At 45.3% G+C, this 129,365-nt stretch overlaps 2 protein-coding genes and 1 pseudogene across 4 annotated transcripts; 1 reads left to right on the forward strand and 2 right to left on the reverse strand.

Moving 5' to 3' along the window:
• Nucleotides 1-21,547: 21,547 nt before the first annotated feature.
• Nucleotides 21,548-70,498, forward strand: MORC2 (MORC family CW-type zinc finger 2). 3 transcript variants are annotated; one of them, XM_088659229.1, is made up of 27 exons: nt 21,803-22,296; nt 30,819-30,872; nt 33,046-33,080; nt 34,564-34,632; nt 43,905-43,995; nt 46,113-46,281; nt 52,128-52,236; nt 52,900-53,059; nt 53,461-53,572; nt 54,657-54,782; nt 55,573-55,652; nt 56,066-56,148; nt 56,315-56,400; nt 57,496-57,636; nt 58,933-59,087; nt 59,340-59,468; nt 60,800-60,905; nt 61,693-61,822; nt 62,416-62,490; nt 62,585-62,983; nt 63,427-63,570; nt 65,354-65,408; nt 65,877-66,018; nt 66,336-66,530; nt 66,988-67,081; nt 69,577-69,765; nt 70,159-70,498. In XM_088659229.1, the coding sequence occupies exons 7-27, from the start codon at nt 52,135-52,137 to the stop codon at nt 70,225-70,227; spliced, it is 2,772 nt and encodes a 923-aa protein (XP_088515355.1). In that variant the 5' UTR covers nt 21,803-22,296; nt 30,819-30,872; nt 33,046-33,080; nt 34,564-34,632; nt 43,905-43,995; nt 46,113-46,281; nt 52,128-52,134; the 3' UTR covers nt 70,228-70,498. The 3 variants fall into 3 exon arrangements, with proteins under 3 accessions (XP_034954943.3, XP_088515355.1, XP_088515356.1); XM_035099052.3 differs by lacking the exon at nt 46,113-46,281 and having other exon boundaries at nt 21,548-22,296; XM_088659230.1 differs by lacking the exons at nt 43,905-43,995; nt 46,113-46,281.
• A 2,026-nt stretch (nt 70,499-72,524) lies between these two features.
• LOC118076343 (CDGSH iron-sulfur domain-containing protein 1 pseudogene) lies at nt 72,525-72,918 on the reverse strand (annotated as a pseudogene).
• Nucleotides 72,919-85,936: 13,018 nt separating this feature from the next.
• On the reverse strand, nt 85,937-89,626 carry LOC118075924 (apelin receptor-like). Its single transcript, XM_035098335.3, has one exon. It carries the CDS (start codon nt 87,995-87,997, stop codon nt 86,777-86,779), a length of 1,221 nt encoding a protein of 406 aa, XP_034954226.2. The 5' UTR covers nt 87,998-89,626; the 3' UTR covers nt 85,937-86,776.
• Between the last annotated feature and the right edge of the window lie 39,739 nt (nt 89,627-129,365).

Genomic DNA, 129,365 nt, shown 5'->3' on the forward strand with positions numbered 1-129,365 from the left:
AACTCAGGCATCCCCAAACTGCGGCCCTCCAGATGTTTTGGCTTACAACTCCCATGATCCCTAGCTAACAGGACCAGTGGTCAGGGAAGATGGGAATTATAGTCTAAAACATCTGGAGGGCCGAAGTTTGGGGATGCCTGGCCTAACTCCACTTCCCCCTGGCCAGGCATCCTTTGTCCTACCTGGCCAGGTGGCAGGTCATAGGCCAACCCGAGCAGGTGGGTGGCACCCATTCCAAGTAAGCAAACCCCACCCACCTGAGGGGAAGGGTGAGGGCGGAAATTCCTGTCTGCCAGGTGATAATGCCTTATCTAATTTCCTTTCCTGGTAGTCTGGCCATTCCTTTGAGATGGTAATCACTTAATTCCTAAGACAATGGGAAGGTTCCCTCACCCCCTCCCTCCTAGCAGTGAAACATTTGGTCAGTTTAAGAGTCAAATTGGTTCCAGGACTGTCTTCCTGTACTGTTTTCAGTCATTGGTTTATATATTTATGTACGTGTTTGCCTTGTATCATTTATGAACATTTATTATATATCTAAGACCTTACAATTCTTATAACAATAACCAGATGCCATCAATTGTGTTCTCCTCCTCCTCCATGTATTTGTCCAAAACTCTGTTAAAGCCATCCAAGTTGGTGGCCATCACTGCCTCCTGTGAGAGCGAGTTCCACAGGTTAACTACTGTGGCGTTCACACAGAGCCCCCGGTCGTTCCACGGACTATTGATCCTGTGCCACCACGTCTATTCTCTTCCACTGCCACCAACCAGCTTTCCCCGGTAATATATTCAGACTCAGTCAGGTTATAACTATTTATAAAGCCTCTGGGCTTTTCTATTGGTCTACGTACCCATTCCTTTCTCTCCCCCTGTAAAGACATTTCCAAAAGAACGGGTAAACGCCACAACTATGCACTGCATAAAGAAGTATTTTATCTGTCCTGAATCTTCTTTACTTCTAGTTGAAGCCACTGGGGTCTCCGAGATGTGGGGGGACAGCGAACAGCACTTCTCTGGATATTTAACTATTTTAAAACTATTTTTAATGAATAGTTACAGGTAGGTAGCCGTGTTGGTCTGACGTAGTCAAAACAAAATAAAAAAAATCCTTCCAGCAGCACCTTAGAGACCAACTAAGTTTGTCATTGGTATGAGCATTTTGTGATGCCTGCTACATGCCAAGAGGATGGCCATGGTTGGGCACACCAATGGCCCCTGAAGAACACACCAAAACCATAGTGGCCAGAAGCATCAGAATGGACCTGGAAGTCCACCCCAGGATTGAGGTTTTTTGTTTTTGTGCCAAAATGAGGCCCCATCATAATCCCACAAGAATGCAAGCCGTCTTCAAATCATCCTTTATCTGCTTTGTCACCCTGAAGTGATGGTGGGGGGCTACCCCCCGCCCCGGCCGTGAGCTGCGCCAAGCGTGCACAGAAAGCACGACCTGTTGCAACTACCCTACATGCAAAATTGAGGTGGCCCATTAGGGATTGAACCTGGAAAAGGGTAGCCTTTTTAACCCCCAGCATTGTTTCCAGCAACGCTTTCAAGGATTTGAGTTTGGACTGTGGGAGGCGTGATAATGGCTGAAGTGTGTCCAGTTCAATACCCAAGTAGGAAAGGACTGTAGACGGGCCCTCGGTCTTGTCGGCAGCCAAAGGTATGCTCACATGGTATGGCATCATTTACAGACCCGCCCCTAGGATATGGCAGGTTGTGTATCATATGGAACTCACCAGGGATTTTATTGGGCACTATGCCAAGCGGGGAAACTATAAATTTTTTGAAAGGGGGGGGGCAGAAAAAGGGCCAGCTACCCTGCCTAAACGCCGCTCTTTTTCAATTTTGTTAAATGTTACAAGGGGCATTTCCCTTACCGGCTTTTGATTGAGAGGGGTTCTGGATACCGGTGAACTGGAGACGGGGATGCAGAAGCCGTAGCGGAACCCTGCCTCCAAGTAGTTGGCTGCAGTCCTGTTGGGATAAGCTTGTAACAAAGGTAACATCGCTGAGAGAGACAGACAGGGGTCGGGTCTAGGGCAGAAAAACCTCATTTCCTGGAGGCAGCCGTGGCCTGTTGAGTTCCAGAGGTAGAGGCTCTTGAGTCTCCCTTTGTGTCCCTGGACCCGCTCCCCGATCCTGTCTTTCAAAAACCACAAAAAGGCGGCTTAGCCCGAAAGCACTTAGTCCATGAGTGTGAACCACCGCAGCGCTCGCACACATGGTCGAAATGGCATCTGTCCCTGCTGCACAACCCATTATTAAACACCCAACATGCTGACGTAGCCACCCTCTGTACCTTGGAGGGGGGTTTGCCTGATTTCTCTCCAAAAGCCCTTTTTTGGAAGTGTGATGCCACTACTTCAGACCAAATATCGCTGTCCTTAATGTCCCATTGTGCCTTGGGGTCTTCAGCAGCCCTCTCATGGAACTCCTCATTGTATGCTAAAGCCGCCGAGTCCCCTGCCTTGTCAGGATAAGCAGCAGCCACCAACCCCATATAGGATGTGTAAGCGATTAACCAATTATCAATGTCCTATCAACATCCACTGCCTTATCTTTTTCACGACCTGATTCTGGCTTAAACTTGGAACTACAAGAAGAAGCCGGGGACAGTAGAGAAAATATACCTACAAATTCCCCATTTAGGATGTGGTTGCGAAGATTCTTTTTAAGCCGGATGCCAGGCGGCTGATCCGTCCGCTTGAAGTTAGACGCCCGCACCCTCCCTTTTGCGTCCAGCCCATCTTCCCCGCACGGCTCCTTGGCCCCAAAGGGGCGGCGATGACGCCGAGTGCGACGTTCCCAAATCCAACTGGGAAGGCCAGGGGCCTTGTGGGTAGTAACCCAGTAGCCCTTACAGTGTTCTTCCGACTTGCCACAGGAAGAACCACATGTATCTGAAAGATCCGAAGAATCTGAGGTGTCCCTCTTGCACTTACACCCATGCTTCCTTGATCTGCATGACCTCTTCTTCCTACGTCGTGTTCTGCGCGAATCAGGGCTGGAGGAGCTATCAGGTGAACTTGAAACAGGTGACCTATGCCTACGCCTACCCTTGCGAGAGCGTCGATGAGGGGACTTAGACCTATCTAAATGCTCCTTAGCCCGAGCCAGGCGCTGCTGCAGGCTGTGGTTCTGGCACACTAATTCCTGCACGTCGTCCCCACTGGATGGAGAAGCGTCGCTCTCAGCAGCAAACTCCTCTGGGGAAACATGCTTTTTCTTCTTAGGGTAGGCCCTGTAGAGCCTGGCATCAGAAGTGGAGGGCCTTCAAAATCACCATCCATCAACTTTTTCCTAGTTATTACGAGCTTCATAGGTGGGACCTTCCTGCTGGAAGACAAGGCCCTTTTAGAATCCTATTGGCTGCTACAAATGTGGAAGAGGCTACAAATGTGGCCTACAATCAAAAAGGCCACAACATGCGGCGGCAGTGTGGGACCTTTCACCCCCTCCCCCATGCTGCCGCTGAAACCACAAGGCTGCTTGCGGAGCGCCTGACAGCGAGTGGCAGCAGCAGAAGGGCCCTGCGCCTTCACCTGCGCTGCCCCCAGAACAAGGCCGCAATGCGGCCTATTGCCAGGGTGCCCACCACCCTCTTGGGCCCGGTGGGATGCCCTACGAAGAGCGGCAGCAGCGCAGGGGCTTTGTTCCCCTTCCCCTGCGCTGCCGCCGGAACGTCACAAAAGGCCGCAAATGCGGCCTACGCTGAAAAGAGGCTGCAAATGTGGCCTAGCTGGGCGGCTGGGGCTCCCGCTGTCCTCTCAGTGTGGTGGAGCGCACCCCCGCAACAATGGCGGCTGCGGAGGGACCATGCCTCCCCCAACACTGCCAAAAGAAAAAAAATGGCTGCCACACCCAAAGCAAGCCTGCAAAATGCAGCCTAGCCAGGCGGTGGGGAGGGGCCATGCCCCCCTCATCCTGCAAAGAAAATTTTCAAAAAAGGCCGGTACTTACTTGAATCCAGCCGCCTTAGTACGCTCCTGGACAACCCTGAACCTGAAAGAAAATCCAAGTAGGCCTGGCCGAAAGGCTCAGCCTCTTTTCTCTTTGCCTCAGCCCAACCCCCGGCCGGCCATGCCCTGCTTGTGGCCCTGCTTGGTGCCACAAACCCCGCCCACCTGTGGGGAAGGGAGGGCAGAAATTGTTGCGCAACAGGTCCCCACAGGAGTAAGGAACCCCGAGGATGGAATAACATTGGCTTTTAAAACTTCCCACAATATTCCAGAATACAGTTCATACAGCATCATTGATACATCATCTTTACATCACTGACATGTCACAAAAGGAGAGGGGTAGACAGGGGTTACACTAGTTCAACCTTGGCAAACATGTCCAGGTAAGTCCTTGGTACGAGATTAGCATAGGCAAAACATGTCCAGGAACCTCTCCAATACTCACCATCACCTGGGGCAAATCTGGTGATGGGCTTTTGGAAACTAACTACTCAGCAATTGTCACCCCTGGGCATTTCCCTGGGTGGGGTGTGTAAATATGTCCTCACGCTTGGGGAGGTGGCTGGGGAAAGAGTCCTTTTTCCAAGGGCAAAATGGTGTTGGAATGGAGGGAATTGGCAAAGGGGTTGGTTTTATATTTATAAAGCTAGGTATCTTCCCTGAGCTGTCAAGTCGAAAGGATACATTCAGGCATAGTATCTCATATCTGAAGAAGTGTGCATGCACACGAAAGCTCATACCTATGACAAACTTAGTTGGTCTCTAAGGTGCTACTGGAAGCAATTTTTTTTATTTTTTGTTTTGACTACGTCAGACCAACACGGCTACCTACCTGTAACTAAGGCATAATATCTGTAACACTTAACAACTTTAAAGATGTGCTCCACCCTGTAATTTCCATAACAAGGGTGACTAGAGGCACTCTAAGAATATAAGAGCCCTGCTGGATCAAGCCAAAGGAGACTCATCTAGTCCAGCATCCTGTTCTCATCGTGGCCAATGAGATGCTTCTTCTGGGAAGCCTGAAAGCAGAACCCATGCGCATCAGTGGTGCTCTCTCTACTTGCAGTTTCCGGCAACTAGTATTACTGCCTCTGACCATGGAGGCAGAGCATTGCCTCCATTGTGGTTAGTAGCAATAAGGCAGAGATTGGGTACTACTGTACATTCCTTATTGGACTCCAACTCCCATTGTTCCCAGGCAGCATGGCCAGTGGTCAGGGATGATGGGAGCTGGAAGATGAGCAAGACATTCCCCAAACTGCTTCTGACTTGGTATGAGACAGCCTCCTATGATTGGGGACAGGCCATATCTAAGTGGAAGAGCAAAATAAAAAAATTCCTTCAGTAGCACCTTAAAGACCAACTAAGTTTTTATTTTGGTATGAGCTTTCGTGTGCATGCACACTTCTTCAGATACGGAAGAGCATCTGCCTTGCATGGAGAGGCCCCAGGTTCAGTCCTCAAGACATATCCAGGTAGGGCTGGAACTGCCACCTTCCTGAGAACCCTGGAGAGCTGCTGCCAGTCACTGACAACACTGAGCCAAGGGGACAGATGGCCTGACTTCCTGCGCATCCCACAATTTGTATGTTGACAAGCTGGAATGTGTACAGAGGATGGTAAATAAGATGATCAAGGGTCTAGAAGACTAGCCTTATGAGGAACAGTTGAGGGAGCTTGGTATGTTTCGCCTGGAGAAAAGGAGATTGAGAGGAGATATTGTTATAAGAAAAACTGCTCCCTTTCCCTTATGGGGTATTCCAGAGCCTGCAAGGAGAGCTTAAGTGGGTTCCCTATTGGTAGGAGAAAATAACAGAGGCAACCAGAGTATATTGAGAAGGAAAGCGGCTAGTGAGCCTGATCTTTATTCAAGGAACTGTTGCAACAGGGTCCCCACTCACCACATGCAGGAGGGAGAACCCTGAACAATGATGCACAAGCCCTTATATAGACTTTTGAAATTGCCTACCCTGTAGCCCAAGAATACCCCCCAAAAAAACATCATACATATGTCACAGAAGAAGGCAGTCTACAGCAGAAATCACAGGAGGCGGCGATCTAAAGCAGAAATCCTGTATGCCGTGATACCTGGTAATGGTCATTGGGTAGCCTGGCCATTAATACACAAATACGCCCTTAAGACAGGATTTGCAAGCGAAAAGACAATGGGAAGTCTTTCCCCACAGGCCTCCCTTACTGCAGAAGAATATCTGAGGTCATTGGGAGAGTCAAAATGGCTTCAGGATTGCTCTCCTGTACTATTTCAGACAAATGGTTCATATATTTAGATATGTGTACATTTGTGAACATTTATTCCATATAAAGGTAAAGGTAAAGGGACCCCTGACCATTAGGTCCAGTCATAACCGACTCTGGGGTTGCGTGCTCATCTCGCATTATTGGCCGAGGGAGCCGGCATATAGCTTCCAGGTCATGTGGCCAGCATGACTAAGCCGCTTCTGGCGAACCAGAGCAGCACATGGAAACACCATTTACCTTCCTGCTGTAGCGGTTCCTATTTATCTACTTGCATTTTGACGTGCTTTCGAACTGCTAGGTTGGCAGGTTATTCCATATATGAGACTTTAAAATTCTTAATAGCCATCATCAAATATCTGAAGGGCTGCCACATGGAAGGGGGAACAAGCTTGTTTTCTCCTGCTTTGGAGGGTAGGACTCAAACCAATGGCTTCAAGTCACAAGAAATGAAATTCTGACTAAACACTACAATTCTAAGGTTCTATATATCCACGTTTCTTTGATCTCCTTCCTGCCATGCCACACTACTTCTACCGTAAACATCACTAACTCCCCTTCTCCCTTCAGTCTGTAATGCAAGGACACAGTTCTGAAGAGCAACGCTTGGCAAGTTCTATGTCTCTCTCTTTACAGCTGTTTTTGTTGACCTCAGATGCATGATGAGCACAGCACAGTGCACATGTGCTTAACCTTTTCTGCCTGTCTTGCAACTGAACATTGTCCTCCTTTTCAGGTTCCCCATTTGCTCCATTCCCTCGTCCCTCCATGCTCGTAAATTTGCAGGCCGGAGACACAGCTGTGCCCAAGAAAGGGCAGCTTGGTGGTTCAAGGAGGCCAGAGGATAAAAGTGGTCCAAGTTTGGCCCCCCTTCCTGCATCCTGAGACAACACAGGCCCAGCTGTCCAGATATCTTCCTGGCTCTGCTATGAAAGTTTGACAACCCCAAGTCAGCACTCCCTGCCCAGGGCTGACATCACCCCATGGACAACTGTGTTACGCTGCCAGGGCTGGCTATGAGAACCTGACAAGGAGACAGTAGATAAGCTCCTTTCAGCACAACGTGAAGTATGCAATAAACATCTATCTGTCTGCATTGGGGAGAGGAGGAAATTGCTTTTATGAGAGGCAGAGGGAGGGTAAACATACAGGAGTTTATGAGGACAGTTTATGAGGACAACCAATTATCTGGCCACCTCACCATGAAAAGGTTATTGTAGAGTTGTTCAGAAAGGGCAACCCAAATGATCAAGGGGAGAGACTCCCCTACAAGGAAAGGTTGCAACATTTGGGACTTTTGGTGGAGAGGTGAAATGATAGAAGTTTATAAGATGATGCATGGCATGGGTAAAATGAACAGAGGGAAGTTTTTATCCTTGGACTCAGCTAGATTGGTAAAGAAAAAGCATTGTATGACATCCCAAAGAATCAGAAAAGACTTTTTATGTACATGACGACAGCCGCACAGATGGTACTAGCCCAGAGATGGAAAGAAGAAAGAGTCCCTATCAGAGAGGAATGGCAAACTAAGCTGTTGGAATACGCCGAAATGGTAAAACTGACCGGAAAGCTCAGAACCAAGAAGACAAAAATAATGGGAGACATTTATAATTTATTTAGGAGGCCACTGTAAGCAGATAAAAACATTAGCAGGATTCTAATAACACTTGTAACAAACACTATGGACAATATGGACAGATACAAAATATAGATTATGAAATAATATGCAGTTGAAAATGTTGACAATAGAACCCATGGAGGGGATGGTGGGAAGTCCTGATATTCAGAGAAATCTCTATACATGGATATGTATTTGGTATTGTTACAACTTTACATTTGTAAAATCAAATAAAAACAATTTCAAAAAAGAAAAGAAAAAGCATTTTTATATGTGTTGTATAGGCAATATAGTACTGTGACACCAGATGGCGTTGTGTAGTCCCATCTTTCCCTACTGGATTTCCCTGTATGAGATTACGTGTTTAATTGAATCGCTTCTTAGACATGTCTAGATCCAGCCCCTCTCTCATGACAGCAGAATTCATGGGCATCCAATGACACCGAATGTCGGAAAATTCAGGACAAATAAATGACTTTGTCCACACAGCACAGAGTTAATGGAACTCATTCCCATATTCTTCCTTCCTGCAGAGTCCAGCAGCTAGTATTCAGAAGCATTAGTGCCCCTGACTGTGAATAGTAGAATAGTCATCGATAACTATCTTCTCCATAAATTCATCCAATCCTCTTTAAAAGCCATCCACGTTGATGGCCACCACTGCCTGCTGTTGGAGGGAGCTCTGTCCTTCAAGTACGGACTACTTCTCCTTAGAGAACACACATGACATGTTGACATATCTGCATATTGCAAAGGGTTATGGGTATTTATGAGGGCACACACTCAGTTGGCATGACCCATAGGCCATAAACTAGAGCACACCCAGTGCTCCTCTACTCTTGTGAATGCAAGCCAACTTTCAGGGATGTCCTCCCCACCACCACGATGGCTGTCCTCCATGAGAACCTCATCAACACCTAGTAAAACTGGGACTCCTCCAAGCACAGTTTGAAAGCCCCTGGAATGAATGAACATGCCCCTGAACATGTGCAGAGTGCACTGTCCTCACCACACAGGAGCAGCAAATGTCACAAGTTAAAATGCCTTTCATATTCTGTTTCTAGACCAACTTGAGTCCATGTGTCTCTTTCCCCCCACTTAGGAATGAAGCCCTGGTTTCCTGGGATTAAGAACCTTATTCAAAAAGTGCAGCTGTGCACAGCCCTCCTGTGGCTTTATTTCTTTTTGGGTGGTGGTGGAGATATTTAAGAATTTGGAACCGTCTAAAAAGAAATGGACATTCTCCAATAATCCAATGATTATATATATTCCACTGAAGCAAATGTATGCTTATGTTTCGGAGGCTGGAGTAACTCGTTTTGAAGCCATGACATCATCTGCCAAATTCCTCCAGGATCTCATCCAATGAACACCATGAAGTCCCGATCTATGTTTCTCCACTGTGGTTTTATTTCATCTTTTTGCGGGGGTGGGGGTGAGATGTGCTCTGCTCCTAAGGTTTCCTTCTAAGGAGAGATAATTTTGAAGTTCCAGTGTTTGTCAAAAAAAGAAAAGATGGGAAAGAGATGTCAGCCAGCATACTTCGTTCTGTTCTTGTGACAGAGTACCATCTTTCATGTCGACTAGTCCAGTGTGCAACACAGTAGCTTAGTGAGCCAATTCAAGTCTGCAGCTTTTTAAGAATCCCCTGTAAAAATCCCTTTTAAGAATCCTTTTAGCAGCCGTTCTGGGTCTGCAGCAATTAACGGGATTCTGCTAGTCACTTTTCCATTAACAGGTTCACCTGCTGATTTCTGGGGCTCAGAACTCGGCTCAAGGCAAAGCAGAGCAATCTGGGTTTTCTTGATTTGGCAATCCTATCAGCAGACACTTATGGGTGAGGGAGAAGAGGTGCCTGTCTCCATTAGACCCTGCCTGTTTTGCTTTCTACCCGCAAGTGGCCGGCCGCTGAACTAGGAACATAGGAAGCGGTCTTATGCTGAGTGTTCATCCAGCCCAGTGTATTGTCTCACTGACTGGCAGCAACTCTCCAGGTATTCAGGCAGGTGTGGTGTCTCTCCCAACCCTTCCTGGAGGTGCCAGGGAGTAGAGTTAAATGGCTCACTTACTTGAGCCATTTGGATTTGTTCAATTTTTGAAGGCACTTTTTGATACAAACTTTGAAAGACTGTGCCAGGGAAAAAAACCCTTATGGTGAAAAAACCGTGTAATGTAAACCACAGCAAGAGACCACCACTGTTAAATCCCACATTAGAACTTGAAGGAAAGCTGTGATTATACTACTCACTGAATGAGACTTCCTCCTGAGTAAATTGGAAAGAATGGAAGCAGGCCTACACCACTGGCTGTGATGAGCAATCAGCAACTTTCAACTCTTCTCCTTTAAGCTTTTCCCATTCCAGTTGGTCATTATAAGAAAGTGTGAGAAAGACTAAGAATATCTGCCTCAGACTAAGAATATCTGCCTCACTTTGATTTTGTTTTCCCCTCCTCCCTCCCAATCCCTTTTCCTTATGTGTTGTCACATAAATATTGTAAGACTGAAGACAGGCACTTTATATTTGATCTCCATTAAGTCGTTATCAGACCCCTTTTAAGGGAGGATAGACAAGGTAGAAATGCCTTAATACGGTATGTATTTAGGAATAGAGCATTAATATGAAATATGCCACTGCTTTTGTTTAAAGGTAAAGGGACCCCTGACCATTAGGTCCAGTCATGACCGACTCCGGGGTTGCGCACTCATCTCGCATTATTGGCCGAGGGAGCCAGCGTACAGCTTCCAGGTCATGTGGCCAGCATGACAAAGCCGCTTCTGGCAAACCAGAGCAGCACATGGGAACGCCGTTTACCTTTCCCGCTATAGCGGTTCCTATTTATCTACTTGCATTTTGATGTGCTTTCGAACTGCTAGGTTGGCAGGAGCTGGAACCAAGCAACGGGAGCTCACCCAGTCACAGGGATTCGAACCGCCGACCTTCTGATCAGCAAGCCCTAGGCTCAGTGGTTTAGCCCACAGCGCCACCTTGAAATACATGAGATAGGCGCCCCACTAGAATTTATCCTGGCTTTCCCCCTCCCCCAGCCCTATTCTTTTTTTAAAAAAAATGCTGCTGCATTCATCATTATATCAAGGATGGTTTAGTAGAGATTGGTAAGTAAATGGACCAGGGGATCTTCATAGCCAAGGGCAAACGGAGCTGTAGAAATCTGGCTTCCCCAATCTATAAAGCACAATTCTATACCTTGTATAGAAATGTAGTATGTAAGATAAATTAGGAATGGCACTTGGGGCGTGCTTTGATACCATTGTTAGAGTATCTCTTTGTATTTTGTCTCTGTGTATAGATGAAAAAGAAAGCTAATTTTTATGTGGCCTACATTGCAACATAACCTGAATTCCTGGCTGGCCCTAACTGGCATTTTCACTTGTTTCATCGTATTATAAATACAAAAAGGGGTAAATCAAACATTTGAAGTATAGATATAAATATTGAACTATTTTCTTCTGCAGGCTGCACACTTTTCTTTTTATAACAGAGGACATAAATATTTTTTCTCAGTTTTTCAATAAATGGTTTAACTATGCCACTTTTCTTCCTAAGAAAAGGAAAATGGATCACAAGCAAGTTCCTTAAAATGGAAGTCTTAAAATGGCACTGGAAGCCTTTTTTCACACATTTTTAGAAGCGGACTATGTAAGTTACAAGATATGGTTATAGGTTATGGCTACAATTCATGATTTGTCTGAAGCAAGACAAATCACAAGCTTGGGTTCAGGCAACATCCTAAGTCAAACCATGGCTTAGCTCAAAGAAACATGGCGGCATCAGGATTGGAGGAGCAAAATTGCCACCATCACGTCTCTTGGGAATATGCACGTTCACACCAAGCCATGGTAACAAGCCAGGGGTTGTATCCAACGTAGCGTTAAGATAAAGTCTCTTAATAGTAGATTTGTTCCACTGGCAAAATGATTGCACCAGCAGAACAGTGTTGTATGAGAAAATGCACAAGCAGGTTGCTAGTACTTTTGTTGTGCAATAGTTTGTGCTATATATTGCCCAACAAATTTCTGCTAGTGCAACTGCTGCATTGGATTTCTAAGTGTGCAACGTTCGAACTCACCTGTCCACTAGCACAACAGCCCTTGCAGACAGGGAATGCTAGAGATAGCCCAAAGCCTTCTGAACAGCATTGTGGTAAAGGAGGAATCATAGAATCATAAAATAGAATCATAGAGTTGGAAGAGACAACAAGGGCCATCCAGTCCAACCCCCTGCCAAGCAGGAAACACCATCAAAACATTCCTGACATATGGCCATCAAGCCTCCGCTTAAAGACCTCCAAAGAAGGAGACTCCACCACACTCCTTAGCAGCAAATTCCACTGCCGAACAGCTCTTACTGTCAGGAAGTTCTTCCTAATGTTTAGGTGGAATCTTCTTTCTTGACATTTGAATCCATTGCTCCGTGTCCGCTTCTCTGGAGGAGGCAGGGCTGTTCTCTTGACTATTTAAGGACCAGTTCAGTTTGGCTCTCAGTGATGTGTTTCCATCCAGAGGTGTACCTAAGGAGCTGGCGAAACCGGCTTCTGCCACAGGTACAACCCTGGAGGGACACAAAGATCACCTATCAGACTATGGACTGTATGACATATATGTGTATGGTGACACAGCAACACTGTGGTAGTGAGATCAAATATGGGAGAAGCTTCCTGCCCTTCTCCTGCCACAACACAAAGGCATGCAGTAAAGAGGCTGTTTTGGGGGGCAGGGGGCAATGCAGATATAGCTCCTTGAAAAGGGTGAAAGGTACCTGGGTACACTTCTGTTTCCATAATCTATGTAAAAACTTTGAAGAGTTGTTTTTCCTTTGTTATACGAATTTTAAGGTCTCAAATATAGAATAAATATTATTAAATGCACCCATATCTAAATATATAAACCATGTGTCTAAAACAGTACAGGAGGGCAACCCTGAAGCCATTTTGACTCCCCCAATGACCTCAAATATTCCTCTGCAGTAAGGGAGGCAAATGGGGAAAGCCTTCCCACTGGTCTTTTTGCTTATAAATACTGTCTTAAGGGCATATTTGTGTATGAATAGGGAGGAGGGCACAAGGAGAAGGGGACGACAGAGGACGAGATGGTTGGACAGTGTTCTCGAAGCTACCAACATGAGTTTGACCAAACTGTGGAGACAGTGGAAGACAGGAATGCCTGGCGTGCTCTGGTCCATGGGATCATGAAGAGTCAGACACAACTAAACAACATGGGTGAGCCTGTGACCTGCATTCAGGAACTATAGTATTAACCATCACATAAGAATGGCCAAGCTGCCCTAGTAATGCAATCAGTGACCATTATCTGGTATCCTGGCAGAAAGGATTTCTGCTGTAGACCACCTCCTATGATGTATGTACGATTGGGGTGGTGGTCTTTGGCTAAGGGGGTTGGACAATGTCAAAAGTCTTTAAAGGTTCCTGCACGCTTTTGTTCAGGGTCTCTCCCTCCTTGGAAGGAGAGGAGGAAACTCTGTTGCAACAGAAAAATAAACATCTGCCTTGCTTTCTACTGGATCTAGTCTCCATCCATTTTTCTCTAACTGATCAATGACTTAGGGGACTCAGAGTCCCATGGGAAGTTGGGCAGCAAAAGCCAAACCCCAATTTTTACAACACTTTCTCCCTCCTCACCTCTCTCTCTCTCTGTTGTGCCTATTGTAAGCCATACAATTCTGACCCTTTCCCCAATTGATCTGGCAGTTTGTTCCACAACAGCAGGGTAAAAATGCTCTAAATAAAGATTACAATGATATTTTATTATTATTTGAACTACTTATTTTAAAAAAGCACTTATCTATTTGATTATCTCATGTGTATGCTGGCCCATAATGAAGTTCTTTCAACATCTTACAATAAATAAGTTAAAATAAACTTGAAATACAGAGAAATGCAAAACTATTAAAAAAGAGGAAAAACAAACAAAACTCGCTGCACCTCAACAATGAATAAAAGCTAATAAAATCTTATTCCAGGATTGCTTAGAACAGGCACCCCCAAACGGCGGCCCTCCAGATGTTTTGGCCTACAACTCCCATGATCCCTAGCTAACAGGACCAGTGGTCGGGGAAGATGGGAATCGTAGTCCAAAATATCTGGAGGGCCGAAGTTTGGGGATGCCTGGCTTAGAATAATGTAAAACGCAATAATATCAAGTACAAACAAAAGTAAAATATAACAAAAATGGGAAGATAGAAAATGTTCTAACAGCCAATGATTTAAGATATGAAATATTAAAATGTCTTAAGATGAAAACTTCAACCAGGCCTCTAAAAGACAGTAAAGTGGGTGTCCAGCAAGATTTAGTGATGATCTCTCAAAAGTAGTGAGTTTAGGGGGCTGGTGAGCTATTGGAGAAATCGTTGCCCATTGGCCATGCAACATCAGGGCCAAAGGTTTTCCACACCTGGACAAGTGCCTTAATTCTTAATCAGAATGTACGTCTCTAACATGCTATAGCCAGATTGACACGGGCATCCTCAGGGTTGTGGCTGCAGACATTTTGTTATTACTTGGGTAAAACCTCTTTAGCTGCTGCTGGCTTGCTCTGTTCTTAAGACCCCAATAAGCAACAATATCTCATTAGGCCCAGCTGTGCTATGGAAGTTTAGGGCAGCATCTCAAACTACAGGCAGTGCCAGTTTTGCACAGCTGGGCTTAAAAACCACTTGGGCTCTTGAAAATCCTGGCCAACTCTGTTTGCCTTCAAACAAAACATTTACAAGCATATAAAAACTAAACATTTGAGGTTCTGATACCAAAGCTCTGAATCATGGAGGGCAGTTAAGATTTCTCCCAGACCCTAAATGGGGAAATTGTTTGGGCAGAGAAGTGCTGTTTGCTATGAATAACGTCCTGTTTAGCGGTAATTGCTGCCTCCCAAAGGGTGCACTCAACTTTACAGCCGGTGTGTGGGTTACGCAGAAGTAGCCAAGGGTTTTAGGGCGTTACGTTCAATGCTCAGTTTTAGGTGTAGAATGCTGGAGATGAGAAGGCTTTGACCAAAAGGCATAGAAATATTTTTTTTACCGGTAGTTTGGGATATCAGGAACAATTTGAAAGCATGCCATGCTTTGGGAAAAGCAAGAGTGCCCCCCAATGCTTACTGGATTTTATTAATTTTAGGAACTCTAAAGCACAGGGCACACACTGGTTCTTGCAATGGAGGAAAAGATTTAAGAAATGAAGCCTCCCCATAAATCTTTCACTCTCAACTCTCAACTCCCCCTCCTTCTCTAATTCCTATCCTAATAACTTGCATAAGAGAGGAGGCTGTGGCATTCACACAGGGCCCCCGACCATTTCACGGGCTATTGACCCTGTGCCACCACTGCTCTGCTGCCACCAACCAGGATCCCCCTGGTAAATTGCTGAGTCACAGTCAGGATTTTAAGTTAAACAAAGAAACAAGTGTTTATTTTAAATACCAACAAGCTTCAGGTATTAGTTACACTGTTACACAGTTTTCTCAGTCTTAAACTTGTCTGAATCTCACTCTAGCTCACCACCATCAAGTCCCACACACCAACCCTCACAACCACTACTCCCAACTCAACTGCTTCTCAACTGCTTCAGGGCTGGGCTATTAAAGCCCTAAGCTCCGCCTCCGGCTTCTTATTGGTCAGCCTATTAACCCTTTTCCCACTCCTGCAGAGTTGTAGTTCCCCAGGAATGGGCAAACACCACAGAGGCCTGTCGGGGATGGAGTCCTCGTGTAAAGGGCAGGAGGGGAAATGTGCTCCCGCCTACACACACACACACACACACACACACACACAGAGAGAGAGAGAGAGAGAGAGAGAGAGAGAGAGAGAGAGCACTTGAGGTTTTTCTCTTGGCAATTCTGGAAATCCCAGTCACTTTCCATTTCCTTACTGCCACATTAAAAAATGCAGGGCTGAAGTGCCACAGATGAAAGCACAGAAAGGAACTCTCTTCTCCATCCCTGAAGTTCTTGCTCACCATTAGGAGAGTGATTTTCAACACAGGTATGGCCCTTTCCAATTGTAGTATTTTCCTGTGCAGCCTGGAGAGCTCTACACTTTTAGGGAAGCTTTATGTTTAATATATTATTGTATTTTGGTGTTCTGTTGGAAGCCGCCCAGAGCAGGCGATGTATAAATAATAAATTAATATTATTATTATTACATTATCCCTGAGCTGTGTACACACCATAAACCTAATGCACATGTCCCAAAGAATCCTGGGAACTATAGTTTGCTGAGGGTATTGGAGATTATAGCTCTGTGAGGGGTATAGTTCCCATGATTCTTTGGGGGAAGCCATGTGCCTTAAATGGGTGTTGTGTACAGAACCCTAATCTTGCTGGGGTAGAACGTCACAAAAATAAAGCTTTCATAGAAGCTGTGGTACTGTTCTTTCAAACTGCAACAACAGGTGATATCTTGGTTCCAACTGAGTAACTGTAAATCCATTGTTCTATTGTGAATGCAGTTTCTTTCCCCACTTTTTGTTGTAAAAATAAGCCCTTAGGATTTCATTTCATTAATATACCTTAGATGATGCTTGTTAAAGGTACTTTTTATTTTTAAGAACTAGGTAAGAACACAATTGATAATAAAAAGTGGTTGTGTAGAAAACCAAAACTACCGTGTTTCTCATATTATAAGACACGTCTTATATTTATTTTTTCCTCAAAAAAACACACTATGGCTTATTTTCAAGGGATGTCTTGTTTTTTCCTCCTCCTCTTGCCGCGGCCGGCATTGCTGCTGCGCCTATCACTATGCCTTATTTTCGGGGTATGGCTTATATTCCTTGAATGCTTAAAAATCCTGCTATGGCTTATTTTATGGGTATGTCTTAAAATATGAGAAACAGGGTAAAAGCACAACAGTCAGAATCCAGGAAAGCTTGGGTAAACTTCTATGCTTTTAAGAGGCATTTAAAGGTCATTAATATCTCAGCCTCTTGAATCAACCAAGGAATTCTAGAAGGAGGGTGGCTGTGGAATGACAAGTCTCCTCAGAAAATTTTAAAATGCTGCTTCGTCAGTGTTGTCGTGCCAAGGCAAGATTTTGGGGCCTACAAAGTGACAGATTGACTAGGAAAGGCAGAAGGCAGTCCATCATGGTAACGGCAGTTGGTGAAACAGAACCCACATCTTTCTTTGAAGATTTCAATTCGCTCAGCTTGATAGTTCACCAGGATGTGGGTGTCTGACAACTGTCCATAGACTTATCAAAAAAATGGCAGGAGGATGAAAAGCCATCAGTATAAACTGAATTTCTCATTACAGTGGAACCTCGGTTTATGAACACCTCGGTTTATGAATTTTTGGTTTACGAACGCCGCGGACCCATCTGGAACGGATTAATTCATTTTCCATTTCTTTCAATGGGAAAGTTTGCTTCAGTTTATGAACGCTTCAGTTTAAGTACTCTGCGGACCGTCTGGAACAGATTAATCCACTTTCCATTACTTTCAATGGGAAAGTTTGCTTCAGTTTATGAACAGACTTCCGGAACCAATTGTGTTCATAAACCGAGGTACCACTGTAGATGATGCTGTATCTTGAATTATGCCATCATAATCCTGTCAGCCAATGGAAGCATCTTTCAATCTTTGCTATTGCCAGGCTAACTTCAAAGTATATTTTCTTGGAAACTTTAACAGCTATGTTAACAATTCTTTTTCCTCTACCTATTGAATGTATAACTGAATGTCAATTATGAGATGGATGCTGAAATCTAGGCGGTGAGACACAAATACCTCAACACCTATTTGTAGCCAGAAATAAGCTTGGTCTACTTCCAACCATACCCATCCAACTCATTTGGCATAGCTCTGTACAAGTTAGTATATTTCTCTGCAGATCGCCCCCAAATACAGACTGGATGATAGCGTGGCTCCTCAAGGTACTGACGTACTGCATTCCTTCTGGTTGTATTTTAGGGTTCTATAAACAGCAGTTCTTACACACAAAACTTGTGTGGGTGTATTTTTTCCATAAGTCTTAAGCAACACCAGCTGCCAACACATACCCCCTTCAGGAATGATTTGGGCACAAGCTGTAGAAGATACACACAGTATCCAATAGTTTTAAATGACATGTACACACATGAACATTTAAACCGTATAATCTGTTCCACCTTCAGCAGCTGGAAATTTTGGCTATCATCCAGGAGTCATCACATCATGCAGTGTTCTCTGCAGTGTTCGAAACCCCCAAGGAATTTCATTAGTGCAAGCAGTTTCTAAGCTCTAGGCGGAGTATTGCTTCTTTTTGTCTTCAGAGGACTAGACCTTGTGAAAAATAGAAGATTTTAGCTGTTCATTTTCATCTTTGTATTGTTATTTTTTTAAAAAGTGTGCTTAAGACATTCAGTTGTTGTGCCCATAACCTAAGCTTAAAGTGCCATTTAGTTCCTAGCTTTCATAGCTCTGTCTCCAACACTGGGTGTCTGGAAACAGTGGTGAGATGAATGAGGAAAACAAAGGTGAGTTTCAATCCTGGGCAAAAAAGAGGTACTGAGGATGTGTGGTTTCCATGTCTGAGAAATTGGTAACTTGTCTACCCTGGATGGGGTTGCGCTCCCCCTGGAGGTTTGCAGGCTGGGTGTACTTCTGAATCCAGCTTTGACACTGGAGGCCCGGGTAGCTTCAGATGCTAGTTGTACCTGTTATAGCTGGTAAAAGGTACAACAGCTATGGCCTTTCTGGGTTAGGAATGCTTGGTCACAGTAATTCATGTAGGTTACTTCAAGATTGGATTACTGCAATTGACTTGTATCAGCTTCCCTAGCACTTAATCCAGAAGTTGTAGTTAGTTCACAATGCTGCAGCATTAATTCTGACAGGATTGAGACTATGCCAGCATATAACAGCTCTGCTCAGAGACCTGCAAAGGTAAAGGACCCCTGACAGTAAAGCCCAGTCGCAGATGACTCTGGGGTTGTGGCACTCATCCCGCTTTACAGGCTGAGGGAGCTGGCATTAGTCCGCAGTTTTTCTGGGTCCTGTGGCCAGCATGACTAAGCTGCTTTTGGTGCAACGGAACACCGAAACCAGAGCATTGCACAGAAATGCTGTTTACCTTCCGACCGGAGCGGTACCTATTTTCCAACTGCTAGGTTGGCAGGAGCTGGGACCGAGCAATGGGAGCTCAACCCCTTGCAGGGATTTGAACCGCCGACCTTCCAATCAGCAAGCCCAAGAGGCTCAGCGCCACTAGCATCCCTTCAGAGACCTGTACCAGTTGCCAAGTTCAAATTGTTACCAGTTCAAGAACAAATTGTTACCAATTGCCAAGTTCAAGTGTTACTATTAGTATATACAGCCCTTAAACCTTGGGACCAGCTTACTTGTGAGAATTATTTGCCCCATATATGCCCCCTCAACTAATTCAAAATGCAGAACGGGCATTGTTACAAGCAGTACAATACTCATTCCACATTCGTAAGAAATCAGTCTTTATAATCCAGTTACAAGAATGCTTTATACGCCCTAAAGATAGAAATAGATCCTATGCTTTGTATATGTTCTTAAGCTTAGCATTTTTTTTTAATTACAGGCATCAACTGATTTACACATGTTCAGTATTTGCACAACCTTGCACATCACAATGACCTGGAAGTGGCTGGAAAAGGAGATATAATGTGGGGCAGAAGCGTAGGTTTATGCATGTTCTGCAGTCTCAAACAATGACCCAGAATGCAACTCCTGCACAAATTGGGGGCTGCCTGTATTGAATATTTTGATTTTCAGGCCCAGAGATGTTCTCAAAGCAACTCAACATGGATACTGTCATTAAATGTAAACAGTAATGACCTGAATAATGAAAAATAATCAGAATATTAAAAGTTATTATAATCAAGAATTTCAAGAAGCCTAAGAAAAAGATCCTCTGAAAGGTATCAGTGTCAGGCACGTATTCCAAGCCTAGAACACTACAAGCTGCAATGCAGAGTTCAATGAATAGACCAGAAATTTAATATGCTATTTGTTAGCAAATTAAACAAACTCTTATCTTGAAATCTAGTTCTTCACATATAGGTTCTCAGCCCATGAAGTTTAAATTTCTTCATGAGGCCACCTGGAGTCTTTGCATATTCTTGGATTTAAATTGTAAGGCTTCTTGGATGAACAGATGTGTCAAATTCTTCTGCATTCTTTTATGGGTGGTCCAGAAGTTCCGCAGTCATGCAGTCCAAGTGAGATCCAGTTTCCCGTTCAAATTACTATTTTATTATATTGTACATCCTTGAATACATGGTTAGCCTTTTGTTCTTCCACAAGATGCAGAGCCTCTTGGATGTAGGTCAATGATCTAATGTAGCTTACACCAACATTCTAAACATGTTTGACAGTGGTACATCTTATTCTAAATCTTTTAAAAATTTCATCCTATTTCTTCCTGTGATTTCACCACCACTGAAAAATATTTACTTACCTAGTCTTGCTACAAGCATATTTTCCAGCTTCTCCAAATGCATTATTTTGCCCGGAGTCATTCATACACCAAGTGATTTCTCCCTCCTCCTCTGAACTGTATCAGCATGTGTATATTTCAGGTGTTCTCAAAGTGGTGAAAACAATTTGCTGTCAACTTCATTTGTAAAACATTCATTTCTTAATTTATTAAAAAACAAGAGGCAAAAAACAAACCAGTTTCTCTAACACAATTCAAATAGGAAAAAACAGGCAAAGGTATAAAATGTATTTTGAGCTAAGATTCCACACATATCTACTCATTTTTATTTTTATTTTTGGCTATTTAGCATTTCTACTATTAAACATAGTGCTTACCGGTAGCATAGAGACTCCAACCCAATACTTACTATTTCAATTAGCAGCAGATTCAACTATCCCTACTACTTTTCCAATTATGTCTCTTTGTAGATATTTTGTAGTAAGATACTAGCCGATTGTTCTGAACTATGACTGTTCTCCTGAGAAAGGTTAATGCCATTATCTAGTCAATGTTTTGTTCCTTATGTGTTCTGGAATACCTGGCAAGCAGACGAAAGCAACTCGAGAAAAAGCACACTATTTTAATTCCAAGGACTACACAGAAACAGATCGGTATTTTAATGCCAAGTCCGACACGAGAACGTTAACCAAATACTATTCTTCTGAACTTTAAGAGCACAAAGAGTCCAATAAAAGGTGCTGAAACGCACCTTGAAAAAACCAATTCATCTTTAACGACAATTAGGCAAGGAAAATATATGAACGCGATTTTTACACAACACAACACACCCAAGAAAACTTAATTACATTCACCCATCTAAAAATAAGGCACGAGAAGGGGGGGTGAACCCCCTGAGAGAAAGGAGGCGATAATTGACGAGAGAAAGACGCCGCCGACGCCATTTTAAATCGCCGTCTTCTTCATGCAGCCGATTAGGAAAATGGCTTCTGGGCGAAGCAGCAAACGGCGCGGCTTCGGAATGACGACAACGCGCGCCCTGGTCCGAGGGAGAGCGGGAGGAAAGGGGGAGAACGAGGGTCCCAGTCGTCAATCGGGAGAAGGGGAAAGGGGAAAAGAGCGCGCGCTCGCACCTCGCTCGAACGACGATCCTGCAAATGTCGCATCAAGGCTTCTATGTTCACTGCGAACCGTCTGAGGGAAAAACCCCAGAATTTCCCAATGCGCACGCGCAGCAACCTACCGCCCCGCCTCTCCCCCAACGGTTAAAAACGGTCACGCGGGGGCGGGGGAGTAAAGGAGAGAAGAATGCGTCCGGAAACGGTGGGGGATGGGAAGGGAAGCCGCTTTCTTTCACTACCTCACGCGGTGCAAACAGCCCGTCGGGACACGCAGCTCTCATCCGCTGTCATTCTCTCTCTCTCTCTCTCGACTCCCCTCCCCTCTTTGTGTCGTGGTCCCAAGGCCTAATTGTCACGTGGGGCGGCGCCGCCCAATGGCGAAGAAGCGGCGACGGCTCGCTTCCACGCCTTTCCCTCAGCGCAGTGTGTGAGGGAAGGCGAAGCCGTGTAGCGAGGGAGGAGGCGGGCGGGAGACGTGGTGAAGGAACAAAGGACGCGGTGCCCGTCGGCGGGTTCTCTTCGTCGGCATATTGAGATAAAGAAGAGAACGAACGCACGCGGGCGGAGGTTGACGGCCGTTGGCGGCGTCGGGGGAGAAAGGGAAACGAGCACGACGGAAAAGCTCGCTTTCAGGGGCGAGCAGAAGGGGGGAAAGAAGAAAAATACGGGGGGTCCCGGGGGGAGCCATTGAGCGCGCTAGTGCGCGCTCCTGTCAGTAGGCAAGCTTATATAAGCATCGTTAGTGAAGAAAAGTGGTGGTCAGGGCGGTTGGGTCGCCTCAAGCTTGTTTTTCCCTCACGCCTGGAAATTGGCGGGAGGGGTGTGGGCGGGGCGTCGTCTTTATCAGCATCATGGCGTTCAGCAATTACAGCAGCCTACAGCGTGCTCAACTGACCTTCGACTATCTGCACACCAACTCGTGAGTAGGAATGGAGGTTGTGGGGCTCGGTGTAGCGGTAGGCGTTCTCTATTTCCGCTGCTTCTTGCACGCTGGCAGCAGCTGCTAATCCCGAAAAAAAGAGGAAACGGTAATTGAATTCCCTGGAAAGGAAAGAAAGCTGAGCATCGTCGCTGTTGGGAAGAAAGAAAAAGGCTGGGAAGAGTGAGCAAGGAAAGAACAGTGCGTGATATGCCAGCAAAAACAGGGGGCATTCAGTGAAACTGAAGCAGAGTTGGAAAATATGTTTACCCACAACTTGCCTGTGGAATTTTTGCTGCCCAGAAGAGCAACAGACAGTTCAACGACGCTTGAAAAAGAATGTAGCAAAATTATGAAAGTCAAGAATGTTAGTAGCTGTTAGGAAAGATTGTATATTTGCATATTTTCTGCATTTTAATTTGTTGGAGCCTTTGTCCCCCCCATTGTTTATGAATTCGAAGAAACTGGGAAGATCAATCCAATGTTGAAAGGTTTGATCTGCCACCTTGATTCAAAATGGAATCCATAGATTTAACTATATAATATGCTTGTAGAAACGACTGTCTAAACGATTGACTAGGGGCAATTTTCCTTCATTTTGACAATTGTACAGAAAGCTTGGCAGAATTTACCTTTTGATTTTCATGTCACGGATGGCAAGTACCTTTTAGTTAGAGAAGAATATTATAGTGACAGATAATCAGGGAGGGAATGGTACTATGGTACCAGCCAATATTCTTGATCTATATATGTCTTTCAGAAAATGGGCATCTTTCAGCCTGCAGTATGATTTTGTCCAGTGTCTGTAACCCTGCTGGTTCTTAGAAATCCCACCAGGATTCGACTTCATTGAAGGAAGGCATACAATACGAAATTATTTGATTTCTTCTTCACCACAGGGTTGTCTTTTGTTGGAACTGGAAGGTACAACACTACCCCTCCCCAAGTACAAGCTAGGCTCATCATAGTCTTGAGTCTGCAGCTTTTAAAATGCTTGCTATCTATTCCAAAATATAAGAATGGAAGAAGATACAGCTAGCCCTTGAGAGAGATCAACAGTACATGGGCTGAAGAATGGCTGACATAATCATTCTCCCAGACTTTGCAGTGGCGCTATGATCTAAACCACAGAGCCTCTTGGGCTTGCAGATTGGAAGGTTGGCAGTTCAAATCCCCGTGATTCGACAGAGCTCCCGTTGCTCTGTCCCAGCTCCTGCCAACCTAGCAGTTCGAAAGCACACCAGTCCAAGTAGATAAATAGGTACTGCTGTGGGGGGGGGGAAGGTAAACAGCATTTCTGTGCACTCTGGCTTCTGTCCTGGTGTGCACCAGAAGCAGATTAGTCATGCTGGTCAGATGACCCGGAAAGCTGTCTGTGGACAAACGCTGGCTCCTTTGGCCTGAAAGCCTTTGGCAGGACTTAAGCATCCAGGGGTCCTTTACCTTACTTTACCTATAGTCTTGAATCTGCAACTTTTAAAATTCTTGCTACCTATGCCATAATATAGGAATGGAAGAAGATACAACTAGCCCTTGAGAGATATCAACAGTCCATCCAGGGCACATGGGCTGAAGAATGGCTGATGTCATCATTCCCCCAGACTTTGCAGCTACCAGAGAGTCACTAGCTGGACTTGTGTGATGACAGCACCAGAGTGAGAGAAAGTGGTGCCGCCTTGGCAACTGTAGGAGGAGATCTCTGGCGGTTCACTGGGTTTGATACTTGGCCCAAAAGAGAGATCAGCAGTACACCTTGGACACTTGTGCTTGTGTGAAGGCTGACATGACATCTTAATCAACCCAGCCCTTTGTTAGGCCACTGCTACCAAGAGAGAGCCCAGGAGCATATGGTTAACTTTCCCCATCCCCAGCATTTAGAAGCACCATATTGATGGTATTTCTCTACCTTTATTGATTCTTGTAAGACACTAAATAATTTATTATTATTATTTATTATTATTTAAAATGATTTTAAGGTGCTCTGGATACTGAAATATGTACCGGTACAGCAGGTTCAGATATTTTAAGCATAGTTAAGTGTTTCCCTAGCTAGTTTGGAGACTGCATTTGAAAGTTTTGAATTTCCATTTTTTATGATAAAATTTAGTTATTTGCTTATTGTTATTGGCTTAGTTTACCAGTTTATATGATGTATATTATAATGGGACTGGGAACCTCTGCATATCAACACTACATATTTTTAATACAGATTATAGTGTACTGTGTACAGACTAGGATTCAACATGTACTTTGTGCATGTTGGCAGACAATGAGTAGTTTGGTAAAATAGGTGACTTGAACTAACAAAATAATCCAAATTGCAGACGCTCCATTTATGAAAGCAACACTGTTTTGGAATGAAATTTCAAGCTTTTCAATTTATAAGAAATGAGATAATAGCAATATCTTTTGCAGTATTGTGACAAAGTGACATATCAAATGGCACCGTAAGCCTAGGTTACGGTTGCCACAACAGAACGTCTAGTCACTTTTTTTTTACATGCTTTCTTAACAATTTAATCACACATTCTACCAATTGGAAGGCATTACAAAGGATAGAAATTTTGCTTTGTATTTAACAAAGGAATTAATCTCTAGTATGCAAAATCACAATATTTATTTTACTCTCACACTGCAACACCAGCAAGCGGGCTTGTGGTGCAGCATGCAGCCAGATGCTGAAGATGTCAGTCACCATCTGTGACAAGACTTCTCAAATTGGTCACAAGTAGACCATTCCCAGTCAAAATGTACCTGGTAACCGGGGAATTTTGAACACTTAGAATTGTAGAGTTGGAATCTCAAGTAGATCATACAGGACAGATGGTTATCCAACCTCTGTTTAAAAACCTCCAATGAAGGAGAGTTCACAACCTCTCAAGGGAGTCTGTTCCACTGTCAGACAGTTCTTACTGTTAAAAAGTTCTTCCTGATGTTTGGTTTGAATCTCCTTTCTTGTAACTTGAATCCACTGGTTTGGGTCCTACCCTCCAGAGTAGGAGAAAACAGGCTTGCTCCATCTTCCATGTGACAGTGCTTTACATATTTGAAGATGACTACTGTATCTCCTCTTAGTCTCCTCTTTACCAGGTTAAACATACACAATTCCCTCATCCATTCCTCATAAGGCAGGCTTGGTTTCCAGACCCTTGATCATCTTGGTTGGCAACCTCTGCAGTATCCTTAAATGATGGTACACAGAACTGGATACAGTACTCCAGGTTTAGTCTAACCAAGACAGAACAGAGCAGTACTATTACATCCCTTTATTGGGACACTATACTTTTATTGATGCATCACACTGTTGACTCATGTTAAGCTTGTAGTCTACTAAGATCCCTGAATCCTTTTCACATGTACTGGCAAGACAGGTAAAAAGGTAAAGAGACCCTTGACAGTTAAGTCCCGTCGTGAATGACTCTGGGGTTGCGGCGCTCATCTCACTTTACTGGCCAAGGGAGCCGATATTTGTCCGCAGAGTTTTTCTGGGTCATGTGGCCAGCATGACTAAGCTGCTTCTGGTGAAACCAGAGCAGTGCACGGAAACGCCGTTTACCTTCCTGCCAGAGCGGTACCTATTTATCTACTTGCACTTTGATGTGCTTTCAAACTGCTAGGTTGGGAGGAGCAGGGACCGAGCAACGGGAGCTCACCCCGTCGCGAGGATTCAAACCGCTGACCTTCCGATCGGTAAGCCCTAGGCTCAGTGGTTTAGACCACAGTGCCACCCGTGTCCCAAGACAGGTATCTCCCATCTTATATTGGCTATCCCTCCAAGTCTGCTGTCATCTGCAAGTTTGATTAGCAGCTCCTTCGTAGCTTCATCCAAGATGTTAAAAAGATGTTGAACAGGAACCGGTCCTACTTAAACAATTTTTCCCCAGGATGATGAAGCATTAGTGAGTACTCTGGATTCAGTCAGTTAACCAGCTGCAAATCCACCTAACTGTTACCTCGTCCAGTCCACATTTTACCAGCTTCTCCACAAGAATATCATGGGGGACTTCATCAAAAGCCTTAATTAAATCAAGATTCTCTTCATCCACAGCATTCCCCTGATCCAACAAGCTTGTAACATCAAGAAGAGAAATGAGATTTGTCTGGCAAGACTTTGTTTTTGAGAAACCTATGCTGACTTTAGTAATCACAGCATCCTTTTCTAAGTGCTCACAGACTAGCTGTTGAACTACTTTTTCTAGGATCTTTCCTGGTATCAAACTCAAGCTTACCCATTGGTAGTTTCCTGGGTCGTTCCCCACCCCTACTTTTTGAAGATGGGAACAACATTTACTCACCTCCAGTCCGCAGGGACCTCACTTGTTCTCCAAGAATTCTCAAAGATTATAGACAGAAGCTCTGAGATTACATCTGCAAATGCTTTTTGTACACTTTGGTGCAGCTCATTAGGCCCTGGAAATCTGAATTAATTTAAAGTAGCTGAGTGTTCGTTTACCACCTCTTTTCCTATCTTGCACTTTAGCTTCTCCCTTGCATCATTACATTCTGTTACTACCAGGTTGAGCACTGCTTTCCTTTTAGGTGAAGTCAGAAGCAAATTAGGTATTGAGCAGTTCTGTCTTCTCTGTCACACAATAACATTTCTCCATTTTCTGCCCTCAGTGGATCTACTACTTTATCTTACTTTGAATACAGCTGAAGAAATTATTATTATTATTATTAACCTCTCTTGCAAGCCTGAGTTCATTTTGAGCTGTGGTCCACCTGCAACTGTTGGCTACTTGTGTACACTCTTCCTTCGTGATTTCTTCTTCCATTTCTTATACATTCTCTTCTTACAACTTAAATCAGGTTTTTAAAAGCATATCACCAGAAGAAACAAGATTATTTATGTAGTGTTATTGGGTTTCATGGTGACAAGAGCAAAAAAAGGTCTGCTTTACAGATCTTACAATCTTGGTACTAACTGGATGGAAGTACAACTCAAAGCATATATTCAAATTGCTTGAAGAGAATCATAGGGAACTGAGAAATAATCCTCAGGACACTGATAGGGAGAAATTGCCCAGGGTGTGATCCAACAGGGAGGAAACCTAACTGAGAACAGGTTGTAAAGATCTATCTGAGATAATGACCTATCTTCGATAATGATAATTTAGGTCCATGCATTTGTTCCTTCAGGTGCAAGTAGGGATGAGAAAGCACAACTTCCCAACAGGCAGATTAACAGTATGTTCTTGTGGGAACCTAATCCTGTCTCTTCAGTGGTGTGGGTGGATGCCATTCATAATTGAACCCAGCTGTACTGTTTCTCAAAGAGGTTTAATGTGCCTGTTGCTTGCTCATGATCATCTTCATTTATCTCTGCTTTTAATTACTTTGATGTAAGCAAGTAATGGCTATTTAAGTCCTGCAAGGAAATAGTTGCTCAGAGAAAAGAGATCTTATTAGTTAGACTCTTAAGTTCTGGATTTTAACCTGGAGACAGTAAAAACAAACATCACTTTATTGACGTAATATTTAAGGTTTGTTTTCACATATGATTTTATTTTTAAAACAAAGTAAAAATACTGGTCCTTCTGTTGCCAAAATGTTGCAATCTATGCACAATAACAGTACAGTGGTACCCTAGTTGCCGAACTTAATCAGTTCCAGCAGTCTGTTTGACTCCCAAAACTGTTTGAAAACCAAGGCATGGCTTCCAGTTGTCTGCAGGAGCTTCCTGCACTCAATTGGAAGCAGCGTTGGATGTTCGGCTTCCAAAAAATGTTCGCAAACCGGAACCCTCCTGGGTTTGGGGCTTTGGGAGCCAATTTGTTTGGGAGCCAAGCCATTTGAGTACCAAGGTACCACTGTATTAGTAGAAGCTAAAGGAGAGTGTGGGGGACTCTGAGGGGCAGAGAACAGCCCAATGAGGACTTCATGTTTCATGTCAACAGAATGGTTGCTGTCTTTCAGAGGAAAATTACAAAATTTGGAATATGGAATAGAGAGAAGTGTATTGGAAGATGGCATGGCTGAGTTAACACCTTGAATATGAGTATTAAACACTGCCATGATTTTTTTCAGGTCCAGCGTAGGTGGATATTAATGCCAGTACAGTGGAACCTCGGTTTATGAACACCTCGGTTTATGAATTTTCGGTTTATGAACGCCGCGGACCCATCTGGAACGGATTAATTCATTTTCCATTACTTTCAATGGGAAAGTTCGCTTCAGTTTATGAACGCTTCAGTTTATGAACAGACTTCCGGAACCAATTACACCCATGCTTCAGTTTATGAACATTTCAGTTTAAGTACTCCGCAGACCCGTCTGGAACGGATTAATCCACTTTCCATTACTTTCAATGGGAAAGTTTGCCTCAGTTTATGAACGCTTCAGTTTAAGTACTCCGCGGACTGTCTGGAACGGATTAATCCACTTTCCATTACTTTCAATGGGAAAGTTCGCTTCAGTTTATGAACGCTTCAGTTTATGAACAGACTTCCGGAACCAATTGTGTTCATAAACCGAAGTACCACTGTAGTATGTACCGTATTTTTCGCTCCATAAGACACACTTTTTCCCTCCCAAAAAGGAAAGGGGGAAAGTCAGTGCGTCCTATGGAGCGAATGTGAGAGCCAGAGCCCACGCAAAAGCCAGAGCCCGTGCCAGAGCCTGCGAAAAGCCAAAGCCTGCGCAAGAGCCACAAGCAGCGGGAAACCGGCTCTTGGGCTGCTTCCGTGACAATGCCCATCAACATGGGGGGGGGACGACTTCCTCAAATATTTAATGGGGGGCAAAGGCACCTGGGCCTCCAGGAGTTGGCTGCTATGCCTAGCACAATTCAAGAAAGCAAAATATTTTTTCTTGTTTTCCTCCTCTAAAAACTAGGTCCTATGTATGGCGCGAAAAATACGATACACTGTTGAACCTTCATGTTGTAGTTTGTCTTTCACTTGAAATAGTGTTACTCAACCGAGGCACATCTGGATAATTTCACCTTACATTTGCTGATGGAGAGAATTTTTTTGAAGAATTCCCATACCAACACCAGAATTTTGTGCATAAGCCAACATGTTCAGACCTGACAAGATACCTGAGAACTAAATTGCTTTCAGGAGTCAAGAATTCTTGCTCTGTAATACTTCAGAGATAAAAATATTGTGGCAGCTTTGAAGACAATGTATTGGAATTGCTGCACGTGTTTGGATGGCCTAGATGAGAAGAAATGTCAAGAAAATGTTTTTGTTTATCATGTGATATGAAACTAATATTTCAGCTGTTGAAAACTTCACATTTGCCTTTGTACTTAAATCCTGTAAGGCGATGCTGAACAGTCATAGAGTAAACCCACTGAAAAAAATATTTCAGAGGGTTTACTGTGAATTTGACTCTGATATTGCTCTTTATTCTCTACTTATGAAGCATATTTGTGAATAATGATGCAAGGTAAAGGGACCCCTGACCATTAGGTCAATGCCGCGAATGATTCTGGGGTTGCAGCACTCATCTTGCTTTACTGGCCGAGGGAGCCGGCGTACAGCTTCTGGGTCATGTGGGCAGCATGACCACTTCTAGCGAACCAGAGCAGCGCACGGAAACGCCGCTTACCTTCTCGCTGGAGTGATACCTATTTATCTACTTGCACTTTGACGTGCTTTTGAACGGCTAGGTTGGCAGGAGCTGGGACCAAGCAACAGGAGTTCACCCCGTTGAGGGGATTCGAACCACCGACCTTCCAATCGGCAAGCCCTAGGCTCTGAGGTTTAACCCACAGCGCCACCCGCGTCCCAATGATGCAGCGTACTGAAAAGTTAATACGGTTTAGTCCTAAGCAGGTTAATGAAACTATTGTTTCAGTTATTCTGACAAATATCTCAAAGCCAATAAACTAATCAAACATCTTCAAAACTTTTGTGCAACAATACACGCTCAGATGAACAGTTAAAGATGGTACAATCCTGGGAATCAACCTAGTGCACCCAGCATGGAGCATATGTGCCAATGTCGATAGTTCCAGTACAGATTAAACATTCTTTTTTTAAACGTTTTGGATTAGCAGCAGCTGCCAGCATGCATCACTCTGGGGAGCATCACTAGATATATGAGCACCAAATGGTTCTATTTTGTTGTGGAATTCCCATTTATTGAAAGCTGATCTATGAAATCGGAAGAGCTGCTTTCATGAAAAAAGCGTCTAATATTGCATATGTTAAGAACTGCTATCAATAATGCCTGATCACAAGTTACCCATTACAAGCTGTGAAACTCCAGTTAACAATTCCCTCTTTTGGGACGTGGATACTATTGTTGCTTAACTGATACTCAAGTTTTAATTTGCTATATTGGTAATAGAGTTGCAATGCTCCAAGCAGACTGTGGCCTTGAATGTATAAAATTTGTTTTGTGTTGTTTGATTCTTACGGGCTGATTATTTTCTGATCTTTGCTTTGGGTAAGAATCTCTTGTTACCAGTAAGAAGACTTTTAATTGTTCAGTTTTAATTATATAATCTTGCAGAAAAGGACAATATTTGTAATAGTTCCCAAAGTAACCACTTGCTGTCTTTGACCTTGCAGAACCACACATGAATTCTTATTTGGGGCTCTTGCTGAGCTCGTAGATAATGCCAGGTATGTAGTCATAATTGCAAGAGGTTCTTGTTACATTGTTTAACCATTTAACCTAATTGAGGCAATGATGTGAATACTGTATAGGGCTTGCTAGGAAGATGGATGCTATTGTGATTTTATTTAGCTTTGTACAATAGATTTTCAGCTTTGTCAGTCCTATTTTTACTTTACATTACAGTAGTTCTTTTAAACTGAAAAAATGTGTCTGAAACAAAGAAGATAAGAACATATGAATCACAATTGTAGAATTGGAAGTGATCCCAATGGTCATCTAGTCCAACCCCCACAATCACAGCTAAAGAAGCTCTGACAGATGGCCATCCAACCTATTTTTAAAAATTGCCAATGAAGGAGAGTCCACCATCTTCCAAGATAGTCCATTCCACTGTTGATCAGCTCCCATTGGCAGAAAGCTCTTCCTAATGTTTAGTCCGAATCTTTCTTTGAATCCGTTGATTGAGGTCCTACCCTCTGGAGCAGCAGAAAACAAGCTTACTCCATGTGACATCCCTTCAGATATTTGAAGATTGGTACCAGTCTTCTCTTTGTCATGCTAAACATGCCCAACTCCCTCAACCATTGAAAGTAGAGCCCTACTAGATCAGACCAAAGGGCATCTAGCCCAGCATCATGTACTTACAGTGTTCCACCAGAGGACTCTGGAAAGCTTGTTGCCACAACCACATCTGGGCAAGGAATCTGTCCTAAAGACCGAATAAAGCTTTTATAAAATATAGTTCAGTTTCTCTATTTTATAGGAGCAGCCAGCTGCTAAACAGAATGTACTCATGGAGCTGAAAAGACAATAATAGAAAGCTACTTTTAAAAAATCTGGAAAGTATACTACATCCATAGGGGGCACTTTAAACAATTTTTATGTAAGATATTAACCATTTAAGGTGCAGTCCTATATCCATTGACCTGGGAATATGTCCCATTGACCTCAGCAGGGCTTACTTTTGCATAATAAATTGTAATAATAATAATAATAATAGGGATAGGATTGTGCTGTTACATTGTGAAACTTCATATAAAAAGCATACTAGCAGAATAACCGACAGAAATAGCTTGATATCTCTCGGTATATGATGAATACTGTGCCCTATGCACAGAACTGTTAAATGATCTTGCGGTTGTCTGTGCCTGCGTATGAGATCTGCCATTTTCATGGCAGGGCTGTTCATAAGATCCAGTCCTTGTGAAAAAAGATGGGACACCAATTTCATTTATCCTTTTTGTGTTGTATAGTGATCTAATGGTAATGTGTTTGATGAACCATACATCTACTTTAAAATCAATACTGCATAGTACCGTGTTTCCCCTAAAATAAGACAGCCATAAAATAAGCCGTAGCAGGATTTCTATGCATTTGCGGAATATAAGCCATACCCCAAAAGGCGCAGTTCTGGAGGGCGCCAAGGAAGAGGCAAGGCTGCCCGCACCTCTCTGGTCACCTCCGAGCCTCCGGGAGCCAGCAGCAGCAATGCCGGCCATGGCAGGAGGAGGAAGAAGAGGCTTGTCAGGTCGGTGCCCAGCAGCGCCGCACAGAGCACCCCAAGCCTCCGGGAGCCAGCAGCAGCAACATGGCAGGAGGAGGAGGAGGAGGCGGCTTGATGAGTCAGCACCCAGCAGCGCCGCGCAGAGTGCCCCGAGCCTCTGGGAGCCAGCAGCAGCAATGTGGCAGGAGGAGGCAAGTGCCTGGAACTGGCTGCTGTTTCTGCAGCGCCGGCAAAGTGCCCAGTAGCGTCCCGAGCCAGCAGGACCCAGCAGCAGCGCCGGCCATTGCAGGAGGAGGCAGGCGCCAGGAACCAGCTGCTGCTGCTGCTGCTGCAGTGCCAACAAAGCGCCCAGCAGTGCTGCGCACCCCAAGCCCGGAACCATACTTAATTAAAAAAATAAGACACCCCCCAAAAATAAGCCATAGACTTATTTTCTTGAGGAATTAAATATAAGTCGGTGTCTTATTTTAGGGAAAACGCTATATAGGTGGTGCTCATAGGGTAGAAATACATGAGAGCCTCCTTGAGGAGTATTGATATTTCAACCATCTAAAGATTTTTATCCATGCTCTCAGTTGTTTCTGGAATTAGCACCCAGGCATGTTTTTCTACCACGATTGCATCATTTTCACTCCCCACTTTGAATGTTGATTTTAATGTCTGCTGTTTTATAGAGATGCTGATGCTACAAGAATAGATATCTTTCCTGGTAAGTTTTCTCTTTACTACAATTGCCATCTTTGCTTATAAGCCTAGAGTATGACTGTGGGAAGGAGAAATAATAGATTTGTTACGTTGTTGGCTACATGAAGTGTTTATGTGCTGATATAATGCCCTGACTAATATCTTGGCCAAAAAAGAAAGGCATAATGGAAGAATTATTTTCTTTAGTAGTTCCTGATATAAATATGCTGTTATATGCTATGATAATAGGAAATAATTTGTTAGCAGCTTGACAACAGAATTAAATAGTTCAGTTCTTTCTTTTAAACTGAATTACCATGCAGTCATTTTAGGGTGTTGATACTGGTTCAAAGGGGAATAGCTGCAAGTTTGAAATACACTTTCTGGTAATGTAACAGTTCATATCTAACTGTTGTCCAGGGTGCAGTATGCATGAGTGAAGTAAGAGAAAAGATAAGCAGATAATATTTTTTAAATGGATCATGTTTGGAGAAGGCAAAGCACAAGATAATAGTCAACCTTTTGTACTATTAAAATTGTCACTATGAAATGGCAGGGTTCCATGTTTGGGATCAAAGAATTTTATGATTTGCAATTTTATTTTAGAGCATTCTTAAAAGGCTTTTCCTGCCCTACAATTTCTGGATGCAGAATTGAGATAATTTTTTTTATCCTGTTCAACTAGTACTTGTTTTCCCATAGAAAAGATCTGTGCCCTGTTCTCATGTTACTCTTCCAGCATGGGAACAGCATCCATGTTATCTCAGGATATGGTCTGAAAGACACCTAGCCAAAGTTATGCAGGTCTGGGTGTGGTCAATGCCTGCATGGGTGACCACCTGGGACTCATATGTACACTTCTCTGCATTGAATTCCTAGCTTTGGGACATAAGTATCACATGGATCAGGCAACTGAGATGTCCACACCAGCATTGTAATACAGTGCATATTAGTTGGGCTTAAAAGTCCTTATGGCTAGTGACCATCCTATTTAATTTTATTATTGAATATATGGACTTTTTATATTAGGATCTTAGATAAGTTATATCCAACTAACTCAGAGTAAACTCATTGAAAGTAATGGGCCTAAGATAGTTATATCCATTAATTTCAATGAGCCTACTCTGAGTATGATTAACATTGGGTGGAACACACAACCTCCTGTGTTTCATTACCAATCCAATGCAATTTTATATTTTCTTAGTTCTTCAAGTTTGGCACTTACTGAACTCCACATTTCCACTTGCCATGACAAGTATTCCATCACCAATTAGTGAAAATAATGAGTGGAGCTTTTTTCTCCATCTTGGACCTGGGGAAGGAGTTGTAATTGTTCTCCAGTTGTACTCTTGGAGTTGGAAGGGGATTTTGCCCTTGCTTGAAGATGCAGCTTGAGGTCAAGGATAAGCAGATGGGCAGAGCCCCAGGAACCATAGTTTTTGGCTCGGCTACCAAGGCTAGCCTAAAATGATGTACCTTTGACAATGATAATTTTTCTCTTTTTGTAGTACATCAAGAGAACTTGAGAGGTGGCTTCATGCTGTGTTTTTTGGATGACGGAGCAGGAATGGATTCAAGTAAGTGAAAAGAGATTGGAGAAAAACTGGAAATATGAACCTTGAAGATACTATTTTACAACTGGAACTATGATAATTAGGAAAAATTAATTCTACATTAACATACTCTAATGGCCAAAATTGTGGAAACCTTTTGGAAAAAGTGTGTTTCCGAGATTTGATGGCTCATAACACCACCTTTTTTGAAGTAATACCGTAAAATTATATATTAATGGAAAGATAATTTAATGAAGAATGTAATAAAACAAAGTGTGTTCAATTATCTGTATTCTATCAAAAGTTACAGCCAAATACAGTGGTGCCTCGACTTACGAATTTAATCCGTTCCAAAGGCACCTTCGTAGGTTGAAAAATTCGTAAGTCGAAAAGCTCCATTGGAAACACGATTTCCCATAGGAATGCATTGGAAATGGAAAAATTCGTAAGTCAAAAAAACCCTATCTAAAACCACTGCGGTTTCCGTTCGGATGTCAAGAAATTCGTAAGCATTCGGCCATTTGCCCCATTTGTAAGTTGAAAAATTCGGTTGTTGAGTCGTTCGTAAGTCGAGGTACCACTGTAACCAGAAAAAGGAAGCACAACTTGCTTAGGTTGATATGCAGTAGCTGTCCTTCATTTGAATGTAGCCAATGAGCATGAGTGTTTGGAGAGCCAATTAGGTGTCATCTGGTTTTGCAGTGATCAGGTCACAGTAGGATTCAGCTATTGATGTTATGTGATTGCTATCAAGTTGGTTGGTTTTGTTGTTGTTCTTTCATTTAGTGAGCTTGTAAAACCTAGTAAAATTAAAGAAATGGCATAAAGAGTTGACTGGTCACCCAGAAAGCGATATAAAATAGTATTATTAAGTGAACAAGGCTACAGTTATGAAGAAATTAGAAGAAAAATTGGTGGAAACTTAACCAAAGGTTGCATTTCTGAATGTTTGAAGAGGTATAAGGAGACTCAATAACTACAAAATCAGACTGGTAAAGGCAGGAAAAGGTGCACAACAGCAAGTGACGATAGAAGAATTGAGAGACTGTGCTTACATAAGAAAACCATCTGGATGTATACAGGATGACATGGCGCAATGTAATGTGAAGTTGAGTGCAAGGACTGTTCGGCACAGACTGTAGGAATATGTTCTAAATGCTAGAATTCCAAGGGAAAAAGCCATTGTTATCTCTCAAACAAAGGTTGAAAAGATTAAACTGGGCTAAAACCCATGTTAACTGGATAGCGGAACAACGGAGCTTTGTTATTAGGAATGATGAGACCAAAATTTCCTTGCTTGGTGTGATGGCATGAAATACATGAGGAGAAGCACCGGAGAAGATTTATATCATATTTGCATTTCACCTACAGTGGTACCTTGACTTACAAATGACTCGACAACCGAATTTTTTGACTTATGAATGGGGGGAATGGCCGCGCGCTTACGAATGTCTCGACATCCAGGAAAAAACCGTGGCGGTTTTAGATAGGGATTTTTCAACTTACGAATTTTTCCGTTTCCAATGCATTCCTATGGGAAATCGCATTTCCAATGGCGTTTTTCGACTTACGAATTTTTCGACTTACGAAGGTGCCTTTGGAATGGATTAAATTTGTAAGTCGAGGCACCACTGTACCATGAAACACCCAGTTAGTGTTATGATCTGGGGTTGTATGACAGCAAAAGGTGTGGGCAGAATTTGCGTCATTAATGAGAATGTAAATGCCCTAAAATACATAGCCCAGACCTTAACCCAACTGAAAAACTATGGAGCCGACTAAAGAAACTTGTTTGCCAATTAACAGAGGCGATAATTCAATCTTGGTTTCATGTTATTACAGCTACAGAACTAAAAAAAAATTTGGTTCACTCCATAGGAAGGCATTGTAAGGCCATAATTAAAGCTAAAGTTTGTCCAACTAAGTATAAACTGACATGGTGAGAATTTTTATGTATCTCATTTTTTTCTATGTGTTTCATATTTATAACTGCTGTTGTGATATATAATCCTTCATAAAAGTTATTGCATTATGTTCTTCATTAAATTATCTTTCCATTAATATATAATTTTTGGTATATATTTGGTATAATATATAATTTTTTTGTTACTCCAAAAAACTGGTGTTATGAGCCACCAGACCTTGGAAATACACTTTTTCCAAAAGGTTTCCACAGTTTTGGCCACTAGTGTAGTTAGAGGGATGTGGGTGTAAGTTCAAGCAAAGTAGCCTTCAAGTGAGAAAATTTTGCTTTTTATTCTGAACAACTATCAACAAAACAGTAAAAGCAGTACAATAAAACATCATTTCCCAGAAGCACGAAAACAAACGTTCTGAATTTCGCTATTTAATTAGGCAATCAGATCTTGCTTCCAGACTATCTTGAAGATGACGGAGATTCTTCAGAAGAAATTACTCCTGTGTCAGACACAAGAACCGGGCAACTAGTACAATGGCTTTCTTCTCTGTTGTTTTTGCAGTTGGATTCAAAACTATGCCTACTTGATCTCTTGAGGGACTTTAGAATATTAGAAGATCCCCACAGATCTTGTAGAATTCTGAAGACTGAGTACTTGAACTTGCAGAGTTCAGAGGACTAAGAACACAAGCTGTTGTGTCCTTCATCATGGTATTTTTACCAAATCCAGAAGAAAATCCAATTGCTGTTGGATTACCTGGTGAATTTTGATTTACTTAAATACTGGTATATCACCTGTCAAACCAAGAGAAGTATGTTGCAATCAGGAGTTGCAAAATTTGCTGCAGCCACAGAGAAAATAAGAAAAAAGTAACAGCTAAATGCTGTTAGCTGGCAAAGTGTACATTTGCTTACCCACACACCAACTGGGTTTATGTACACTGCTTCCATTTTTATTTTTGATCATGAAATAAGTAGAGTTCAGCATTATGTCCAGATGTTTGAGAATTATTTTACTGCTGATTGCAGGATGGCCTAGCTGCTTATGGCCTAGTTATGAACCTTCCAGGCATTTGTCTGGATCCTGCGCATCAAATTGGAGAAAAATGAATGTGTGAAAATACCCTAGAAAGGTCCTCAATGGTTTCAGGTTGGTGGAGAAGACAAGGTTGCTTGACAACTAATTTTGCTAAGTCTTTTAAACATCCTGCAAACAACACCAGTGTGGAATTTGGCCTGGAATTTGTATCAGCAGGAGCAGAGAGTCCTCCCAGCTGTCATCTTCAAGAATGGGTACTGTGAGCCTCAAACTATACACTCTGGCAGATCGTTAAAACTGAGGTTAACATTGAAAATTACATTTGCAGCACTTCAGACTTCTTTTCTGGTTGGCATACTCCTTTTCTGTTCAGTTGACATATTAAAACCTGCCATTCTCTTGTCCAGTCATTTCATCCGTGATAATGATGTCTTCACTATTGCCAAGTGTATACCATATATATTCCTGCAGAGTCAATGCACTCATGCTATCAGAATACTACCGTGCCACGTTGGCTCCTGCAAACTTTGAATCTAGCATTGCCAATTGAGAGCAAAATACATCTTTAAGAACAGCAAAGTGTTTGTGCAGTAGAAGGACTATTAACATCTTCCCAGCATGTTTTCAAAGTGACCATGGAGAAAATAGTAAAACTACAGCAGTATTAAAAATTATCTTTTGAAAATGTTTAAAATATCATGGATTAAAGGTAAAGGACCCCTGACAGTTGAGTCCAGTTGTGAATGACTTTGGGGTTGCGGCACTCATCTCGCTTTACTGGCCGAGGGAGCCAACGTTTGTCCGCAGACAGTTTTTCCAGTTCATGTGGCCAGCATGACTAAGCTGCTTCTGGCGAAACCAGAGCAGCACACGGAAACTCCGTTGACATTCCCGCTGGACCTATTTATCTACTTGCACTTTGATGTGCTTTCTAAATGTCAGGTTGGTAGGAGCAGGGACCGAGCAACAGGAGCTCACCCCGTCATGGGGATTCGAACCGCGTCCCAATATAATAGATTACTAAATAATAAATCTGTTGAAAAAGTTGCTCCATTTCACTTAACAGCAGTAAGTTTTATATTCTGGCTGGGAAAGACTGATAGCAATCTTCAAACATTAATGAAAATGGTGGAATCCATCCGCTACATCAAGTGACTCGGCTGAAAGAGCATAATATGAGCCTGCTGAATGACACCAATAGCTCATTAGTCCTGCATCCTGTTCTCACAGTGGCCAGCCAGGTGCCTGTAGGAAACCCTCAAGCAGGATATGTGTGGCTTCCTTTGAAAGTGACTCTGAAACTACAATTAATCCAGAATGCAGCTTCCAGATTGGTGACTAGGAGTGGCTGCTGGGACCATTTGACACCGGTTTAAAAGACCTACATTGGCTCACAGTTGAGTTCTGAGCACAATTCAATGCATTTGTGATGACCTGAATGAATGAAGGAATATTTATTTGCATCAGCCATAGCAATAAAACAACAATACGATATACAATGAATAGAAATAAAAAGTCAATTACCGTATATAAAATACATTTTAGGGTTTTGAATCAATAGTTAAATAGTGGATCTTATTCTGATTGCCCCAGTTAAAAACCTTGCAACCTTTGCTGTCACCTGCTCATCTTGATCTGCCAAGAGAAAGGACACTGTGGCAGTGGTTGGGTGACCTGGAATGGACAAGAAAAGTGATGACCTTTAAAGCCCTAAATTGCTTTGGCCCTGTATACCTTAAGGAGCATCTCCACCCTCGTCATTCAGCCCGGACACTGAGCTCCAGTTCTGAGGGCCTTCTGGCGGTTCCCTCATTTCAAGAAGTGAAGTTACAGAGAACCAGGCAGAGGGCCTTTTCAGTAGTGGTACCCACCCTTTGGAATGCCCTCCTGTCAGATGTCAAGTAATTAACCAATTATACAGCCTCCTGAAGGCAGCTCTGTATCGGGAAGCATTTAATATTTAACGTATTGGTCTCTTATATTCTGTTGCAAGCGGCCCAGAGTGGCTGGGGCAACCCAGTCAGATGGGTAGGGTACAAGTAATAAATAATAATAATTACTATTATTATGAATGCAACAGTACTCTTCCAACCTGCGATTCCCCGCAACTGATATTCAGAGGCGCAATGCCTCTGGCAGTGGAGTTAGAACATCATGGCTAGTAGTTATTGATAGCCTCCTCTGTGAATTTTTCTAATCCTCTTTTCCAGTCTTCAGAGAGTAGCTAGAAGTGGGGAGGCAGAAAAAGGTCCTCCTTTCCTTCCACTCTGCAGTTTTAATCTGAAATCTTAGGCGCAGTACTGTGCCCAGAGCTCAGAAACTGCTTGCGCTAATGTTGTAAACTGTGCCTAGATCCCTAGAACAATGGGAGTTTCAAACACTGGATCTTTCCCGGTGGCTTTGTGCAGTGGAAAGAGCTTTGAATTTTGCAGCATCACATGCCAGCTTCCCTATGGCTGACCATGGCTCTCCAGTGGTCAAACTCTTAAGTATAATAAACTGAAAGAATGAAACTTTCTGACCAAATGGTTGAGGAGCTACAGTGGTGTAATCCACTGTATCAAAAGCTTTTATAAGATGAGAAATAAGCACTATCGTTTTTCTCCAGTTTGATATGATTAATTAGACTACTATTCCTATCTCTGTTCTAAACATAGACCTAAAGTCACAGCTGTGAAGGAAGTAGTTCTAAAGCCTTACAAAGTCCAAGTATTTACACCTTCAACCACATGGAGAAAACATTGACCCTAATACCCATCAACCGTCAGACTGGAGCAGACCTTCAGTATGGGCACATTGCTGCCCCAGAGTTTAAAGGTCTTGTAGGAATATCTCCAGGACAACCTGGAAAGGAGGTTTATGAGCCACCTATCTCCCCAGCCAGTGCATCTATATTCCCTAACTTATTCCCTAACTCTTTGCAGAGGGGTCCCAATAGTTTACTAAATTGACCTGGTATGAACCCTGGAGGTGGATAAACGGAAGACCATGTCTCACACCCTCTGCAACCATTTCAAGTAATTTACCTATGCATTGTTTCTGAAACTTTCTAGCACTTTGCCAGCAATATGATTAGACTTCCTTGACTTGCTCATGACGGCAAATGTAGATGACATATTGAGTTTCTGTGAGTAGTCTGAGGAACATAAACAGCATGTCTGCTTAGTCTTGGAGCAACTATGTGAACACAAGCTTTCCCAGGGACCTTCTAATGGTTTAATGGAAAACGATGTTCCTCCATGGATATACAAAGATCTCAGCAGTGCTTGGGGCTTTGCCAACTTCTTCTGCAGACTTGTTTATACCACCTCCCATCTGGTTTCACCTTTCACTGCTTCTGAGAAAGAAGACCCTGTTGCAGGTGTGCAATATGCATTCAAAAAGCTGAAGGCTGTCTTCATCTCTGACCCCATTCTGGTTCACCCTCACCCAAGTCAACCATTATAATAACAGCAGATGCATCCAGTCAGGTTGTGGGGGCCATTCTGTCCCAGTGCCAGAACTGCAGCATTTTATTTGCAGCAACAGGCCCCCACTGAAGAAAATGACTTCTGGGATTGGGAGCTACTGGCCATCAAGGCAGGATCTGATAACAGAAACATATCATACATTTGGATCATAAAATGTACAAAACCTCATCAGGTCTATTTGTTATCCTCTTACATTTGGTAGTTGCAAACCAATATTGCAGGAAGAAAGGCAAGGTTGATATATTTTTTTATCTTGAAAAGATGGGCTCTGTTCCTGTGAATAGATCCTACTATCCTTAATGCTTACCACTCCATGGAACTGTCAATGTGGACTTCCCTCCCAGGCTCAGAGAGCCCTGCCAACTGATGCATATGCCATTTAGCATCTGATTGGTGTAGCAGCCGGTGTTGACTAATCTCATGTCCATATAAGAGATACTACCTGTTTCACAAACCTAGACAGCATCTTAAAAAGCAGAGACATCACCTTGCCGACAAAGGTCTGTATAGTTAAAGCTATGGTTTTCCCAGTAGTGATGTATGGAAGTGAGAGCTGGACCATAAAGAAGGCTGATCGCCGAAGAATTGATGCTTTTGAATTATGGTGCTGGAGGAGACTCTTGAGAGTCCCATGGACTGTGAGTGCTCACTGGAAGGACAGATCGTGAAGCTGAGGCTCCAGTACTTTGGCCACCTCATGAGAAGAGAAGAATCCTTTGAAAAGACCCTGATGTTGGGAAAGATTGAGGGTACTAGGAGAAGGGGACGACAGAGGACGAGATGGTTGGACAGTGTTCTCGAAGCTACGAACATGAGTTTGACCAAAGTGCGGGAGGCAGTGCAAGACAGGAGTGCCTGGCATGCTCTGGTCCATGGGGTCACAAAGAGTCGGACACGACTAAACAACAACAACAACAACCTGTTTCACCACCAGAGATACTACTATCCTGAGTGTCCACTTAAGCTTGAGACTCTCCATGGCTACCATATTGCTCCTGCAGGGGCACTGTGCATTCCTGAGAAGTTCCTGACTTCTGGTGCCTATCCATATGAAAGTATATAAAACACTATGTCTAGTTCTGTGGTGTTGGTACCTGGAACAAGACCCCATACCAGAGACCCCAGGGTTTACCCCTTGGAGACTATGAGTCAACAACTCTTTGGCGTTCATTGTTAAACTCCTATCTTCATGAGGAAATGCTGGTGATCTTAATTGTGATGGATATGCAGCTCAAAATAGGGCATTTCATTCCAAATTGGGGCTTACTGTCTCGCCCCCGACACACACACTAAACCAGGCATTCCACTTCTTTGAGCTTCCAGCTAAATGTAATCTCAGACCACTGGTTTCAGTTCATTTCTTTGTTTATGGAAGGCATTAATGGAGCTGCATGATATTCCCATGACATATCACCCATAAATAGTCAGAAAACAGTGGGTAAACCGATTCCTGGAGTAATATCTCTGCTGCTCCCTCTACTGTCATCGGGATGAATGGGTCTTCTATTGTCATGCACAGAATTCACCTGTAACCACCACTCATGTATATACCAGACCCCGTTTTATACCAGTTATGGATACCACCCGGGGACCTTCTAACAATCCCCACTTTATCCTTGCTCCATGCTGCTGGAGTTGAACTCTTATATCTGTACAAGATACTTACCAGGTATGGGGCAGCCTCTCCAGCAATATGGTATGGCACTGGGATAGATCATTGCCAGATTCCTAGGAGTTAGGTACCACCTATATGAGTTTTACCGTTAATTCTCTGTTGCTTGCTGAAATAGACATTTTTATTTTTTTGTCCAAAGTCTATTCCATTGACCTGGATCAGGTTCATAGCCAAAATCACATTCCCTTGGATGTTTAATAGGGTCAAGTAAACCCACTGATGCACTGACTAGAATTTTACAGATTGTGGATTTTATACCTGGGCCTTGTCCTGTGTATATTGAAATACTATCAAATGAGGATAGTGGTCTTGTGACAGTCTTACTGGTAATTGGGTTAGCCATAAAACTGTGGATTTGGCGAATTAGCAGCCAAGGGATTTGTAAATTTCCTAGTTTATTCTGTATTTCCTGTTCTGATAGTGGTGTATTTCTGTTATAAAAGTGACTTAACTGATATAGTAAGGCTGCCATACGTCCGGAATTTTAGCCAGAATTCATCTGTCAAAAATAGTGTCTGAGCGGAATTTTCGCAAATTGTCTGAAATTCCCTCCTAAAGACGTCTCAGAATTTGCCTCCTTTTATTCTAAATTATATACTTCACAATCCACAAGCAAAAAAAGATATCCACAATATCTTAGTAAACTTACCTATACCATCACTAACTCCTGATGAGGAAACCTTTTTAAGATAGCTCTATCTCCCCGGAAGAAATTGACAATGTTTTTTAAAAAACTGAAACTACATTAAGCTCCAGGACCAGATGGGTGCTCTCATTGGTGAAAACTTACATCTCACCCCTGAAGGCAACTCCTGGAGGGTGACAAGCACCCTCCTTGTTGAACTAAAAGTTGTTGACTTTCTTTTTCCAGAAGGCATTTTAAGGTAGTGTTTAGATTTATGTTTGGTTTCATGATTATTTTTATTTTTCTGTAAGGCTATGCTTTATATATGCCACTTAAAAATGCTATCAACCAAGCTGTACCTAAATGCCTTAAATGAATGAATAATCCCATACAAAGTAGACCCATTGAAATTATTGGACCTAATTTGGTCATGTCCGTTAATTTCAGTGGGTCTATTCTGTGTAGGACTAGCATTGGCTGCAACCTGTATGTTGTTATGACATGGAAGTAAAGAAAATTAGGGAGACGCATATTTTAAGTAACAACCCCCCTGTTTCTGTTGTTTTTAGATGATGCTGCAAGTGTGATTCAGTTTGGTAAATCTGCTAAACGGTCACCAGAATCTACTCAGATCGGACAGTATGGGAATGGCTTGAAATCGTAGGTATTTGGACCCCAACCTCCTGAAACCTTTTGGTTTGGCTAAGGAGGTATAAGAAGCAAGAAAAATAGAGTTTTGCTTTTGCAAATCAATTCAGAATTTTTGCATTGACTTGGCTTGCTTCCTAGCACTACCAATGTCCTTTGTGTATGTCCTTTAGCCTTATTTCAGGAATCAAGTTTAAGTTGTAGGCCAACAGCATTCCATGTTTTTATTCTCTCAAGGCAATTTTGTATAAGACAAGACACATACACACCCACCCCTCCCCGATACCCTTAGCACTTTATAGGTAATAATCAAATTACTGTAACATCCTACGAAATACTGGGTGATCCCACCCAGCAGTCGTTGCATCTTAAGTGGGGACAATATGGGAATGTGTGGGCACATTTCCTGATTCCCCCAGAGTGTGCGGGCAGAGTAGCCATTGCACAGCACTACCTTAAAGAGCAACTCATAAAAAAGCAATCTTCTGATCTGGCTAAGAAGAATTTGGTTGTCTTCTGTATCAGATAGTCCTTGAAGATTTTCATGAACAAACGTGTCTGCTCCCAGATGGCTGTCTGTAGCTACAAAGATTGGAACAGAAATTACTTGAATACAGCCTGAAATCCTGATTTCATATGAAAACTATTGTTGCATGCCACCCCAATCTCAGAGCGGTGCAAGATTCCAGGGGTTCCAGACGCTTACCTGGGGTTCTTGTTTTCTTTTGGGAATGAAGCACAGTGGAAACTCAGATCTCTTTATGATACAGTATATGGTTTGTTCACGCACATATACAACCTGAGCCTGATGGAGGGGCTCCCTGTATTAACACCCCAAAAGTGTCTTCTTTCTCCCATAGCTGCAGCCTTGGATTCAAGCAGAAATCGGCCATGGCACACTCTTATTTCCTGTCTGCAGCTTTCCCCTGCTAGATCACACCACAGCAAACTCTGACCTCAAACTTTGTGCTTCTAGCTAAGAGCTGGAGGAGGGTCCCCTCCCATTTGTAATCTGGCACAAAGCCCCCTCTCTTTCGCTATCTTAATGGCCCATCACCCAGGTGATTGCCTCAACACAGGGAGCTAGCCTGGCTTATATTCTAGCATTGGGGGGGGGGGGTTATAGCTGGCTGGCACCCACAAACTCATAACAATACACTTACGAACGACTCGACAACCGAATTTTTCGACTTACTTGGGGGTAATGGTCGCGCGCTTACGAATGTCTCGACATCTGAAAAAAACCGTGGCGGTTTTAGATAGGGATTTTTCAACTTATGAATTTTTAGATAGGGTTGCTTCGACTTACGAATTTTTCCATTTCCAATGCATTCCTATGGGAAATCGTGTTTCCAATGGCATTTTTCGACTTACGAACTTTTCTACTTACGAAGGTGCCTTCGGAATGGATTAAATTCGTAAGTCGAGGCACCACTGTATTTCAGCTAGGTATGCCAGGAGTTAGTTGGCAGTTATACGGGTATGTTGCTCATGAATCGAGCAATAGAGATTGAGCAAAAATCATCTGACTTGGGACTGAGTAATAGCTCCCTTGAGGCAACTGACGCTTGACACTAGAGACATTATTAAAGACAGAAATCACAAGAACCAATCTCTGCTGAACAAACAAGTTGCAGACGGAATTAATTCCAATTATCTTGCTTATGTCCTTGTGTGATATGAGTGATTAATGAGATGAGACCTACTGCTAAATCATTTGGAGTGTCTTACGAAACCATTTCATCACCGTCATCATTTTTTACTGAGAATTTGCATTGCAGATAAGTGTTAAGCAGCAACTGTTGGTAAGGGTTCTGCTGAGTCTTCTATGCCATGCTGTCTGAAAGCAAAAGAAAATGCACAGTGTGAGTTCTTGAGAGAACAAGTAACTTCAACCAAGGAGGATTTAATACCCTTGGGGACTGAACCCTAAATCCAAATTAACTGTGCCCTTTCCCAGATTTAGAATAATAGAATCTTAAGAGTTGGAAGGGACCCAAGGGTCATTTAGTCTAACCCTCTGCAATCTCAGCTAAAGCATCCATGACAGATGGCCATTTAACCTTCTGGCAAGCCATCTTCAAATTTTATTTTATCTGTTAAATTTGTATACCATTCTTCATCCAAAGATCTCAACCTCCATGGAGAGAGCATTCCACAAAGGGGAGCTGCTGAAGAAAATGTGTGTTCTTGTGTTATCACCTTCCAGATTTCTCACGAAGGAAGCACACAAAGAAGGGCCTGAGCTGATAATTGCAGGGTCTGATTCAGTTCATATGGGGAGGAGCAGTCCTTAAGGTATTGCGGCTCTGAGCAGTTTAAGGCTTTATAGTTCAAAACCAGCCCTTTGAATTGGGCCCAGAAACTAATCAGCAGCCAGTGCAGTCAGGGCAGGATTGGTGTAATATACTTAAATTATCTTGCCCCAGTGAGCAACCTGGCTGCTGAATTCTGCACCAACTGAAATTTCTGTAGCATCTACAGCGGCAGCCCCAATGCACAAGTTGCATAATGTAACCTAGTGGTTACCAGAGCATAGACAACAGAAGTTAGGCTATCCCTGTCCAGGTAAGAGTGCAGTTGGGCCATCAGTTGAAGTTTATGGAAGGCACTCGGCGCCACTGAAGCCATCTGAGCCTCAAGCGACAGCAAAGGATTCAGAAGTACCCACAATCTACGTACCTGCTCCTTCAGAGGAAGTGTGACACCATCAAGAGCAGGCAACCTCTCATCCATCTGATCTAGGGAACCACCCACTAACAGTCTTATCTGGATTGAGCTTCAGTTTGTTGGCTCTCATCTAGTTCATTACCAAGGCAAGACAACTGTTCAGCGTATCCACTGACAGCTGCAGATGTAAAGGAGATGTAGAGCTGTGTGTCATCAGCATATTTCTGACAACGTATTCCAAAACGCCAGATAACCTCACTCGGCAGTTTAATGTAGAGGGAATAAAATTGAACCCTAAGGAACTCTATGGTGAAGCTTCCACGGAGGTGAAGAGCACTCCACAAGCATCACCCTCTGGAAATGGCCATCCAACTAAGACCAGAGCCACTGCAAAGCATTGCCAGCCATCCCTGACTCAGAGAGCTACTCAAGAAGGATAGCATGGTTAGTGGTATCAAGCTGCTGAGAGGTTGAGGAGCATTAACAAGGACACATTTCCCCTGTCTCTCCCAATAGAGGTCATCATACAGGACAACCAAAGGAGTTTCTGTGCCAAAACTGGGACTAAACCCCAATTGAAAAGGTTCCCTACTTGCTCCCTCTCCCTAAGCTCTGGAATATACCAGGAAGCCAAATGGGCTCCACAAAGCAGGAGAGGGCACTGGATTTGCACATTTATCCAAATACAGTAAAACCACGGCAGGCAGCAGTATTGCTTCCTGCATTTCATCAGTGGGATTTCATAGTCGAGAGACAGCGAGAATCTAAACTCATGGTGATGAACAAGTTTGAGAAAAAGTTACAAACTGGTTTGCTGGAGTTACATCTGAAAGCTCACTTGCTGTCATGTGATCCCATGACAGTTGATACCCATAATCTATAGTGGGTGGAGAGCACCACTAATACCTGTTGGCACACCTTGCAGCTTTGGTGAATTAGATTGAAGTAATCACTTGATGTAATGGCAAATTCTTAAATGGGAGTGCCTGATCACCTCATCTGTCTCCTGATAAATCTCTATGTGGGACAAGAAGCTACAGTTAGAACTGGATATGGAACAACTGATTGGTTCAAAATTGGGAAAGGAGTACGACAAGGCTGTATATTGTCTCCCTGCTTATTTAACTTATATGCAAAATTCAGGAGAGTACAAAATATGGTCTGAAGCTCAACATCAAAAAAGCTAAGACCATGGCCACTGGTCCCGTCACCTCCTGGCAAATAGAAGGGGAAGAAATGGAGGCAGTGAGAGATTTTACTTTCTTGGGCTCCATGATCACTGCAGATGGTGACAGCAGTCATGAAATTAAAAGATGCCTGCTTCTTAGGAGAAAAGTGATGACAAACCTAGACAGCATCTTAGAAAGCAGAGCCATCACCTTGCCGACAAAGTTCCGTATAGTTAAAGCTATGGTTTTCCCAGTACAGTGGTACCTCTACTTACGAATTTAATGCGTTCCGAAGGCACATTCGTAAGTCGGAAAAATTGCAAGTCGAATCCCATAGGAATGCACTGGGAGAAAAAATTCGTATGTCGAAGCAACCCTATCTAAAAATTCATAAGTTGAAAAAATCCTATCTAAACCGCATCCAAGATGGCGGACGGAGCTCTGTTCGTAAGTCGAAACATTCGTAAGTAGAGTTATTCGTAAGTAGAGGTACCACTGTAGTGATGTATGGAAGTGAGAGCTGGACCATAAAGAAGGTTGATCGCCGAAGAATTGATGCTTTTGAGTTATGGTGCTGGAGGAGACTCTTGAGAGTCCCATGGACTGCAAGAAGATCAAACCTATCCATTCTGAAGGAAATCAGTTCTGAGTGCTCACTGGAAGGACAGATTCTGAAGCTGAGGCGCCAGTACTTTGGCCACCTCATGAGAAGAGAAGACTCCCTGGAAAAGACCCTAATATTGGGAAAGAGTGAGGGCACAAGAAGGGGACGACAGAGGACGAGATGGTTGGACAGTGTTATTGAAGCTACAAATATGAGTTTGACCAAACTGTGGGAGGCAGTGGAAGACAGGAGTGCTCTGGTCCATGGGGTCACAAAGAGTTGGACATGACTAAACAATAATCACTTACAGCTTCTGGAGTTCAAATGCTTTATTCATGCAGGAACTATTCATAGGATGAGTGAAGATAGAAAAATAGCAGACATGTTGTCTGGAGAGGACAGCAAGCAAAATTGCTAAGCTTTTAGGGTGGAGTTAACAGAGGTTACAAGTAAGTGCTGGCTATGTTGTTACACAAACAGTGCCCTCTAGTGGTTTAAAGCTACATGGATCAACTATAAGCTTAAAAGAAGGTAATGTACATTTGCTTTCCTCCAACAATATCAGGTGTTTCCTGTGGTCTATCTCCTTGGATTTTCACAAAATGCATAATAATAATTGCAGAATATTTATAAAGTTACAACTCTAAATGGAGATCTAGTTTCTTCCCAATTCTTCCAAAGGAAGATGTTCTTATTCATGACCACGCAGAAAAACCTTTACAGCAAATATGGACAAACTGGACAATTCAACAAACTGAAACAATAAAACTATCCATAAAACTCTAAAAGCAATGAAACAATTTATCAGACAGACAATTGATTAAATGTTGACTGGGTTGCACCCTAAAGAAAGCCTTCATAAACAGAAAATGTCTTCAGTATGTACCAAAACATATTCACTCAAGGTATCTTTCTGATTTTGTCTGGTGATTTGCAACACTAAATGGGCAACCCTTTCACATGTGTGAATTACAGAATATGGGCTCCATTTTGTACTTTTAACTGGCATCAACTCAGGTTGTCATTAGCTCTTCCCTCCTTCAGAAAGATCTTGTGATGAAAAACCACCCCAAGTCTTCACAGGATAGCCTGTGTATGAACTTGTACAAAATGGAACAAAAGGAAAGAGCTGAGACAAATAGAAACTTAACTGTCACTAAGATGTGCTGTACTGTACCTCTGTTTCTTCAAGTGCATGTTGCAGATACAGTATGTAAGAAGCTCCCTCATACCGAATCAAACCATTGGTCATCTAGCAAACACATCATTGTCTATGCTGGCAGAAGCACCTCTCCAGAGTTCCAGATGAGGGCCTTTCCCAGCCCTACCTGGAGATGCTGATTGTTGAATTTGAGACTGTCTATAAGCAAAGCATGTTTACCATTGAGCCACAGTCCCCTCTTCAAAAGGACTAGGGCAACAAATAGTGTGTATGTTGAAATCGAAATTTCTTGTCAACAACTTATGAAACTAAGTAGGAGAGAATTGCTCTGTTGTGCATTTATATATTTTACTCCGTATCTGCATGTAATCAAACTGCCATGGACGCTCCGAGGCACAGAAGCTACTTGAACTCTGGTATATGGGAAGAATCTGGATTATGGTGTCTATTCTGTTATTTTACAGCTCCATGTAGGGTTAAACCACAGAGCCTAGGGTTTGCTGATCAGAAGGTCGGCGGTTCGAATCCCTGCGATGGGGTGAGCTCCCGTTGCTCGGTCCCAGCTCCTGCCCACCTAGCAGTTTGAAAGCACATCAAAGTGCAAGTAGATAAATAGGGTCCGCTCCGGCGGGAAGGTAAACGGCGTTTCCGTGTGCTGCTCTGGTTCGCCAGAAGCAGCTTTGTCATGCTGGCCACATGACCCGGAAGCTGTCTGCGGACAAACGCCGGCTCCCTCAGCCTATAGAGCGAGATGAGTGCCGCAACCCCAGAGTCGGACACGACTGGACCTGATGGTCAGGGGTCCCTTTACCTTATAATTATTGCTGATGAATTTTAATGCCAGAGTAGGACAGAGTAGTCCTGGCAAATAGAAGGGGAAGAAATGGAGGCAGTGAGAGATTTTACTTTCTTGGGCTCCTTGATCACTGCAGATGGTGACAGCAGTCACGAAATTAAAAGACGCCTGCTTCTTGGGAGAAAAGCAATGACAAACCTAGACAGCATCTTAAAAAGCAGAGACATCACCTTGCTGACAAAGGTCCGTATAGTTAAAGTTATGATTTTCCCAGTATTGATGTATGGAAGTGAGAGCTGGACCATCAGGAAGGCTGATCGCTGAAGAATTGATGCTTTTGAATTATGCTGCTGGAGTAGACTCTTGAGAGTTCCATGGACTGCAAGAAGATCAAACCTATCCATTCTGAAGGAAATCAGCCCTGAGTGCTCACTGGAAGGACAGATCGTGAAGCTGAGGCTCCAATACTTTGGCCACCTCATGAGAAGAGAAGAATCCTTGGAAAAGACCCTGATGTTGGGAAAGATTGAGGGCACTAGGAGAAGGGGACGACAGAGGACGAGGTGGCTGGACAGTGTTCTCGAAGCTACGAACATGAGTTTGACCAAAGTGCGGGAGGCAGTGCAAGACAGGAGTGCCTGGCGTGCTATGGTCCATGGGGTCACGAAAAATCGGACACAACTAAACAACAACAACAGGACAGGACAATTGGGTTATTTGTAGGAAAAGTCTTCTCCATTGAAAAATAATATAAAAACCAACTACTATTTTGGATAACTGGTTAACAACCCTAATGAAGAATTTTAGTTGAGTAACCATACACCTTTTGATTTCTTTATTAAATTTACGTATTTCCCAATCTCAGCATAGGTGCCATATTTTGAAATATCAGTTGGAAGTATATTTTTAATGCTGTCATTCATTAGAAATATTATTTTTTAAATATTTTTCATATTGGAAGTAACACACCAAAAGCAAAATAGTCTCAGAAGTAAGCAAATCTGTCTTCCTTAACCTACTTAAATATTGTCCTTGTTGATTAAAACTGTTCCCCTCCACTTAATCAACAAGGGTTTTATCTTATTAATCTACCAGCTAGGATAGATATCAGAAGTCTGGAAATGTGGCAGAAAGTTTGGTGATATTATTCACGCAAGTGCCCAGATATATAAATGTTGCATTATGATTTATACAACAGAGGTGCTGATTGAATGTGAAGTATCACTCAATTTAGTTAGGAGGTTGTTGTTTTTTGCTGTGCCGTTAGGAACTACCGTAGTCAGTATCATGGTCACACTTGAGTGTGACTTAAGTGTTGGGTACTTGCGTCAAGTTGGAACAGTAAACAAGTTTACATCTTTGGTTATCAAGAAAAAATGCTGGCTATTAGGACATGGATAGCAGAGTACTTTAATGTTGCTACTAAGCTGTACAATGGTACCTTGGTTTGCAACCATTTTGGATTACAACTGTTTTGGATTACAACCACGTCAAACCCGGAAGTGTGTGTTCCTTTTTTGGATTACAACCCTTTTTTTTTTTTTGGAGGCCCCATTGGCGAAAGTGCGCCTTGGGTTACAACCTGTTTTGGTTTACAACTGGACCTCCGGAACAGATTATGACTGTAAACCAAGGTACCACTGTACTCTGCTTCTGCTTCAAATCTGTGATTAGCTATAATAAGTGTATTGATCTTGAGTAAGACTTGTTGGTATATACCTTAACACTGAAATCTTCCGATAGGGGTTCCATGCGTATTGGCAAGGATTTTATCCTCTTCACGAAGAAGGAGAACAGTCTCACTTGCCTCTTCTTGTCTCGCACATTTCATGAGGAAGAAGGAATTGATGAGGTTTGCAAACATTTTGTGACTTTTAGAAATCAAACAGTATATACAGCTGTATTAACTTAAGCCATGCTCTTATTACGTATTAAATATGAGGTCCTCCGATTATTATTTACTATTTTACACTATCTTAAATTTGTTTCAACTTTTTGCAATATACAAATTACAACTACTAATAATAATAATATGATTATGAGCCAGCTAAATCAATAATGGAAAACCTTGGGAGTTTCTTGAAAGCTTGTTGGAGATGACCTTCATTAGACGATAGTTAGTTTTGGATTGTCTACTGCAGGGATGAGGAAGCATTTTCAGCCCAAAGGCCACATTCTTTCTGGGAAACCTGAGGCCCACGTGTCAAAAGCAGGCAGCACATTTAATACGAAGTTTACCTTTATGCAGTTGGGTAGTTTCTATGTGGGCTCAACACATCCCTTTCTGCCCTCAGTCCAGGCAAGCCAAAAGCATCACTCAAGTTCAAGGACACATTGCAGCTAGCCCAAACATTCAAGGATCCAAAGCAGGGTTGATTAGGCCTTGGCGGGTGGAGTGCCTTTTTAGTGGAGGATCAGTTTTATAAATTGGGACCTTTTAGAAGTTGCAGCCTTACTTAATAACAGTTTGAAAGTATCCATTTAAAGTCTTTTTTCTTTTCTTTTTAAATGGTAGGTAATTGTTCCACTGCCCACCTGGAATGCTCGTACTGGGGAACCTTGGACAGACAACATGGAGAAATTCTCCATTGAGACTGAACTAATTTACAAGTATTCTCCCTTTAAATCAGAGCAGGAAATAATGGAACAGTTTAACAAGATCTCTGGGGACAAAGGTGAGAATATAATCTTCATAAGGTCAGAGTTTTGTGCCCCCCCCCCAAAAGCCCTATACAGTGGTACCTCTACTAACGAATGTTTCTACTTGCGAATAGAGCTCCGTCCGCCATCTTGGATGCGGTTTAAATAGGATTTTTTCTACTTATGAATTTTTAGATAGGGTTGCTTCTACTTACGAAATTTTTCTCCCCATGCATTCCTATGGGATTCGACTTACAATTTTTGTCGACTTACAAATGTGTGTTCGGAACGCATTAAATTTGTAAGTAGAGGTACCACTGTATATGCCAAATTTGATGCTTGTGTGTATGATAAGAGCCTAATGCTTATGGGTTTTTCCCTGCAAAGAAGGAATGGGTATATGACTGAGTTAATATTGTTGTATCTGATGCCTCAGGGACTCTGGTGATAATCTTCAACCTCAAACTGATGGATAATGGTGAACCTGAGCTGGATGTGACCTCAGATCCCCGAGACATCCAGATGGCTGAAACACCACCTGAGGGAACGTAAGCTTGATGCAACCTAAGCTTCATGTCTAAGTCTGTTTCTAGGAACCAAATTACTTCATAGGGAAGGGCATCCCTTGCTTGTAGCAGCTGAATTATTTTTGTGCTTTGGTGCAAGTAGAGGTTCTCTGTCTTCATTTAACCCTTCACGGAGGAGATTGTGGGTTGAATGACTCAGATATAGGAAGTATAATTTTATGGGCTTGTGAGCACTCTGAGATACAGGGGAGTCACAGCTGGCTCTTGAGGAATGTTTAAATTCAAGGCCTTGAGAAACAGAAAGTTGGGAATGTGTGAATGTTAACACATGGAATGTAGTGTTAAAGCCATGTCCACATTTAATCCTCTTTCAAGGAAAGCTCACTTCAGAGTTCTCTTAACGGGCTTACTGAAGAATCTACCAAGTTTGGCTGCATGTATTAGCTTTCTGTTGTTTGTAGTTGCCCCGTCTCCTCCCTCGAGTTCCTTCTCACACACAGAAAAATTAGGAGAGTTAGGGATTCCTCTCTCAGTTTGCACTAACTGTGGCAAAAGTCAGAAGTGGAGGGGGGTGGGGTGGAACATCATGCCTGCCCTGCAGTAAGACCAATAATTTCACAGCAACCTTCAGAATAAGGGCAGAAGCCATGAGAGAGATTCTCATGGCTTCCGACTTCCTCCAAAGGTGCTACAAACACAGAGGTAGGAACCTGTCGCTCTCCAGACACCTCTGGGGAAATGAAGACAGATTCACTTAGCTTTGAGTTAGGTGGGGGGGAAGAGCGTAAGGGTTGTCATGTTCAGCCCAAACCAAATTGATTGGGTGAAGACGTATGTCCTTACCTGGGTTTAACTGGGTTGCCCTGACTCTCTTTGCACCCTGGGAATGTGTGAATAATATTGGTCTCCTTTTCTACACACGATGATGATCAGCTAGTGAAAGGGTAGAAGGCTGCTTTTAAGGGGCTGCGGATGGTTTTCTGCCTTCTGCCTCCTTTGACTTCCTGTCAGGGAACCTGTGATTTCTGCATTGCAGGGGGTTAGACTACATGACCCTTGGGGTCCCTTCCAACTCTATGATTCTATGATCTTTTCCCTCTTTCAGGAAGCCAGAGCGTCGTTCCTTCCGTGCTTATGCTGCTGTGCTCTACATTGATCCCAGAATGAGAATATTTATCCATGGACACAAAGTGCAAACTAAGCGTCTTTCCTGCTGCTTATTCAAGCCTAGGTATGAGTCATAGCCAAGGGTTTACTTTACGAGGGGGCTGTTTGTGCCTGCTTGCCACAGTTTAGCAGCAGGGTGAAAAAGTTGCATAGGGCTTGTCCACACTTACCTTTTGCCCCACACTTTCCAGGCACAGGCCTGTGCTTTAAATCTCTGTGTCAGCACTCCCCCTGCTCCCCCCCTCCTCTCTTTCTCTGTGAAGTCTTCTCTTTAACACTGAATTGGAACAAATGACAAAGGGACAAAAAATAGTGCTCGGACACAGAGCTTTAAAGCATGGACCTGTGCCTAGAAACGCGGCACAAAAGGAAGACTGAATGAGCTCAGAATGAACAGTGCCATTTCGCCCCTGCACAGCACCTCATCTTTTCCAAATGTAGGATCATTGGCCTTGCCCTCTTCAACCTGTGGGAAGATGCTGGCTTTGCCTCTCTGCCCACACCGCCTTGCTTACAACTAATATCATATAACTACTTAGTTTATTCAACAAATAGTCTTGATCCAGGGCTCCCAGTTTTTCAAAGTCTCATAGTTATTTACACCTCCAGCACCCCCGTTACCCCCTTGCCTCTTAGCACCCCCTAGGTAGCACCCCTCGGGGGGGGGGGAGTGTACCACCTACTTTGGGAATCACTAAATTACATTATCCCGATAAAGGACTTGCTGCCTAAATAAACTATACAATAAAAGTGATACTTTTATCTGACTTCAGGGACTTTGGGTCAATAGTTGTATCTAAAGATTGCTGTTTAACACAATGTTTTCTCTCTCCTGCCTCTGCCCCCTCTGGCAGGATGTACAAATATACTTCCAAGCGGTTCAAGACCAGAGCAGAGCAGGAAGTGAAGAAAACAGAGCACCTGGCTCGGATTGGTGAGTTCCAGGGCTGGGTGAGTCCGCCCATCCATCTGCTGCCTCAAAGTTCTGATAGCCGAAGTGATTCCAGTCCAGTCCTGCTCTTTGTGTTCCTTGAGGAATTTTTCACTTGATCAGCAATCAGATGGGCATCTACAAACACACACACATTGGTCTTTACCTTTGTCAGGTCATTCCATTAAACTGAATGCACCCGTATCCTGTCTGTTTTCTGAACCAGGTTCCCTAGGTCGGCTCATGGATATCATTGGAATAGAGGTAGCTTCTTGCTTCTGCTGTGTAGATTCTTGCTTTTTTCTGATAAACTACATCTAATTCAGTTTCCCCGAGAGCCTGGATTTTTGTTTTTTGTTTTGTTTTGGTTTTGCAGTTCTGTTTGCATTGATTCTACTGTCTCTTTGCGTTTTCAGCTGAAGAAAAGGCTCGGGAAGCTGAGAGCAAAGCCCGTGCTTTGGAGCTGCGCTTGGGAGGGGACCTCACCAGGGAATCCAGGGTAAGATCTGTAGTGTCTGGTGGTGTCATTCTGTCTCACCGCTACCATTGTAGAATGCTTTTTTAGGGCCACTGAGGAGAAGTTGTGTGTATAAAAACACAAACTTTAGGTAGTGCTCCACTGTTCAAGATTGTGTAACAATTTTAAGAGTGCTTCACATCCACAGGTCATGCTGCGCCAAGTCCAGGACGTGGCAATAACCATGCGTAGAGAAGCAGATGTTAAGAAGATGATCAAGGAAGCAAAGCAGCGGTGAGTGGCAGAGCTCCAGTTCTTCCATGCCTCTTGTTTTGTTCCCCTGCTCAAGGGCGTACCCACCACGGGGCAAGTTAGGGCAGCTGCCCTACTCTAGAAGCAGGGCTGGTGGGCAGAGGCGGAGCACAGCCCGGCGGAGCGCGAGTTCGCCATTCCCGCCGCGCCGCACCCTCCCTCCAGCTCCCCGGCCCGCCCTCAGGCAAGGCCAAGCGCGGCGGGGAACCAGGGAGCGCGGCGCGGTGGGCGGGAACGCCGAACTCGTGCTCCGCTGGGCTGGGCTCCGCCTCCGCCCACCAGCCCTGCTTCTAGGGAGGGGCACAGCCCGGCGGAGCGCGAGTTCGCCGTTCCCACCCGCCGCGCTGCGCCCTCCCTCCAGCTCCCCATTGCGCCCTCTGGCAAGGCCAAGCGCGGCGGGGAACCAGAGAGCGCGGCGGGCGGGAACGCTGAACTCGCGCTCCGCTGGGCTGGGCTCCGCCTCCGCCCACCAGCCCTGCTTCTAGGGAGGGGCACAGCCCGGCGGAGCGCGAGTTCGCCGTTCCCGCCCACTTTGTGGCCCCTCCCCTTCCGTGCCTTGGCCCCTCCCCTTGCCCCCCCCCTAGTTTTGATCCTGGGTACGCCCATGCCCCTGCTGATAAGCAACCCGCAAGTTTTAATGAGGTATGGACAGTTCTGGATTTGACCAAAGTTGAAAAACACTGTTGGCAATCCAGAGATCATGCTGGGTGTAACTGCTTTTAGAGCTTTTAATTGTTTTTGGAATGTTTAACTGACCTAGAATGTTTTTGCTTTGTTTTCAAGAGGAAGGGCAGGGTATAATATCAAGAATTCAGCAAAAAAGTCAGAATTTTTGTCATGTGCAGACCCACATTTGTTGTACACTCACCCTTTTCTCGTCCATACAGTTTCAATCCCCTGTCTCTCTCTCTCCCCCCCCCCCACTTTCCAATAAGTAACCCACAATACACTTGTTATTTGTTGGAAGCATTTGACATGTGCGCACTCCTGGGCACTGGGAAATATATTGGCTGTTCTGTGCTTTGCCAATGGAATTCCAGCCTTACTTGCTGTCTTTTCTCTACATCTTTGTTGCAGAGCCCTCAAGGAGCCAAAGGAGCTGAATTTCATCTTTGGCGTGAACATCGAGCAGCGGCATTTGGATGGGATGTTTATCTATAACTGCAGCCGACTGATTAAGATGTATGAGAAGGTGGGCCCGCAGCTGGAGGGTGGCATGTGAGTTTCTTGCAGAGACCTCTAGTTAGTTCTTGCCTTAATGACAGGTAAAGTGAATCGGCCTGTTTCCTCCTGTGTTATGTGAGTCTTGATCAGCCCCATCCCCACCCTCATCTTCCACTTGGTGTATTCTGTACTTTAAAAGGAAATGGAGCTGTGGCAAATCACGTTCTGCAAGTTGTATAAATTATGCAACTTCAGCTCATTGCACAGTTATTTTGCATGCTTTATTCAGTTCTTACTATCTTAAGAACATAAGAATAGCCTGTTGGATCACGGCACCTAGTCCAGCATCCTGTTCTCACTGTGGCCAACCAGATGCCTCTTCTGGAAAGCCCAAAAGCAGAAATATATGTTCCAGGGATATGGAGAAAGCACTTTCTCTAATTCCCTCTGATTGCATATGAATGGTTAAATATATTGTGAGGAGTAATCCATTGTTGGTTTTGCATGTATATCCTGAGTTGCATCTTCTAAATTGTTAAAGGTCCCCTCAACCACGAGTTGAAACTTCAAGGAAACAGAGATTTCAGGTAGTGAACTGCATTGTTCATAAGAACAGGAGGCAAACTGAGTTGATCATGGTGCCCAACTGATCCTAATTGCAATTTGACAGAGAGCCTTTGCTCTGCACATTACACAGATGATCTTGTCAGGGTGACATTCTCTTAGATTAGATAACCTGTTTCCAGCAGTACATTATCATAGGGAACCATCTGTCCATGTTGTGCAGAGATGCATGTGCAACTCATGATTACTAGAAACAAATGCATGTTGTTCGTGGCACAGCATTAACTGGAAGCTTCATCTGTGGACAAATTTCACAGCTGCTGTAGCAGCCAGTTTTGTTCATTCATTGGGACCCTGTTTGCTGGAGCCTTTAATTACATCAAGCCTTTTCATTTCAAACATAAGAAGGGCCTACTGGATAAGGCCAAGGACCCATCCAGTTCAGCATCCAGTTCTCACCCAGATGCCTGTGGGAAACCAGCAAGCAGGACCCAACCACAAGAGCACTCTCCCCTCCTGCGGTTTCCAACAACCGGTATTCAGAAGCATGTTTGCCTCTGACTCTGGAGGCACAGCATAGCCATTGGGGGTGGTCGCCATTGATAGCCTTCACCTCCATGAGTTATTCCATCCATGATAATTAACCCCGCTCCGTCTGCCCTTCACTGAACCAGGTTCATGTTTGCTGTAGTGGGAAGGAAGGAGCCTGTCTTTTGACTCTGTCCTCAGGCCGGAAGTTGGGTTGCTGCCTACAAACTTATCACTGTTGTGTTTCCTCCCACTCAGGGCATGCGGCGGTGTTGTCGGAGTGGTTGACGTCCCCTACCTGGTTTTGGAGCCGACACATAACAAGCAGGACTTTGCCGATGCCAAGGAGTATCGGCACTTACTAAGGGCAATGGGAGAACATTTGGCTCAGTACTGGAAGGATGTTGAGATTGGTAAGCTGCTCTTGCAAGCTGGTGGGAAGTTGGGCATGGAATAATAATATAATAATAATTTATTATTTATACCCCGCCCATCTGGCCGGGTTCCCCCAGCCACTCTGGGCGGCTTCCAACAAAAATGGAAGGGGAATGCTAGGAACAGGGAAGGGACAATGAATAGTTATTACATTTTGCGTGTGCGTGTGTGTGTGTGCGTGCTCGCTCGCTCGCTCATCTTGATGTTTTCTTTCTTTTTAAACCCTCCAGCTCAGAAAGGTATAAGCAAGTTCTGGGATGACTTTGGCTATTTATCTGCTAACTGGAACCAGCCTCCATCAAATGAATTGCGTTACAAGCGGCGGAGAGCCATGGAGATCCCCACCACCATTCAGTGCGGTACGTCTGGTAGTGCTGAGTTTCCAGCATTCCAGGATTGGAAAGGGGTTTGCAGGGAGTTGAAGCCCCAGCAGTGGCTTAGGCGGCAAAACAACCAAAAATATAGTGATAAAAGGCTATATTGACACCATGCATATTCAAAGCATGTGGCTTCCGCCAAAGAATCCTGGGAACTGATTTCTTAATTTTGCTGGGAACTAGGAAGTGGGGAGGGGGTGGGGTTCCAGCCCTCTCTTGATGTTCTTTTTTCCTGGGGGGGGGGGAGCAAAGAAACAACAGGCATATCATTGTCATTATTACTTTTACCCCTGCAGTCATCATCCAAGTACCTTCTCTCCTCAGGCGGTCTGGAAGCTGGCAACATTAGAGTGGTGGCTTCCCGCATGTGGAACACGCTCCCCAGGGAGACTAGCCTGGAGCCATCATTGCATATCTTTAGGCACCAGACAAAAGCATTTGTTTTCCACTAGGCCTTTGGCTTTTAATTACCTGTGGCTTCCTACAGTGGGTGGGATGTTTTAATGTACAGTAATAACTCCACGAACGTCCACCTTGTCTAGCGTCCATTCTGGCGAATGTCCGCAGCAAACCCAGAAGTACAGTCATACCTTGGGTTAAGTACGGTGTGGGTTGCGTACTTTCAAGTTGCGTACTCAGCGGACCCGGAAGTGTTTACTTCCGGGTTCTGCCGCATGTGCAGAAGCGTTCTGCGTGCTTCGCACTCTATCGGCGCTCAGGTTGAGTACTTTTTGGGGTGCAAACGGCCCACCCCAGAACAGATTGAGTACTCAACCCAAGGTACCACTGTACTGGAACGGGTCACTTCCGGGTTTGCCGCTCGCACGTGCACAGAAGCAGTAAATCACGCTATACGCAGAATCGCAAACCGCTCCGCGCACGTGCGCAGACACGCCACTTTGCCCTGTGTCCTTTTCAGCTAGCGGCCAGGGCTCTGGAATGGATCCCGGCCGCAAAACGGGGTACGACTATAGTTCTTTTAAAGATTTGTCTCTAAGATTTTTTAAATGCTGGCTTAAGTGTATGTACACGTTTGTTTCTTATTTAAAATATTGTAAGTCACTTTGAGTTGCTGTGGAAAAAAAGCAACTAATAAATTTAATAAATAATCCAAAATTTATGAATCATTCCAAGGTGATTTACAATATAATCACATGGAATAAAACAGTTGCCTAAAAAGCAGTTAAAACAATTACATATTTAGTGTTCGTTCACATTAACAAGTCCTTGCTTGCAGGCCCTGGGTGCAGAGTGGGTTTCTTTCATCTGGCTTTGCAATTTGCTAACGGCATGATTTGTCCTTGTGTCAATAGACTTGTGTCTGAAATGGCGGACCCTCCCCTTCCAGCTCAGCTCTGTGGAGCAGGAAAACCCAGACACCTGGGTTTGTTCCATGAACCCCAGCCCTGATCAGGACAGGTGAGGATGTGTTATGAAGCTCTCTGAGCCCTCTTAATTTAGTAATCTGCACAGCAGTCTGTAAGAGCTAGCTTGCAACTGTGCAATAGTAGTTGGGGTCCATATTTGACAGAGCCATATGTTTTCCCATCTTTGCCATAGGAGGGTTTTTTTATAAACCCAGGCCATTTAAAATAACCCACATTCTTCTAATCTGATCTTCTCAATCTGTTATCTGAGCTTTCTTGTGTATCTGCATTTATTAGTTGTTACATTTCTCCTGCTCCCAGAAAGAGCTATTTTATGCTGCTTACCATTGTTTTGAAATTTGTATTTTTTTAATTATAAAGTAACCATCTTGTATTTTCTGTAAGCCATCCAGAGAACCTATGTTTTTATGCTGCCATGTAAATAAAGTCAAGGGAGAAAGACATGGGAGACCATAGAAATCATTCAGGTGAGAGATGCAATGGAGCCTATAAGCAGGACCTGGGCTCAACATCAACTTCCCTCCTGTGGTTTTCTGCAGCTGGATTTCAGATGCATTTACTGCCTCTGTGGAGGCAGAGCGTAGCCCATCAGCGTTACAAGATGTTTTACAGGCTTGACAACTTGAGCCCACATCTTTTCCCCCCTTGTCCTTTCATTCATTGCAGAGAGGAGCCTGTATGGTGTGGAAGCTTAGCCTCTGGACAGAGCAGGTGTTTCCCGAACTTGCTCTGGGTTTGTTTGTTTACTTGCGCTCCTGTTCACATTCTTCATCTGCCTTGGTAAAGTCTTCCTACTTTCTTTTTCTTCTCCCTGGCAGGTGTGAAACTCCTGAACAGAAGCAGAAGGTTCCCCTGTGTGTGCTGCGGAAAGAGAAGTCTCAGGAGGAAAAGCAGAAAGAGCTGTCAGATAAAATTCGCCAGCAGCAGGAGAAGCTGGAGGCGCTGCAGGCAAGTCTGGACACTGGGCCCCCCGATCTGCAGTCTCTCTCATTCTTTGCCAGTGACGCTGTATATTCAGTTGTCTCTTTCAAGTGAGCTTCTTGTTGGAATGCTTTCAGGTGGTGGCAGGGTCATAGAATTACAGCCACTAGCCACTAGGATATTATATGGGCAGCCAATGCCCCCCCCCCCGGATCTTGATCTGCTTTTGTGACCCCACCCACCCCCAAATTTGAACTGGAAATTCTCCATTTTTGTTTCAGCCCTACATAGCAGCAAGTGTTGTGGTTTGCAGATGTAAACTGAGCCAGTAACAGATAGAGAACTTGTGTTGTCTTGAAGGTAGCACGATTTCCCATATTAACTCACTTTCGGCTACTGGTGTTGCATGTGTGTGCAAACCAGCCCCTCCTTAGTTTGTAGCAATCTCAGCCTGAAAAGCATTGCCCCACCTCACCTAGTGGGGCTTCACTGAGTCATCAGGCACTTACTACAATTTCTCAGGGACGAAGCGGGTCTGTGAGGTTTGCTAAGGGAGTAGGTTTCAAGCCAGCAGCGGCTGTTCTTAACACAATGGCTTTGTTCCATCTGCTCCGCTCCAGAAAACTACTCCAATACGTTCCCATGCTGACCTGCGGAAACTGCCCTTGGAAGTCACCACCCGCCCAACACTAGAGGTGAGTGCCACCCCCTTCCATTGCTGCCTGTACACCTGTTCTCCGCACTTAGCCTGAGCTGACTTTGCCTTTTCTCTCCTCCTCCTCCTCACAGAATTCAGATCCGCTGAGCAGGCCGCAGCGGCCACGCTCTCCCCCTCTGCCAGAAGTGATTCGAAATGCTCCCAGCAAGCCTCCTGCCCCACTGACCACTTCCAGGTCCACTGGCCATCAGAATAAGGGGCCCCCACCACGGCCAGCCATCAGCAGCTCTAAGCCGCAGAGTTTGGTCTCTAGGGAAGATGCCAGGTTTTCCAAGACGCAGAATCACATGGTGGCGACACCCGGGAGGTCCGCATCCACCCCGGTCAGGCCCGCCTCCAAGCCTGCAGCAAGTGGCAGGGTGCCCCCTGCGCCTCTTCAGAACGCCAAGAGCCACCACAGAACCCCCAGCCCAAAACCTGCAAAGGGACAGCTGTCGCTGAAGAAATCGCCTGTTGTGAAGCACCCCCAGGTGAGGCACACACCTCCTCTGTAAAAACCAATCAGATGCATTTATTATTACAGTCAGCGGCCAGCATTAAGAAACCAGGATAAGAAACACATAGGGTGTCCCTTCAGGGCATCTGGCTACTCTGAGAAAAGGATGCTGGACTAGACGGGCCCCCTTTGGCCGGATCCAGCAGGGTTCTTCTTATGCTCGCCAACTTTGCTTTGTGGAAGGTCTCACATTTAATCTCCAGCATCTCTGGGTAATTGCCTCTGCCTGAAACCCTGGAGAGCTGCTTCCAGTCAGTGTCAACAAGTGTGAGCTTGAGGGGTTCAGAATCAACATAAGGCCCCTTCCTGCCTTCACGTAGCTGTGTTGTGCCTCTGCCTTTTGGAAGTGCGACCGCAGGGTCCGTGGAGCAATGCGTCTTCCTTGTGGTGGTTGAGTGCGTGTCTTAATCTCTGCAGGCTTCAGGTTCCAAGAAGAGAAGCATTAGCTCAATAGAGGATGAATTGGAAGAGGAAATTGGGCCAAGGAAAGAGAAGAGGAAACATGGGCGACACGTGACAGTGAAAGAAGAGAAGAAAGATGCCAACGAGGTAGAGGTGGAAGTGAGTGAGAAGTTTGCAATTACCAGACCTTTAGAAGGCATCTCAAGGCAGCCCTGTTTAGGGAAGCTTTTAATGTCTGATGGATTTCTGTATTTTAGAATTTCTGTTTTTTGGGAAGCCGCCCAGAGTGGCTGGGGGAACCCGGCCAGATGGGCGGGGTATAAATAATAAATTATTATTATTATATTATTATTATTATTGCAAGTCTGGTTTTGCCATTCAGAATCCCTTAAAGTTTCTGTTCTTCGTCCCTGTTCCATCTCCTCTGGAACTTTTGCCAAAGTATGGACATCTATATTTTGTGAGTGAAAACTGTCTGGAGCACGGGCAGGCAACCTAAGGCACATTGGATAGATGCGGCCTAATCACCTCAATCCGGCCCACGAACGGTCCGGGAATCAGCCTTTTTTTACATGAGTAGAATGTGTCCTTTTATTTAAAATGCATCTCTGGGTTATTTGTGGGGCATAGGAATTCATTCATTTTTATTTATTTTTTCAAAATATAGTCCGGCCTACCACATGGTCAGAGGGACGGTGGACCGTATCACGGCTGAAAAAGGTTGCTGACCCCTGGTCTGGACAGACAGTTCTGACAGTCAGATCCAAGACGAGCAGCTAAACAAGCTGAATTTGTCCTCCCCTTAAACTCCTCGAGTGAAGGCTGCCAATTGACAGAGTGCATTATCATGTCTTTCTTCTGCTTGAGCTCAGATATAGGACATGGAGATAAAATCCCTAATTGCCTCAATGTTCTGTATTTCATCTTTAAGCACAGGTAGGACATGATAATGTGTTCCATCAAATGGCAGCCTTCACTCGGTTTCACAACAAAAGCTTTCAGATGTTTATTTTTTTGCAATTAGTAGAAGTGCCAAACCTGTTTTAAGATCACCTTTGTTTTTCTCATGACTTTAACTCCATTAAAATACCTGTCCATTATTTGTCAAGTTTTGACTTACAGTTTCACCTGGAGTTGGGCATTTGATTTATCAAAAGAAATCCGCTTCATTAAGCGGTTAAAACTTGTCATATCATGGGCAGCGATTTTAAGTGGAGTTCAGGTTATGAGAACAACAAGGAAAGTAATCTTAAAAAGGTTTGATGCTTGTGTTAATTACAAAAGCAAATTTGATTGCTATTGTTATGAAACAATTACATGGCTAATTACATGGTCTCCTTAGTTCCAGTGCTCTACCCAATCTAACCACTAGGCAATGACTTTAAGCAGTGATGACTCTTTGTGTTCCTGCCTGGAAATTCCTGCTTTGCTGTGCTGCTATAGCTTAACTCTGACTGCTTCAGGGCTAATGAGCAATCTTCCCTGCATAACATCATAATTAAACTTGTAAAAATCATCAGTACTTTTTCACACAGCACAGAGTTAACTATAGAATTCACTCTCACAAGAAGCAGTGATGGCCACCAACTTGGATTGCTTTAAAAGAGGAGAAATTCACAAAGAATAATTGCTTTACATTTAGTATTTTATTTATTATTATTTCTTGATAAGGCCACCAGTAGCTATTAACTTCTGTCCTCAGTGAGAGGATGACTGCTCTAGTCTTTTGTTCTAGGTGCCAATGGCTGCAAGGCTATTGTGTTTAAGCAATATATTAACATTTTTCTCCATAAGTACTGCTTATCCCCAGCCCAGAAAGTTGAGTGCAAATGAAAATGCGCACAGATAGTTTTTTTGCTGAATTCTAAAGCTAGCTTTTTGTTGGGTCTTCTTTTAGTTAGTAAAGTACTCTATGCTGAGTCTCTATTATCTCTGCTTTCAGCTCACAGACAGCGGAGGGGAAGAAGACTTGGCAGAACTGAAGAGGGCACAGAAAGGTAAGAAATAAGTCGCTTGGTCTCTGCACCTACTTGATTCTTCCAGGGAAGCAAAATGGTGCATGTATTGAGCACCACAATGACTGCAGGTTTCGGGCAGATCTGTTCTACATCAATTAAGATTATAGTCCAGGTTAAAGCAAAACAATCTGGCTTCAAATGCAGCCGCTGTGACTGACCCTTAAACCTGCATAATAATGAATGGGATCAAGCTGTATCTTTTTCTGGCTCATTAAGCGGTGTAATTTCCATGGGATGCAGTTTCTGGATCGAACAGAGAGCTCTGAACGTCAATCCTATTTGAAAGCAGTTCTAACATACTCCCAGGTTTATTTTTGTGCCTGTTGTCCCGTAATAAGGGCATGTTGAGAGTGGTCTCCGACCAGACCTTAAGGGGATGCCAGAACATTTGCTTGCTTTGAAAACAGATGCTTAATGCCAGACTTTCTGCCCTTCTGTGCACCTCAGATAAAGGGCTCCACGTGGAAGTCCGCGTGAACAAGGAGTGGTTCACGGGCCGAGTTACAAATGTGGAGATGGGCAAGAAAGGTATCCGCTGGAAAGTGAAGTTTGACTATGTCCCGACAGATACCACCCCAAGAGATCGCTGGTAATTTTTGTGTGTGTAGAATCATAGAATTGTAGTGGTGGAAGGGACAACAAGGACCATATTGACCAGCCCCTTGCATTGTAGGAATCACAGCTATATTGGGATGCAGGGGCTGTGGTAGCTGCTGCCTCTAGCACAGTGTATAGACAGGGAAAGGGAAATGAATGCCAGCCAGTATTGGTCATCACCATGTAAAGCAAATCTTTGGTACCCAGGGAATGGCTGTCAGCACATCAGTTCGCCGTGGGGAGGCAGCAAAGACTCTTACTCTGGTCTTTAGGAAGGATTCCTTGTGATGTGTCTGTTGCTTCCTTCAGGGTCGAGAGAAACAGCGAGGATGTTCGACTCATGAAGCCTCCCTCACCAGAACTGCGAACTCCAGACACTCAAAAGCAACAGAAGGAAGACGTTGCGCCCAAGCCCTCTACCTCAGAGTGTGTCCGGACTGAGCCAGACACCACCGCTTCCAGCAACAGCCATGAGATTGTAGACTTACTAGCTCAATCTCTCCGGTGAGCCTCTTCGCTAAGCAGCTTTATAGATGTCAGCTTAATTTTGGACTCCTGCTTTTGCTTTTAACATCCTGTTGTCAATGTGGTGTTCTTACTGTATCTGACCTGTTACCTGCTGTGGAGTTTCTTTTGTTGGGACAGAGAAAGTGCCAAAAATATTAATATTCTGTGCCTGAGCAATCTAAACTCCGCAGCCTGTGCCAATGCTAATTGAGTAACTTTGCATAATTTATTCTGCCTTCATTGGGGTTCCACCAGGCATTGCCCCCACCATCTTTGGAAGCATATCTTCAGAATCGCAAGGAGTAGAAACTTGCTGTATTAATGAAAAGGGAGGCGGGGAGAATAAGCTGTGCAAGAAGATGAGCTCTGTACTCTGTAAAATATTCTGTGTTCTCCAAATTGTAATGCACACATAGTCTTGCTCTTCTTAGCATGCTTGTTTTTGTTTGGGCAGGAATTGCTTGCGGTACTTCTTACCCCCAAATTTCCCCATCTCCAAGAATGACCTGAGTGCCATGAATTCAGAAGAGTTAGCAGCTTTCCCTCTGGTAAGTCCTGTGCTTACAGTGGCGGCAAGACCTGAGCTGGTGGCTGCTCTTGCTTCATTCTTAGCTTCTGCACCAGTTGTTCCCTGTTTTTTTTGGGGGGGCACAGCCCACTTGGTTCCATGAACTCATCTCCAGTGTCCCCTACCCAACCCTATGAAAAAGCATTATTCAGAATAGCGGTTTGCACGACCCACTAAGGAAGATAATCACAAAATAAAATCCAGCAAGTTGGAATAGTTACACATTCTTGCTGTTGGAAACATACAGGTGAAGGAAATTTATAGCATAAAATATCCATACATAACTCAGCTTACCAGACATGCACAAACCTTCACCTACCACAGATGTGCAGTAACTAATTTATATGAAAATCAATAGCTATAGCAAATAATTGTCTGTCTTCTGACTTGTGACAATACAGAATTGTAAATATAAATGTGACCAAAGGAAATAGCTTTGAAAGTGATGAGCAGTAAAACTTTAAATATGAAACAAGGAAGGTGTTTGCTTTAGGCTCTAGCCTGGTCAATTGCAAATAAGCATTCAATGCACTTAGGGGGAGCACCTCCAGCACCCCCATGTCTTCCTGTTGTCTCATTAGCGCCCACCTAGGTAAACCTCTCCAGGGGGTGGTACCACCCACTTCGAGAACCACTCCTCTATACTTTGCCAGCTGCCAGTTTTTAGAGAGGCAGAATGCTACCCTTTTAACTCAACGTTGCACTGGCTTTAGTGAGACATTTTTTGGAGTCAGTGGTTATGATATCACCATCCATAATTGTAACCTTTTATAATGTACTAGCTGGCCCTGCCACGCATTGCTGTGGGTTATTTGTGTGATTTCCCCTACCCTGTGCCGATCCATGACATATCCCTGTGATTCCCCCCCTCATCCCCCTCCCTCATCCCTGTGAACCCCCCAACTCTGTCCTGATCCATGACCTATTTTTCCCCCACCCCCTAACCCTCCCACTTACCCCTGTGATTTCCCTCCTCTCCTCTGTCCAACCCCCCCTCCCCGGTTATCCCTGTGACCCGTTCATTTTGCACACAATCATTCCCCCAATGTGCATGTTCTGTAAAATTTTGCCCTGTCCCAACCCTGACTCCCCTACCCACATGTGTTATGTGAAATAACATTTATTCTACCCAAAGGCATGGCCCTGTAAAAGGCCCATATTCAGTTGATTCTATGCTGTGGCCTATTCGGGGGGCCCCCATCTCTCCCCCCCAGGCAGGCCCCTGAATCCACTCAGCCTAGTCTGCAAAGCCAAGGCGAGATACTGTGGAGAGGGCAGGTTTCATCCCTGTGTCTTCCCCTATCCTGTTCTGACCCATTACCTATCCCTGCCCCCTATTTGGGGCCCCCATCCCCCCCAGCAGGCCCCTACCTCCATTTGGCAATGTTGGGCCTTGTTGCTGCAAAAGGCCTGTTTTAAGTTGGTTGCTTTGGAATTTTGTGATGTCATCTGGTGGCGCGGCTTTGCAGGCAGCAGTGGGCAATCTGCTTTTCTATTGGATGCTGCTGGAGTCTTCGGAGCTTCTGCTGGTGATGTCTAATTTGGGCGCCACTTTTTTGTGTTTAATCATTATTTTAGGTATGAAAGGTTTGCTTTTTGGGGGAAAAAATTATGCCAGATCTCTCACTGATGGGCATGGAACGTTGTGGCCAAATTTGTTACATTACAGTTCAGCGGTTACGGAGAAAGGCTGTTACATCCGCGTGCACAATGCCTACATTTATATATAGAGAGAGAGAGATAAAGTGCCTAAATTAGGAGCCAAACCCTCAGATTATAATTTGAATGTACCACAAAGGGGAGAGAAAAGGGTTGCCTGACACCTTTTGTGCAAGCGTTTAAGATAAATGAGAGACCCATTTGGAATGCGAGCAACTCTTGTCCTTTTCCAGACACTTTTTAGTCAGCAGAGGGCAGCAGACTGCAGGGGTGGAAGACAGATCTTAGTTAATTGCAAAAGCAGAGGCTTCCACTGTCAAATTGACAGTTTAACTCCAATTAATTTTTTTGCCTTTTGGCAAACATGGGTATTATTTTAAGAGAAAGAAAGACAGACAGACAGACAGACAATTTTGCAGCAAAAGATTGCAGTGTATCTACATCCTCAGACAGGATGCCTTGTGGCACTCTTCAGGGTGAGGGAAGGAATCAGACACTTTGGCTACATCCACACTTACTCCTCTTCACAGACCTACACTTCCCAGAGTTCCCTGGGAAGAGATAGTGATTATTAAAGCGCTCTAGGAATTGTACCTCTCCAAGGGGAGCAGAGATCTCACAACTCTCAGCACCCTTTAACAAACTACAGTTCCCAGGATGCTTTGGGGGAAAGCCATAACTCTTTTAAAGTATGGTACTGCTTTAAACGTATGGTGTGAATGTGGCCTCCCACTGCATAAGGACATATTGGAACAATACATGTGGCTTATCTTGAAACTCCTAGAACCGACTCTCTTGTGTCTTGCCTCCCTGCAGAAAGAATATTTCAAGCAGTACGAGAAGGGGCTGCAAAACTTATGCAACTCCTACCAGACTCAAGCTAATGCCCAGGCCAAAGCCTCTGAAGAGAAGCTTCACATCCAAGAACAGAAGCTCATGGAGACAAAAGAGAAACTCCAGAAGCTAAGGACTAACATAGTAGCACTCCTACAAAAAGTCCAAGAGGTGAGTGAGGCCCCAGCTAGAATTGCAAAAAAACTGGACATGTTTTTTCATTATAACTTTTTTATTTAAATGTAAATTATCATAGAACTTTGGTTGCATCTACTCTGCTGTACAGAACACATACTTATATTGCTATTCTACATATTTTCTTGTTAATTCCCCCTTCCTTCTGGCTATAAGGAAATGTAAGAAATTTGTTTCCATGCTCATAATCACAAAAATACAACAGGCAGAATCTTGCAGAATCTCAAAAATCTGAGCATATTTTTAACCTGGTGTCCTCCAGATGTTTTCAGCTACGACTCACATCAGCCCCAGCTAGCAAGCAGTCACCCTACTGTATCAAATGCTTTCTCATAGGCATTGAACTATATTTCCCTTTGCTGGTTTCAGGACATTGATTTCAATACAGATGACGAACTGGATGCATACATTGAGGACCTGATCACAAGGGGAGACTGACCAGCCAATTGGATTCCAATACCCGTGTGAAGTTGGTTCTCCGGGAAATCCCAGAGTGATGTGTAGAGAAGTGTGGCCAAGGACATTAGACACTGTATTGTATTAGTGTGCATTGGAGTACGACTTGTTCTTAAGACCCTTTTTTTTACATATGTAACAGAAGTGCTGTTGAAGGTTATTAGCCTTTTGTTTATAAATATTTTGGGAAAAAACAACAACCTGTAGTAATAATAATAGTAATAATAATAATAATAGCACAAAACTCAATGCATTCCTTGGTGCAAAGGATTGATCTGTGGCCTCTGTTAAGCTTAAGATATGTGGTGGGTTATGCTTGTTACGAAGACGTACAGTGGAGCTTATAAAACGTGCTGCTGGCACAAGGGCAACCCTGTGGGTGTCTCTTTACAGGAAGAAGCCACAAACAACAAGCCTCACAGCCAGAAAGCGTTCCTTGTGCAGTAGTGGGAGAGCAAACCTCTGCCAACAGAGGGTGTGTAGCTCAACCCAAAAAAGGGCTTGGGGCTGAGTGTCAGTAGGTCTTTAAACTTGTGCTGATACCATGGAGACGTTGATCAGCGTTAAACCTTAGGTACCGTGTCATACCATCTTCAGCATGGCAGCAATAAGCTTGAATGAGCAGATTCTCTCTTTTAGGATGCCTTGGGGAGGTGGGGGGGGGTCCTAACTGATTTTCAGGGGACCTTTATCACACTTCTGTGTATTACAGGGAGAAATTGCTCCTGCCACCTTAGTTTTCTGATCATAAAGAGGGGCCACAGCTCAGCAGTAGAGTTTGTGCATATGGTCCTGGTATCGTCAGTTAAAGGTGAGATGTCTGGGAGCAACCCAGGGTTTAAGTCCTTGGGGAAACTGCTGCTCCTGCACCAAGTGGCATCTTTCTGGCCAAGCTTGGCTAACCCTTGCTTGCAAATTGGCTGCTTCCACATGGTTTTTTAAAATTATTTTTATTTCAAAACTAGGTGGCCCGGGCACGCGTTGCTGTGCCTGGCTCAGGGTCCTTGTTTCCCTGGAAAGGGGGAGGATGTGTCCACCTCCCGGACTATGTGTCCGTCCCCCCCCCCCGTTGTTGTGTCTCATCCCTGTGATTCCTCCCATCCTGTCGCTACCCATGAGGTATCCCATCCCCCCACCCCCGGGTCATCCCTGTGACCCCCCCTGCCCTGGCTCAACCCTCCCCCCCACCCCCCACCTAGGGCTCCACTCTGGTACAGGCCTAGTCTGTAAAGTAGAGCCGAGGCCTAGTCTGAAGGCCTTGGCTTGGGCTAGTATGTAAATGCGAGCCGAGGCCTCCGCCCTGTATCTCCATTCCTTGGCCCCCACCCTTGGAAAAGGAACTGTCAGCTTCTGGGTTCTGTTTCCCAGCATGCACTTTGGGGTGAGTTGTGTGTTCTGAAATGGGGTTTTGGGGGTTTTACGTGGCCCAGGTGTGACATCTGTGTACGGAAAGTGTCTTAGGTTACTCTCTTATTTGCATGTGGCGTTGTGTCCAAATTTCAACGCTATCGGTCAAGCGGTTTCATTGAACATTGGAGAGGAACGGACATGCCCAGTTTACATTTATATATAGATAGATAGATAATTTAATGTATTATCTTCCCATACATAGTTCCGAGTACATTCTAAAGGTCTTTTTTTAAAATACACTTAATGAGAATGCACATTTTACAAGACAAAACAAAAGCAAGGTCACAAGTATTCATTCCTAACATACATTGTAGTGTTTAAGCAAGGCAAACACCATGAATTACCGCAGTGTTTCTCAACCTTTTTTGGGCCACGGCACACTTGTTCCGTGAAAAAAATCACGAGGCACACCACCATTAAAAAAGTTAAAAAATTTAACTCTGTGCCGCCCTATATTATAATTATGACTGTAAGAAACACTTGCCAAATATTGCTTTCCGGCGAGTTAGTGTTGCGTATTGGCGGCCGCCAGGCTCGTTTGCACTGAGCTTAGGGAAAGAGGAGGAGAAATATTGCTTTCTGGCGGGTCAGTGATGTGCTTTGGCGGCCGCCAGGCACGTGACAATGCAAATCGCCCTTCTCGTCGCCGCACGTCGCGGCACACCAGCCAGCGTCTCGTGGCACACTAGTGTGCCGCGGAACAGCGGTTGAGAAACGCTGAATTACCGTACATCAGTTGCAGCATACTGTATACTACACATCTAAAAATCTTTAGTGAAATGACTTCAGACCTCATTTTTACACCAATTACAAGTGAGCAGAAAACACTGCAATATGGTTGTTTGTGCGGTGTCCAGATCATTCATCATTTATGCATCTTTTCTCTTGATGGTCAGAGGACCCACATTGTCTCCCGTTTCATCATTATGGTTTGTATGAGACCCATCACACAATGGAAACTTCTTAGATCTCCCAACACCGGCAGTACACAGCTTTCTCCCCCAAATCTTCCATATCAAATGCATGAACTACCTTTCATACTGTTCCATATCCAGAACCATCTTTCTGGATATTGGGATTTACCATCCCATTACAGCATCTGTCCTTGCTGATAAATCTTTTGTAAGCAAGATATCCAATGACTGCCGCTCCAGCAGCAAACGAAACGGCTGCAATCCATTCAACCCTCAAGGAAGAATTCGACCTGAGCCCCATGACTGCAGCCCCGGACGCACACCGAGTGGCCACCCCCTACTTCCATATTGTTGAGTCTAAGACCCAAGCGCTTTGCTAGATTACCAATTCTCTGAGGTACTACTCTGTCCTTTAAAAGAATGTAACCAGTTCTGTCCTTTATAAGGAGAGATGAGACCAAAAGCATTAGCTAGTGCACAGTTGCATTAATAAAGCTGGCATTTACAGCATCACTTCAGGACAGATTTTATGAGGTTGCTGAACGATCACACAGGTCAGTGTGTTGTTCTCACAGTGAAATGGGTCTCTCAGAAAGGGTTGCAGGAATGATGTCTTCCAGCACTTGGCAATTTCCAATAGTTTGGGGTGGTGGTGTTTTTTAAGAAGCTACTGTTCCAACCCATAAAAAAAAACCCAACTGGACAAGGAGGCCTTTTGCAGTCTAAACGCAGCTGACTGTGCAGTCCCTCAATAACAGCAGAGCTCAATAGAATTTAGGGAAAATTTGGGACTCAAAATAAACTCTCCCCTTTTTGCTGCCATTTCTCTTTCTTGAAAAATAAATAATAAACTTCAATATCAAGCCAAAAAAACAGGAAAAGAGGCTCTGTCTCTGAGGACGCCCCAGCAAGTGTACTAGCGTGGCAAACTGAGCTGACCCTTGCAGCTGCTGCAAGCATCTAAGAAACGTTAGGAAAAAATAATCTCTTCCCCAGTTTTGATTAAGACAGTGACAACACTTAGTAGCCGTTCCCAGAGGGGCCATCCCCGAGAAGGGAAGTGGGCCCTCCCCCACCCACCCCTTTTTCTATAGAATTGTGAAGGGAGACTTCAACCTCCAGACGGATGCTTCCTGCAGAGCGGCCGATTCAATCATGCTATTAAGGTGGACAAAAACAAGACCCTCACCTGTGCCCCATACTAAATAAGGAAAATGTTTGAAGTGATTGAGAGTTGGCTTGCCTTGAAGCAGGTGGGCTCAGGGGAGTGGAGAGGAAATAAACAGCTTGTGTGTGCAAAGTGATGGGGAGCCATGAAATCATGCAGTGCTACAGCTGTCCAGAAAAAAGATAAACAGCAACTCCTGCTTTGTTATTTTCCAAGGAGTTTACGTGGAGCTCCCATAGGTTCACGTCAACAGAGAATTACCCGTTATTCATTAGTTTATATACTGCTTAAATGCCAGATGGCTTCTGAGCAGTTTTTGTCAAAGAATCAGCATTGGAAGGGACCCTGAAATTCATTTACTCCAACCTTCTGCAATACAGTGGTATCTTGGTAGTCGGAACGGCTTGTCTCCCGAACAAATCGGCTCCCGAATGCCGCAAACCCGGGAGTGAGTGTTCTGGTTTGCGAATGTTTTTTGGAAGCCGCATGGCCAACGGGGCTTCGGATTGAGTGCAGGAAGCTCCTGCAGCCAATTGGAAGCTGCGCCTTGGTTTTTAAACTGTTTTGGGAGTCAAACGGACTCTCAGAATGGATTAAATTCTAGAACCAAGGTACCACTGTACAGGAATACACAGCTGTCCCATACAGGGATTGAACCTGCAACCTTGGTGTTATCAGCGTCACGCTCTAGCCAACTGAGCTATCTATAAAATCAATTCTGAGATCCATGCACATTTGAAATACCCAATAGCCATTTCATCAGAGCATTAAAACATCCTTAATTTTAAAAGCATTACAATTAAATAACATCAGAAGTGCAAGGGCAGGCTTCCCTAAACAGATGCGTCTTCAGGAGCCAGTGACATGCAAATACGGATGGAGGTGGTGTATTTCAGCAGGGAGGGCATTCCAGCCACACTTCAGCCACCAATCTTCGAAGACCCAGTTCTTTGTTACCGCAGACTGTTAATATCAGGCTGGGTTCTGTCTGATGGTCATAGTGCCCTTGTGGACTAGTTCCACAAATCAATTTTTTAGTGCAAACTAGTTGTAATGGTATGTCAGGGCCTAGCTATGACTTCAGCATAGTGAGGTGGTGATGCTTAGCCAGAATTTGGGTACATATTTATTATTTTAATTCCCTGGGTCATGGGCATGATTATGATTTGTCATTTTGTTTATATATGTTTCTGCCTTGGACCTCAAAAGCGATGCAGAGAAGTTTGCTGGCCCATTCCACCCTGGACGCTCATCAGAGGCTTCAACAAGTGGGGAATGTTTTGTACTGCCTTCCACCTAAGCCCTCAAATATTGCAAAGAGCTGCTCAAGGAACAGACTGGAGACTTGTTTCTTATCTAATACATACCAGACAAAAGGAATGGCACATGCTGGAGAAGAAAGGCAGACTTTAGACAGGTGTCCTTTACAATATGACCCGCTGCAATGCCTGCAGTGGGAGTCTCCCAGTTGGTCCTGCTCAGACTGGGACGCAAAGCCCTTACAATATGTCCCTTCGCACCCCTATTTTAGCAACCAGGTGGGGAAAGCCATTGATTGAGTCAAAGGGGGGTGAAGGAAATAGAAGTACTTATTTTGCAAAATTCATATCCCATTCTTCAGCCCTTAAAATGCCCTCATGCAGATTCAGCAGAAATGTTACTTCATGCCTACTCTATAAGTCCTTCCTTCTGTCAGGAACAGTGTTTTCCTAACACTTGCATGGTGCTTTTATTATTTATTATTTTATTTTCCCAGGACCGACAAAAGTACAGCAGTTACATTCGCAGCATGTTAAAGATCACGGATCAGAGCAAACCAGAAGATAAGGATTTGCAAAATAAGGCTTTAGTGCGGGTGTGGGGAACTTTTGGCCTCCCATCAGCCCCAGAAAGCATGGCCAATCAGCAGCCTCTGGACAGCCAAGCATTGCCCACACCTGCTTTAGTTGGTCATGAGAAAGGGGGAGATATTCGCTACATATTGGAGAGATTTGACCAGTGGGAACTTAGATCAGAGGTGCAATAAAGCATGGCAAACTGCTTTCACTTAAAAGAAGAAGAGCCTGCTGGGTCAGGCCAGTGGCTCTTCTAGTCCAGCATCCTGTTCTCTCAGTGGCCACCCAGACATCCGCAGGAAACCTGCAAGCAGAACATAATGCCCAAGGGCGGGGAGGAAATCATAGGACCCAATTACAGCCGCTTGCTCCAGTTTTATTATTTGCACACAGATGGGAGTATGAGCAACTGAGGAGCCATGCAATTAGCTGAGATTGTAGGTAGCTGCATCTGCCTATAAAGACCATCCTAACTGCCATCGCCGCAAGCTGAAAGACAAATGCACAATCACTAGTTGATTGATTCCCTTTTGTGGGCTTCCCCAGCTGGGCCTTGCTGCTAAGACACACGTGCACACTCACTCACTCCTACCATCATCACTGTGCCCTATTTTACAGTGGCTGCTCTGTGCTGGCAAGGAGGTGCAGCTGCTAAGAACAGCCCTTGAACTGATTAAATAGCCGCCGCCCCCCAACCTCCTATTGATAAGACGGGCAAATAAAGCCATTTATTGTCCACAAATGGCAAAGCCCCCCCCCCCCGAACCTGAGCTCAGCAGCAGCCTCTTCTGAAGGTAATTCTCCCCACCAACTACCCCGCTTTCTGCTCCAAGCTGCCCCCATCACCACAGCAACCTCCAGTGAAGCTGGAGGTATCTCTGCCTCCTGCCAGACATCTGGGCCGGCCGTGTCATTGAGGTTCCTTGCGGAGATAAGCAAAGATTTATTCCTTTTTCTGCAGCTGTCTGGGACCCTGGGCTTTTCCTCCACCAGCAAGAAAGCCTCAGCTGCTGATGTTTTCACCCATGCCAGGAGGGGAGGGAGCTGTGCAGCCCCCCCCTTACCCAAACCAGATTTCCTACTTCATTTTGGACACTGGCGCCTTGTTGCACCCCCTGTAAATTCTGGCGTTCCACCTCGGCTCCCTTGGGAAGATGCAGCTCAAAGGAGACAAGAGAGGCATGCAGGTGTTTCATAGGGCAGGATTCCCAGGGAGGCAACGTCAGAGGCCTCTTCAGTGCTCTCTTCTTGACATACAAGGGAATGCCTGAACGTCTCAATGAACAACATTTGTTTTCTTTCACATAGGTATGAATGAATTTTAAAATGTTTTACCAAAAAAAGGGGGGTGGGTCTGTGGTGGCCAATGGAATGCACGGTGATAACCACATCTTGATGTGGCTTTGCAACATCATAAGTTGTGCAGTATAGTTAGTTCCATAATGTCGTAATTCTCAGCGTGATGTCGGGATGGTGAGAGGAATGGGGGCGTTTTTGGAGGAAGATGAATGCAGCAGAAAGGAAAAGGTGCTGCATGCGACAAGAGACAGGGCAGAATGGGATACGATGCCAGCACCAGGGATGGCTCTAGGGGTAGTCTGGGTGGCGCGAGGCGGCAGGGCCACGCGGAAACCGTGCTGCGGACTGTGCCCACCCACCCACCAACCGCGGCAAGAAATGGAGCGGGGCAGGGGCGCCGGAGCGATCTCCACACCACTGCCAGGGCGCCCGGCGTGCTTGAGACGGCCCTGGCCAGCACCGCCCACGATTTGGTTGCACACAAGCAGACAGGCAGGTGGGAACTGGCAGGTGGGGTAGCATCCTATTCAGCCCAATGGACCGACCTCCACTGCTGAATTTACCCCTCCAACACACAAAATCCCTTCACTTAACTTAGGAAAGTTCATGCCGGGGAGAAAGGTGTCTTCCCTGACATGCTAGCTTTCAGTGTGCAGGACGTGACCCGCCCACAGTCTGAAAGAGTGCAGCCCATACAGGTTTTCCTGTGGGCAGAGGACAAGTTCCCCCCCCCCCCGAGCCTTGTGTCTACCATAATCTCATTTGGTCAAAGGCCTGGAAACAATGCCTTATGAGGAACGGCTTAGGGAGCTGGGTATGTTTAGCCTGGAGAAGAGAAAGTGAAGGGGTGATATGATAGCCATGTTCAAATATATAAAAGGATGTCATATAGAGGAGGCAGAAAGGTTGTTTTCTGCTGCTCCAGAGAAGCGGACACGGAGCAATGGATTCAAACTACAAGAAAGAAGATTCCACCTAAACATTAGGAAGAACTTCCTGACAGTAAGAGCTGTTCGGCAGTGGAATTTTCTGCCAAGGAGTGTGGTGGAGTCTCCTTCTTTGGAGGTCTTTAAGCAGAGGCTTGACAGCCATATGTCAAGAATGCTTTGATGGTGTTTCCTGCTTGGCAGGGGGTTGGACTGGAGGGCCCTTGTGGTCTCTTCCAACTCTATGATTCTATGATTCATACACCCCGAGTCTCAAAAAGCTTTGTGGGTTTGGAGGGAGCTGGCTGTCCCACCAGTTTCAACACTCCCCTTCTCAGCCTGCTGCTAACCAGGCCTTAGCACACACCCCTTACCCTGCTGCAATTCCCCTCTCATTTAGAACCCATTTGCTCCCTTTGGCAGGAGTGAAAGTGTTGACACCAAACTTCCCCTTCTTCCTGCAAGCTTGCAAATGCGCATTTTGTCCCTTGATCAAGAGCATCTGGAGCTGACTGGTCCATCTAACCCAGTGCTGTCTTCTCTGACTGGCAGCTGCTCTGCAAAGTATTGGGCAGGGGTATATTTCCCTGATCTCCAAAAGAAAGGGCAAAGCTCAGCGGCAGAGCATCGGGCAGATGGTCTTAGGTGCAACCCCTGAGGGCATCTCCGGGTAAGGCTGAGGTGGGAGAGGAAGACTCCTGCCTGAAACCCAGAGATCTTCTGCAAGCCAGTGTTGACAATATTGAGGCAGATGGACCAATCACTTGATTTGTTACAATAGGCTTCCTTTGTAACAACTTCAAGGGGGCTAGCCTGCTGTAATAAAATCATAAAAGAATATTCTGCCACCTCTAAGCGGAGGTCCCAATAGGCTGTAGCTTCACATACACATGCAGTGCTTTTTTCGGGGGGGGGGGGGATGCAGGGGTACGCATACTCCTAAACATTTTGTGAATCTTGGTACAGTACTTTTGTCCATTTACTGCATTTTCCCCGATTTGAACTAAAATGGTGATTTTCTTGATTCGAAATGAGAGTTCCCCTGAACTTTTTTTTTTAAAGAAAAAAAAGCACTGCGCACATGCAGTTGCTTTGAAACAACGCCAGATTTTGCCTACCTGGTGCCCACCCGGTTGCAACTCCCATCAGCCCCAGCCATTGCAGCCATACGATGCTGGGGCTGGTGGAAGTTACAGTCTAAAACATCTGGAGGGCACCAGGTTGGCAAAGGTTGCTGTCATGTTTGCACTCTTAAAATACATAAAGGTAAAAGGTAAAGGACCTCTGGATGGTTAAGTCCAATCAAAGGCAACCATGGGGTTGTGGCACTCATCTCGCTTTCAGGCCAAGGGAGCCAGTGTTTGTCCACAGACAGCTTTCTGGGTAGTGTGGCCAGCAGGACTAAACCGCTTGCGGTTCGAGGACCCGCCCCCCCCCCGATAAATAAAGACACAGTGACACATGGTATTAGAGTTAATGGGTAGAATAAGGCCACAACTTTATTGGTTAGAGCAAGTGAGAGGTATTGGCTTAGGCATTGGACTCGCTAGCAACCGTGACTCCACCCCACTCAGCGGGGGGTCATATCAGGTTAACACCCCAAGGAAGGAGCCTGTTGTTGCAAATACAACTGAAAGCTCCACCTGGTGTCACCGGGGTCGTGCCATGGCCCTAGCCACCAGCAGGGTGTAGGACGGGATCCACGACCGCTGGATCCCTTAAGGGGATACCCCTATAAGAGGAGGGTTGGATGATGGCCACAACCAGTCCTCGAACACACAAGACAACTCCATATTCCAATGCCTACCGCCAAATACCGAAGAAGTTGTGACGAAATAAACCAAGAGCCAATTAGCCAATTGGATTAAAAAACTCCTACCAGGCCCCTTGGGCAACCAAGGCGACCAACCGAAGTCCATAGCAAGGTCAAAGCGAACACCCTAAGGGAAGACCTAAAGGGAGGGTGGGCGGGGAGATCTGACGAGGAGCAGCGCAAAAAGGGGGCGAGCTGGGGTCTGCCGCGCTCTTTTAAAACAGGTAGCCCTGCCCACAGCTGGCCCTATTGGCCCAGCCAGGGCCCTGAGCACGGCAGGTAAAGGTGGAGAAGGGGGCTGAACACGCCCCCCTGCTTGGAGCGTAGAGCGGGTCCCGCCCGCAAATTCCCCCCTCTCTGAAGAGGAGGGATCTTCTGGTGCAATGGGACACCGTGACGGAAACCAGTGTGCATGGAAATGCCCTACAGTGGGACCTATTTATCTACTTGCACTGGCGTGCTTTTGAACTGCTACCGGTAGGTTGGCAGGAGCTGGGACAGCAACGGGAGCTCACCCTGAAGCTCAGTGGTTTAGACCACAGTGCCACCTGTGTCCCTGTTAAAATACATACAGTGCTGCTTATGCAAAAACAATACAAATAAAGACAAATTGTGACCAGTTAGAGCTGAGACATTAGGGCTGTTTTGGGGGGAAGTGGGAGGGGACCTGACAAATGGGCAGAGGTGGGTGTGGAAGGGATGCTCTGATCTTAGGTAGCAAAGGTGTTAATAGGCACTGGAGGGGTGCTTGGGAGTGAGAATCTAAGATCAATGACTTGAATTATCCTCCCCTATGCCTCCTCAATGAGTAAAGAAAACAGGGCAGGGAGGGCAAACATAAGGCACAGGAGGAAGCAAAAGATTGTCTTCATCCCCTGTCCACCTCCCCACAGGAGTGCAGGGAGGAAAGATTTGGAGCTGATGGGGAAACACGGTGCAGGTTTTATATAATTACAGACAGGGTAGATCAGCCTTTCCCAACTTGGTGCCCTTCGAGTGCTTTGGACTACTGTTCCAATCAGCCCCTTGAAACGGGTGTGCAGCACAAGCAGGAGGGAGGGTATATACTGCACCACTTGCAAACACGGTGTAAGGGAAAGAGAACCAGCCACATCAAATCTTGTCTCTTTCACACATACGCAGCTGTTCAGAGCTGGGAGTCTAAAAAAACATCTGTAGGTTTGGGAAAGGTGCTCTCTATAGAACTAGCCGAGGTGCACAAGCAGCCACTTCACGAAGCGGGATTTTACAAGGAGTGGGGAGAGAGTGATTTCCAGAGGTGCCCCCCAGCATCCCTCGCCATGTCATAAGAACGCTAAGGCCAGATTATTTGATTGTGCAGAGTTGCAGCAAATAGTATTCCGTCCCATGCAGGTTTCATCCTTGAAAACTTCCCTTTCCACTTGGAAGGCCGTAGCCTTTGTTAGACAGCCAAATTTGCCTGTGGCCAAATGTTTGCTCTCCATGCATGCTGCTAACTGCAGCATAGGAATGCAGGAAGCTGACATATTATGAGATGTAGCTCGCTACTGCCTACACTGACCGGCAGTAGCTCTCCAGGTTTTCAGACAGGGAGTCCCTTCCAGCCCAACCTGGAGAATTGAACCTGCAACCTTCTGCATGCAAGGCAGATGCTGCTGCACTGAACCAAGACCCTCCCTAAGCTGACATTAATTGAAACTCATCCTCAGTCCACCTAGCTCAGTATTGTCTGCACTGACCGGCAGTGACTCTCCAAGGTTTCAGGCACGGCATCCCTTTCTGCTCTACCCGGAGGTGCCAGGGATCAGACCTCCGAACCTTCTGCATGCCAAACTCTACCATAGAGCTATGATGGTGGCAAGATGTGTGGTTATAAGGATGTGAAAATCGGGGGGGGGCAGAGAAGAGATAAGGAAAACAATTGTGAGAGATATGCCAGTGTGAAATAAGACTTTGAAATGGTGTCCAGGGATGCCTGATGGAGACCTTTGCATATGGATCTAGAAGTTTGGGATGGGTTGTGTGGGGTAGGAAATTGTCCTTTAGCAGCTGAGGCCCCCACAAAATACAGGGATATTATGCCACACCATTTATCAGGGTGGATTTGATTTAAATCACTAATCAGTAAGACTTGATTTAAAAATCATTTAATATTTCTTTACAGAAAGACATTCTTGCGGTTATAATCAGCATCTGGTATAACCAGATGAAAGTTTCATTTTGGAATAATAAATTTTTTAGAATAGTTTTTACAGTTATATCAAAAATTCCTGATTTGATTATACTATTAGAAATACATAGACAGATGATTGTGAAATTATTGTGAGGTTTAATAAGTTAACTTTATATGTGGACAACTTTTCTGCTGTACTTTATTGGAAGGAGAAAAATAACCACTTCCTTAATAACAATTTAAACTATTTATTTAACTTAAACAGTAACATTATAGCATATGTATCCATGTTTGTTAACTCATGTGGTTAAACAATTTTTTAAAAAAAACTTAGACTGGGTTGTACCACACATGAAAAACTTAAAACAAATCCTTATTTCCTGATGAATAGCCTTTGGACTATAATGTAATTTAATAGAAAACTATCTTTAGAAATATTTTCCCTCCAAGGGCATTTTATTTTAAAAAATCCAATTTAAATAAATTTTAAAAATCCAATTTAAATTTTAAAATATCTGATTTTTTTTATTAAAAAAGAAATCATTGATTTTTATCCACCCTGCCCTTTATGGAGCCAAGCCCTTGTTCTAATCGTAGATCCTGAGTCAAATTAAATCCTGCAGCTGAAAACCCCAGCAGAGTACTCCAGGTGTAGAGCTGGGCAAATCTTGTCAATGACACTTTCTCTCATCTGCCCAATTTCCTTATATTAAATTCAGTTCTCTGCATTTCTGCATCAGTTTGAGATTCAATGAGAATTTGTCTGCATTTTAGTGTGAATTTCTCTTAATACATGTGTTTACACAAAGCAACTTCTCCAAATATAATTCACCTTTGTGAGCTATTTTCACCGCTATGTGCACACTTTATCTTATCAAATGCATTTTTGCACACATTACCAGACTGTAGAATTGCAGTGGAAAATTTGGAGCAGGGCAGGTTTCAAAGGACGGTTGCGTTTTGGTACTTATTTTGTGCCATAGCTGCCAAGTTTTCCCTTTTCTTGCGAGGAAGCCTATTCAGCATAAGGGAAAATCCCTTTAAAAAAAGGGATAACTTGGCAGCTATGTTTTGTGCTGGAAAGTGTGGGTTAGATAGATTCAGCTTTAAATGTGAATTGAATCAAACTGATCCCTCCCCCATCCCTACCTGGTTCTATCTTGGATGGTAGTTCCTTAGTCTGGGTAGGCACACTCCTGCCTCCACTTCCCAGAGTTTTCTTAGCCCTAGATTGGCTAAGATGTGACACGGCCCTCAAATCCCTGGGGAAGAGGCTCCCTTCACACCTTCTCAGAGACAGCAGGCTTTGGACTGATTTGCAGAGAGCAATTGGTAAGCTGTTAACAAAACAGATTGTGTTCAATTTACAGGCTTTGAAAAGGGTGCAGGCAGCCTTCCCTTCCCTTAGTCTTTCTTCACCTCTTGCACAACACCTGAAACCGTGACATTCTTTTCATTAAAGATCTACTAGCTTGGGGATGAGGCATTAATGGTCCTAGAGATGCTATTACACTCCCAGCAGACAGCATGGCCAATTATTAGGGCTGATGGGAGCCAGAGAGCACCAGCTCCCCCCCCCCACATCCACACTAGAATCAAAGGTGGAGAGCCTTTGACCCAGGGGCCAAATCTGCCCCCCTGGCCTCTCTATTTACCGCTTGGGACTCTGCCCAGGCCACACCCTTCACTGGCCCTGCCTCCCTTCACTGGCCCTGCCTCACACCCTCCTTTAGTGTTTTTGCCTGGCTGGAATGGGTCCTTGAAGTCTGATCATGCCTCTTGCTTACCAGGGTGGGGAAAAGATCATTTTAAGGTAAAATTTACGTTTGATGCTGCACCCACTTTTGCCTCTGTCTCCACCCTTCCCCCCAACAGCACATGTTTCCTAGAAAGGAATGTGCCTCTTGGTCTGAAAAATATTCCCCACCAAATATACACAGAGTCTAGGGCTTGCTGATCAGAAGGTCAGTGGTTCGAATCCCTGCAACGGGTCCCAGCTCCTGCCCACCTAGCACTTTGATAGCACATCAAAGTGCAAGTAGAAAAATAGGGACCTCTCCGGCGGGAAGGTAAACGGCGTTTCCGTGCGCTGCTCTGGTTCGCCAGAAGCAGCTTTGTCATGCTGGCCACATGACCCGGAAGCTGTCTGCGGACAAATGCTGGCTCCCTTGGCTTATAGAGCGAGATGAGCGCCGCAACCCCAGAGTTGGACACGACTGGACCTGATGGTCAGGGGCCCCTTTACCTTTACCTTTATATATTTATTACATTTATATGCCACTCTTTTCCTCCCAGGAGCTGAAGATGGCAATCATGGATCTCCTCTGCATTTCATCCTCACAACAACCCTGTGAGGTAGGTTAGGCTGAGAGACCCATGATCATCCAGAGAACTTTGTGGCTGAGTGTGGATTTGAACCCTGGTCTCCCAGGTCCTAGTCCAACACTCTAACCACTACACCACATTGTGTGCTTGCTTTTCTTTAAATCAGGTGGCTAACCTGTGACTCTTCAGATGCTCCAGGACTTCAGCTCACACCATCCCTGACCATCATCCCTTAGCCTGCAGGAGCTAAGATGGTGTCAAATACTGCCCAGTCACCATGAGGTCTAGAAACTTGTTTTTTTTTAAGAGGTGAAAGTACGAAACTGAAGGGCAATTGAGACATGGCAGGGGGTAATTTATTTTGTTTATATATTTAAACAAGCCATGTGGTGGGTGCGCTGACAGCCAGAGAGCTCATGATTCTGGTGGGATTTTTAACCTCTCCCCTGCTGCCATTTCCCAAATTTGATAAGTAGTTCCCTCCTGATTGTTCAGTCTTGAGCCCACCACTGCTCTCTTGTTGAGACCTGGCCAGTGTCTTATAGTAGCAGATGCAGATGGCAACCTCCAAACAGATGGACTGGTGTTTGTCCATTAATCACCACCTATTGTTCCAGTTGCTTTGTTCCCCTCCCCTCCTCCTACCCTTTCTTGGATTCTGGTATACCATTTGAGGATGGGGGAGAAATTTCACCAAGGGAAGAGGCTGTTGCAACCAGTGCTTATTATCTGTGAAGCGGGGGAGTACTCGATCTCATGTAAACACCCTGCAATGAAAAAAAAAGCTGGTTCAGCTGGCTGACTGTAAACATATAAAGTTGCCTTGTACCAAGTCAGACCACCGGGTCCACTTAGTCTACTATTGTCTGCACTGACTGGCAGCAGCTCTCCAGGATTTAAGACTGGGGACATACCGGTACCTGGTCACACCTGGAGATGCTGTGGATTGAACTGGGGACATTCTATATGCAAAGCAAGTGCTCTACACATTGTGCTGTGGTCTCCTTCCTGTAAAAATAATGTAAGATTCTAGTCCTCATTGTTCAGAATAAAAGACTGAAATAAATAGGAACATGGGCAGCTGCCTTGTGCAGAGTCAGATAATACTCATTGACTAGCAGCAGCACTTCACTATTCCAGGCAGGGAGTTTATCCTAGCCCTACCGGAGATTCCACTGGGGATCTGCTGGAACCTTCTGCATGCAAAGCAAATGCTCTATCACTGAACTACAGACCTTTCCAGAAATGCACTCTGCACATGTTCAAAGGCATTACAGTGATTACTACCACAAAGAGAGCATGTGCAACATAATAGTGACTGCATCTGACAAAACCATAAAAATCACTGGGTGGTCGTGGGTGAGTCACTATCTCTCTGAGACTAACCTACCTTGCAGGGTTGTTGTGAGAAGGAAAAGCGGAAGGGGGGAATCATGTACATTATCATGAGCTCCTAGGAGGAAAGATGGGGTATAGATGTTCCATAAAACTCAGAGCACAAAGTGGCTCCCCGTACCCTCAGCCCAGCCCGCAACATCAACTGAGCTCACATTCCTCAAGGGTTTTTCACTGCCCCTAGCTCATACCTTCCCAGTTTTCTTGTTTTTTAAAAAAGTTTTAATCAGATGCGGAGGGCTCTGAATTTGACCAAAGCAGGATCGCTAGGGAGGGAGGGGTTTTATTGGGAGACAGACAGACAGACAGACAGACAGACAGACAGACACACACACACACACACACAGAGAGAGAGAGAGAGAGAGAGAGAACGCCCAGCAAGGACCAAGAGACTAGCTCATTTATTTGTTTTTAAATTGTTTTGTTTTGTTTTCCTTTTGTATTTTGCATTTTGAGGTTGTGAACTGCCCTGTGATCTTTGGTGCGCAAGGGCGATATACAAATTTAACAAATAATATTAATAGTATTTTGAAGTCTCTCTGTAATCAAAGGGACACATAGCACGCTTGAAAATTCGGGTTTTCGTTTGAAAAATCCCCTAAGGCGCAAAGCTATCTGGATTGAAATATTTCCTTTTCACTTAGCCTGAAATGGGTTTGGGTTGCTGCTGTGTGTATATGTTTTAATGACCTCCCACACGGTCACATCAGCCCTCAGAGTATCTCTTTCGGTCCGACAAACTCTCGCTCACTCATTCCTTGTCAAGCGCAGCTCAGTCACTCTCAGTCACTACGCGCGCGTTTTTAGGCAAGAAGGAGGGGGGGAAAAGAACCAGGCTGGTTTTTTTTCCTGAGGAAACAACATCAAAAAATATTTATTGATTACAAAGGTCAGAAGGGGAGTTACCCGCCCACCAGAGGGACCTGCCCATTCTCGGGAGTCGGGTCTTGGCGGTGATGAAGAACGGTCCGACCTACTTGGATAGCACCAAAGCGCCAGTGTCCGGCATCGAAGAAGCGGGGGGAGGGAGAAAGAGAAAGCGACGGGGAATGGGTCACATGGCAGTGTCCTGAATCGCCCCAGCCCGTCGGGCGATGCGATGCCCAAGTGCTATCGCTGGAGCTGTCGGAAGTCCCAGGTTGCGCGCAGGCCCCTCGTTCAAAAGCGCGCTTCTCGCTTTGCTGCCTGCCAGCTCGTGGAGCTGAAAGCCACCCTCGCTGCTGCAAGCAGGCGGGACTGGAGAGTTGGGAGGAGCAGTCTCAGCGGCTGTCTCTCCTCGTCGCCTCTTTCTTCACACCTTGGTGCCCAAGGAGGGCAACTCGGACTTCTGGGTCTGCCCGCTGAGGGTGGAGGAGACGGAGCCGGCCTGGGCGCGCAGGGCCCGGCGTAGGCCGAGCAAGAGGAGACACTGGGCGCGGAAGCGGCTGTCGAAGAAGGCGTAGAGGAAAGGGTTGAGACAGCTGTTGATGTAAGCCAGGCAGGTGGCGTAGGGGTGCAGGCGAGGGATGAGTTCGAGCCACGAGCAGGGCAGGTGCAGCACCCCCACCCAGGAGAGCACGTAGAGGTTCTTGAGCAGGTGGAAAGGGAACCAGCAGGCGGCGAAGACGGCTACCAGGGTGACGATGATGCGCAGCAGGCGGCGGCGCTGGCGGCCCTCCTCCTTGCGCACGTGCTGCTGGAAGTGGCGGCTGACGGTGGCGCCGATGCAGCAGTAGCAGAGCGTCATGAGCAGCAGCGGCAGCACGAAGCCCAGCGCCGTCGTGGAAAGGCTCAGCGCCGCCATCCAGTATTCTTTTTCCCGCGGGCTGGACGCCACGCTGCTGAAATCCATGTCGCATTCGACGGCGGCGGTAGCTGTAGCTGCAGCAGCGGCAGCGGCCGAGGCGTTGCCGTCGGTCTGGTGGGGTGGAAGGCGCGTACGCGTGTTGCGCAGCAAGAGCGCGGGCAGCGCCAAGAGCCCGGCCAACAGCCAGACGGCGACCAGCGAGAGCAGCGTGGAGGTGCGCGGGCGCGCCGAGGCGGGCCTCCCGACGGAGCGCGGTAGGGCGTGCACGATGGCCAGGTAGCGCTCGAAGCTGAGGCAGCCCAGACAGAAGGCGGACGCGAACATGTTGAGCAGCACCAGGTAGCTGCTCAGCTTGCACAGCGCCGAGCCGAACGGCCAGTGGAAGCGCAGCGCCGTGTAGGCGGCCCAGAGGGGCAGCGTCACCACGAAAGCAAGGTCTGCGAGCGCCAGGTTGCCGATGTACGTGTCCGCCGAGCGCCGCTTCGCCGGCGGACCGCGCCACACGGTGAAGATCACCAGGCCGTTCCCCGACAGGCCCAGAACGAAGACCAGCATGTAGAGGACGGGCAGCAGCGAGAAGGAGACCTCCCAGTCCGTCTCAGCCTCTTCCCAGGCGCACTGCAGCTCCAGGAAGCTGCCGTTCCAGGCCCCCGACGGCTCCTCCTCATACTCGTAGTACTGGTCCCCCGCCAGCGGGTAATCGAGAGGCTGCTGGTGGCGCTCCATGGCGCAGGCAGCCCACCGGCCCGACGACAGGCGCGAAGGGTCTCGTCTTCCGACGGCTGGCACCAGCGGCTTTCTCCTCCGACAGCTGCCCTCTGGCTAGGGGAAGCTATTAAAGAGCGGCAGGGTGGGTGGGCGTAGGAGGAGGAGGAGGCGGTGGCTTGAGGAGACGCCGCCCTCTCGCTGCGTGCCCGCTGGAATAGAGCCAGCCCCTCCCGTCGGGGTTTGAGCGAGTAGTGGGTAGACCGAGCCAGTCTGGGATTTTGCGATGAGTTTTTGCTTGCCTTCTTCGTCAGTGACAGCCAGCACATCAGCCCCAGCGAAAGGATTTGCTATAATGGACGGCAGCCGTCCATCAGAGCCTCTTCTCCCAGGTGACAGGTCCTTTATAGGGGAGAATGCCCCTATCCATCTTGCCTCTCTCACCGTTGCAGGAAGCTGCCTTACAGTGAATCAGGCAGATTGGTCTATCTATCTAGTATTTTGTAAGCCATGACTGGCGTTGGGTTTCAGGTGAGGAGTCTTCTATGCAAGGCAGGTGTTCTGACCCTGAGCTACAGCTTCCCTAAAAATGAAGCAAGATCCCACAGGCACCATAGGATTAAAGGCTGGTTTAAATAAGAACCTAGGAAACTGCCTTTGAACAAGTCAAACTGCGTCCATCTAGCTCAGTATTGTTGGCACTGTCTGGCAGTAGCTATCCAACAGCGAGTCTCTCTCCCAGCGCTACTTAGAGATCTGAGGGACTCAGTATAAGGCAGCCCCCCCCAATCTTCCTATGGCAATTAATGGGACAAACCTCCCTTTCCAGCTGCTTTGAAATAGGTGCACACTCTTGGACACAGTTCACATTCATTTGAGCAAGGAAGCCTTCCTGGATCCTGACCCTTGTCCATTGGTGAAGAGAGAGGAGGGGGGGTCTGCTTGGGGAGGTTTATACATTGGGCAACAAAGTGTGCATCTGGGCGCTGATGCTGCCCCCTCCCCCTTCCCAAAAGAAAGAAGACGATTCAGCGTCGGAATAAGAGAAGCTGCTGTTTCGTTTTCCCTGGCCTTCATGTGGGAATATTCCAGACCGGATGCTTTGCCAGGGTGCTCAGAGGCTCCTGCTTCCCATGAGAACAACCGCCAGAGATTGCAAACCCTTCTCTTTCTCTCTTATTTGCAAAGGTAGCATTACTAATTCTTTTCATCAGCATCATAAGGATGTGCTCACAGCTATGCGCAGCTGCGGGCTTCAGAATTGTGTGCAGGCACATGGCCACACCAGGGGGGAGTATTGGGGGTGCTCCTCCCCAGTGCCCAGTGCTATGCTCATCACCCCAGATGGATAGGGTGACAGGGAGGGAGGGGGGTGTCTTTGCAATCCTATCCAGATGTTGCTCTCTCTTTTGACAGAGAGTCAGCAACTTCCCAAACTCACAATAAGGGTCTGTTTGCACCATTCCAGATTGCATTTTGAGCTACATGGGAATACAGGAAGCTGCTTTATACTGAGTCGGACAACTGGTCCATCTAGCTCTGTACCTTCTACACAGACTGGCAGCAGCTCTCCAGGGTTTCAGGCAGGGGACATTCCCAATTTATACTCCGCCCCCACTCCCATGAATTCCCAAGCAACAAACAGATACCCAATTTAAAAACAAAGTGGGGGAAAAGAATCTGAAACAGATGTAAACATTCTAAAAACAGGTTAAAATTAAAAGCAATTGCTGTTAAAAGCATCCTTCTAGCCAATGATCTTGAGGTATTCTTCAGCTACCAAATGCACTTGGATAAACAGAAATGTTTTCAAGTTCCTCCTGAGAATGGAGGCAGGCACATCGCACTAGAGAGGGCTTCTGAGCAGTTTACAAGTGCAAAGCCCATTCTAAAAATCAAATAAACCAGTTACAACAGCACTTAAAAATTGTTGTTGTTACAGTTTATTTACATACTGCTTTCCGGCCAAAAAGCCCCCAAAGCAGTGAATAGCATATGAAAACATCAGCAGATACACCCCCCCCCCAAAAAACACTAAAGAAAATGAAATGGTACAAAATGGCTATAGAGACGTCTACCCCCAATCTTTCAATGGGTACTGGGGGCAGAGGAAAGGAATGGCCAGGGAGGAGGGTCACTGTCCTCTTTTTCCCTCTGGGGTCTTAATGAGCTGAGAGAAATCCCAACTTGTTTACCCTTCCTTTTCCTGGTACAGTATTTTTCCAAGGCTTGCCAAGTTGAATTCCCCTGAAAGGATGAGGCTGATAGAGTGAGTGATTGTTGAAGCCATAATAGCAGAGATTCTTTCTGCTTTCTAGCGTCTGCCATCCTGGGGCTGCACGGTCCACCCCATGTAAGTCAGCCAGGGTGTGGGCAGATTTCAGGCTTATGGGATTTACTTTATTGTTATTTTATACTTAGACACCCAAGATCCACCAACTGCAGCCTGGTGCAAAAATATTTAATAATAATAATAATTTATTATTTGTACCCCACCCATCTGGCTGAGTCTCCCCAGCCACTCTGGGCGGTTCCCAATCGAGTATTAAAACAGTACAGCATTAAATATTAAAAGATTCCCTAAACAGGGCTGCCTTTAGATGTCTTTTAAAAATAGGATAGCTGCTTATTTCCTTGACATTTGATGGAAGGGCATTCCAAGAAGGCCCTCTGTTTGGTTCCATTCTTCATAATGGAAGAATTAGCCCATAACGTACAGTCAGAATGAAAGAATTCTGAGCACAGGAGTTTGTTTTGAATTCTGGAACTTGGACAGGGAGCACACAACCCTTCCACAGAAAACCTGTTTCTGGTTAACAGAAGGTCCCTGGTTAAAAGAAGATCCCTGCAGATGGATCAGCCCAAAGGGGCCTCTCTGCATCCTGTTCTCACAGTGGCCAACCAGATGCCTGCAAGCAGGACCTGAGCACTAGAACCACTCCCCCCACCTGTGGCTTCCAGCACCTGGCATTCAGAGGCCTACAGGCTCACAACAGTGGAGAGAGAACATAGCCAGGTTAGCTGGCACCTATTGCTACCTGCCTCCTTCCGCCAGTGGCACAATGGGTCAGTGCACCTGGCTGTTAACCAGAAGGTTGGCGGTTTGAGCCCACCTGGAACAGCTGTGGGCAGAATTCCTGCATTTCAGGGGGTTGGACTAGATGACCCTGGGAATTCCTTCCAGCTTTATGATTCTGTGAAGTTGTCTAATTGTCGTTACCCTAAGCTTTCTGCATTGCAGCAACATAATGTAGGCCCGGGGGGGGGGGGCGGGGGCGGGAAGCGGTGGTCATTTTGCTGCTGCTATCCTTAAATAGCTGAGAGACAGGTCTGCTTGCTGGAGATCTTGCCAGGCAGTAGATCATCCAGCCCAGATCGGCTTCTGCCCACCATAGGATGCAAGGTGTGAAAAAGATGGAGTGCAATTCCACTCATTGCCAAGAGGGACACAGCTCTTCTGTTTCTCACGGGCTGCCTTGGTGAGTGAGATCATTGTGCACCAGCCTTTGGACCTGTGTTGAGGCTGTACCAATTCACACTGCGGGGCAGGAGGCTAAATTAGAGAGGAAAACCCTGTACTGTACGAAGGAAAAACTTGCATGCTCAACCCTAACTTTCTCCCTGATGTGCCGGTTATTCTGATGGTGCTGAAAACTGGGGGCCCATTTATTGTCCCGGCCTTGTTATTCCTGTCTGTAAAATGGGAATAACCATGAGTTTCCAGAGCAGGTTTTGGTGAGTTCAAGGCAAAGACTTTGCATTTTATTTTTGTACAAAGGAGCAAGCAATCGGCGGTGGGGGTGGGGGGGTGGGGAACACACCTACCTAACTTGGAGACAGACAGTCGGGTCGTGTAACCACAGCAGTGATCCAGAGGAGGAATATCCACCGGGAGGACTGCAGAGAGAAGATAAGGCCATGGTGCGTCTGCAGCAGCACAACTGGACGCCTTCATCTGCCCCAGCTGCAACACGTCTCTCCTGGATTGGTCTCTACTGCCACAGCAGGCGCTGCAACCTTCTAAGAGTTTGACTTCACCCCAAAAGCACGCTCATCCATTGCCTCCCGAAGTGTTACAGCCACGACATGCATTTATACTTCCAGATGTCATCGGTCAATATGGGAGGGGGGGCATTGATGTCCTTGTGTCCTCCTATCAGCTTAATGCTCCTTGCGCCTCCTGCTTTATAACAGGGCTAGGGGTCCGGATCAAGCCTGGGAGCCAGGTTGTTTTCTCACCTGCCCACTGTAGGCCAAATTTGATCACCTGACACCTCAGGTAATTGTGGCCCCTTATTGTGCAGCTTGAGGGCCTCCCAAGCCGAAAAACTGAATGAATCTATTTTATGATACGTGAGTCAGGAAGCTGCTTTGAGGCCTAATCCAGTCTTGAACGGTGGGATGTGAACTGAACAAATGGGTGCTATCCTGCCAGGATTCCATATGGGCATTCCGATTCATCCAGTGAACTCTGGCCCATTCTTGCTGTTGCCTTGAGGTTGCCATAGGAACAAAGTAGGCTGCCTTGGTCGACCCAGTTCAATGCTGTCTGCTTTGTCCTGCTGCAGGTGTGTATAGGGCAGGCATAGGCAACCTTGGCTCTCCAGATGTTTTGGAACTACAACTCCCATGATCCCTAGCTAACAGGGCCAGTGCGGTCTGGGATCATGGGAGTTGTAGTTCCAAAACATCTGGAGAGCCAAGGTTGCCTATGCCTGGTATAGGGTAATAGGGGAGGGAGTAGTTCCTCAAGTGTTCTCGAAGCTACGAACATGAGTCTGACCAAACTGCGGGAGGCAGGGGAAGACAGGAGTGCCTGGCATGCTCTGGTCCATGGGGTCACAAAGAGTCGGACACGGCTAAACGACTAAACATCAACAGTTCCTCTAGTGGGGGACACATTGTGCTCCTTCTGGGGTAAAGGTAAAGGGGCCCCTGACCATCAGGTCCAGTCGTGTCTGACTCTGGGGTTGCGGCGCTCATCTCGCTCTATAGGCCGAGGGAGCCGGCGTTTGTCTGCAGACAGCTTCCGGGTCATGTGGCCAGCATGACAAAGCTGCTTCTGGCGAACCAGAGCAGTGCTCGGAAACGCCGTTTACCTTCCCGCCGGAGCGGTGCCTATTTATCTACTTGCACTTTGATGTGCTTTCGAAGTGCTAGGTGGGCAGGAGCTGGGACCGAGCAATGGGAGCTCACCCCGTTGCAGGGATTCGAACCACCGACCTTCTGATCAATTTGTCCATTTTTGGTCCTCGCCTTACACTCAGCTCTCACCTGTGGCTCCCATAAGCTATCCACGTGCGACAGTGTCCATACACCCTGGGAATGGCTTTCACCAGGTGAGGGTAGCCGATGGGTCTCAAAAAGCCTCGGTGAGTTGGTGACTTCCCCTGAGTGCAAAGACATGCTCTGGCAGATGAGACCAGTTGTGGGTCCAATGATCAAGAAGATCATTTCTGCCCGTGCTGAAGAGGGAAGTGAAGGGCAGATAGGATTCGTCAACGTGGGAAGGTAGCCCATGTAGGAGAAGGAAAACTCTGGTCCTAAACCTCCACTGCCTTGTGGGATATCTTCAGGAGAAGAAAAAGCTAAGGAGTAAACCCTACTCACAAATCCAGAGTGGTCCCAAAGTTGAGTGACGCCTTGCAGTGGGGCATATTGAATTTTCCATCTTTAAAAATCCTGATTTAAGGGGTGTTAAAAAGTTGTGGTATGATTAGGTAATTTGAAATATATTTTGGTTACTTGTAAAAATTTAGGTGTTGCTTGGTAAATATCTATGTGAAAAGTTCCTACTTCTTAACATTTTTTTAAAAAAATCCTGTCATTTAAAGGTATAGGTTATTCCCCAATTTTCATGAAAACAGATGTTGATAAGTGCCTAAAATTGATTACAAGATACAGTGGTACCTTGCAAGAGGAAAATAATTTGTTCTGCAAGTTGCTTTGTATAGCAAAAAATTCATCTTGTGAAGCATGGTTTGAAATTTTCTTGGTTTACCCGGTCTACCCATTTAGTTAATGTGTTCCTATTCATCTTGTGAAGCACGGTCATAGGAAACTTCGTCTTGTGAGACGCCTCGTGCAACGCAAAACGCTTTCATCTTGTGAGTTTTTTGTTGCATGAGGCATTCGTCTTGTGGGGTACCACTGTATTGTAGTTCTCTTATATATGTATTGTAGTTATCTGTACTATTAATATTAATATTATACAACAGTATATGATATCTTTTTTGCTTTCTACCACCAGTCCACCCACTGAGGTCATTGGGGTTTCAAAGCCGAAATGCTCTGACATGTAGATGTATCCGAGATCTAACCAGCTCTAGCAATTGTCTTCTGTGTTGCATTGGAGACTGGGGGACTGGGGTCTTGCTTGAATATGTTACAGAACAATTGTGTGGTCATCAAAGGAGCTGGGATCCTCACCCACCAACATCATTTTATTATATATATATATATATATATATATATATATATATATATATATATACACATACACTATATTCAGCAGAGAATTGTGTCCCTTTGTTGCTCACTCCCACCCTTTGCAAACAGAATTTTATTCCCATGAAGGAGAAAAGCATGTTTTCTTTGAAGAATAGCTATGATGATAAACATGATAATGAAGTCTATGCAGAGGACTGGATAAACTACTTGGAGGTGTTAAAAATACACTGTAAAGTAGAGCTACCAAAGTTCAGTCGAGTGACGGTCTTTCCTTATTGGATAAATTGGGGGTGAAAAACAGCATTCTGATAGTGTAGGATTCAGGCTGTTGGACAGGCACCCAATCTTAAGAGAAGGATTGCCACATTTTAAGAAAGACAAGATTTTAGTTCCTTCAATGGTAGCATGGATAATAAGCATTATGGTAACCCTTCTATCACAGTGATGGAAGGATAGAAATACTATATATTCTCCTGCTTCAGAACCATTAAATGAACAGAAGTCTTGACCTGCATGGAATATGGTTTCTCTAAGTCTGACACCATCTTTGTGAGGATCAAGAGCAGGCCTGTAGATTCTACAGGAATCAAATTTTAACAGTGTACACTTCTTTTGAAGAGCATGGTCCAGGGGGCTTTTGCCAGTGGCTCTCCTGCTCAGATGTGGGCCCTCAGCAGATACATGATCATGTGACACCAGCCCTTGAAGTTGTTCATTTATTATTCTTTTTCCCTTTTTACTATAATAGGACGTTATAAGATAAAGTAATGATATGTTGTTACAGCTGGAAACAAAATTTCTTTATATTTTCGCTTGTATAAAATGATTAAAAACTTTAACTTCGCTTCAAAATGCGAGTTTTTGGCTTTTTAAAGTGTATTTCAAACAGATCTAAATTTACCAAGCTAATCATCAACCAATCATAAAAATAATTGCAGATTTGGATTCCTCATGTGCAATAACATATTTTTAGAATTTTGCAAATTCGCAAAAAGAAATGTCCTTAAATGACACGCCCTAGCCTTGCACACCTATCTCCTGCAGCCAAGTTGGTGCCAAACATATTGCTCTGCTTTCCTTTGGACCACATCAGCGAAGCCAAGAGGGGGGTCTTGTCATCTGGGCAGCCTAGGACCTCCATACACACTGCCCAGGCTTGCGCCCCGGGGAGGTCACCTTGGTGCTGCTAACACAGTGGTTTGACTTCACCCCCAGAAGTGCACTCTATTGTCTCTTGAGATGGATGCCAACAATGTTCTCCAGGATTGCAGGCAGGAATCATTCTCCTACCTGGAGATGCTGCCGTGAATTGAACCTGAGACCTTCTGCACGCAAAGCAAGGGCTCTACCACTCAGCTGCGCACACAGAAACACCATAGGAAGCTGCCTTTTCATTCATTCATTCATTCATTCATTCATTCATTCATTCATTCAGCCTTTATTGGCATAATTTAGACAATAAGATCATAAAGGAGAAAGATCTATAAAACACTGGTAGTATCAAACTGGTAGTAACCACCATTAAATAAAATTAAGAAATTTTAAATTTGACTTTAAAAATCTCAGCTAAATATCCTGAAACAATCTCAGTAATTTCAGAAGCTGCGTTATACAGGCTGTGTTTGTCCATGATTTCCGATTGGGAACCTTTTCTATCTCTAGCTGGAGATGCTGCTGGGGCTTGAACCCAGGGCCTCCTGCATGCAGAGCAGATGCTGTGCCAATGAGCTACTGCCCTTCCCAAACTCTGGGGAATTTTCACAGCCAGCTTTGTAACTATCCCATTTATTCCTGCTCCTTTCACAGCAGCCAAACTTGCGCATGATCCAGCTTCTCTCCAGGGAGGAAAAAAGGCTTGGGTTTTCTCCCTTCTGCAGATCAAGCTGCAATCCATGTCCCAAGAAAATGCAAACACACACTCTTGGCAGGCCAGAGATGCTTCAGCCTAGCATTTGACCGGGGCAGCATAACCGGGCACAAAACAGAGGAGGCTGTATTGTTCTTGTTGATAAACAGTGGGTCGGTCACCCATTGGATCTGAGGCCAGGGAAGGTGGGCAGCCCCGGGGTCTCCTCCCAGACAATTCCTGGAAGGGCTGGTTTGTTTAAAGAAGATAAACAGATGGGCTTTCTGCCACTGAGGCCATCCCACCGAGGTCGTGAGTTCCTCGGATGTTAGGGTGAGCCATTAAAGACAAGGAAAGATGCTGCTTTCACTGCCCAGGACTGGCCTCACACCATCTGAGAGTTCAAGCAAAACAAAAACCCCAGGGGGTTCATCCTGCTTCTCATCCAAAATCCTTCCTTTGGAGCTGAGCCAGGAATGGGGAACGTTTTTTTGAGCAACCTTCCAGTGAAGGGCAGGGTTGAGGCCAAAGGGGGCAGAGCGGCGAGTGTAAATTTCACCTGTGTGTGGCAGGCTGGTTTCTACACAATGTAGGGGATGCGGGTGGCACTGTGGTGTAAACCACCGGGCCTCTAGGGCTTGCCAATTGGAAGGTTGGCGGATTGAATCCCCGCAATGATGAAATGAACTCCCATTGCTCTGTCCCAGCTCCTGTCAACCTAGCAGTTCGAAAGCACGCCAGTGCAAGTAAATAAATACTGTAGGTACCGCTGCGGCGGGAAGGTAAACAGCATTTCTATGCACTCTGGTTTCTGCCACGGTGTCCCGTTGCACCAGAAGCGGTTTAGTCGTGCTGGTCACATGACCCGAAGTCTGTCTGTGGACAAACACCGGCTCCCTTGGCCTATAGAGCGAGATGAGCGCTGCAACCCCATAGTCGCCTTTGACTGGACTTAGCCATCTAGGGCTCCTTTACCTTTTTACCTTTACCTCTACACAATGTCACCCACACCAATCTCTAGCCTCCATCGAGACAAGCAGGAATCATGATCAGAGTTCAAAGACTTTCCCCAGCAAGCAAAAACAATCGGGAGGCACAGCAGGACCAGTGAGGGACACGGTCTGGGCAAAGTTGTGAGAGCCAGAGAGAAAAGATTAAAGGGCCATATTTAGCCCAAAGTTCTGCCCCTGAACTGTGACATACAGGATATGTCTTATTCCTTCTTGGTAGAATCACTGCAAACACCTTTGATACCATTAAGATGCCCCCCCCCTGTATTTCATTACGTGGGTGTTATGTTCCAAAGTACGAACATTTAAGTGAAATTGCGTATATGTGAAACACTGTTGATAAAGCCTGAAAACACCCAATTTCACCAATTTTTGTGGGGTTTTTTTACGTTTCTGGGTCGGTTCCAGGTTTGGTGCAGTCATGCACATATTGAACATGTGTAAATCAGGAGGTTGGCTGTATATGGAAATTTTACTGATGTTTTCACTTTCCCTGTAATATCCCCACCTCAGGAAAATGTACCAGTTTGTACAAATATGGACTGTAGATCTGAATTCTGTTAGGATCTCCTACCCTCGAGTAGGACCCTGGCAGAGACACATGCCCGACTGGCATGTTCTCTCCCTCCTGGTCAATCATTTGGGAGCTTCAAAAGCTTTCTTCAGCGCAAACAACACAGCGACTGATGCCAAGAAACATCAGCACGCTTAGGGATCTGCAGAGTTTGCGCAGTTGCGTAACAGAACTCAGCAACTCAGCATTTTGGCTAATCAACTTTTATTTACATATAAACACACACATGGAGACATGCAACATGGCTCCCTCTCTCTCTCGCATCAGGCAGCAAAGAGAAAAAAAACAATGGACAATAGTTCCACTTTAGGAAACACAGTAGCTGTTGCAACAGGGTGCTCCCCCACATGCAGGAGAGAGGAGGACCCAGAACAATGGTGTGCCTGCCCTTAAGTAGAATTTTCAAATTGCCCACCCTCAAACTCCAGACCACCCCCAGAAACATCATACATACATCACAGAAGGGGTGTAGCCCAAGACCACCACCCCAGATACATCATACCTACATCACAGAAAAGGCGGTCTACAACAGAAATCTGAGTGCGTTGTTTATCTCCTGTCTGGCAAGTTACCTGTTTGCATTATCTGATTTTTGGCCACTGTTTTGTTATTATAACTACTTAATTTTGTTATTATAACTACTTAATTCCTGAATCTATGTCACAGGTCACAGGCTCACACCCTGTTCATATCTTGAATGTGCCCTTTTATATTATTATTATTATTATTATTATTTATAATACTTTATTAAACAAATATTGATTTATACAGTTATTGTATCAAACTGACTAAATAAAAATAAAATAATTAACATACCGTTGACTTCCCGTCATCATCCCCTGTGTGTCTACTTTAGTTTTCCAATGTACAGACCTTACTCATCATATTCTTATTTTTTCTTTTGTACATATTATTTCTAATCATACCCATTTATCTAGATCTTATTACAAACCAATCATCAGTCCATAACTGCCAAGAAGAGTCATAGCTGCCAAGTTATCCCTTTTTTAAAGGGATTTTCCATTATGCTGAATAGGCTTCCTAACGAGAAAAGGGAAAACTTGGCAGCTATGAGAAGAGTCCATCATTGCTATCGCTTTCTTGTAAATAGTTCTTAAATTTTTTCCATTTTTCAGTAAATCGTTGTTTTGAGGTTCCCCTTAGATTTTCAGTTAACTGAGCCATTTCCAAAAATTGTAGCAGCTTTACCTGCCACTCTCCTATTGAGGGGTTTTTGTCCCCTTTCCAATTGGCGGCTATCAACAATCGATAGTCTTGAATGCGCCCTTAAGACAGGATTTGGATTTGTGAGGAAAGAGACAATGGGGAGGTTTCCCACTTTGACCTTGCAGAGAAATATTTGAGGTCAATTTGTGCAGGACCTAATGTGTGAGGTTTCAGACATGTGGTTTATATATACAGTTATGAACATTTATTTTTTAAAATATATAACCTTAAAATTCTTATTACAATGGCTATCTTCTCCTTCCACTGCCAGAGGCCTCTCTGCACATCCATATCTGAAGATCACACGTGTGGAAAGCTACTGTTGTGCTCAGGTCCTGCTTGTGGGCTTTCTGAGGCAACTGGCTGGCCACCAGGAGGAGAACAGGATGCTGGACTAAATGGGTCTTTGGCCTGATCCAGCAGGCTCTTTGTATATTCGATAGCCATAAAAGGACACATTGTTAGCAATTAATTAATTGTGCAAAAGCCTGGAAGTTGCAGTCCGTTCCCACACCCTACCGTTTCCGTTACGATAGGGCTGGACGGAAGGCACTTGGCAACATGACTGCCGGACCTGATGAGCTTTTTGTCAGGATACATATCACTGTGTTGACTGACGCATTTGCTGCTGGTGCTCCCAGAAGCAACATGATGGGCGGTGGTTCCTTCCCTAAGAAATAGCATTTGGAAGCGTGTGCGCACACACACACACACACACACTCACCCACTTCACTTTTTAACATCCAGGATATTTATTTGTTTTATTATTTATTTGTTCAGTTTATATCCGGTTCTTCCTCCCAGAGAAGACCAGGGCGGCAAACACATCACACACTTTTCAGTACATTTCCCCCTCACTTTCCTAACTGCAAAAAGCGGTTGTGTTAAAGTGGATTTGTTGTGCTAGGGAAACAGAGTGCTTTAAAGGTAAAGGTAAAGGGACCCCTGACCATTAGGTCCAGTCGTGACCGACTCTGGGGTTGCGCGCTCATCTCGCATTATTGGCTGAGGGAGCCGGCGTATAGCTTCCAGGTTATGTGGCCAGCATGACAAAGCCGCTTCTGGCAAACCAGAGCAGCACATGGAAACGCCGTATACCTTTCCGCTGTAGCGGTTCCTATTTATCTACTTGCTTTTTGACATGCTTTCGAACTGCTAGGTTGGCAGGAGCTGGGACCAAGCAACGGGAGCTCACCCCGTCACAGGGATTCGAACCGCCGACTTTCTGATCAGCAAGCCCTAGGCTCAGTGGTTTAACCACAGCACCACCTGGGTCCCTTTAACCCACTTTAATTGCCTCAGCATCAGTTTCTAGCACCTTCTTGACTCCCTCCTGCAAAATATCATCTGCCTGGAGGGGACCTCAGGCTGTGCTTTTCTTCCAAGGTTGCAGCACACAGTATTCTGCCCATTGTAAGAATGTATGATAGTCATTTTCAAATATCTGCAGGGCTGTCCCATAGAAGATGGAGCAAGCTTTTTTTCTGGTTTGGGGAGGACCCAAACCAATGGATTCAAATGACAAGAAATGAGATCCTGGCCAAACCTTAGGAAGAACTTTCTGGTGGTAAGCACTGTCTAAGGGTGGAATGGACTCCCTCAGAAGATGGTGGATGCTTCTTCATTGAAGGTTTTTAAGTAGAGGATGGATGGCCATCTGTCAGGGATTCAGCAATTTCTATATTAAGGCTCTGGCAAGTGGTTTCTGGCAGGCAGACTGGATCTGCGAGGGGTGTGTGTGTGAGAGAGAATCCTGTTTACAGCATCAACTTATTGTTAACAAGATTACTGTCTTGTTATTTAGTGGGGATGTGCCGGACCCAAGCACAACAGCGCTCTCCCCTCTTGCTGTTTCCAGCAACTGGTACTCAGAAGCAGTATTGCCTCCAACTGTCCAATGCAACCTTGCCCATTGGATATAAAAAGGTAAAGGGACCCCTGACCATTAGGTCCAGTCGTGACCGACTCTGGGGTTGCGCGCTCATCTTGCATTATTGGCCGAGGGAGCCGGCGTATAGCTTCCAGGTCATGTGGCCAGCATGACAAAGCCACTTCTGGCGAACCAGAGCAGCCCACGGAAATGCCGTTTACCTTCCCGCTGTACCGGTTCCTATTTATCTACTTGCATTTTGACGTGCTTTCGAACTGCTAGGCTGGCAGGAGCTGGGACCAAGCAACGGGAGCTCACCCCGTCACAGGGATTCGAACCGCCGACCTTCTGATCAGCAATCCCTAGGCTCAGTGGTTTAACCACAGCACCACCTGGATCCCTGCCCATTGGATATACAATCTAATTTAAACTTAAAAGCTTTGCATTTTTGTTTATATATAGATGCCAGCTTAAAACCATTGTTGTCTCAGCAAGACAGATGCCTGGAGGTTTTTAAGCAGAGGTCGGATGGCCACATGTCTTGGATGCTTTTATCTGAGATTCCTGCATTTCAGGGGGTTGGACTAGATGACCATTGGGTGGGTCTGTCCCAACTCTATGGTTCTATGATTTTATAGAGTACCGATACTTGGTAGATCAGATCATTGTGATGTTCTGTTTGACATAATTCCACAAAGGGTCTTCATTTAAATCCAAGACAGGGGAAGCGCCTCAATCTGGTTCCCCTGAATGCCTTACCTTTTGACCACCACAAGGATGGCCTGCTTAAACATCTTTCCCCATTGACTGCCATCTCCTTCGTTTTGTTTGAAGGACCCTCCTTTTCTAAGGAGTCACCTGCCCTCCAGCAGGTAGCAATCAGAATGATAGCAATCTCCATCACTATCCAGGTGTGAAACCTTTCCTGCCTCTTCCCCCTGGGCATTTTTTGTTTTGTTTTCGAAGCATATAATCTCTGGCAAATACCTGCATGCCAATGACTTCCCCATCCTCCTTTTCAAGAAGGGCCTCCTGGTCTTAATTGATGCCTAGCTGAAGAAGGGAAGGCAGTAATTTCGCCAACATTCATTTCCTAGGCAGAAAGTACCGTCCCTTAAGGGCAGAGCTGAGGAGCCATCCGGGAGGGTTACCTGCCGAAGGGGGCGATAGAATGAATAGCAGGTGCCTCCAAAAATGCAGCAGAATCTATCCCAAGAGCCAGTTGTTTTGAATCTAGACCTGGACACGTCTGTTATTGATTCTTAGTGGTTTGCACCATTTGGAAACTTAGTTCCAGTATCTCTTAGTGTGCTTTTATTTTAAAAATTCAGCACCAGGCAGCAGCATTATTAGGTAAGGTAAAGGGGCCCCTGACCATCAGGTCCAGCTGTGTCCGACTCTGGGGTTGCGGCACTCATCTCGCTCTATAGGCCGAGGGAGCCAGCATTTCTCTGCAGACAGCTTCTGGGTCATGTGGCCAGCATGACAAAGCTGCTTCTGGCGAACCAGAGCAGCGCATGGAAATGCCGTTTACCTTCCCGCTGTAGCGGTCCCTATTTATCTACTTGCACTTTGATGTGCTTTCGAACTGCTAGGTGGGCAGGAGCTGGGACCGAGCAACGGGAGCTCACCCCGTTGCAGGGATTCGAACCGCCGACCTTCTGATCAGCAAGCCCTAGACTGTGTATATTTGGTGGGGAATATTTTTCAGACCAAGAGGCACATTCCTTTCTAGGAAACATGTGCTGTTGGGGAGAAGGGTGGAGACAGAGGCAAAAGTAGGTGCAGCATCAAACGTAAATTTGAGCTCACCCCGTTGCAGGAATTCGAACCGCTGACCTTCTGATCAGCAAGCCCTAGACTCTGTGGTTTAACCCACAGCGCCACCTGGGTTATTAGGAGCATCCAAAAGGTCCCAGAGTCGTCGCTAAGCTTTTGAGTGTTTCAGAAGCCTTCTTCATCCTGCTGCATGTCCTGAAGTTCTGGAGAACTTTGCTCACTGTTTTGAGAAGATCAGTAGAGCCTTCCTGCTGTATCAGTCCCAAGGCTCATCTAGTCCAGCTCGTAAGGACAACAACCCTCATTAAGAACCCTGATCGATCAAGATAATGGCCCATCTAAACCAGCTTCTGGTTCTTTTCTGAGCAGCCCACAAGCAGGACACAAGCACCGTAGCCACTCTCCCTACTTGTGATTCCCAGGAACTGGTATTCCAGAAGCATATTACCTCCAACAGCAGAGGGAGAACAGACATCATGGCTAGTAGTCATTGACAGCCTCCATTCGTCTTTAAAATCCTCTTTTAAAGCCATCTGAGTTGGCGCCATTTTGGTTGCTCCTTACGTAGGTTTTGTCCTTTGGTGGATTTTGATGTTTTCCTAACAGACCAGCAGGGTGTTGGTAGAGTAGCTAAACTGCAGCTAGGAAGCCAAATCATGTGCAATACTGACTCTTTTCTTGAAATTAAAGCAATGTCCAAACAACCTGTTGATATATTCAAAAGCTTTTGCTTGCAGAACATACGGCCAAAGAAGAATATATCCAAATTATTTTCATTCACATGCTTCTCCAAGCATGGGCTTAGTTTTTTGGGGGGTTGAAGATTACAGCTTCTTCCTTAAGCATTCGGAAAAGCTGTGTTTTTCTCTCTTTCCAATACTTGCACTCAGCCTTAGGTCCATTACCCAGCTAGGCCATGCAGTTCCATCTGAGAGGTTCCCACTTTCTCCTTCCGGCAGACTAGTCCTTATTGCTTCTTTGGGAGAACATCAACTTCTGTACTTTTTTCTGTCACATTCACACAGAAACATCATCACTCGTCTCCCCTATTTCATTTAGACAGAGAGTTACCGGTATCTGATAGTTACAGTCTCTACTTCAGTGTTCAGTGAGATGCAGCAGTTACAGTCAAGTCACTCACACTCACACAAAACTACCAAACAATCAATCTTCATTGCAGTCAAAGACCAGTCAGTAACACAGAGAACAAAATGGATAATGTAATAAGATGTCAGGGTTGCCATATGTCCTCTTTTTCCAGGAAACTTCCTCTTTTTCATGTGTAGAGTCATCATAGGTAAAGGTAAAGGGGCCCCTGACCATCAGGTCCAGTCGTGTCCGACTCTGGGGTTGCGGTGTTCATCTCGCTCTATAGGCCGAGGGAGCCGGCGTTTGTCCGCAGACAGCTTCCGGGTCATGTGGCCAGCATGACAAAGCTGCTTCTGGCGAACCAGAGCAGCGCACGGAAACGCCGTTTACCTTCCCGCCGGAGCGGTCCCTATTTATCTACTTGCACTTTGATGTGCTTTCGAAGTGCTAGGTTGGCAGGAGCTGGGACCGAGCAATGGGAGCTCACCCTGTCGCAGGGATTTGAACCACCGACCTTCTGATCAGCAAGCCCTAGACTCAGTGGTTTAACCCACAGCGCCACCTGGGTCCCTTAGAGTCATCATAGCGATCCATAATTAAAAATAGAAGTCAGGAAAGGTGTCCTCTTTTTGGTTCTTCGAAACATGGGGGCCCTAAAATACCTCCCATGTGACCAGAGTTAACCAGTCACACAAGAGTTACTGTGGAACATTCCAGAATTAAACACACAGTAATGCATTTAAGCATTCCCCATTTCAGTGAATTAAATCACTATACTCAGCACAGGCGGCTCCTGTGTACTAGGAGAGTCTGAGGTGCCTAACATCCACCTCTGATGGCACCCAAACTCTGCCCCATGAAGATTATTCTTCCCATCTTCGGCATGCAAGTTTGAAACTGCACACAACTGTGATCCTAAAAAGGAGAGTGGAACTTGGGAGGCAGGCTGATTTCTGTTTCTGAGGGTGAGGAGGAAATGAATAGAAAGATACAAGGGGTCTTGGATTCCAACACTTCTGAAAAAGGCAGTCCCTCCCCATTTGTGCTGCCTTTGAAATAAGGGCTTCTGCAAGGCATTTGGGGAGTCTGTTTGGCAGGACAGAGCCCCACGCTTGCTGCTGGTGGATCCCCTCCCCTCCTTTATAGGGATCTGATTTCAAAGAGAGCTTGCCCAGGACCATCAGCTGCTTTTCCATTCCCCCCCCCATCTGCTTTATGATGCAGAGATGGAGCAATGAGATTAGCAAAAGAGACTCTGGTTACTTGGGATGGTTTTAAGCAGGGTTACTGGCACTGAAGTAACATTTCAAGGCTTAACCAGAGTATTTTAATTGGTTTACCACATTTATATCTCAACCTTTTTCTCCAGGGAGCTCAAGGTGGTCTAAATGGTTCTCCAGCTCCTCACTTCAATCCTTGCAGCAACAACCCTGTGAGGTAGGTTAGGCTGAAAGGCAGGTCACTCAGTGAGCTTCATCGGTCGAGTGGGAGAATTCGAACCCTGGCCTCCCACGTCCTATTCTGACACTCTAAACCAGGGGTCCCCAGACTTACTGGCGTTTGGGCCGGTTCCCACCGCGCCGATCGCGCGGCGGGCCGGTGGGCGGGGGAGTGCGCGCCCGTGCGCATGCGCACGGGCGCTTACTGGTGCGGCGGCGCGCTTCCAGGGTGGAAAAAGCGCCGAAAATCCGTTGTGCGCATGCGCGTGGGCCTCCCCCGACCCGGAAGTGCACCAGAAATGACTTCTTCCGGGTCGGGAGAGGCCCATACGCATGCGCACAAAGGATTTTCGGCGCTTTTTCCCCAACCCGGAAGAGCGCTGCCGCGCTGCGCACCGTAAGAGCGGGCGGGCGGCGGGGGTCGTCGCGGGCCGGATTGGCAGGCTAATTGGACCACATCCGGCCCCCGGGCCGTAGTCTGGGGACCCCTGCTCTAAACACTACACCACACTAGAAGAAGAAGAGGAGGAAGAGGAGGAGGAGGAGGAGGAGTTTGGATTTGATATCCCGCTTTATCACTACCTGAAGGAGTCTCAAAGCGGCTAACATTCTCCTTTCCCGTCCGCCCCCACAACAAACACTCTATGAGGTGAGTGGGGCTGAGAGACTTCAGAGAGAAGTGTGACTAGCCCAAGGTCACCCAGCAGCTTCATGTGGAGGAGCGCAGGCGCAAACCCGGTTCCCCAGATTACGAGTCTACTGCTCTTAACCACTACACCACACTGGCTCTCATGGTAATGTTCAGAACCATGGCTTGGACCTCCAGACCAATAAAGTGCTGAGTATGGACAAAGTTTTTCTTCCTCTTTACTTATAATTATACTATACCCCAACTTCATACATTTAAGCCAGCCTCTGCCAACCTTCTGGCTTCCTGAGGTTTTGGAGTAGACTATATGTCCCATCACCTCCAACCTTGTTAGTGAAACTTATATTTTAGCTCAGTATTGTCTGCACTAACTGGCAGCAGCTCTACAGGATTTGGGACAGGGGGTCTTTTCACACCCTACCTGGACGCTCTTAGGGATTGAGCCCATGAAGTTCTGCATGCAAAGCAGATGTTTTCCGCCCACTGAGCTATGCCCCTTCCCCGCATCTATCAGTGCTTGTCATCTCATTATAAGAGGCACTACAGCTGTTTGAGAGTTAGTGGTGGAACTAATCCTTTCTCAAAGCCATCCAAATTGGTGGACATCACTACCTCTCTCAGGAGAAAATGCCAGAGTTTAACCATGTGCCAAGCCTTTCCTTTTGTTTGTCTTGGCGCTTCAAACCTCAAATGATGTCCCTGTTGGGTTCTGGTATTCCAAGTGAGGGAGAAAAATCTCCCTGTTCATTTTCTAGCAGACAGTAAAAACCAGCAGGCTTTCTGAGAGTGGGATGTTGATAAAGCAGAAGAGATTTTCCCCCTTTTCTTTTTGAAAGAGCTTCATTGTGATAGTCGCCATTCTCCTTAGCCAGTACATTTCTAAGGAGGTCCAGTTCCCGATGTCTTTTTCGATGGATTTTTATTTTTATGATTGCACAAATGTTTCCAATTCTGGGTTGTATGCAGACTCCTAGATATTCGACTGGACTAACTTTCCATTGATTAAAAAAAGAAAAATCCTCCCCCCTCCTCCCCAAAAGCTTAATCTATCAGAGCAGGTAACTAACAAGAGATGAACATAAAATAATTAAAACATCCGATGCACTGATATAGGATGGGAGGCATCTGGCTTGACAGCAGTATACAGTCATACCTCGGGTTAAGTACGCTTCAGGTATAGTACTTTCAGGTTAAGTACTCCGCAGACCAGGAAGTGTTTACTTCCAGGTTCCGTCCCGCGTGCATGTGCAGAAGCATTCTGCGTGCTTCATGTATGTGCAGAAGCGCTCTATCGGTGCTTCGCGCACACGCTCGGGTTAAGTACTTTTCAGGGTGCAAAACCAATTAAGTACTTAACCCGAGGTCCCATTACCTCCTGGCAAGTAGAAGGGGAAGAAATGGAGGCAGTGAGAGATTTTACTTTCTTGGGCTCCTTGATCACTGCAGATGGTGACAGCAGTCACGAAATTAAAAGACGCCTGCTTCTTGGGAGAAAAGCAATGACAAACCTAGACAGCATCTTAAAAAGCAGAGACATCACCTTGCCAACAAAGGTCCGTATAGTTAAAGCTATGGTTTTCCCAGTAGTGATGTATGGAAGTGAGAGCTGGACCATCAAGAAGGCTGATCGCCGAAGAATTGATGCTTTTGAATTATGGTGCTGGAGGAGACTCTTGAGAGTCCCATGGACTGCAAGAAGATCACATCTATCCATTCTGAAGGAAATCAGCCCTGAGTGCTCACTGGAAGGACAGATCGTGAAGCTGAGGCTCCAATACTTTGGCCACCTCATGAGAAGAGAAGAATCCTTGGGAAAGACCCTGATGTTGGGAAAGATTGAGGGCACTAGGAGAAGGGGAAGACAGAGGACGAGATGGTTGGACAGTGTTCTCGAAGCTACGAACATGAGTTTGACCAAACTGCGGGAGGCAGTACAAGACAGGAGTGCCTGGCGTGCTCTGGTCCATGGGGTCACGAAGAGTCGGACACGACTAAACGACTAAACAACAACTACAACAACCACTGTAAATGTTGATTTTTTTCATCTACAATACTGTCTTATTTATTTTATAGTACAGTACATTGATTATTGCCTTCATTTTATGGATCAATGGTCTCAGGCATCCCTAAACTGCAGCCCTCCAGATGTTTTGGCCCACAACTCCCATGATCCCTAGCTAACAGGACCAGTGGTCGGGGAAGATGGGAATTGTAGTCCAAAACATCTGGAGGGCCGAAGTTTGGGGATGCCTGCGTTAGACAGTAAAATTTGTGTTATATTGCTGTTTTAGGGGGTGTTTTTCATCGTCTGGAACAGATTAATCCACTTTCCATTACTTTCAATGGGAAAGTTCGCTTCAGGTTAAGTACGCTTCAGTTTAAGTACAGACTTCTGGACCAATTAAGTACTTAACCTGAGGTACCCCTGTACATGTAAAAAGGAACTAGGCTGCAAGCTCAACAGCAGTCTGATGAAGCAGTGAAAAAGCTAATGCATTTCTGGGCTGTGTTGACAGAAGTAGAGTGTCCGGATCAAGGAGAATAATAGTACCACTCTGTTCTGCCTTGGTCAGACCCCCACCTGGAGTCCTCTGTCCAGTTCTGGACACCACAATTCAAGAAAGATATTGATAGAGTCCTTTTTGTTGGGGAAAATTCAGACGGAAATTCCCAGGTGTCAAAAAAGGTTATTTATGTATGCCAGCGTTTCTCAACCGCTGTTCCGCGGCACACTAGTGTGCCACGAGACGCTGGCTGGTGTGCCGCGACGTGCGGCGACGAGAAGGGCGATTTGCAACGTCACATGCCTGGCGGCCGCCAATACACAACACTGGCCCACCGGAAAGCAATATTTCTCCTCCTCTTTCCCAAAGCTCAATGCAAACGAGCCTGGCGGCCACCAATACATAAGACTAACCCGCCGGAAAGCAATATTTGGCAAGTGTTTCTTACAGTCATAATTATAATATAGGGAGGCACAGAGTTAAATTTTTTAACTTTTTTAATGGTGGTGTGCCTCGTGATTTTTTTCACGGAACAAGTGTGCCGTGGCCCAAAAAAGGTTGAGAAACACTGATGTATGCCACTATGGCAGCCCATGTTCTGTTAGCCCAAAAATGGAAAACGAGCGAGGTCCCAACTAAAGAAGTATGGCAACGTAAACTGATGGAATGTGTGCAGCTTGCGGACCTAATATATAGAATAAGAGAACAAGAAGAACATACATTTAAAGAAGATTGGATAATGTTTATTGAATATATGGGGGGGTTGTGTACACTTGAAAATGTTGGCAGCATTAAGATAAATTCAACAGTGTAAACAAGTTTTGATGGATGTAAGAATGGATTACTGAATGGTTTAGTTTATGCAAAATGAACCATGGAAAGAGAAGAGAAGTCACTGACATTTTAAGGTTTTATAAGTGAATATTCTAAATTGTAAAACAGAAAAATTAATGCACAAGACGGATATTGACAAGGCAGATGCTTGAGTTGGGGCATTGCTTAGAGGTTTTTGTTGGAGTGGGGATTGCTGGTGTGATTGATATTATTTATTTGCATCTTCATGTTAAAAACATTTAATGTGGCTGTGCACTTTTTGACGTTTTATTTATTGTTCATGACTACTTTGGGTTATGTTTGTAACCATGTGATATTTTTTTCCTGTTTTGTAAACTGCCTTGAGCATGGTTTGAACTGTGAAAAAGTGGCATACAAATGAAATTATGTATGCTTGTATGAATGTGTTCAGGGAAGGGTGACCAAGATGAGGGAGGGTCTGGAAACCGAGCCTTATGATCAACAGTTGAGGGAGTTGGGCATGTTTAGCGTGGAGAAGAGAAGGCTGAGAGGTGATATGATAGCCATCTTCAGACATTTAAAGGGTTGCCACGCGGAAGATGGAGCAAGCTTGTTTTCTGCTGCTCCGGAGAGCAAGTCCTAAGCCAATGGAATCAATTGACGAGAAAGGAGATTCTGATTAAATATTCATAATAACTTTCTGATGGCAAGAGCTGTTTGATGGTGACACAGACTCCCTCAGAAGATGGTGGACTCCCCTTCATTGGAGGTGTTAAAATGAGGGATTCTTTAGCTGGGATTCCTGCAATGCAGGGACTGGACTAGATTACCTTTGGGATCACTTCCAACTCTACGATTCTATCAGCAATTTCCATTAATGTTAATCCCTGATGTTAAACTGGTTCCTCAATTCTATTTTGCATATTAAATGCCACCCATGCGGATTTTACTTTCATTAATTTTATAAATAGGCACATTTACTGAATTGTTTCAAAATATGGTCTTCATGGTTGACGAGAGGAAAGTTGAAGACCATCTCTTGATGTGCCCCCCCCCTTCTCCCCTTTCTACCTCTACTTTCCTCACACAAGGGTCAGATCCACACCATTCATTCCCCCAAATAATACAGGGAGCTATAATTTCTCAAGGGTGCTGGCAATTGTAGCTCTGTTAGGGGTAAAGTACAGTCCCCAAGATTCCTTGTGCTTTAAGTGTCCCTTCAATTTCTGAATGTAACTTATCTCTCAGAGAAGCTTGTTCAAGGAGCTCTGGCAAACGTCATCATTTGTGTGGTTTGATCGAACAGCCCAACCCTTTGGGAGATTATCTGAAGGCTGGAATTAACTGGGAAAAGGAGCTCTGGTCAATTTCACTATTGTCAAGTAGGTGTGTTTTGTTTTTAATCTCGAAGCTCAGTTATTGCAAATTTTATCTTGCCTGATCTCTTAATTGCAGGTCAGATGGTTTAGGAAACCTCCCTGCAAAAATAAACACATTCTGAAGCAATTTTGTTCCATTTAGGAACATGAGCAAGCCGCTCTGCTCTGAGTCAGACCATTCATCCATCTAGCTCTGCGCAGCCTTCACTGGTTGGCAGCAGCTGTTCCAGGATCTCTGAGAGAGACATTCCAAGCCGAACTGGGAGATCCTGAAGAATGGGCCTGGGACTTGCATGCAAAACAGATGCTCTGCTGCTGAGCTACTTAAATCTTGACCCCAGCAATAAGCCCTAAATGGTACACACACACACACACACACACACACACACACACACACACACCACGCATATCAAGCCTTTGGAGCTGGAGTCAGTCAGGTCCTGCCCTTCCAGGTCATGTGGAAATAGGCCAAGTATATAGCTTCTTCTTCTTCTTCTTCTTCCTCTTCTTCTTCTTCTTCTTCTTCTTCTTCTTCTTCTTCTTCTTCTTCTTCTTCTTCTTCTTCTTCTTCTTCTTCTATCACTCCTAGCCAAGTAAGATTGTCTTCCATGAACACGGTCTTAACAGCGAGTCCGTAAGTGACTGTGGAGGCCAATTCTGGACCCACACGTCCTTCCACAGTGGGGACATAAGTTTCTGGGTGGGAGTCGATCACGGTGAGGGTTTGCCAAGCATGCCTTCCTCTTAGCACATTTCTCCCTTTCGTCCTGAGTTCAAGCGACTTCAAAGTCCATGACACCTTTGGTAAAGACTGTTCTCCAACTGGAGCGCTTGCAGGCCAGTGTTTCCCAGTTGCCGGTGTTTATACCACATTTTTTAAATATTTGCCTTGAGAGAGTCTTTAAACTTCTTTTGTTCACCCCCAGCATCACGCTTTCCATTTTTAAGTTCGGAATAGAGTACGTAGTTGCTTTGGAAGACGATAATCAGGCAGCTAAACAACATGATCAGCAGGGCCGTCTTAAGCCCACCCAGCGCCATGGTGCTAGGTCCCTCCAGCGCCCCCCCTCCAGCGCCTCTCCAAGGGCCCGGGAGTGCCAAGCAGACCGCGGCAGCAGCGGGAGGCCACCTCCGAGGACTCCGCGCTGCACCTCCTTCTCGTTTCCCCAGCGCTGGGTTCCGCTCAGTCAAGCTTCGCCACCAGCGCGCGCACCGTAGGACCAGCAAGAGCTGCTTGGGCGCTGTGCGCGCGCTGGTGGCGAAGCTCGACTGAGCGGGACCCAGTGCTGGGAAAACAAGAAGGAGGCACAGCGTGGAGTTCTCGGAGAAGGAGCGCAGTCCTGGCCAGATCGCCGGAACCCTGTGCTCACTTGGCGCCCTTCCAGCGCCCGGCGCCGTGGTTCTCCGCGCCACTAGCCTCTATGGCTAGGACGGCCCTGATGATCAGTCCAACGAAGTCGACATCAGTTGCTGAATGCTTGTGCATGGGTCAGTCTAATTTTTCTGGTTGTTGGGAATATATCTGCATTGTGTTTTCTGGTTGTTGGGAATATATCTGCATTGTGATATATCTGCATTGCAAAATCTGGAGAAGGTTTTAAAGAGAGCGGCATTTCAGTTTGGGTATTGTTCCGGGAAGTGACAAGGAGATTCGCTTTCAAATTTATTCTCCCCCCTCCTCCCACGCACAACCCTTGCCTCCTTGAAGACTAATAATAATAATAGTAATAATAATAATTTTACCTATTGAATTTATATCCTGACTTTCCTTCCCAAGGAACCCTGGGTGGCATATACCATTTAAAAACCACAAACAAAGCCAAAACATTCTAAAACAATTAAAACATTATAAAAACGATGAGAAACAACGACATCCTTCCATCCAATGACCTTGAGGTTTCCAGAAATAGTATTCTTCAGCCAACAGATGTACCTGGGTAAACAAGAACATCTTCAAATCCCTCCAGGAAGTTAATAGTAATGGATATGTCTCAGCAGGGAGGGCATTTCACAACTGGGGAACCACCACTAAAAAGGCCATGTCAGGGCCAATCCCAGCTCAATGTTTTATAATTGGATGCAGGGCCAAGAAAAGGATGCAACGTAAAATTATGAGACTAGAACCAGAGAGTCCCTTCAGAAAATGAGTTATAGGTTGCTGGTGGGTGAAATGTTTTCTCTTCCGTTTGAGGAAAGGTTGCAGTATTTTGGGATTTTCAGTTTAGCACAAAGGCGAGTAAGAGGTGACATGATGCACAGCATGGAGAAAGGCGGATAGAGAATTTTTGTTTTCCCTCTCTCATAACACTAGAACTCGGGGGGCATCCAAGGAAGCTGACTGTTGGAAGATTCAGGACAGATCAAAGAAATGACTTCTTTTAAACTGTGGAACTCACTGCCACAGGAGGTAGGTGATTGCCACCAACTTAGATGGCTTTAAAAGAGGACTGGGCAAATTCATCAGGAAGGCTATCCATGGCTACTACGGTAGCAATGATGGTTCCGCTCTGCCTCCATAGTTGGAGGTAACTGTGCTTGTTGGAAACCGCAGGAGGGGAGAGGGCTCTTGTGTTGGTGTCTTGCTTGAGGGTTGCCCACAGGCATCTGTTTGTGAAGAGAGCATGCTGGACTAGACAGGCCACTGGCCTGATCCAGCAGGCTCTTACGTAAATTTGTCCCTCTATGTGAGTCAGAGATTTGCCCGTGTGTTTTCCTTCAAATGCCCCTTGCTGGTTCATATCCTAGGCTTCCTCCTTTGCCTTCCACAGAGAGTTCACTGATCGCAGTGTGTCTTCCTCTGACTGCGCTGTCCCATTTTTATCCTTGATTGCTTCTTTTTCCAAGGGCATCTTCTTAAGGACGGAGGAACGGAAAGTGGCGATAGCCAGGCTCTTTCCTGTTTGCTGGGCTGCAGCCGACGGGGGCCGTGACCCACTTGGCCTCTGCATCAAGGTGACTCCAGCGCAGCAGCCAAAACAGTCCCCGTCTTGGTGCAAAACATCCCTCCCACCCCCACCTGAAAGGAAGATGCCCTCCCATTAAAACAATGCTCTTTCCCAGCAGGAGTTTGCTCATCTCCTTCTGATGCTACAGTAGGGATACTGAGGCCCAGGGCCTTTTATTTGCTATTGTTTTATTTATCAATTTTTTTTATCCTATCCCAACCTTCCTCCCCAAGGAGCCAAGGATGGCAAACAGATTTTAAAAACAAAACCAGCTCAAAACTATTAAAGGAAATTATAATAAATAAGGGGAAGAAATGGAGGCAGTGAGAGATTTTACTTTCTTGGGCTCTTTGATCACTGCAGATGGTGACAGCAGTCACGAAATAAAAAGACGCCTGCTTCTTGGGAGAAAAGCAATGACAAACCTAGACAGCATCTTAAAAAGCAGAGACATCACCTTGCTGACCAAGGTCCGTATAGTTAAAGCTATGGTTTTCCCAGTAGTGATGTATGGAAGTGAGAGCTGGACCATCAAGAAGGCTGATCGCCAAAGAATTGATGCTTTTGAATTATGGTGCTGGAGGAGACTCTTGAGAGTCCCATGGACTGCAAGAAGATCAAACCTATCCATTCTTAAGGAAATAAGCCCTGAGTGCTCACTGGAAGGACAGATCGTGAAGCTGAGGCTCCAATACTTTGGCCACCTCATGAGAAGAGAAGAATCCTTGGGAAAGACCCTGATGTTGGGAAAGATTGAGGGCACTAGGAGAAGGGGACGACAGAGGATGAGATGGTTGGACAGTGTTCTTGAAGCTACGAACATGAGTTTGACCAAACTGCGGTAGGCAGTGCAAGACAGGAGTGCCTGGCGTGCTCTGGTCCATGGGGTCATGAAGAGTCAGACACGACTAAACGACTAAACAACAACAACAACAACAATAAATAAATAAAAAACCATCCATCTGTCCAGTCACCTCGAGGTTGCCAGAACAGTATTTTTTGGCCACCAAATGCACAAGGGTAAACAGGAATGCGTTCAAATTCCATCCTCAAATATCTGAAGGGCTGTCACGTGGAAGGTGGAGCAATCTTGTTTTCTGTTCCTCTGGAGGGGAGGACCAGAACCGATGGATTCGAATGACAAGAAAGGAGAACCTGACTGAACTTTAGGGAGAACTTTCTGATGGCAAGAGCCATTTGATAGTGGGACGGACTCCCTTGGAAGGTGGTGAACGCTGCTTCGTTGGAGGTTTTTAAGGAGAGGCTGGGTGGCCTTCTGTCAAGGATTCATAGCTGAGATTCCTGCACTGCAATTCTAATCCATGACCCTTGGGGTTCCCCTCCAATCCTATGATTCCAGGACTCCTCCTGGAATTGTAATAATGCTGGAAGCAGACACATCGCTTGTTGTCTGCTCAGTCAGTGCTGCCCAGATGACGTGGCCTGACCTCAGGCAAGAGCAGGGGGCGAGGAATTTGTGTGTGTGACTATGTTTACATGATGGGAAGTATTATATACAGTGGTACCTTGGTTTTCAAACGTTTCCGTTGACAAACATTTCGGTTTTCGAACGCCATAAACCCGGGAGCAGTGCTTTTTTCCTGGGGGTACGCATACCCCTAAACATTTTTTGAATCTAAGTTTGGCTTCATTGAGGGGCAGTATTTCAATATGAGTAGGAAAATGAGAGTACTGTACCCCTAAACATGTTATTTAGGGGGGGAAGCACTGCCCATAAGTAAATGCTTTGGTTTTCGAACATGCCTCGGAAGTCGAACTGATTCTTGCAAGATCCTGGGGCCTAGCTGTCAGTTATTGAATTCTTGGATTTCGAATGTTTCAGAATTCAAACGGTCTTCCGGAACGGATTAGGTTCGAAAACCGAGGCACCACTGTACTTCCAGCTCTCTGAACCTCTATCTATCTATCTATCTATCTATCTATCTATCTATCTATCTATCTATCATCTATCTATCTAGGGCCGTCTTAAGCATATCATATCTGGCGCCGTGGTGTGACAATCCCTCTGGCGCCCCCGCGCCCCGTTTCTCAGCGCGGCTGTCTGGCGGGCACAGCGCGCAGCACGGCTGCCGTGGGCGCAGCAGTGTGGCACCCCCCCCCCCGGCGGCCCGGCGCTACCCAGCCTGGCCATAGGGCCAGGCCAGCCCTCTATCTATCTATCTATCTATCTATCTATCTATCTAGCCATCCATCCAATCTGTGATAGGGAAAGTATTTCACCCAGAATGAGTTCATAACTACTGCTTTTGTCTCCAACCCTATAAGACTTGGGACCCTGCTCTGGAAGCTAGGACTCAAACCAATGGCTTCAAGTTACAAGAAAGGAAACTAAAAACCAGGGGAAACTTTCTGACCGTAAGAGCTGTTCAACAACGGAGACTGTGAATTCTCATTCACTGGAGATTTTTAACACAGAGGTCAGATGGTCATCTGTCATGGGTGCTTTAGCTAAGATTCCTGCATTGTTGGACTAGACGACCCTTGGGGTCCCTTCCAACTTCCCTTCTCCCTTCCAAGGAGGGAGAAAGATTGTTTTCTGCTGCTCCAGAGAAGCGGACACGGAGCAATGGATTCAAACTTCAAGAAAGAAGATTCCACCTAAACATTAGGAAGAACTTCCTGACAGTAAGAGCTGTTCGGCAGTGGAATTTGCTACCAAGGAGTGTGGTGGAGTCTCCTTCTTTGGAGGTCTTTAAGCAGAGGCTTGACAGGCATATGTCAAGAATGCTTTGATGGTGTTTCCTGCTTGGCAGGGGGTTGGACTGGATGGCCCTTGTGGTCTCTTCCAACTCTATGATTCTATGATTCTATGATTATAACTCTCGCAATTCTATGATTCTATGCTTCCATGAATGTGACATTTAAAACACCCACAAGCCCAAGCACACCTTAGGGCACTTTCATTCATTGATATCAACCCTGAGACGCTTGAAGTGAGACGAGTTGAAAAATACCCCATAGTGCAGGCATCCCCAAACTGCGGCCCTCCAGATGTTTTGGCCTACAACTCCCATGATCCCTAGCTAACAGGACCAGTGCTCAGAGATGATGGGAATTGTAGTCCAAAACATCTGGAGGGCCGAAGTTTGGGGATGCCTGCCATAGTGTGTGCAGACTGCATTTCCAGCACCACTGAGCCCTCCATCCCGAGTGCAGCACAGAGGATTAGGTGCGGGATTTGGCATCCCAAGAAGCTGCACGCACCTTTTAAAAGCAGGTTTCTAGTCCTCATGAGGTAGAGGTAATGCCTGATGAAGCCTCCAGAATGGGCAGGGGTGGTGCTGCCAGCCAGGGTTGACCTGAGCTGTAGTAGCCCGAAACTTTCTGGTGGGTCTCAGATTGTGAGAGGCTGCTCTGCTCCCTCCAACACTCAGCTCTTATTCCAAGGAGTGATCTGCTTTTTTTCTGGCCTCCCCCAGGAATGCCAGGGGAGGGTGTGAGTGAGTGGCAACAAACATGGGCTGATCCCTCGATGGCCGTGTTTATCTGCAGACCCAAATAGCCAGCTGTTTTGCCTGATGTCTTCAAACACTCCCCCCACCCCGACTGCCAAAGCAAAAATGGAGCTGGGAATGGAGCTGGGAGAGGTTCCCATGAGCGGATCTGCTCCCTGAGCCTGCCAGGTGAGAGAGTCGGCCTTGTTTAGCGTCATCTTGGCATTTTTAACTCCCTGGTCCAAGCCAATAAAAGCTACTGATGTTCAGGATGGCAGGAGCAGGGCAGGGGTCTGGGAAAGGCAGGGGGAGCCCGGCACCCTAGACAGCAGACACACAAACGCAACTTTTCAGAGGCTGACAAAGCCCATTTCCAATCTCTCGGTGGGAAGTCAAAATGTGGGAATTAGGCTATTTTTTGTGAGGCAGATGGAGCTGGGAGGCATCAGATGATTCCGTTTAAAAAAGGCATGTTGACAAAGAGGGCCGCGAGGAAGCAAAAAATCAGTTCAGTTTTCACGTCGACGCAGACCTGCACTACCCACTACCCAAAAACGATATGCGCGTTGAAATATGTGCTTCTCGGAATTTTGCAAGGCTACCCAAAACGGCGTTTGCAATAAATGCATGCGTTAGACTAGGAAAGTGTGCCTAGATATGTATAGATCAGCGAAAGTAACACGCGAAAGGCATTGCATTAGGGGGAATTGCCTGCCCCAAGAGGGTGTTTTTAAGGCAAAAATGTGCTTGAGCTGCCCTGGAGTGTTTTGCTGCCTAAGATGAATGGGGAGTGGGAGGTAAATTTGACTGCTCTACTTTTAATTGTAAATGTTTTGGGGAGCAGATAAAAGGAGCTGAATTAATGCTCCTTGCCAAAGAAGGAGCAGAGGGAAAGAGACACAGGTTAGATACTCGGAGAGAATAACAGGATCCAGCACACCCACCCCTGTTGCTTCCTCCCATTGTGTAATGAAGGGGGGGTTAAGGAGAGGATGGAGCTGCACAAACACTTAAGATGCTTCCTTTGGACTTCCAGCCAATGTCTTTAAAAAAAACCCAAAAAATAAATGTCTGTGACAAGCAGGAGCATCAGCTTAGCTCCAGAGCTCTATTTTCCCAAGCCAGGCGCTGCTGACTTCAACGAGTATGCAAAAAGCAGAGGATTTAATTTTCACAATGAATGTCAAACATCAGGATCAAACAGGGACTTCTTGGGACCGGTCAATCTCTTCACTCCCAAAGGAGGCCACCCTGGATATTTTTCCACAGCTTTTTCGAAAGCTGGGGATGCAGTAACCTTTATTTACATTGGTATGTGCAGCTGGGAACAAGCTTGCTTTAGATATTTGAAAATGGCTCTCATAACATCTCTCAGTCTCCTCTTCTCCAGACTAAACATACCCAACTACTTCAACTGTTCCTCATAAGGCTTGGTTTCTAGGCCCTTGATCATCTTGGTTGCCCTCCTCTGCACACCTTCCAGCTTGTCAATAGCCACCTTAAATTGTAATGCCTAGAACTGGACTCCAGATGGGGTCTGACCAAAGTAAAAGTGAGCAGTGTTGTTACATCCTTTGACGTGGACACTTGACTTCGGTTGATGCAGCCTAGAATAGCATAAACTTTGGGGTTTTTTTGCCGCTGCATCACACTGTTGACTCAAGTTCAGTTTATTGTCTACTCTACTAAGACCCAGCCCCCAACCCCCGGATACTTTTCACAAGTATTTCTGGCAAGCCAGGTGTCTCCCACCTTTTATCTGTGCAGTTGCTTATTCCTGGCTAAGTGCAGAACCTCACATCTGTCCCTGTTGAAATTCTTTTAGTTAGTTTGGGCCTAGTTTGCCAGCCCGCAATTTCAACAAGTCTGCTTTGAGACTAACAGTGTGTTTATAAAGCTGTCAATGGGATGCAGGTGGCGCCGTGGTCTAAACCACTGAGCCTCTTGGGCTTGCTGATCAGAAGGTTGGTGGTTCAAATCCCCACGACGGGGTAAGCTCCCGTTGCTCTGTCCCAGCGCCTGCCAACCTAGCAGATCAAAAGCACGCCAGTGCAAGTAGATAAATATGTATCACCACGGTGGGAAGGTAAATGACGTTTCCATGCACTCTGGCTTACGTCACGGTGTTCTGTTGCACCAGAAGCGGTTTAGTCATGCTGGCCACATGACCCAGAAAACTGTCTGTGGACAAACGCAGGCTCCCTCGGCCTGAAAGCGAGATGACCCATAGTTGCCTTTGACTGAACTTAACCATCCAGTGGTTTTTTACCTTTACCTTTTACCAAAACCATTAGAAGTGCTGAAATGAAGCAAATACTCTGCAACTATTTAAACTGTAATGCTTGAATTTGGGGACCGGGGGCATATTTTCTGCTTCATCCCTTAGCCCAAGACTTTTAACAAACTCTTGCTAAGGAATAAACTTATCCTACCCTCTCATAAACTTGTTACTTTTCTTGAATTCCCCCCTGGTTTTATTCCACCATTGTCTGCGATAGATGCTTGCAAATTGGCAACTCTAGAACAATTGTGCCTTTCATCCTGGAGCGAAACAGCAAGTCTCACTCCATCTCCATCTCCTCAATTCCCTTCCCAAAGGACCACCCAGTCGTCGTCCCCTTTCCCCAACCACTGATGGAAGAGTCTCCAGGGATAGGTCCATAACCTTGCAGAAGACTCTCAGGAAATGCCTGCGATTGATTCTGAAACATCAGCTGCTTTCCTCCCCTGAAAACCCTCAACTCAGCACTGGAAATCTCAAGGGCACGTCACAAGAGGCAGTCCCCACCCCAAAAAGAACCCTACCCTGACTAGTTTTTACTGAGGAAATCAATAAAACGGTGTTTTGGCAGGTGGTCTTAAAAGTGTGTCAACTCGAGATTCCAAGGCTCAGTGGCAGAATCATAAAATTGTAGACTTGGAAGGGACCCTGGGGGTCATCTAGTCCAACCCCTTGCAATGCAGGAATCTCAACTAAAGCAAAACCTCCAAAGAAGAAGAGGCCACAACGTCCTAGGTTACTACAGATCCCACAGGACTTCTTCAGAGCCCTCTCCTCTCCTCTCCAGCCCAATTGCACACACAGCTAGCCAGCAACCCTCTCCTCTGCTGACCTGGGGCTAGCCCTACTGTGAGACAGGGGGAGGCAGGTGCCTCTGGAGGCCCAGGAGGCAGGCCTCTGTGTGTGTGTGTGTGTGTGTGTGTGTGTGTGTGTGTGTGTGTGTGTGTTGCTGAGGTGCAGTGCAGGATGCTAGTGTAAGATCCAACTCCTGGTCTGGTTCAGCTTATGCTTGTGGTATAACGGGAGGTGCCATCTTTCCCTTTTCCTCCGGTGGCAAAATGTATTGGGCCGGCCTTGGCTGGCCCTCAGGCTGCTCTCAACGTGCTTTGGGGGCCAGGAGAGGAGTGGGACTGACAATTCTCTTGCTGGTATCGTCCCATCGCTTCAGCGGAGGGATTTAAAGTAACAGTCCCTTTGCAAAACCCAAAGAGCACGTGAGCTGGATAGGGCAAACCAAATGAGAAATGCACTCTGCACATACTCATAGGTAATCTCCCCTTTCCTCGATTTGTCCCCGAGAGCTGAACCCGTCGAAGTTCCCTTATTATGGAATGCTGCAAAGGAGGGGAAAGTCTGGCTCTCCCTTACTTTCTTCTTGTCAACAGGCCCTTTCCCCTGATTATTTATAGCTTAAGCGGCTGGGAAAATTGTGCCGAGTTCTCTCCTTTCCCCCCAAATGCTTCTTGGCCCAGAGCAGCTCCGGTCAACAACAGGAGGGAGGGGTGGTGTGCCCAGGCGCGTTGGGAATCAACTCAGGGCCAAGCGGCAGTACCAAAAAGGAAGCAGATCGGGGGTCCACCCAGGGTTTAAAATAGCATTGATGAAGGCTAATTGGATGGACTCAAGACACAGTCCTGGGAAGGCTGTATTTTCTTTTTGATTAGCACATGTGCTCCATCAACAAGCAAAACCTGCATCCCACTCCACTCCCCCCCCCATGGGGCGTCCTCCATGGTCACAACACGGCCCACCAGGATCTAAAGAAATAAAAATGATCAGTTCCTGGAAGCCACATGAGTGGGAAGAGTTGCTCTAGGGCCAGAGTCCTCCTTGAGGGTTTCCAATTAAGGTTTCTGGGTGGCCACTGTGAGAACAGGATGCCATCGGCCTGATCCAACAGGGCTGCTCTTACGGTCTCATGTTAAAATATATATCAGTACCTCTCATGTGAAGTGCCCAGGGGTCTAGGCCAAGGGACATGTGAACCCAGATGCTTAATGGATGGAGGCAGCGATTCTGCGTGCGCTTCCCTGGGGAGTAATCCCATTGAACATAATGGAACTTACTTCTGAGCAAGGTTGAATGAAATCTGCCAGTTTCAGAACTGCAGAGTTGGAAGGGGTCCCGAGGGTCATCTAGTCCTGCAATGCAGGAATCTTTCATCCAAAGTGGGGCTCAAACCCATGACCCTGATATGAAGAGTCTCGTGCTCTGCCGACTGAGCTATCCCAGAGTCTCTCAGTTTCTCATTTCCCATGCTTAAGCCACGTTCTCCACATTTTCTGCATCAATTTCTGTGTGTGCGTTTGAAATTCATTGGCATTTCAGCACACATTCATCAGTCTTGTAATTTGCAGTTTTGCCTAATAGACACGTTTTGCACGTAACTTCCCCGGAGCAGAATGCCATTTGGGATGTTGTTTTCACTGATGTGTGAGTTTTTAAATGCACACTGTCTCCTAACATATGTATATTTGCACACATTCATTTGATTGGAAAAGCTGCATCATAAAATTTGGAGAAGTGCAGGTTCCCAAAGATAGCTGTGTTTTGGTGCTTTGGGTAGTGTGAATTTGGCAGGTTCGTATTAAAAATGTGGGCCGAAACACACCTTTGCAAGGCAAGAAACTTCTGTGTTATATAAAGGAGGCAAAACCGCCAGGAAATTACTCCTCCAGGAAAATTGCAAGAGGTGGGTCTCTTATTTGCACCATAATAAAGCCATACATAATCTCCTGTGATTGTTGTCTGGGCACTTCCCCACACCTGGTTTATCTAACATGCGGGCAGAAGGTGTATAATTTTGGAAGCTGCCATAAACAGCTCCTTAGCAGGAATCCCTTCTGATTGTTGCCCCTTCATGGACAAAGGGGAAAGACGACTCTTCAGCTGAAAAGGATAGAGTGCCATCATCTGGTGGAAAGTGGCATTGCTTGGATAGATGTGGGACTAGTTTAAAAACCTAGCCCAGGGGTCAGCAAACTTTTTCAGCAGGGGGCCGGTCCACTGTCCCTCAGACCTTGTGGGGGGCCGGACTATATTTTGAAAAAAATAATAATGAACGAATTCCTATGCCCCACAAATAACCCAGAGATACATTTTAAATAAAAGCACATATTCTACTCATGTAAAAACACCAGGCAGGCCCCACAAATAACCCAGAGATGCATCTATATATATAAAAATGTAGAAGGTCCATGTTTGTTAGGCCGCGACGTTCTCCAAAACCGCTTGCCCAATCGCGTTCAAATTTGGCCACAGCGTCACATGGGGATATCCGAGTGTTTCCATGCACATAGATTGGCCACATATCACACCTGTGCCACGAAAACCAGGTAAAACCCACTGGTTTGGAACCCTGAACTTAAGAGAGCCGGGGAACCTGGGAAATAGAAGGCAGAAGAGGTTGCAACACAGCGCCCTCTAGTGGCGGATACATTGGTACTACAGCTAGAAAACCTTGGCCTTCTATCGGAGGTTACACTGGTATTGTAGCTACTAGGCCGAATGGAGGCTCGCCTTTACAGACTAGGCCGAATGAAGGTGGGGACTTGCCCAGGTGTGGGTTGGGGGCAGGAGGGGACGGGATAGGTCATGGATCGGGATAGGGTGGGGGGGAATCACAGGGATGAGCCACAGAAACGCGTGGCCTGGCCAGCTAGTTTTAAATAAAAGGTCACATTCTACTCATGTAAAAACATGCTGATTCCCGGACCGTTTGCGGGCCGGATTTAGAAGGTGATTGGGCCACATCCGGCCCCCGGGCCTTAGTTTGGGGACCCTGACCTAGCCCCACCTGAGATTCCACCTGCTGGCCCTCACCTTTAAGCACCAAAGACACTTGTCTCCAACAGAGGCTTGCCTTTACGCCCCAGGTGGAGGTCCTCAAGTGCCAGGGCTGGATGTGGCCCTCCAAACCCCGCTATCAGGCCCTCAGGGACTTTGCCCAGACCATGCCCCCAAAGTACTGGCAGTTGCCAGCAAATTGTCCTTAAATGCAGTAGCTGGCTAGAAAGGTGGGTTTATGAGCATGCACAGAAGGCCTTCCGCTCCCCATCCAGTTAATAGCAGCCAACCACTGCTGGAGTGCAATGGGTCTCTGCAAACCTAGAAGGGTGTATCGCTTACTTAAAAGCAACTCACTGTTGTGGAAAATTCTGTGACCTCCGTAGTTGTCAGTCATGATGCAATTCACGCACAGGACACTGCTTTATTTTTTAAATCCCCACCTCAGAATTTTGACTTATTCATTTGTTTTGAATATCAATGTTGGTTCAGGATCGCATGAGGCACTTCTGCAGGCAAACCAACCCACCCCAAAAGACGAAAGGTCCCCATCTGAGCTGGCGTACAATCGCAACACAAATGGTTGGGTGTCACAACCACAGGGTGCTAAGAGTAGAAACAAAAGGGGTGTGGGGGCAGAAGGGAGGGAGGAGCCTAGGAGTCATTTTGGACTCACAGCTGTCCATGGAGGCGTAGGCCAAGTCTGTGTCTAGGGCGGCTGTCTACCAGCTCCATTTGGTACGCAGGCTGAGACCCTACCTGCCTGCGGACTGTCTCGCCAGAGTGGTGCATGCTCTAGTTATCTCTCGCTTGGACTACTGCAATGCGCTCTACGTGGGGCTACCTTTGAAGGTGACCCGGAAACTACAACTAATCCAGAATGTGGCAGCTAGACTGGTGATTGGGAGTGGCCACCGAGACCACATAAAACCGGTCTTGAAAGACCTACATTGGCTCCCGGTACATTTCTGAGAACAATTCAAAGTGTTGGTGCTGACCTTTAAAGCCCTAAACGACCTTGGCCCAGTTTACCTGAAGGAGCATCTCCACCCACATCGTTCTGCCTGGACACTGAGGTCCAGCGCCGAGGGCCTTCTGGCGGTTCCCTCACTGCGAGAACTGAAGCTACAGGGAACCAGGCAGAGGGCATTCTCAGTAGCGGCGCCTGCCTTGTGGAACGCCCTCCCATCAGATGTCAAGGAAATAAACAACTATTTGACTTTTAAGAGACATCTGAAGGCAGCCCTGTTTAGGGAAGTTTTTAATGTTTGATGTTTGATTGTGTTTTTAATATTCTGTTGGGAGCTGCTCAGAGTGGCAGGGGAAACCCATCCTGATGGATGGGGTATAAATATATTATTACTATTATTATTATTATTATTATTAATTATTATTATTATTTATTATTTCAGTATCCAAATCAAGGCTACCGAATCTCTCCAGCCAAGGCTCTTGGTGGCTGTTCCTCCTTTTCCTCCATTGCTTGGGGCAGCTGTCTTGCATTGAGAGGTGGCTGGGGTGGGATCTGAGCACCAGGGTAACCCAATTACAGTGTGCTGTGATAGAGGAAAGCCCTGGGGTACTTAGAATCACAGAATTGGAAGGGACCCCCATGGGTCATCTAGTCCAACCCCCTGCAATGCAGGAAACTTTTGCCCAACATGGGGCTCAAACCCACGACTCCCCAGATTGTTCCTCCTCCTCAAGTCTTCCTCAAGTGCTTTTTCCGGCTGGGATGATTCCTTGACCTGCGATCATCTCTCTTGCTCACCTGGCTGGCTGGAGGATGGAGGAGATGTGTGTGTCAAAACCTTGGCTTCCGATGTAGCCCATTGCAGATAGGCCACACCCATTCCTGTGAGCATTTTCACCCCTCCCATTCTGAAAATCTGGTGATATCTGCTGTTGGGAGGGAACAGTTAGGAATTGTTACTTTGTTGTTTTTCATTCCTGACTCTGCTCTCTGCTGTGTGCTGTGTGCAGTTTAATATCTTCTGTAGACAAGATGGCTAAGTGAGAGGCTGTAACACTCACAAAGCCAGATCTGTAAATATGCAGTAGTTAATAGAAATAAATGAGGAATGTTTTGAAACCTCTACAAATGCTTCTGCTGTTCACTGCTGATTTGGTGCTCATAAAGCCCAGTTATGAGTCCATGATTCCCGGGTGTATGCTGAAGGTGTTCCAGACGTCCTGCCCAGGCATAGGGGCCTAAGAAGACCTGGACAGATCCTGGCATTTACCCACATATGGTAGCAGGCGGATGGTTGCTGGTAGCAGACTGGTGGTTGCAGATGGCTATTGATGGTTGGATAATTGGATGTTTCTGATCCATTTCCATCTGATGCTGCACATCGGAGTTGAGCTGTGAGCTGAAGCTGTTTTTCAAGCTGCTGTTTGATTTACAGAAAGGTATGTTGCTGGCTGCCAGGAAGACAGCAGAGACGCTTTTCCAGTTTGCCTGTTAATTGTGCTGAGTGGGGAGAGAAGTTGCTGAGAGAGTCAAGAGTATTTGGGGTGCATGAAGGGAAGTGTCTTGCTGTTAACTAAACACAGGCATGGCTTCTGCACATTCTGGCCAGATGTCTCTATCTTTTCCTCTCCTTACACCAGAGACCTATCCTACATGGCAGGTCAAAATGAAAGCACTTTTACAAAGGGAAAAGCTTTACCATATTATAGAAGATGACCCCCCTAATGAGGATGATGATGGATGGCCAGCGTGGCATGAGGCAGACATGAGAGCCAGGGGGACAATTATTCTGAGTGTCCAGGACCAGTTGTTGGTCAACTTGGAGAACCAGCAGACTGCACGGGCTGTTTGGAATAAACTTCGAGATATGCATCTAAGACAAAATGCAGGATCCAGTGTGCTTTTCTTTAAAAAGCTGTGTAGGCTGGAATTGCAGAAAGATGGTGATTTGCCCAGCCATCTAGCCCAATTAAAACGTCTCAGACAGGATCTTGTCCAGCGAGACTTAAATATTTCAGAAGCTGTTTTTGCAATGCTTATCATAAACAGTTTGGATGAATCTTATGATGCTGTAGCTGCTCAATTGTCGTCTTTGCCCAATGACCGTCTAACAGAAGATTATGTGTCTAGCGTGCTCTTGAATGAGTGGGATCGCAGACAGACTGCTAGAGAAAGCAGGGACAAGGCTGTTGGAAATGCCTACAAGCCTTCAACAGGGGAAAGTGAAAGTGTTGCAAAAGCTCTTAAAATGCGCCGCTGTTTTTCTTGCGGAGAGGTCGGCCATTTTAAAAATCAGTGTAAAAACTCTTCAAAGAAGAAGGGCAACTTCAAAGGCAAAGGGGGAGGAGGCCGAAAACCCCAAGGGCCAGCTGCATCAAAGGCTTTGATTTCACGCAGTTCTAATCAACTCACACGTTCTGTTTTTGTTGTCGACTCAGGAGCCACAAGGCACGTGGCCAATGATAAAAATCTCTTTCTTCATCTTGAGAAACAGGGAGGAGCAATTCATCAAGCGGATGGAACGACTATTAAAAGTTTGGCTCAGGGAACAGTTTCTTTGCAGAGCCTTAATGCAACAGTTAAAAATGTTATGTATGCTCCTCATTTGCAGGATAATCTCTTGAGTGTTTCTCAGCTAGACGCTCAAGGATTTAAAGTGGTGTTTGCAAACTCTCGGTGTGAAATTCTTCGAGACAACAAACTCATTCTTTATGCTAAGTGTGTTGATGGTTTATATGTATTGCCTTTTGTTACAGGTACAGCTGCTGGAGCAACTAAAGAAACTGAAAAGGCGTGCTGTAATATATCAGTAGATAAGAATGAGAAATTGCATAACCATTGTATTCATGATTATCATCGTTTGTTTGGTCATTTGCATTTCCAGGCAGTAGGTAAAATGCAAAATATGGTTGAGGGCATGAAAGTTCAAAAGTGTCCTTATCATATGAAATGTGTCTCATGTGCAGAGAACAAAATTAAGCAAGCTCCCAAAGGTACAAAATCTGGGAGGGAGGTTAAGAAACCTTATGAGATTGTGCATGCAGACTTGGTTGGACCTCTAGCGCTCTCTAGAGGAAACTCATGTTATTTTTTGGTTCTGATAGATGCCTATTCTAGATATGTTTGGGTCTATATGTTACAAAAGAAGTCTGAAGCCTTCTCTAAGTTTCAAAAATTTTGTGCATGGCTCAGGAATGTTCACGATGAGCATGTACGTTGTCTTTTCACTGACAGGGGTGGAGAATTTTGTTCAGAACAGTTTGAAAACTTTACTGCAGAACAGGGCATAGAGCACATGACTGCCACGCCCAGATCTCCATGGCAGAATGGTTTATGTGAAAGAGTAAACCAGACCTTGCAACAAGGAATTAAAACTCTGTTGCATGATTCAGGCCTACCCAACCCCTTTTGGGCTGAAGCTCTATCGTGTTTCACCTATATTTACAACCGCAGGTATCAATCAGCCGTTGATTGCACCCCATACGAAATGCTGTTCAAAAGGAAACCGTTTGTAAAACATTTAAAAATTTTCGGTTCTGAAGTTTGGGTGCATACTCTGCAAGGTGACAAATTGAGCAAATCTGGTCAACATGGCATTTTTCTAGGTTATGAAAAAGGTTCCTATCGTGTGCTGATGACAGACACAAACACAATTAGGCTGACCAGAAGCATGGATTGTAATCCAAAATGGGACAAAGTTGGCATTTTTCAATGTCATCCCATTTCAGATGATGAGGTGGTGAAACCAATTAACAAAGAGGCAAAACCTGTAATTGATGCTGATGGTAGCACAGATTCTGACACTGATACAGATGATCAGAATGAAAAGACCTCTTTTAAGAAATCAGATGGGTCTGACACTGATCTAGAGGTAGAATCTTTGCCAGATACAGGTCACCATTCTCCCAAGGAGGAGGAACCAGACCCAGAGGATCCCAGAGTATTGCGTAGATCTGAGAGAACTACCAAGGGACAAGCACCTAAACGATTTTCTAAAGAATTTGCTAAAGCTGCTATTTCAGATATGGCTGCCACTAGCAATCCAAACTCAGTTTTTGAACCAACTAACTACAAAGAGGTTCAAAATTTACCTGAAAAAGATGCCGAACCTTGGCTTAATGCCATGAAAGCTGAATTGAATTCCCTAAAGCAAAATGACACGTGGGAATTGGTTCCAGTAGAACCAGGCATGAAACTTGTAGACAGCAGGTGGATTTACAAAACCAAGACTGATCAGACTGGTAAAGTGGTCAGATATAAAGCCAGATTAGTTGCACGTGGTTTTTCTCAAGTTCCTGATCAGGACTATCATGAGACATATTCACCGACAGTCAAATTTGAGACAGTTAGGCTGTTGATGAAAATTGCTGCAGAAGAGGGCATGACCATATCTCATCACGACGTAAATACTGCGTTTTTGTACGGAATTCTCAATGAGAGTATTTACATGTCACCGCCAGACGGAGTGCAGATAAAAAAGGGAATGGTGTGTAAATTAAAAAAATCCCTGTATGGTCTAAAACAAAGCGCTCGATGCTGGCACACTAAGCTGACAGAAGTGCTGTTTTCCTTAGGTTTCAAGCAAGGAAAGGCTGATTCTTGTGTTTTTGTTAAAGAATCTAACCAGCACAAATTGTACTGCATTTGTTTTGTGGATGATATTTTGTTTTTCTGGAAGGATGCAAATATTTACAAAACCACTCTTGCAAAACTGCAAAAGCATTTTGATATGAAAGACCTAGGGGAAGTCAGCAATTATCTCTCACTGGAAGTAGAGAGAAATAAGCAAGGTGATGTTTTGCTGCATCAATCACGTAAGATCAATGATGTGATTGAAAAATTAAATCTGACAGATGCCAATTCTGTAGACACCCCCATGGTCACAGGGTACCAACATGATACTAATGCTAATGTTTTTCCTGACACTACATTGTTCAGAAGTGTTTTGGGTAAACTTAGTTTTATAGCAAGGTGCACAAGACCAGACATTGCTGTTAGCGTAAATTTGCTCAGCAGATATGTAAATCAACCTACAGTGCAAGACTGGAAGGCACTGAAACGCATAGTTAGGTATTTAAAAGGCACTATGCATTACAGGTTGAAGCTTACTAGCCAAAAATCTGGAGGTCTTGAGATCTATGCCGATGCCAGTTTTGGTAGTGATACAACTGATGGCAAGAGCACCTCAGGTGTGTGTTATTTGTACAATCAGTGCCTATTTGATTGGTCTTGTAAGAAACAGGCAACAATAAGCATGAGTTCATGTGAAGCAGAACTCAACGCTTTAAATTTTTCCCTCATGAATGTAGAGTGGTTGTTGCAACTATGTGAGGATATG

The sequence above is a fragment of the Zootoca vivipara genome, chromosome 16, assembly GCF_965207765.1.
Source record: "Zootoca vivipara chromosome 16, rZooViv2.hap1.1, whole genome shotgun sequence".
Lineage (NCBI taxonomy): Eukaryota > Metazoa > Chordata > Lepidosauria > Squamata > Lacertidae > Zootoca > Zootoca vivipara.

Coding starts and splice junctions, on each gene's coding strand:
- MORC2 (XM_035099052.3), top strand. CDS start 22,229: ATGGCGTTCAGCAATTACAGCAGCCTACAGCGTGCTCAACTGACCTTC. Junction 33,081..34,563: donor AAGAATAGATATCTTTCCTG/GTAAGTTTTCTC, acceptor CTCTTTTTGTAG/TACATCAAGAGAACTTGAGA. Junction 52,237..52,899: donor AGGAAGAAGGAATTGATGAG/GTTTGCAAACAT, acceptor TTTAAATGGTAG/GTAATTGTTCCACTGCCCAC.
- LOC118075924 (XM_035098335.3), bottom strand. CDS start 87,997: ATGGAGCGCCACCAGCAGCCTCTCGATTACCCGCTGGCGGGGGACCAG.